The sequence below is a fragment of the Lissotriton helveticus genome, chromosome 12 (genome assembly GCF_964261635.1).
Source record: "Lissotriton helveticus chromosome 12, aLisHel1.1, whole genome shotgun sequence".
NCBI lineage: Eukaryota > Metazoa > Chordata > Amphibia > Caudata > Salamandridae > Lissotriton > Lissotriton helveticus.
Window position 1 is genome coordinate 788,692,394 of NC_136073.1, and position 136,603 is coordinate 788,828,996.

Below are 136,603 nucleotides of genomic sequence, written 5' to 3' on the forward strand. Positions count from 1 at the left end.
CCTCTTCTGTGACGCCAGAGGCCGGGTTCAGGGCCATCTGTGGTTCTGATGCTATTCAGATACCTCTTCAGAGCCATGGAGGTGTTGGAATTCCTTTCTGTCAAAGAAAACAAATGCTGATATGTTTCCTGAAATGCTCCATCCTGGCCCCTCCGGTTCAGAGCCTCTTTCACCCCCTTAATGTGGCTCAAGTGGCCCTAGTGACTCTGCTCTGGCGGTAGGGTTTAGACCCTTTAATTCTCCAGCTGTTAGCTGCCCCATTGCTGGGCATCCTAGATCAGCCCCTAGGAAATCCCAAGCTCCTAACACAGCAGCAGACACCAGAGTGTTAGGACACTAAGCTCGGACATCTCACAGGAGTACGACCGACAAGCCCTCGGAACTACAATTCCCAAAAAGAACTCGCGCAGAACCACAATACCCAGAACGCCCTGCCCTGTGCATGCGCAGATCGAGCCACCATAAAGCCAACCCGGAAGACAACGACCGCGTCGGATATTTTGGATGCGAACCGAACACCCGCTACGCTGAGGCTTCGAGCAAGGTGAGAGCTGATAGCTGTATTGTGTATATGAACCCGCAAGCACCAAGGAGACAGAACCGTCTCTATTGCCGCCAGTTATCAAGGCTCCGTATCCCGTCGCATTGCCAGTCCCCGCTCGAGGGTAATTCGAGTGCGTTGACTCTGTTGCAGTCCCGAACCCTGCCAGTCCCCGCTCGAGAGTATTTCGAGTGCGTGGACGCTCTTGCCGTCCCCAACCCTGCCAGTCCCCGCTCGAGGGTAAATCAAGCGTGTTGGCTCTGGAACATTACCGAACCCTGCCAGTCCCCGCTCTAGGGTAAATCGAGCATGTTGGCTCTGGAACAGTACCGAACCCTGCCAGTCCCCGCTCGAGGGTTATCGAGCAAGTGGGACATCGTTTCCTTCCTTTTCTTTGCCAGTCCCCGCTCGAGGGTTATCGAGTGTGAGGGGCGCAGCGATCTTCTTTGTTAGCACCAACCGCGCATTGCCCTCCGTTGGAGTGAGTGCCGGGACCGACACCACTGCGGAGGACGAAAGGAGGAAACCACCGAACTAGTATTTTCTCGAGTGGTATTGTCGGCCACTGCTTAGCACGGTGTCCTCTGTTGGGGAATACCGGGACCGGTATTCATGCAGAGGACGGTTCGACCTACTTTATAACCGCGACACAAGGAGTTATAAGTGATTACTCAACTGGCCTGTTCTTGTGTTAATAAAGAGCCGTTAACAGAAAACCACGGTGTTGTCCTTACTTCCGTTAAGGCAGGGGGCCAGGAGGTGGTACCCAATCCTGAGGGAAAACAGGATTACACAGAGAGTGTCATGGTGCAGGGTTTCACCTGGAAACGTACTCCAAACTCATTCGATTGGTTAACTGATTTGGATAGGAAGTCTGAGCACATTGATTCCATGGGCACGAAGGTATTTTCTTCAGGTTCTTTTGCACTGGCCTCCTTGAATACTTCTTGCTTTCTAGCTCACTACTTTCTTATGTTATGTTCTAGGCAATTTGTATGGCGCACGTTCACCAATAGGTCTCTTGGTGCTGGCATACCGAACCGTCAGGTACTTAGCTGTATGCATGTGAAAATGGCCATGTATTCAGCATTCTTCTGAAGCACATGTAGTTTTCTGCTAGTCTGATTGCAGTTGGGAATGAGTTCCAGATCTGAGGACCTAGAACTGAAAAGCGTTGTCGGGTTGTGGAATTGTGGATTGTATGTTTTGTTCCCCCTCCACATGAAGCGACTTCTGCCCATTGTACAGGTGGCGGGGCTCCGAAGCACAGAGGCCGGGGTTATGCTTCAGGTCATGACAGAAACAGCAAAATACGTGTCGGACGGCACACAATGCTTAGCACAGATTTTTAGCTTGTGTGTTTTTAAGCTACGCCCTTAATTAAATTGGCAACGGCCGTTTGAGAGCCCCCACCCTCTGGATGCAGTGACAGAAACAGCAAAATACATGTCGGACGGCACACTATGCTTAGCACAGATATTTAGCTTTTGTGTTTTTAAGCCACACCCTTAATTAAATTGGCCACAGCCGTTTGAGAGACTCCCCACCTCCCACACCCACCCTCTGGATGCAATGACAGAAACAGCAAAATACATGTCGGACGGCACACTATGCTTAGCACAGATTTTTAGCTTATGTGATTTTAAGCCACGCCTTTAATTACATTGGCCACGCCCATGAGGGGACCCCCCCAGATATGCCAAAGTCCCTAGTAGCATCCGACCTTTGCACTTTGTAGACTTTGAAAAGTAATGGCTGGATCTTCACAGTGCACCCCTGTCTGTCCTGACACCATGGTTCTCACCTGGATGGAAACCGAAGGTGAGCATCATGGAAGACTCTGGACCCCTCCCATCGGCACCGCTTCTTCCTAGGGTCAAAGTGGGCTCTTTGTGCAAGGGTAATTTTAAGCAGTGTTGAAGGGAGCTTCCCAGATTAATATGCTGCTTTTTATCGAGACTAGGTTATTATAAATAGTTAGACATGCCTCTTTTCTCACCATCTGCCTACTCCGGTCTGGTTTCGGCTTCATTACTTTGTATAGGTCTTGTTCCCTTAAGCTCCCACTCTGCTGGCACCAGGGATGACACTCTGTTGGCACCAGGGATGACACGTTTCTACCTAAATTCCTTCGTCAATGAACCTCTCTTAGCTCATCTCTCCCTTACTCTAATGTTTTGCTCACCAACTAGGCACAGGACAGCTAACGCGGGGCACAATAAACAAACTTATGCCCGCACTAGCATGGAAGCAAAGTGTTTTTTTTTTATGTGCACAGTCATTTTAAAAGGCGTGTTTCAATTCAATTTTTATTTTTGGTTTTAGTCTTGAAAATAAAATTCCACAGACACTTTAAAATCCCAAAGAGCTTTGACTTGTATTTTTAACTGATGTCCAGTTCTTAGAGTTGGGGGGGGGGGGAGAGAGAGGGTGTGTGTGTGTGTGTGTGTGTGTCATGTGTGTGTGTGTCGTGTGAGTGAGTGAGTGAGTGAGTGAGTGAGTGAGAGAGAGAGAGAGAGAGAGAGAGAGAGAGAGAGAGAGAGAGAGAGAGAGAGAGAGAGAGAGAGAGAGTGTGTGTGTGTGTGTGTGTGTGTGTAGCTTTTTTTTTGGTGGCTCTATGTGTGGGTGGCTCTGTGTGACTGTGGGTGGCTCTGTATTTGTGTGTGGGTGCCTTTGTGTGTGTGGCTCTGTGTGGGTGTAAATGCAATAGGTCATGCATATGCGAGCGATTAAGCTATTGGCATTGTAAATGACAATGCAATTTATTTAACGATTAAGCTATTGGCAATGTAAATGACAATGCCATTTATTTATGATTATAAAAAAAAGTCATGAGCAATGCCAATAGCTCTACCTTTAATAATGCCGAGACCATTGCATTGTAAATGCGTGTTCATTATTTTCTAGGATTGCATCTACTTGCAGGCCAAAAAGATGGTGTTTGTCAAACAGTAGATTAAGGACCGCTTGCTGGACCTCAGTTTTAAACCCAGAGACACGGAGCCAAGCTTGTCTGCGCAGGAGAACACTTGTGTTTATGCCTCTTGCTGCAGTGTCAGCGGAGTCTAGAGCACATTTGATAGAATTATTTGTACTTCGTTTACCCTCAATAACTAATTCATACCTCCACTTTTTATGCTCATCTGGGGGATGCTGGAGGAGCCTCTCCATTTCGCTCCGGTGTGCCCTGTCATAGCGTGCTAATAAGGCTTGGTTGCTGGCAGTTTGCCAATGATTAGCAGACTGGGTAGCAACCTGTTTTCCTGATGCGCCAATCAATTTTGATTCTTTGTCTGGGGAGGGGCATCTCCTGTTGTCTAGGAGTTAGCTCTTTTTCTTGCATTGGCCACCACTAATGAGTCAGGGGTTAACTGACCTCTAAAGTAAATTGGGTCAGATGGTGCTGCCTTGTATTTTTTGTTGACCCTTTATGTTATAATTTGTACTCTCACTGGATCTTTGAAAACCTAATCAGCATGACAAAGAACTCCCTTAAGCATTGGCAAACATTGTAAGCCTTGTTGTGCAGTAGTGAGGGTCTCAAAGAGTACGTCATCAATAGGGCCCTTGTGTAGGGGCACCTGGTTGTATGCTGCAGCTCTGGCTATTAAATCTTGGTAAGCTGAAGTGTGTGCAGGGTAGGGGTCTGGGTCTGTATCGCCCTGTGGGTCTATATCATAGGCATCCCAAGGGTCCCTAGTATGTGTGTCCTCTCCTCTGTCATCAGTCTCGTCCCTAATAGGTGAATGTGTGTGAGGTGTAATCTTGCCCTCCTCACTCTGTTGTGATGAAGCAGATGGAGGTAGGGGGTGGTGATGGTGGAGTGGGAGAGGTTGGGAAAGGCATATGTAAAGTGCTTGTGGCCATATCCTTCTTGTTCTTCTTTGGAGGCTGAATAGGAGGATTAATGGCATCATCAAAAGACAGTTGTCTTTTAGATGGTGGAGTCGTTGCAGGTTGTAGAACAATTTCCTTTGTACGGGGCAGAATTTGTTATGGCTTTTTGCCTCAGATCAAGCCGCTCTTGCATTGTCTAGAGAATTAGCTGTGTGTTTTTTTTCTGTCCAAATGTACAGCATTTCAGTCCCGGTGCCTGTTTTGCTTTTGGTACCTGTTAGATTTGGGGGTCTCTAGTTGGCACAGGTAGGTACTTGTGACAAATAGGGTCCCTTGCCTCTAGTCAGGGTAAGGGGGTACACTCCTAAAATAACCCCTGCTCACCCCCTTGGCAGCTTGGCACGAGCACTCAGGCTTATCTCAGAGGCAGTGTGTAAAGCATTGTGAACACATACAGTAATCCAGTGACAACACTACAGATGGACACCACACCAGGTTTTATATAAAAAAAATAAGTATTCTTTATATAGATTTAACACAAGACCATAAACGACAAAAATCCACAATACTGTACTTCAAAATGGTAGTTTTAGCTTGGTTCAGTTCTTAAGATGCGACACTTTGTGTCAATGTACCTTACGATGCATTGCGCTTCCACAACAAGCAATGTTGCAGCGATGGAAATGCGGCAAAGTTCCGATGCAAAGAAATGAAGACGTGAAGATCTTCCAGACGCTTCTCCGATGATGTGAGAAGTCTCAATTTGATGCGTCAGCTGCAGTGGCGACACCCTTGTTCAGCGATGCGATGGCAACAGGCACGGCTGCGGCACTCTTCTCCGACGTTGCGAGAGGCTTCCGCACAATGCGGCAACTACAGCGGCGACATCCAAGATGCGACGGCAGCAGTTCCGACGGTGGCGCGCTTCTCTGGGCGATGCGAGGTGCTTTTCTCGATCCTGTGCAATACGACAGCTACAGTGCCGACATTCACGATACGACGGCAGTATCCGCGGCGGCGATACGCTTCTTCCTCGTTGCGAGACACTTCTCTCGATGCGGTGCAATACGACAGCTACAGCGCCAACGATCACGATGCAAAGGCAGCAGCAGCAACGACAACACACTTTCTCTTCGCTGCGAGGCGCTTCTCTCGATGCGGTGCAATACGACAGCTATAGCGCCGACATTCAAGATGCAACGGCAGCAACAGCGACACGCTTTTTTCTCGTTAAGTCGCGCTTCCAGCTCCTTGCGACACACAGTCCCTCAGAAGGCCCAAAACAGCAGCAGGCACTTCCAAAAGAACTCCGGGGAGCTGGGGGTTGAAGTCAGTTGTCCCTGAGACTTCAGCAGGAGGCAAGCTCTTTTCCAAGCCTTTGGAGATCCTTCACAAGTTGAAAATAAAGCACACAAAGTTATTGATCCTTTCTTTGGCAGTCAGGCAACCACTGCAGGCCAATCCCCCAAGCAGCACTTCAGCTTAGAGATAGTCTCTCCTCAGTTTCTTCTGGTTCCCCTCCTCAGCAAAGGTTTCTTCTTGTTTGTCCAAAAGTGATCTAATTTCTTGGGATCAGGATCCCAATATTTATACCCCAAAATCCTTTGTCGTCTGAGGGCAGAGGGGCCTTTGCCTAGTTCAAACCTGTTCTGGAGCACTCTGTTTATATGACTCCTTCTTTCCTTTCACAGTGGAGAGCAGAAACATCAGACGCCCCACAGGAGGTGGAGCCAGCATTGTGGAGGGAAAGCACAGCCCTGGAGCACTTTGTTGACATGATTCCTTCTCTTCTTTCACTGTGCAGGGCAGAGACATCAGACGCACCACAGGGGGTGGAGTCAGCACTTTGGGGGGCAGGCACAGTCCTATTCAGGTCCCAGGTCCATCTCCTCCCACCCATCTAGTTGTGGATCCCTCTATTCACCACTGGGCGGACTCATTCTGTCTCCTGGAATCCCCCAGCCCTGTCACTCAAACTCCAGACAAAGGAATACACAACCTAGCAGAGGCAGGTCTGGATAGTTAGACAAGAAAATACCTACTTTCTAAAGTGGTATTTTCAAACACGGAATGTTAAAATCAACTTCACTAAGATGTATTTTATCATTCTGATTTCAGGCATACTAAATTTGAATTTCTACCTAGTTCCCCGAGTCAGTTAGGATTATAAAATGTAATAATCTAACTGCCCATTCTGGACTATGGGGAATAGGTAGCCTTGCAATAGTGAAAAACTAAAATAGCTGTAATTCACTATTAGGACATGCCACACACACCAGGGAATGTCCTATCTTATACTTACAATGCATCCTGCCCTTGTGCCTAACATAGGAGTGTATGATATGAAGAGAAGGGAAAGTTTAGGGACTGGCAAGTGGGTGCACTTGCCCAGTCAGCATGGTAGTAGCAGACTGCACACAGGCTCTGCAATGGCAGACCTTAGACACACTTTTACAGGCTGCTTCTGTGGGTGGCACAACCAGTGCTGAAAGCCCACTAGCAGCATTTGGTGTACACGCCCTGACCACTCCTGGTGCACTGTACTAGGGTCTGACAGGTAAACCAAACCAGCCAATCATGGAATCACGAATGAATACATTAATTTACAATAGGGAGATCATATGCACTTTAGCACTGATCAGTAGTAAAGTGCCCAGAGACATAAAACAGCCAACAACAGGTCAGACAAAATAGAGGAGGAAGGCAAAAAGTTCAGGGATGACCCTGTAAAAGGGCCAAGTCCAACAGTGCTGGAGTAGACGGAGCCAAAGAGCTGTGCGATTTAGGTTTTAGTACCGAGGCTTTGGTTCAATGTGTCAGTTCCAAGGCAGATTTTGAAGTGGCGGCCCCTGCTGTAGGCACCAAACACAAGGGTAGGGCAATTGAATCAATGGATCAGTGCGTGCCCTGGCTTTTCTGCAGTTGCATACCATGAGCAGTTTTATCTGTCGGAGCCGAATTCTTGGACTTCGAATCAGGGGCATGTGTACTCCTGGTCCAACTATCTTCCGAATACTCCAGGTGAACAGGATGTTGTTCAGTGTCTGACTCGGAGCTGGAGTCTTGTAGAGAGACGGACACTGCCACCACTGCCAAGGGTTCTTCTTCATCCTGCTCCAACTGGCTGAAGATATCAACTGTGTAGACTCTGCACTGCATTTATAGATGCCACGCACGGCAGTCCCTGCAGGCCTCACAGGTATCTTCTCGATGATCGGACGAGAGGCATAAGTTAAAGACAGAGTATTGGTTGGTGTGGGGGTATTTGGAATGGCAGTTCAGACCAAAGCAGACTGGAGTGTGTTCCTTCAGCAGCACACTTTTCGGTTAGAGCTGATCGATGTGAAAAGGCCCAACCGGGCGTGGCCCAAAGGGCGCTGAGGTGAGTCGAGAGATTTGATGCAGATGATTCTTTCTGTGTTTGAGATGGAAGAATTACGTTATCGAGAAAATACCTTGGAGATAGGGGATCTACTGGTAAACTGAAGGGAACCCGAGACGATCTTGAACCGGCTTACAAGAGAGTACATGCGAGCCATAGGGCTGAAAACAACGGAGTCGATGCATATTCACAATATCACAGAGAGGAGGAATCGCACAGCCTCGTGACTCGAAAAAACGTTTTCGAACAAAAACAACTTGCAATCATCCGAGCCAAACACTAGATGGCAAACCTATGCGAAGTATGTGTATCTACAGCCACACATGCTTCGAAAACGTCCATCTTCATCGAGCCTCCTTCGCCTTCTCTACACACTGCTCTCAAGATATTCAGCAAATAGGATTAGGGTTCCCTGTTTTATGGTATTTATTTTGTTAAAATTTCCATCTGTATTTATCCATATTTATTTTTTGACCATTTTATCTGTATTTATCCATATTTATTTTGTGTTTGCATATAAATGAAGTTGTAAAACTGTACATTTCCATATTTATTTAACTTATAGACATGCACTCATTCGTTGATGTATGTTGTGTTTTAGCTATTTAAGCTGCCAAATATTACATAACAATACATCCACTGGTGAATACTAGCATTATACCACAAATGTATATTGACGTAGGTACGGTTTAAAAAAAAAAAATGAAATTTCATCCTGTTTTTTAATTTCCCATGCTGTCCATCTACTGGGCTATAATTCATGAAAGACAACACGGAGAGACACTTAAAAGCAGCACCATTTTCTGTATTTATCCACTTTTTAAAGTAAATGCAGACAGAAAACACATTGTTTTCTGTCTGTATTTATCTGTAAATATCCGTAAAAACAGGGAGCTTATTTATGATGTAGGATAACTTCCATAAGGCCAGTGACCTTCCTTCATTACGAACAGGATCCTAATGCCTTCTGGGAGTGGGTGTCTGCTCCTTACTCTCAGCTGTATCACTATCCGAAAGTTGAGGGAAGTGAAGAGGAAGAGCACAGGTTTTGGAGAAGAAAGAGTGTTGGAGCCAAAATCTACTACAACCTTAAGACAGTCTGGACCCCTTTAAGCCTTTGAAGATTCATTTGTTTATTGAGGTGTTTTGTAATTTGCTGGTTGTCTTCTTGTGATAACTTAGTAACATTTTTTGGGCAGGCACCAAGGTGTGGTATAACAGTGTAGAATTGATCTACGACGGTGATCCTAGGCTAGAATGGGAGTTAAAGGCTCATCCAGTTTTGTTCCCCTTGATGTACGTATATTCTTTCTAAATCAAAGTTTGAAGAGGACTATTGTAGCCTAATTGTGTGGGTACATAAAGGAGTCCAGTGCTGTGCTGCAGAAAGGCTGAGGAGAAACACACTGCTCCCAGGAAGGACAGTGAAGCAGTTGTATATTACTGAATCAGACACTCAAGAAACTGTTTCTTGCTATCAAACTGAATTTCACTCCAAATATTAATTGAAAAATATGCTTCCTATGTAGGGGCCGAAATAAAATGCATGAGTATTTGTATGACAGGATATCTGTAGGTTCAACATTGGGACTTGAATTTGTAATTCCAATCTTTTCATGGCTTAGAACTAAACACTGATTTAATTATTATCATTATAGGTTCATGAGTAATAGTGAGTGTCAATTGTGATGCTGTGGTCAAATATCATTTCCAGATGTTATCACTGTTAATGTTCATGCTTTACATCTGACAGAATACTATAGAAAACAGATAAAAATCGCTTCCTCAATAATAAGAGCAACCATTCGGCATAATTAACAAGCATTTGCAAAGCCAATAGGTCCCACCTTGGGACCTATTGACTTTACCAATCCCTTTGGGCGATGCTGTACCACATCCGCAAGATGCTGTGCCGCATGGTCAAAATAAAAACAAAAGTGAGGGGGGGGGAAAAGGGCTGCGACGCAACTGCAGCGGCCATACCATTTTGTAGGCATGCACATGCGTGGTAACGTGTGTATGCATGCGTCATCACACACTAACACGCATGCTTACAAAATGCCACAGCTGCCATTTTTAGGTTTTGCCTTAGCCATGCGTACGAAGTACGCATGCGCTAGCAAAACCTCTTGATTTCTATCTGGGCTGATGACCCGCCTCTGCCTATCATTGGCTAGCTCCATAAATGGAGGCTAGCCATTGGGAGGCAGAGGCTGTCAATCGCGTTTTCTCTCGAAAACGCGATTCGGGGGCGTTTCTGGTGCTTTTTTTAAGCCCCGCCCCTTTGTCCCGGGCCGCGCTGCGATTGGCTGCCGGCCCGGGACACCCCCGTGACGTCATTACCGGGCCGCGCTGTGATTGGCTGCCGGCCCGGGACACCCCCGTGACGTCAGCCAATCACAGCGCGGCCCGGGACCTGACTTGTTTTTTTCTTCTCTTTTCTTTTTTGTATTATTTTTGCTTATGCTTCATATTGTATCTTTGGCATTTTATGTTTCTATGCAGATATTTGTTTACTGATCATTGTTCGATTAATATGGCAAAAAATGTAATAAAGAATTGAAATGCAGAAAAAACACGCTTCTGCAGCCCTGGATAAGACTCACGGCTGGGGACGGGCCCTTTAAGCAACATTACGCACTGGGTAATTAGAGAGCGAGCCCTGCCCACCTGCCCTCGGCTCCTGGGACACACCTCGCGCTGTACCTCTCTCTCTAGTTAATGTTTGTTCCCACCGCTCTTGGAGACAGAGGAGCTGCTTGCTGCTTGCCGCCGTCATGGGGAAGCTGCTCGTGCTCGCTATCGTGGGAATACTGGCTGCCTTGTTTAACTAATGTTTTTCACTGTCCCTGGGGTGTTTTTTCCGTCGCTCCTTAAGGTGCGTGTGCGCTCCTTCCCAGCCCGGAGAACTCAGGCTGAGTCCGGGTAATGTACACCAGGAAGCTCGTGATAGGTGCATTTCACCACAATGCACAGAGCCTTGGGTGAGGGCCGTGTTCACAATTACTGGAGGGGGCATGCATTATTTAAACATTAGGTAATGTATGCTCGGCTGGGCGCTTTTCATTTCCCTCATTGACAGATATGTGTCCATTTCGCTAATCTCTTCCGTTTCAGTTACATGTCTTATCTACGTGATTCGCGCCTCGTGCTCCTGCCTCAGCTCGGATCTGGTGGAGGCCCAGGGATGGGGCTGTGCTTTCTCCGTGAATTATATTTCCAGAGCGCGTTACTAAGGCGTGAAGCGGGGGGCCCCTTGTGGGCGCCAGGGCGTCAGCCCTCTGCCACTACTGCTAGCATATCACAGCTTTTATATGAAAACAAACGAGCTCACAAATGTTTGTTTGCATGTAAAAGCTGCAATGTCAGGTTTGTCGCAGAAGTGGGCTCCTCTAACCGTTTTGCGCATTTATCAGACGGGAGCTGTTACAACCCAGCCAAACATACACACAAAACATCTGACATGCTGCACTAGCGACGCGCACTACCCCATGTCAAATAATGGAACCACACGCCCTCTTGCCTAATCAGAATATGGAATACAGGGGAGGTTGGTGCGCTATGGTAGAGGGGGGCTCAACAGCATGATCCAGCACGCGGGCTTTGCCAAACTCCAGGGCAGATAAGCAGGCACACAGAAACACAATTCCAGGAATGAAAACAAATACATACATACAACCACATGCCATTCCCAGCACAGAGACAAACACACAGACTTAAATTCAGAAATACTAACCTGAGGGAGGCAGGCCCACGATTTTCAACACTCTCACCTATCTACAGCAGCCAGGGACAGACCCACGAGGTTCCACCCAATCGGAAGCTGGAATAGGGTTGAAACTACCGAGGCAGAGTGCTGGATCGTGCTATTGGGCCTCACGTCACCACGTCCACCGGCCACCACTGTTCTTACGTCCCTTTGGCTCCAGCACCCTTCCGGCCGGCCTCCTCTGACATGTCCGTGATCAACCCACATGTGTCTTGATTGAGAGCCGCGCTTCCCCCTTCTGGTTTGGGCTCTGAAGCTCGGACCTCCCACTCTATATTTCTACCGCGCTATAATCCTAAGTGGTAGAGCAGCTAGTGCTTAGCATTGACACCCTTAAGAGGAGTATTAGAAGAGGTCAGCAGGCCCAGCTCCATGATCCCGGATCTGGGAGGGCAACGAAGAAACATGGGGTTGTCTAGCTTCTTCCCAGAGTCTTAGGGCTGCCTTTGGGCATGCTTAATGGCCTTGTAGTGGTACGAGTAGCATATTCTACCTATTGCCAGGATTATGCCTATTCGTTTTACTATGTATTACTGGGGATTTGTACCTACTTGCTTTATCTCTTCTGTTGTGCCTTCGCTCTGCATCCCCCTGCTCTTCTGTCCACCTAAATCTCTGCTTCACCCTATTCTCTCTCCACCTAACCCTTCTCTCTATCCACCTCACAGTCCTCACTCTCTCTGCTTCACCCTCTGCTCTCTCCACTTCATCCTGCCCTCTCCCTTGTGTAGCTTTCTCCCTCTCTCTGTCCCACCTCATCCTCTTTCCTCTCACCTGCCTCTCTTTCTGCCTTCCTCTCATCTCTCTCTCAATCCTCACCATCCGCTCACAGTGCACCCTGTCTCTCCTATCCTCACCATTCTGTCTCCACCTCACCTTTCCCTCTCAACATCACTCCTCTCTCTCTCTGAATTTCTCTCCTCTCATTCTCCGCCTCGTCCTCCCTCTCTGTCTCACTATCTTCTATTTTCTACCACACACCTTTCATGCTATCTCTCATACCTATCACCTTCCACTCTCTCTGCTTCTCCCTCCCCTCTCTCCACTACTCCCACCTCTCACTTCACCTCACCCATGACTCTCCACATCACACCCTTCTGTCAGCCTCACTTTCACTTCTGAAGCATTATGGAGTAACGGTTTTGTGTATGTAATGGAATTGAGCTGCTGCCGTACAAGTGGTTTTTCTTGAGTGAACGCGTGGGAGAGGAAAAGGGAGAGTGAGTGAGTGAGTGAGTGAGTTTGTGTGTGTGTGTGTGTATGTGTTCATACCCTTTACTCCTGTTCCCCTGTACCTGTTCTTCACTGGCAGCTCTCAACATTTTGAACAGCGACAGAGCTACAATGACCTGGGGTCCATATGTATTTTAAAGAGATAGTAACGTTTTAAAGTTGTGGATAGTGCCTACTTCAGAACATTTACTGCAAATAACTGTGATAACAATTGGACATGCAAACAAAGTTGGAAACCTGAGCAGACCTGATGAACAATCATATGTGGGCCTGTTTCTTCTTCTTCATGCTTACTGAGTACAGCTTCAAAGCAGTGGCGGCTCTTCCATTATAGCGGAGGAGTGTCGACCCACTAAAATGCCCCCAGAAATGAAAAATAAAATGGTAATTAAGTTCATTTATTACTATTTTATTTTTCATCACCCCGATCTACACCGAGTGTCAGGACAGGGCGGGGCCTGCTGAGTGGCAGGCAGGGAGAAGTGGTGAGCAGAGGGCTGCCTGTGAACTTTTTAAAGTGTGCATGGCTCTTTGGCCGGACATCTTGCGACGGCCAGCCAGACATGCGCACTTTAAACCTCTCTATCCAGTTGTCTAAAGACTGCTAGGTTGGGAGCAACAGCAGGCCTCCAGTGTCCTCGGAAACGCTGACAGAGGCCACTCCCTCCAATCCCGGTGCGTCTCTTATGCTGGTTAACAGCATTAGAGATAAGATATGGTTGGTTAAGGAAGTTGGCTGGGGGCTTGATATCACAGAGAAGAAGAGGACCAGAGCGAGGAGGATGGCTGCTGCATGGTAAGTAACTTTGTACTTTATTTATTTATTTAATGTAATTCCCCCACTCTCCCCCTACTCACAGTAGTGGCAGTCACCACTGCTTCTAAGGTCGATGACTGGTCTTCTCAGTTGGTGGTTAGTTTCTCAACCAATATCTGGTTGTGAGTGGCTTGAGCAAAATATATTTTAATGGTACCAAAGAGGAAATGTACAACTGATGTGAATACCTCAAAACTGAATTGTCTCTCCTAAATTGTGAATGGCATAGTTTTGCCCCTCTCCCATTCTCTATCTCTATCCCACTAGTATGTCCTTTTCCCATCACCTTTCATTTCTAGCAACTCATGTATTTCCAACAAAGAGAAACGAACATGCTACCAAGTTCCTTATTAATTCTTTTGAGATGCCCCTTCCAATGGGTGTGAAAAAACACCTTTAGATTTTTCTAAAAAGGCCCCTCACACACCAGCCTAGTTAGTGGCATATTTCATCATTGGGGTTTCTATGTTAATCCATGAATGTCTGAAATGTTGCCCATACAGATACAGCTTATTCCTCACCTCTTGCTACCGAAAGAGAGCTATACATACCGCATCTACAGGTTTCTATTCCAGTACCTGAAAGACTATTTGAAATTTACAATGTTCCTGTCTAGTGCAGAAAGGACAATATTATGTGCTGGACCTAGACGTTATGTTATGTCTTTGAGGGATTGCCAGGAGGAGGGGAGAGGATAGGATGGGTGGGAGTGTGTGTTTGTTTTTTTTGGGTACTTGATAAATTGTAAACTATATAGAGTTGTTTCTTTTTTTGTATCTGGAGGAGTTTATGTTGTCTAGAATAGCTTTCCTGGCCTTCAAAGACATTATCGTATCGTATGTTTAGCATGCAAATTTGCACCAAAGCTTTATGATAGTCTCTCAAACTCAGAAACACTATGGCAGGTCTCTGAATGGTTATGCACAGTGCTTAATGTTAGCCGGTGATTTCCTGTGCTCAGTACCAGCACTTACTCATCAACAACCGCGTTTGAGCACCAGTTAAGGACACTCATTTTTAGTAGGCACAGATAGATTAAGAAATTCACCAAAGATCACAGGATTTTGTTGATGCCGAGACTCGAACCTGGTTCCCCAGCTCCGAGGTTGGCAGCTCTGGCCACATCCTCTCCCCGCTTGTTTAGGTTTCGACCTGGCGAGGGGCACGCAGTGCCCCTCCCAGATCGAAAACTTTTGTCTTCAGTAGGGATGTTTGGACCGCCTCTGTTTCCAATTGGCTAGCTCCATAAATGGAGGCTAGCCATTGGGAGACAGAGGCTGTCAATCACGCTTTCTTGCGAAAACGCGATTTGGGGGCATTTCTCGGGCTTTTTTAAGTCCCGCCCCTTTGTCCCGGGCCGTGCTGTGATTGGCTGCCGGCCCGGGACACCTCTGTGACGTCATTCCCCGGGCCGCGCTGTGATTGGCTGCCGGCCCGGGACCTGACTTGTTTTTTTTTTTTAAATACTGGTGGTGTGAAACATAACTATGGTTGCCACATTCCATGAGAAAAATACCGACCATCTGTTGTGTTTTAAGACCCTGCAATAGCCCGAACATGATACTAAATTGTACACTAAACAAAATCGTAACTTGACGTTGCTGCCTTTGTTACTTTAATTAACAGGGACCGTGAACGCAGCTTTGGTGCACATCTAAAATGTTGTTCTAATTACATTTGCTGTTTGAATTACGCACGGATTAAGGGTAAAAATACCGGCTTTGGGTGATTTTGCTTATTTTTGTACCAAAAGGGGAATTAAAAAACCGGCCACGTGGCAACCCTACAGGCGACGTATGAAGCTTGCAAGCTACATCCTTCCCTCACTCAGCATATATCACCTACTTGTCTTTTGACCCACACCCTCAATAGTTCCCTACATCCTGTAATCTCAGCACCCCCCCTCTAGCATTTCTACTGTCACCTCACGTTTCCGCCTCCTTCTACTCCAAATGAACTACTCTTCCCGTCGTGCGCTGCGGGCTTGTTATTCTGTGACATCACGTGTTGCCGGATGAAGATGGCGGCACGCTGGAGCAGTGAGAATGTGGTGGTGGAATTCAGGGACTCTCAGGTGAGTTAGGGGCGGGCCTGGGACTTCAGGATAAGGAGAACCTACTGCATTGTGGCTTATGGAAGCCTTGCATATCCTCACACGTTTTCCATTTTAACTGTATTTAGTTCTCTCCTGTGCGATCTTATGTCACTCCCAGTCAGAGTTTGTGATGTGCAGTCTGTAGATTTTACGTGTGTGCGGTGAGACGTTCAAATGTTTGCGAGCAAAGGGAATGGATCATATTCGATCTGTTGTTTCTTCTCCATCTGCTGTGCTCTCAAGTTTAGAGTTTCTTCTGCCACCATTTACTGTTTGACTGTCTCTTCAATGCTCGATGTTGGCTGGGTCAAAAGTAAAGATGCCCATTTAGATCTCAGAGCGCCTCTTCTTACTGTTGCTGAGTACACGTTGTCTGCGGTGCTCCCGCCCTCATTTCACCTGTCCTTGATGTTTGGTCGTATACACGAAGAGCCTTTACAAACGAATTAGGTTTTGCCTTGCCCAGCCCACGCCCGGACATTGACAAAATGTACCTGGACTGTGTTTTGGAGAGGTTTCGTTATTCATCTTAACTAAAACGTACTTTTTTTGTATATTCGCTTGCATTGATTCCTCTCTTCTCTGCGACTGCTTGAGCTTTAATGTTATTACATAAAGTATTTATTTCTTTCCCTTCTTCGCATTCCTCTCACCTCGCATCTCACCCCCACCCGTACTTCAGTTCTCTTTTGCTTTCTCTTCCATTTTCTCTTCTTACCTCACCTCATCACTCTTTCTTCCTTAGTCTCTTTCTTTCATGTATTACCTCTTCTCTTAAATTCCTTTATCTTTCCTGTATTCCCCGTTTAATTTTATTTCCCTCGTCTCCTTTCCCTCCCCTTGCCTCTCTGTTTTATTTCCATTACTTTTTCTCTAGTCGCTCCTCATTTCGCGTTGTTTCCTTTCAAATTTTTCTCTTCTTCCCATCCACACTTCCCTGAACCTAACTCCCAATCTCCTTTCTTTCCTGTAGGTGTTATCCTGTCTTCTATCCTTCCATCTTGCAGAACTTCTTCTGTCCCCTCTCTTTTCATTCATTCTTTCTCTCTCTCCTTCACCCTTCTACCCAACTCTTGCCTCGCGAACTCCTACAACCTCGTGTCATTTCCTTGTGCACAGAAGTGATCTGGTCTCTCCTGTGTTAGAGGGTTTTAAGCGTAGAAATTATTGAAAGCCCAGTGTGTTCACAATCAGGTGTCAGACTTCAGTGCCTGTCGGCGTTTTATACGTAGGCGCTACAGCAATGTATGCAGACGCTTGTTTATTTCTGCAGTGTTTCATTTATAAAGTGTTAAATGTAGAGGCAGACTCATTTTCTCAGCAGCTGCGTCCTTCCCAGTGGCTATAATATACTCAATATCAGCTTTGAAGCCAGCTCTTTTGGACAGTTAGGTGCTGAGTGTACGATCTGTCACAAGGGCCTCTGCCTCTGGAATTATGCGGCAAAGGAGGACCCAAATAAGCCTTAAGGTAAGGCTAACTCAATCAATTAGCAGAATGCTACAGCATATCATGTGACGGTATACGCTTGTTATTTTATCATTTTATCAAAGATGCAGATTATACAGTAGATTATGGTAAATTCACAACTATACCAACACATAAATATAAATTTTGTCATTTACAATGCCAATAGCTCAAACTTTTCCAAAGGCGAAACCGTTGCATTGTAAATGCTTGTTTTCTGATTCCCACTAATCCATAGTAAAAAAAAACAGGTCCCACCACAGCCTGCTAGTCTTTCAATTAAACTTAAGCAAATTAAAAATGGGGGCAGGTATCTAGGGTTGTAGGAAGCCCCCATCTCTGGCACATATTTAACCCACCCATCCAAAGACTTGCAGTTATTGAAATTTTTTGAAGCGGGCCTCCTGCAATGAGCATTTGAGCAACTGTGGGCTCTGCGTCGTGTATCTTCAGAAGAGGTGCTACATTATGTCATGACTGAGGTCTGATATGTCCCCTTATATATTGGTTATTAAAGTGTGATCACCTACCTTGTCAGACTGTACATACAGCCCAGTTTTATTCCCTTAATAACAACAGCTTGCAACGTATACTGACCGTCTATTTTGTAGTGTAACATTTTACTGACCATTTTTTTGTCATGCAATATCTTGTATGTGACTTTAAACTGTCATACTTTGGAAGTGCCTAAGGATATGTTATAGTACTGGTTAGCTACTGAGAGGTGCCCATACACTCATCAAAACATACATTGGCAAAACCAATAGGCCGTGCCTATGCGATAACTAATGGTTTTAGCAATGTGTTTTAGCAATATTGTACACCAGTGTTTCTGCTATTCAGCATAGCAAAACTTTAGTGGCGTGGAGTAAAGTGTCGGAGTGGAGTGACGTAGAGTGGTGTAGGGTGGTGTAGGGTGGATTAGAGAGCGTGAATTATAGCTGCCTAGATTGGAGTGGCATACAGAGGAGTATAGTGGCGTAGAGTGTCAGTGGAGTAGTGTTGTTGCATAGGGTAGAGTAAAGTGTCGTACCATCGAATAGTGTTGAGTGGCATAGAGTGAAATGTTATTGAGTGTCAAAGTCGAGTAGATTGTTGTAGAGTAGTATAAAGTGGGGTGGAGTGTCTTTGATTGAAGTGGCGTAGAGTGTAGAAGTATGGAGCAGAGTGTTGTGGCGCAGAATGGAGTGCGGTTGAGTGGCATAGTGTGGAACAAAGTGCTGGGGAGTGACAAAGTGGATTAACAAGAGTGGAGTACAGTGTTGTGGCATGGAGTAGCACAGAGTGGCGTGGCATAGCATGGCCTAAACAGGAGTGGCATGAGTAGAGGAGAGCTGAAGCTTGGAGTGAAGTAGTCTAGAGTGGAGTGGACTGTTGTAGCATGGAGTGCAGATGAGTGGAGTGTGATAGAGTGAAGTGGCATAGAGTGGAGTAAAGTGATGTAGAGTGTAGGGAAGTGGATTGTTGTGGGGTGGAATACCATAGTGTCGTAGAGTGTGAGGCATAGAGTGGAGTAGTGTGTCATAGTTAAGTATTGTAATGTGGAGTAAAGTGTTAGGGAGTGGCGTGGAGTAGTGTGTCAGATAGAGGAGTGGTGTAGAGTAGAGTAAAGTGGCATAGAGTGGAGTGTTGTACAGTGTCAGAGTAGTGAAGTAGAGTGTCTGAGTGGTGTGGGGCAGAGTGGAGTGTGGTAGAGGGAAATAGCACAGAGTTTGGTAGAGTGGAGTGGTGTGGAGAGGCCCAGAGTGGAGTAAAGTGGCATGGAGTGGAGTACAGTGTTGTGGCACAGAGTGGAGTACAGTGATGTGGAGTGGAATTATGTGGCATGGAGTGCCCTAGACTGGAGTGTCGCAGAGTTGAATACAGAGGCATAGAGTGAAGTAGAATGTTGTGGAGAGGACAAAACAAATGCACCCAGTCATCCTTGCACAATTGCTGTCAAGTGAAAATTTACTGGAACTTTGCCCCCAAAAGCACATTTTAAACTTCAACAAGCAGAGCAAAAATTCCAGTGCCTAGAAAAAAAATTAATTTGACCTTGTGTAATAACGTGATAAAGTAAAGATATCCAATATCTTTGGGTCTGGTCAAGTTCACACTATATGAACAAAGTAAAACAAAAATTGAATAAATAGTACCTGAATCACAGCACGATCCGTGGATGGACACTGATTAAGAGTAATTAATTTGTACATTGTTCATGCGCCACACAAAGAAACGTAAGTGATGCAGCAACTGAAGTCTGGGACACACTGGCGAATTAGAAGGCAGTAAAGAAGAGTGATACTGATGTAAATGAATGTAAAGTAATTGGCAGGCTAAAAGGCCCATTTTAGGCTTATTTTTCCGGAATACAATAGGTCACCAAGCTCAGCAACTTAAAAATAAATCAGTGCCTGGAACCAAGTGCTGCTGCTCTCCCTTTTAAATGAAAGAAGTGCAGGAGGGCAGTGCCTACCCCATTTATAGCACAGAGGCCAGTTAAACCACAGCTGCTGACTCAAGAGCTAGGGATCCTGGTTCGAGTTTCAGTGGCACAACTTCCTGTGATTCTGGGCAAATCACTGCATCTCTCCATGGTGGTAAGTTGCTTAATAGAAATCTGCTGCAAGAGGAAAAAGAAGAAAGAGGCAAAACTTTATGGAAAAAATAGTTCTACCAAAGTGGATGTTAACAGTATTTCAGCTAATGGAAACTGATAAGAGAAGCAGGCGAGGAACAAGCATTGGTAAATGCGGGAAAATATGCTACAGCCAATAAAATGGAGCTAAAGTAAATGGCAAGCACAGGAACTAATGAATAGCCAGGATAGCGAGGAGCAGGATGTAAGCCCCTTTTAATATTTATATTAAAAACAACAGATTTCACAAGCACAGAACAAGCGCTGTGCCGGCAAAAACCAACAAAGGGCAACAGAATGAAAAAATTATGTTTTTCCCTCTTGAAAGCGAACACCAAATACTTGAATAATTTAACTCTGCAGCATTTTTTGGGTTGTCTTAACTCCTTACTCTCAACGCATCCTTACTTGGAGGGTGTCCGTTTCTTTAGCAGAATTTTTTTTTTTTTATCTCACAGCAAAATAAATGCTACATACTTTAATCAGTCCACTTAAAAAGCTTGTTATAAGTTGTGCTTATCGTGAGATACTAGACTCCCCTCCGTTTCCCCCAGCAATCTTCGTTTCGCCTGCTGAGGTCGGGGATACCACCATATCTGTCCCATATACTGGGGCACAGGCAAGGATTAGGTCTGGGTGCAGACTAGCAAAAGCTCTCTTAGGTCTGGTTGTTAACTCAGTAGCCTTTAAGATGATTTAAAGTTCAGTCTCAGTGAGCACAGTGGTTCCCCACATAAGCAAGTCAGTGACCCTCGTTGCCAGGCACAGCTGGGCCTGCAGTTCCCTGAATTAGATCATAGGACTTCCCGGCTATGAAATTGGAGTGGGTGGCATTACCGCCAATATACAGTTGTACTCCTCTAGGGCTTGTGTGCCAGAGCAGTGGGAGCATGTAGGACTATATACGTGGCCTTGGCCCAAGCATACTGCCGTGGCAGCACCAGATCTCAGAATCATTGGCCCTCCGGGACGATTATTAACCGATGTGTGTCAGATGGCAAATGTTGCAGTTTCCAGGCTGACAGCAACAAGGGAGTTGCTGCCACCAGGCCAGTGTGAGGCTTCCCCTTTTGGTGGTGTGTTGGTTCTCTGGTCAGCAGCAGCACTGGTCACTTTATCCTGCTGCAGGTGCATTTCAGAGTGGCATGCTTCTGGCACAGCATTAAGCACAGTTTGAACAAACAGACCAGGGACCTCTCTCAGCACCGACTGCTCTCTCAAGTTGGCCAACTTCCTCTGGGTGCTTCCCACAGCAGGAACAAGCTAGTACTTTACTTCATGTACAGACCTTCCTCCTGCAAGGTCAGGCATACCCCTTCCCTCTTTCAGCAGGCTTCTACAAGGATCTCCACAGCTCCTTCTCCATTATGTAGTAGCTTAAGGTAATGCCCCCAGCTAAATCAGCAGACACTTGCTAATAAAGTCTTCATGTAATTCTCTAAGGTAGCTCTGTCTCCATCTTTCTCGCTGTGCTGTCTGTGTATTTACAGTTCCACCCATAGAAATGCCTGCAATCCACTGTCAAAGGAAGTTCGACTACCATATATGGATCACAAGCTCACGCATACGCACTTCACATAAACAAGGGATGTCAGCGCAAGGGGTTGGGCTTCACATACCAGAATTTTACATGAAAGCATCAGTAGGCCATGCTATTACTGAACCAAATAAAAAGGTCTGGAAACACAATACACTATTAAACATGGTACACCCCACCTCTTATTTATGTAGTGTACCGGCAAAGTTGTCCTCAGTTCACTGTGAGGGCCAGCTTAGTGTGCCCCTCCAGGTCACTGGATAGTTCCAGAACCTCGTACTGTCAGGGAGAGGCATGGGCCTGTGCACAGACTGGATTAGTACTACGCTGGGGCCAAAATAAAGTGTCATGACACCAGTTTCACGTACAGTTGGGCACTACAGGGAGGGAGCACCCTTGTGTGCTATGCAGGGGACATTCCCACCTCAACAGACGCCTTCCCAGATCTCACTAACTGGATACTTACTCCACCACTGGAGAATATCCTTTACACCTGGTGGATGTTGTTGGAGGTTATTGGAAAGACACTGGGTTATATATTTTTCATTTGGCCTCATGGTACTTTGTTTTAGTCCGTTAACTTGCCTCCTCCTCGTGATGTGGAGAATGCGGGGAGAGAGGAGAAATGGCCTTCAACAACTTCTTCCTCTGCCCCTTCCCTAGATCTCTACTGGCTTCTCTTTTTAGTGTGAACATAAAGGATTTCAAGGATTCCTCTAAATGTTTTTAGGCCTCACCTAGGCAGCGCTTGCGCAGTCTCTTCGGGACATGCTGTATTCAGGTACAGACTTTACGTTCTGCCCATTTTCCACCAATCTTTTCAATTTGCTCCTCTTACGGTCCTTTGTAAATGATGGCTTTCGATTTGTGAATAGGCTTGGCAGTCCCTCCTTAGTATCTCCTTCTCTTCTGTTGTTACCTTCCATGAGGACAGCCCCTCTTACATGTGTCCTTACTCTCTAGGTTTCATTAGCAGTTAGTGAGCACTATTTACTTAATGTATTGTTAAAGCAGGCATTACATGCTGTCCGGCTTTTGTAACCCGCTCTCACTGGGCACGCTGTGCTTTAGTTTATAAATAAATAGAAAAAAGGTACAGCGGCTGCATTCCTTTTTATTTCCATTTATTCACTATTGTAGCAATCGCGGCATGTTGCGCTTTAGCTTTAAGCATCTGAAGCTAAAGTGCAGCATGCTGCAATTGCTACAAAAATCAATAAATGGAGAAAAAAAAGGCGGGCTGACGGCGCATTTCTTTACATTTATTTACTTTGTTGCAATTGTTGAATGCTACAATTTAGATTTTAGCATCTTAAGCTAAAGCATAGTGTGACGCAATTGTCACAAAAGTAAATAAATATTTTTTTTAATAGGCTGGCCACACACCTTTTTTTTCTTCAATTTATTTACTCTTGTGGCAATCACTGCACGCCGCGCTTTAGCTTTAAACATTTGAAGCTAAAACGCAACGTACCACCGTTGCTACAAAAGTAATGCTCCAAGCAGTGGCGTCAAAACTGTGCATTTACTTCGCTACACCGTTCAACTAATACTTTCAAACCATTTATTACAAATTTTGGTGGTAAGCCCGGCTGCATCTGTAGTAACCAATGCACACTTTATTAAACATACCCAATTCTTGTGAATGTTGCTGCTGTGAATGTATTTCTTCTATCTCTATCCTTAAGTACCCTAGCGCTTCCGCGGTCATAGCTCTCAGGATTGCGTGACCTTGTTATGTTATGTTATACTGCATTTCTAAAGCGCACAGCTACTCAGAGTGTCCCGGCGCCGCTACCCTGAAACCCCCCACCAACCAGCTGAACAGGAAGAGCCTCTAGAAAAATGGGCTCAGAACAATAGTGTTTTTAAGTTCTTTTTGAAAACAGCCGGATCAGAAACCCTCCTGAGAGCAAGAGGAAGCTCATTCCAGGCTAGGCCAGCTTTACGGGTGAAAGAGCAGCCACCTAACCTCTGACGTAAAAAGCGCGGGTTCCGGATAAGGAGTTGGTCCGAAGATCGCAGAATCCTGGAAGGGGTATAGAAAGCAAAGCGCTTCTGCAGATACAGTGGGCCCAATCCATACAAGGCCCGTTGGACAATGGCCAGCATTTTAAATTTCAAACGGGCCTCAACAGGAAGCCAATGAAGGTGGCGGAGATGGACCCGCACGCTCTGCCTGGAAGGGAGACCCAGTAGGAGCCGAGCAGCCGCGTTTTGGACTACCTGTAGTTTTTTTATCAGATAGCCTGGACATCCAACTAAAAGCGCGTTGGGAGTAATCCAGCCGAGAAAGGATCAATGCCCGGACTACTGTTTCTTTGTCCTCCGCAGGCAGAAGGGGGAGGAATTTTCGCAGGGTTTTAAGTATGCCAAAACAAGTCCCTGTAAGTTTTTTGACATGCGTCGCAAAATTCAAATTTTCCTCAAACCAGAACCCCAAGTTTTTTGCAAGGCCCTTGTCTGATTGAGGGGGTGGAAAGTCCGGAGGCCAGTCTGGCTCTAAAACCAGCAGGAAATGCTCCAAACAGGAGCACCTCCGACTTCTAATTGCACTTAAGTTGTGCATTGGCCAGCCAGCGAAACACCGCAGAAAGACAGCGCTGAGCCGTGTTGACAGAGTCCTCGCACCTTCTCCAGGTAAACAATAACTGCGTGTCGTCCGCATAGGCCATCACCGTCTGCAAGTCACCCAGTTGGACTGATGGACGTTGTGTTGGGTCAATCAAAGTCAAATTCAGTGCTTGCAGTCAGTGATCCTTTGGACATCGGTTCTTTGTTGTTTACAGCTTAAGGGGACGGGTTACATCAGGCGCCTGCTGGCTCTGTCGCTGTCTGAATTCAACAGGGGATAGACAGTAAGAAATGCTTACCTGCGTCTATCTTTTCAAATTCTCCCTTCAGGAACTGGTGGTATGGAAAGGAGCTCCAGACTGCATGATTAGCCCCTCGTGCTATAATGGAGTGCCCCCAGCACAGCGCATCATGAGCAGTTCACTTTATCCTGGGGTTCTTTGGATCTTAATGCAAGCAAATAAACCCCCCCTTGTTTAGGAACATAACTAGAACCTTAAGGGGTGCGGGGGGCATGATGCACCCTCTCATACCCTGGGAAGCATATGAGAGGAGTTTCGCTTTACAGGGCATTCGGAAGTAAATGTAGATTGTAGCTATTGACAGCGATAGTATGCCCTTATTCTTTTTCATTCACTAGGTAAAGCAAAATGCGCATTCCTGTCATGGTGGGGTGTTCTTGTTGCTGACTGAGGGGAAAGGGATTATGTTAATCAGGTGTATCCTCCAATAGTGTTCAGTCATTATACGTTTTGAGTTGTAAACTTATTTTGAGTGTATCAGCCGACATTAATAGAAGCTGCATTAAAAAAAAATGTTTAAAAATACTTCGACAATGTTTGCGTTACCTTCTCAGTCATCCCCCTAAATCTGCTTACTTACCTTAATTACCTAGTAAACAGAACATGCATTGGTTCTCATGTGTATGTTTCTTAATCAACATTGTATGCGTTCTGTTCATATAGCTTTAAAATTATAAACACATCTTTTCCAGTCCGCAATGCGTGTACCTTGTCCAGTTAGTATACGTTAACATAGCAGTGGTGTAGCTAGACCTTTTGCCTCCCACGCGGGCCCCCTGCGTTTGCTGCCCTCACGGCGGCCACTAGTAACAGTGGGGGTGATGCCGCCTTCGCCCCTTGCTATGCCACTGTAACATAGCCATAGCTTTACTGTACACTTGCTGTGAAAATGTACAATATGGTATAGTGTGAACTTTTTATTTAAATAATGACTTCACTGCAAACAAAAAAATAAGTACAAAACATTGTCATTTACAACTTCAATAGCTCTAACTTTGACAAATGCTAGACCTATTGCATTGTAAATGCTTGTTTCTTTTATGTTAAATTCTTTGTTACAATTGTATAAAGTATTGTTGGCTTTTCAACGTTGAACTTACTAGTAATTCTTTCCAAGTTGAGTGATATCTTAGAAGAGCTTCTTGGTGCTCAAATCTATCCCAGTTCTGTTCAACTCCAATCATTCTTTCTCCTAGACAGCATGGTTGCTTTTATGTATCGTGCTGTTTTTTTAATCCTTTTTGGCCCAACATAGAGTCATAATCCAGTGAAGGACACAAGTTACAAATCATATATTTGTCTACCCTAAAAAAGTCTCTATCTCCAAACGAATTTATTGGTCTACTTTCAAAAAAAGGCACTTGGCCTTAATGCAAAGTCTAACTGGAGTTCTGACTGTGACCAAACAACCCAAAAACCTAAAAAACAATTAAAACAAACATTCTTTAAGACTAAAGACATTGAGCAATTGAAGGCAACTGAAAAGATATTTGAATATCATCTGATGTCCAAGACTTTGATGATATATAAAAAAAAACAGCAGGTGGCCAGGCCTTTAGTCCTTCCTGGATATCGCTACTGTAGTAAAACCAACTTCAACCTGTACACGTTTCTGGTAGTGAAATTGAAGTTTCCTGATGCTCTAATACCACTACTCCCGAAAATATGAATATTTACAGATGGAATAGAGGACAAAATAACTATGAGGATAGTGGACATATGGTGGTTCAGTGTGGACTTAAGTTATCTTGAAATCTCCTATCGATACTGCCTATGTTCGACAGCAGACCCAACCACTAGATAGTAGAATAAGGCAACACATATGAGTTTAACCAGGCTTCTACAACGAATAACTAGTGAGCTACTGGTAGCTCTCCGGCTACTTGTAAATAGCTCTCCTATGTGCAGCCCAGCCTGCTAAATTAGAGGTTTTTGCTAGGTTTAATCAATATGTATATAACAACATTTTAAAAACTGTATTTGAGATGAAAATGAGTATTTTCAGGATGCGTAAGCTGATTTTCGATGAAAAATGATTGCATTTCCAAATTATATTTAAAGCCAATATTTAGCAATAAGTCATGGGTAGGCCTATTACCTTGGTGTCAGGGGAACTGCAACTGTGGCTGTTGTGTAACGCACACGCAGAGGCATTCCACATTATTAAAGGCGTTTTTGGATTACTGCTGGCAACCCTGCTGTTGCACCCTAATAATCGTTGCTGATAACCTTGCATACGGTGGCACTAATGTAATCGTGTCTGATGTGGTCACCACTGTTACTAAATTATTATTAGTAGCTCCGGATGATTTTCATTGAAGAAAAGTAGCTCTGGTTACAAAAAAGGATGGAATTTCCCTTGTCAGGACTAGGTTTGTGCTGCAAAACACCCTGCAGGATCTTCAAGCAGCTGGTAAAACACCCTGTGGGTGGTTTGCGCAACCCGTATATAAATGCCCCGCTATCTGTGGTTCAGGTAACAGTATTAACACAATACATATGACTCCAGTTCAGTCTGCATGAACACTCTGCATGTAGTTCAAGCAGTCTTTTACAATAAGCAGTGTGTGGGCTGAGCAGTCGGTGTCAAGACTCAGCATGGCGTCCTAGCAGTCTGCAGAAAACATGGCGCGAGGAACAGGCTCTGTATAAACTCCTAGCTTGTGCCTCGGTTCATCTGTGTACAAGCTCTGCATGTGCTTCTGATGTTCACTTGTACATCCTCCATGTGTCACAGGCAGTTTGTAAACAAACCCTACATGCACTTTGTACAGTCGGTTTGAACACCCCAAATAGGGTTCTGGCAATTTGTATTAATATCCTGTGAGTAGAGTAGATATATACCCTCCATGGGGGCTGTTTAAACAGGTTTTATACGGATCTTTCTGTATCCAACAACTCCCTGTATGTGGTTCATAAACACGGTCTATGCCCTCACAGAAGTATATAAACATTGTCTCTGGGGGTTGTGCCATCTACATAAACACCCTGTATGTAGTGTGCAGTATCTGTTGACACCATGTGTGCCATCTGCCTGGACACACCCCTGCAGTATGTGCCAATGGATAAACATTGCACATACTCGACACCCTGCATATGATTATAGAGATGTGCATAAAGATACAGTCTGTGGGTTGGGCAGTCTGTACAATCACCCTGCATGGTCTACTGAGAATCTGCATGAATCCCCTGCGCGAAGTTCATGCCGTCTGTTTAAACAACAAGGGCTTTGTCCTTACATCACGCAAGTCGACACTAGGCAACAAAGGTGCTTAAATGACATTTACGAAGCCACGAAATTGATATTTGTTTGGCCTTGCAATGCTTTTCACACACAAAGTAATACATCTTGCATTATCCTTCATCAGGGAGGCCTTACATGGGTGGAGTATGGGCATGGGTATGCACCTACCCATGTATTTTGACACAAACTCAGATTTAGCCTTGTCAGGAAATGGTGCATCTACCCCACCTTGGCGTAACAAAGAGAAATATCTACATTTCTACTCGTTACATCTTTACTTTGAATGTGTACTGCATTCTGCAGCACACATGCAAAGAAGAATAAGTCTCTAAGAATAGTTTTTGTGCTGGAAGGTATCCTTTCCTGCACACAAACTATCCTGACTACAACGCAGGCACCCTGTGGCATGACAAGGGTATCTACGTTGGCCCTAGGCAACCACAAGTGCATCAGTGCCAGAGCAGAAGTGAGCCATAACTTGGTAAATATGGCGTAATTCTCGTCTCTCCCTTTCACGCAACCTTGCAGAGTTGCATGAAAGTTCAGTAAATCTGGGGCCCTGTATGTGGTACTGTCAGTAAGTACAAAGGCCTGCATGCACTCAGAATCTGCATGAACACAGCATGGTCCTGCAGTCCGCATTAAAAAAAACGCTATATCTGGGTAGCCAGGCTGTATAATCCTCATCCATGTGGTTCACTCAGTGTGTCTAAACAGCCTACATGTGGTTCAGACTCTTTGGGAAAACAATGCATGTGGGTCACAAAGAGCTTATGCCATACATGGCTACCTGTGTGAAAGACTAAAAATGGGACAACAGAAGCACATTTTTTAGTAGATTTGTCACTAACACATCCACAACTCAAATTACTTTCATATTTCAATATATTAATTCACCACTAATCCTTTATGGGTTCCGGAGTAGCATTCTACTCACCGAGAAAGCGCTTTAAGGCCTCATCAGGGGTAGTAAGCGCTATATAAATGCAATTACAATACAATACACTTTACTTTAGTGGGTAACATCAGTATGAACACTTTTTTACCCACTTTTATTCAACAGTGGAATCTTTTATAGTTTAAAACGCAGGACACAGACATCGTACAAACCCTCTTGTGGAAGTTCCTAAGGAAACACAGACAACACACAGGTAACTTTTATAAAAGTTTACTTCAAAAATACTGAAAATATTTGCAGGTGCCCATCCCCCACAAAGTGAGGGCAAACTTGGACACTTACAAACAGTGTGTCAGATACAGGCAATCCCACCCAAAAATGAAATGGAATCAGGCACATGTTTTAGTGGTTGGAAGTCAGTGTCTCAAGGCGCTTTGTACATATGTGAAGCAGAATCACAGGCTTAGAAGGTGAAAGGAATGTTCCCTTTGCTTGTAAACATCATACATTTAAGGTCCTTTTTTATTTAAATCTTTTTCCCTTGTGTAACCCACTATAAGGTCGTTTGAAGGCATGGTACATGGCTCCTGCAACAGTGCATTCATAAATTGGCTTCACATATAGACATGGGAAAGTGACATTTAGGTACATTGTCCCCCACTCATATCCCAAAGCACCTTTAAAACATAACAACACCATTTCAGTCGCACATTCATCATCTCAAGTAGGAATAAAAAAGTGCTCTACTTAGTCCGGTTCGGATGTCCACACTGTGATCTTGGGCAACCCTAAGCTGTACTCAACTGAACACTGACATCACAGATTAGATGTGTTAGGGAGCAAGAGGATATCCTGAAAATAGGTCACTCAAGTTAAAATCTATCCAAAAACTAAAACCTTATATTTTGTTGCAGAAAAGGTATGATGTGTACAGAATTTAGTCTGACTAACTGGGGAAGGGTCCCTCATTTTAAACAGGACTGGAGGAATAAAAAAAAGTCTAGAAAATATGCGAGGAATTTTCCCTCACAGCTAAAATATCATGTTTTATTCAACCCACTCTACTGTTCTCACGCAATCGATCTCAGAAGGATGAAACCTGAGACAATCTTTAGAAAGTAAAGCTTGTGGCCTGCAAGTTAAACAGTTCTCTGCAACAGGCATACAACCCACTGCACTGCTTTTCCGCTACAGGGGCAAGCATACAGAACAAAGTCCAGCCTCATTTCACATTACACAAGATGGAAGCAATGGAAGTCCTGAAGATAAAACCGGAGACCTAGCAGGCTGTGTGAGAGAAAAGCAGGCAGGGAACGGGCAGACAGGGGCCTGCCTGCTCTTTGTTGTCTGCCTGCCATCACATTAGGTTTCTATGAATGGCAATGACATACGCCCCAGCAGTTACAATGCCCCCTGGTCCGGTTACATTCCAGCGCAGTGAGATCATAAGACTTCCCGACCACAAAAAAAAAAAAAAAAAAAAGGTCTCTTCCTGCTCCCAGTCCCAGTCCTCTCTGGGGAGCAGGAAACTCGATCTTTTAAAACTTAAACATTTGTGGAGGCGGTTCCGTTTTTCACAACAGTTGTGACCCACGCGAAGAAATAATTCACAAAACATGGAAATAAAAAAAAAGTAGTGTTCCACTGAGAGTATTAAATTATCTGTCAGCACATTGTAGCGTACCTCCTACGGAGAACTTACTTGTGGTAGGCGGCCAGGATATTTCCCTAACAGTAGTAATTTAAGAGGCCCTGCCTCGCATATAAATGTCCACTTTACAAAGCACTTGATACTAGGGGATTTCTACACCCTCCCAGTGCCAGCAAATAAGGATGCTCAGACAAATGGAGGGAAAGTGCTTGTCTGGTATCACACAGTTTTGGCAGAAGGGGAAACCAAGATTAAGTGAGCGGCTCCCAGGTCGCATCTTTTCCCCGTTCATGAATTAGTGTTTTCCTGTGCGGGAAAAATATGAATGGCCAACTGACAACATAGTGTTAGTGCAATGGTGCCTTACCAAGAAGTCAATGTAGTGTAGTGCCTCGAAGCCATGCGCCCACTCTACAACCTGGAGAAGTATACCCCACCCCCTGCTGCTTCCCGGCCTGGCAGTCCCTCCATTCTTACATAATGTTGGCCATTTATACAGCACACAGCCAAAATAATGTTGTTTGCTCCATAACTATTATGTGCTAAAATGGCACTGGTATACTCATATACATGGATGTAACATAAGAGAACATGCCCTACAGGGTGAGACAGCCATGACGCAGGAGACCAAAATACTTCCCCTGGCTTCTCTTATCCCGCTCTGGGCAACTAAGACGCACTCCCACGTCATGTGGGTCTCATCCTTGCTCACTTCCGGTTTCCGGCTGCAGGTGAACAAGCCCTCCCACTTTTCGAGACAATGCAGGTGGATGACGCAACTGCAGGAACCATGCTTCCAGACAAGGAACTGCTTTGCGACGGCCTCCTGGGTAAGGAATCATCACAAGCCAGGTCGGGAGTCAAAGGAATATGGATAACTGTCCTCTTTTTCCTCATACTTTCATTAAACCCACTCTTCAGTCACACCCCTGAAAGGCTCCACCCCCAACCGCCTGTAGAGATGGCGCTAGGGCAAAGAAAGGGTACAAGCAGGGTCCCAAACAAGGAAACATGGCAACCCGAGGACCTGGACAGGGCCAGAGTGCGTAGTGCCAAAGAAGGGGCAGCTACACACAACACAAAAACAACTTATAATGCATTAGCGTTTTGCAGCATGCACGTGGGTCTACGAAGCACACTGCATTAAATTATGTAGAAAAGCCCAAAAATGAAATGGTTGAGGTCGGCTCTATGACATTTGGCTTGTTGGCAGCTGTGTCCTGGGCCTTCCGCATCGATTTTGGGTAAAGTCCATAACACCATACAAGACTGTGGTAATACTTTTAGGTCCAAAGCCTTAAACATGGCCTTCAAGAACCCCCAAGTTCACCTAATGTGGGGTAAAAATCCCCAAGTCTCTAATTGATAAAAGCAGGAGAGCTCCTCCCACATTCTCTAAACTTGTCACGGGAGGTCAGCGGTGGTAAAATTACCTCCGGGCAATACCACATCAGTGCAACACAACTAATCAAATTGGTATCATGAAGGAAAGCAAAATACGAAACGCCTATCCCCAAAAAATAGAGAACGTTTTTAGGGCGTATTTTAGGGTGAAGGGCTGTTGTACAGCAAGATGGTGAGCGGAAAAGGAGTTGATGCAACCCTGGCAACCCAAGTCTTTCCAGAGTGTTCATGAGACAAATTAGAAAAGTAAAGTAACAGATGGGACCTTTTCCCTTGAGAATTAAGAATAAATCACCTTCCAGACTTGGATTACTGGGCACCAGAGTAATCTGCCGCCTGTAACCATTAGAGGCAGGAATGTAATCGGATTACTTGTTGCTAGTGCATTGAAAACTCAGAGAATTTTCCGAATCGCTTATCACAGATTCGCTTTGCTTGGCAGTGTCCACTTCTCATCCCTTAAGACCTCAGATTCCATTTGTACCAAACTATTTTCTCTGCGGCTCAAGCTCCAACCTTTGAGAACAACATATTGAGCCCACCCGGGGTTTGAACCAATGTCCTGCACTGGAATCCAATACCCTTAGTGCACAGTAGGGGGGATCAACTGTCCCTCTTTCTCCCAAGGGTCACCTGTCATGTGATCTTGGCTGACCATCTTGCTCAGTCACTCACACTGAAAAGTGTAAAGTGTTAGGTGCTTGAAAGCTGGGCTCGATAGGAGCCGCACGAGAAATGCTCTTGCTTTCCTCATGCTGTCTAGTGCATCATGGCACGTGGAAGGGATCAGACTTTAAATTCAAACCAACAGTGGCCATCAAATGGCATTTTGAGCAGTGGATTATCAAACCCTGGATCTGCCTTCCTCTTGCAGTATTTCACCAAGAGAGGTCCAGTGCTTATATATTAAGGCCAGCATTTATTTTATTTCAACACAAATTGGAATTTTGCTGCTTATAGCGCTGCCAGGTTTATTTCCAATTGAATGTATTCCCGGGTATTTCGGAAAACCACCACAAACTCAGTTAGAGCAGATACAGCCAATATGCTAGGCTGGCAGCATGGGCAAAGGAATGTAAGGCTTTGTTTCCAAGACGATTAGCTACAAGGAAACATACTTCAAATAGTCGTCAGCCTCACATGTGAGCCCTGAAAGCGCTCTGGTCCAAAGCATCCCTGGCTAAGGTGACTGCTAGTAAAAGCGATGGGATAAAACATATCCTGATCCAATAAATAAGTCAGGAAATGTCCCACCAGAAAGGTGCTACAGGAAGGGCTGAGGCAGAGTCTGTCCAATGTCAGACTGTTCAAACTCAGCCACAGCTCTAAACCCACCGATTATCCTACTGACCAATCTGACTCGAGATACAGGGGCTCGTCAAAGAGAGGCGCCTAACTTTTTCTTGCTGCTAAACCACGAAGTGAACATCACACCATACCTCCCACCAGCACCCCACCCCATTCCACTGCCACAGAGATCCAGCACTTGGACAAGCCCAGCCCTCTGGCCTTCCCCATTATCCTAGTCAAGTAGCCACCATGAAATTGGAAGACACAGAAGTATTTTAGTCCCAAGAAAGAAAACAGTTAAGTTCTAAAGGAAAGTTCCTGCTAAAGGCAGATACCATCTTGTGCTATAGAGACCATCCTTATGGAGATTAAGAGTTGAAGATTATCACCACTGGCATCACTGTGGAGGGGTCATAATAGATGCAGGGTGGCATTTCCAACAAAGTGTCAAAACATTATAACTGGAGATATGAACTTTCAAAGAGGGTAAAAAGCCGGCTTTCCCACCCCATCGGTGGGTATCAGTTATTAGCGAAAGCTGATCACAATTTGTGCATCATGACAGCAGGCATGAACTCCAGAGTGGAGTCAAGCTGGCATTTCCAACAGAAGGGACAAACATTCACTGGAGAGCCCAAGTTAGTGTTCCTTAGTGAAGAAATGAAATTTACAGCAAAAGTTCAAAGTTGGTTCTTGTAACAGGAGGAATGTACTTCTCGAAGAGTGCCAAAGTTGATGCTTTCGTGAGAAGGAATGTATTCCAGTGGAGAGTCAATGCTGGCACCGCGAACAGAAGAAATGAACTTCCAGTGTTGAGTCAAAATGAAATTCAAGCGAAGACTTGCAGTTTGGTGCTCCTGGATGGACAAATTAACTTCCAGCAGAGTCTCAAAGTTGGCATTCCTGATAGGGTGAATGAATTTCCAACTCAAGAGGAGTCACTGGGGGTTATTGTCTCCTGTTCCCATCAACTTCTTGTTCGACTTGGTGCAACAAGCCGAAGCTTTACCACTGAGAAGGCAAGGCGGCAAGAGCCGCTTACAGCAATCATAGACGAGGCCAATGGAAACTGTGACTGGATGTCAATGGAGAGGGACTGGGTCTTTGCAACCAACCTTTCCACCTGGAATGACATGGGTGAGAGGAAGGGGTATGCTAGAGCCTTCACAGACAGGGGCAACGGTGGCGCTCCATGCCCGATTTCAAGGCGCCCTTGTAGCACCAGTCTCTTTCTGCTTCATGGTACCCGGCAGCCGGCTCAGACCAACGTACATTTACTACTGCTGCTTGCCTTGCCAGAATTCTTCAAATCCAGCTGGCCTTTCGGGCCATGACCCTGCAAGAAAAGATACATATGATCAATACACTTCTTTCTAAACCAAGGAAACAGCAATACATGGATACTAATACAAAGGAACTGTTGTGATTATTTATAGACTATTTGTACACAAAATAGTATACATTGGGTCACTTGCACAGATTCTGCCACAAACAATATTTATTTTTACATTGTGCTTACTAAAGAAATCTTGTACCGAGCCATCCTAAACAAGAAAGGCACTGCCAGTTCTGTTTTTGTTCTTATACTGGTATTTTTCAATGTATTAATTTTGAGTGCAAGGAGCAGTAAAGTGCTTTACTGAGAACATTTTTGTTACAGCAGGCACATCTCAAACATGAGGTGTTGTACATGGAACAGTAATAAGTTCGGTGGATCATGAGGAAGCGGGCGGCAGGGAATGGGGGTAACGGATTTAATTTGGAGATCTCACATTTCCTTCTTAAATCACTAAAATACACAGATTTACAATTCATTACATATATTTACAATATAGGGCTCATGAAGGACAAGCTATTTGCCACGAATCGCACAATGTTTGGTCTAAAGCTGAATCTGGGATTGGGGCCCAGGTCATAGAGACATTAGCCATTACACCACTTCTCCTCATTAATATTTGTAGTTCAGCCTTTCGGATAACTACCAATAGTCTATATGTGAAGCACAGAACCGGCTACTTCTTTGACTGAGTCGAGTAAACATCCCATATACAAATAACGCAGGAAAGATTATTCTTTGAGGCAAGTTTGGTTACTTTTTTTTTTCTTGTCCGTAACCTTTAGACGCAGACACGTTTCACCCTTAGGTTACCAGACCGGTTTCTTTTCAAGGCAGAGAATCTGTAAATGCAGTCATCTTAATTCGGGTGTTGGACATTAAAGCATTAATAGTTAAAAAAAACTTCTTGATGCAGTGTGAGTCATGCGGGCCGATTGGTGTACCAAGATTAATGGTAAAAATGGTGTCATCAATGAAAAGGCGCTAACGTGAAAAAGATATTTAGAAAAGGAAAACCGACAAACATTATGGTATACTAATGCATTCAATAAAAGGCGTTGCCTGAGGTACACTTCATCTATCAAGGATCTATTCTAGGTCCTAAGACCAATCACAGTCAAGGCAATCTTTACATACCATCTAAACACGCATTAAACCATTACATAATCTATCAAGAACTGAACACCATTTGGGAAATTTCTTCCCAATAATAAAGGACTACAGGTAGCGCAATATGAAACAAGCATTGGCATAGCCAATAGGTCTCGCCTTCTGGACCTTATAAGTGTTTAATTATCCAGGACAATATCCTTGGTGGAACAACATCAACTGTTGCATGGCTAAACACTTATAAGGTCCCTAAGGCGAGACCTACTGGCTATGCCAATGCTTGTTCTGCCTACCAACGGCTATCTGAATTTCAGTTCTTCTGGGGAACAAATCGAGGAAGTAAGCCATCCCCTCCATATGCCCATCCTCGTGGAAACGAAAATGTTCCCTGGACTGCTGCAGCCACTTTTTGATTCAAAAAGAATGAAAGAGAGCAGCATTTGGGATGTGCATCCCATTCTGCTAGGTAGTGAAATACATCGTGTATTTTTATATAACTGGGATTTCCAGGCAGTTGCCACCATTGTCTGGCCTGTCCTTGTCTCCAATCCAGATATTTGCATTTAACCGTAAACCGTGTTTTAAATGTGTGGGTGTCCATACTACAATGAGGAAGACCAGAATATGACTGTCAACGTACCCAGCATTTTTAGACCTTCTGTCAGTGAGTTATGGTAAGTGGTAGGTCCACTTTTTTAGCGAGGTGCATCCTGGTTCACCGGTTTTAGACAGGCTTTCATTAGCAAATGTACCTTCTCAGAGTATTTGCCTGTAGGGTGCACCGGTAGGGAAACCTACCGTACATGCGCATTTTTGAAAATAAGACACTGGAGAATGTACTGGGGAATGGAATTCATGGATGGTCCACGCTTTTGTCACCCATTATGCCCAGAAAACATTACATAGTTACAAAAATACTGTTTACGCAGATATACCTACTTGTAAAACAGTAAAATTTGATTGCAACAGCCAGGATTGCACGGGCCTGCATTTCCATTTCCGATAAAAACATTATACCTCATATGTGGATGGGCCTACTGCCCGGAAGAGAAGCAGTCCAAAAGATTGGTTTTTCGACTTTTTTTTTTAAAGTAACTTACTTGCCAAGTGGGATGGCTGTAATTTCCAACCCGGGGACAAATATGGACTCCTATCAACTACAGATACTCCTGAAACTTAGACCCTGTACAATGGAAGAGATATGTAAGTGAATCGTATCACTTTTATTTACCTATAACTCCCTGAAAACATAAACCATGGCTAATAAAATACTATTTCCTCACATTTATGGGCCACAAAAAACTGAGATCTGCTGCCAAAAGCAAATATTTTACCATCCTTTTTTACCAGACTTGTGATAAAAAAAAACAGTACCACGCATGTCTCCATTGCTATATGGCACAAAAGAGAACCAGCAAAATACACAAACACATCTAATCCAGTTTGCAAGGGAACTGATTCCACATGGCTCAATTCTCTCCTATATATTACGTGCAGTCCCACATGTGGAGACGTGTTGGAATGCAAGATGGTGGGTGTTTTGCCACTGAAAGTAAATAACGTTTTATTTTTTTTTGCGGAATATAAATGTGAGTAAAGTGTTTTCTTTTCAATAGTTTGATTGCACAGCATGACTGGTAACAAGTGGTGCCAGCCACACAAGTCATTTTCTCTGGGTTCTCCTGGATCTCCACTTAACATTTTTGGGGTGGCAAGATTCCATGGGTGCAGGGGAAACTTGGACTCAACAGCTGCAGCCATCCCAACTGACAATTTTCAGTGAAAAACTACTTAAAAAAACGTACTTGACACAGTTGCAATCTTGAAACATTCCATTCCAACATGCTGTACACATCAACACAGTTGGGGTGTTCTGTGGCAAGGAGGATAATGTACACCTGCTAGGATTGTGTGAATTACATTAAATGTTAGCATTACTAATTGTAAACGGCGGTTATGGAATTCCACATTTTTGGGCAGAATTAATGGTACCTATCCTTGAATTTACACTCCTGGGTACAATTTAAAAACGCACAGCTTTCGATGACACACAATCTCTTTCTGTTTTATTTTTCAATGCCAAGTGTAAATGTCAAGTGATACAGAAACAGCACGCATTACAAATTCATTCTAAGCCACATCTCAGTTGCTGGCTGTTAGTCAGTTGCTTTCAGGCGTATTATGTGGACCTTGTACATCCAGAATAAATCAGGCTTCTGGTAACACGATTTTAACCAGGCACTCCTGTTCTCTTAGAAAATCAGAACGATGTAAGCTGTGCCTCCTATTAATGGCACACAACGAAATCCAAAATCAAACACAAAGTGAAGGGCTTTGATTGATTTGCCATCGTCAGAATGCTGGAATCTCTATCAAATGAATTGATAGAGATTCCAGCATTCTGTCGATGGCAAGCGTACTGAAGTAATTGTTATGCCCTGATTCAATCATGACCCCGTGGCTGGAAGTAGCATCGCCCCTCGTACAGTAGTTTTCCGATACTCTACTTCAAATCAATCAAAGCCCTTCACTTCGTGTTTGATTTTGGATTTTGTTGTGTGCCATTAATACGAGGCACAGCTTACATCGTTCTGATTTTCTAAGAGAACAGGAGTGCCTGGTTAAAATCGTGTTACCAGGAGCCTGATTAATTCTGCCTCTGATACCCGGATGGATTTAACCTGAGGTCCCATTCACCCCAAGACGTTAAGGTGTTAATCCTGGATCGTCTGTCCTACCTACCCCATGTCCTGAAGAAGATCTGTTTTAACATCCTTCATTTATGCTCGTGTCAGGGTCGAAACGTCGACAGCTAATTGGCCATACCTCAATAGGTCTCCAAGCTTACAAATCTATGCAATTTAATTATGAAGCTTGAGACACGTGTTACTACTCTATGAAATTGGAACCCTTTTTTAAAGATTTCCCACTTGTAAATATATGTACAGTATTGCGTCACTTATTTGTACAATACACTGAATTTGCCACTTTGTCACTTGAAGTCACTTTCCACTTGCGTCGTTCCAGCAATTGGATTAACTGACAGCCTTTTGATTATTCAATAATAATTTTTTTGATATGCTAAATAAAAATACTGCTATCTTTTCATATCAGTGATTATTTTGTTTGTGGGTTTGTTTTCAAGCATCTCTATTGAATTTATCACTTTGTCTCATGCAAATGTGTTACAAATGCCCATCAGCAGTGTGTGCCACTGACATCCGCTATAAGCCCCGGCATGCTGGTGCACTTGGGAGTGTTGCGTGCTAATTTTTGCATTCGTAAGTGTTACAGACTTCCCCCCACCCCTGATACACAAGTTTTAAGGACCACTCTGCTGAGATGGGATGAAAGCAGAGTTAAACACTGTACAACAATCTCACACATACACACAACATTATTACATATACCTCCGTCACTCAGGGTTATTTCTTTAGCAGAAGTAACTCCGTGGTAGTCAGGAGACTTTAGCTCCACCTGTTCACGAGCCAGTGCAGAAACTGACATTACTGTGAACAGAACCCATAAGTAAAAAAGTCAGAAGACACAACTGCCAAATTCTTCAATAAGCCTCTCAAAACGGTATACTTATTACTGAGTTGTTTCAGTAATGCTGCAGAGTTGATGGTTGTGATACTCTCAGTTCACTGAAATCAGATTTGTGTAGTTCTGGTTCAGAATGTCATAATTCAACGGAGTGAGCGTTTGGCCACTACCCAAATCTAAAATAACAGCAATCCACACCGGGGTGTGCAACAGTTTCAAACTCAGGATCCACTTGGCTGGGGCCAATTCCCAGTTGGATCTCTTCACAGAGAGGCAAGCAAGCCCCAGGTTGGCTTGTCGACACTCATCCGACTCCAAGTCCAAGGCTCTGGGTGCTTTACGGATGGCAAAGGAGGGGTTCACTTTATGGCACAGATGAGTGTTCATCGGGGAGGCATATCTATCCTGAGGGTCTGCTCAAGAGCCTAACAGGCGCGCTGGAGTTTATCAGAGAAAAGGCATTCATAGGCTTCTGCTAAGGTTACAGAAGCTCCTCTAACCTCAGGCTGGCCCGGGCCTTGACTTCGGTAGGAAGACCATTGCAGAACCTTGATCACAGTACTAGAATTAAGGAGACAGACAGAGGGCAGCTCCTGATTCCAGATACTTATTGCTCTTGCTCTGAGGCAGAGCTTCCGCCTGTACGCTTAATTTATGCAAGCTGGGCAACATCCTACTTCCTGTCACCTTGGTTGTAACTTCCATGAGGTACAGCTTCAGACACTTGTGGCAGCTGTATCTTCGTCAACTGAATCACCTGTGGCGGATCCATGTTTTCAGTCACCGGCCGGCCATCCTCAGCAGGTATAATATGCTGCTGGGCAGGTAGCAGTGTATTCTGCTCCCTGCAAGCCACAGGTACTGTTGCGCTGTAGATTTGCTGCATCGTTTTTTAGGAGGCCGGATAGGGAGGAGGGTTTATGGATTTTCCCCAACAGGGGAGAATGAAGAAGTAGCTAGGATTTGCATCAATGGTAAGAAGAGAAAGGACAACCAATATTCTTAGTAGGAACCTGGGTCAACTTGTACGTAACAGTGGGTATCTACGGACTCTTATAACTCCAAATAAAAATGTGCTTAGTAACAACATTACAAATGCAATGAATGCAGAGGAGGAGCTATCAACAAACCAATATTTAGATACATAAATAGATATGGTACAAAAAAGCGGTGAATATTGTGCTCGGTGCTCCCATTAATATGGACTATTGGTGAGGGGGACAAAATGGATGGCATGCAGGAAGAAGAGTGAGGCGTTCTGCCATGGGTGCCAACTCTATGGTTAAGCATGCGCATTGGCACTTGGCAGAAGTGGATGTCGTTCTCCCTAGTCACAGACCTAAACGCGTCCCCACTCCAGGAAGCTCGAGTTGTCCTTTTGTGAGAGGTTGCCAATTTAGGGCTGAGGGTTGTGGTATATAGATGATGGAAAGATAGAAATCTATTACTTGCGCCTTTACTTTTTCTGCTCTATGTGGGGAAAACAACTAAAGAGCTTCCCCGCGTTTCACTGCTCTTTTGTTGTGATCTTAGTCGATTTTGGAGAAGATACATTTTGTAGCTATTTTGTACTTGGCTTTATAGCCTTATTGTGTGGCTAAAATTAGTAAGCCGTAGTTAGTCTACTTGTAGGTGCTCTGTAATTATTGTGGCTTTTCGAAACACAGAGCCTTGCTCTTAGGGAAACCATTTGTCTCTTTTTATTCTCCAACTAGCTGCTTTGTGCTTCTTAACCCGGGTTTGGCATTGGGAGTCTGGAATGTCGTGCAGGGTTGGGCTAACGCAGGAATTTGTTGGTCAGGATGTGTGCATCCCATGGATGAGCTACGTGTCCACAATGTGGGATAACTGGAAATAGCTGTTGATTCCAAGCTCTGCTTTGTAGTGCTGTCAATACCAATTCAATTCGGAGTACTAATTTTATCAACCTGCAGGGGATGAGGGCTGATGCGCCCCCGCTGATGCTTTTTACCAGAAGGCTGTTGTCAGCACACAGATGTCTGCAACATTCGCTTAACCCCATGGATGCTCAGCATATTCCCCTGCTGTGCTGAGAAATCGGAAATCCCACACAACATGACGAGCTGGGCTCGTCATGAGCGTGCGAGGAGGCTACTTCATGACGAGCCCAGCTCGTCATGAGCGTGGAAGGGGTTAAACCAACTCAAGAGATGCCAGATCTTCTTCTCATCCATGAATACTATGTCGGACATCACCTGCATAACTCATGGTCAGTGCCGGATTAAACCCTGTAGAGGCCTGTAGGCAGTCGAAATTTTGCCCCTTCCCTCGCAAATTATCTCCTAATACCCAGATTTTTAAAACAAACTGACAGCTGCCAGAAGATGAACTTTTAAGAACAAACAGTTATGTGAATCTGATGTCTCTGTTTTATGTACTTTAAGTTGTTAATGGGTACATTACATTAATACAGTATTTTCATCTATTGAGTCTTTAATGTAAAGTTTTCGTCTCTGAATCGATTCATTTTTTTCTATCTTTTAGAAACAATATTTAAGAAAGCTTGATTGTAGTTTTCTTTCGAGATCAAATCAATATTATTTTAATCTTTTGTTGCGGACCCCTAAAAGGAGTGGGGCCCATAGGCCGGTACCTACTTTGCCAATTTGGTAATCGGGAACTGCTCATTGACACTGAGAGCGGCCTGTCCTGCACTACACTACCACCTGGCCTTCAGCAAACCACTTCGTAACAGGCCCCCCCCCCCCCCCAACCGCCACATCAAAACCATCCTTCCACTCTCCGGCGGACCCTCAATTCTCATCATTACTAGCCCCATATAGATTTCATAGTTCAGCATCACATCTGAACTGCATGATCAGACAGAGCGAGAAACAGCGGGGGGACTAAAGCTGCCGGTGGGACCCCTGCAAAATGAAGGGTAAGACTTAACAATATGTGAAAAAAAAAGAAGAGAAGTGGATTAAAATGTTGCAAATAGAGAAGGGCAACAACTACAGTGCTCTCCCCCTGGAATCTGCATCACAGTGTGAAAGCAATACTGAAGTATGGGTTGTGTTAAGGGGTTGATGGAGGTTTGCGGGGTCACCTTAATGGAAAAAGAGGAATACAAATGTGAAATATTCGGCAGAGAAAAACAAAGATGAGTTTTACACTTTAGCAGCTGAGGCTTCCACAGAGAAGCATAGAAAGGCGAAACTGCATGTTTTAAGTCAAACAAAATGAAGTCATTACTACCATAATAAACAAAAAAAAGGTTCCTCACTCACGCTGGTCATGGCCTGGGCTCCTGATTCAGACACTCTTGATCCAACATGACTCACAGCAGGAAAACCAAACCTAGGATTGTTCGTACTGACCATTAGTTTAATCCTACAGGTGACGACTTACCACTTTTCTGCTAATTTTCAATAAGATGTCGTGAGCAAGTGCATTGAAAGCCTGTGGAGAAGAGAGAAAGACTTGGTCACAAGACAACTGAAGATAGTCTCCTGAGCAGCTGGAGGTAAACCTTCATACACAAAGCTCTTGGTTTCCCCATGTCAGCAGTGGTGTAGTTAGGGCGGGGGCAGGCGGTCCGCCCCGGGCGGCCCTCTTTTTGGGGTGGCGGAGGTGGGCAAGTCATGTCTGTTGGCTACCATCCTCCCCCGCCCCCGAGAACAAGTGTATTTCGTCCGCAACAAGTCATCCATCGGACACCCCTCCCCCGCCTCTTACCTGCACCGGGCGGCCATCTTAGGGGCCGCCCCAGGTGGCATTAGGTCTAGCTACGCCGCATTAGCGCTACATAATGCAATGAGTTATGTATACTCCATCAGCATGTTCATCAAAAGTAGAGAGGGCAGCCAATCCCTCTCCTTCACAACATAATCAACAGTACAGCATACTTCTTGAAGGGAAACCAGAGTAAATGGGGTAGGGGAATCTGGGGTGGTGAGGCTACAAGAGCGGCATGTCAAATCAACACATAGACAGGAGGGATTTCTAACTGCAGCAGTCTATGCATCCATACTGCGAAGGGAAAGCCTTTACTGAAGAGGGCCAAAAGGTGTAATGCCAGGTGCAAGATTCTGGCCACACAATTCATTCCTTTTAGCGGATCAAAGAAATAGCCAGACATACAAGGATTTGCAGGTAAAGGCAACTCTCCTTCGAAGAAGCTCGTTTGGAGGCAAATGCAACGCTCCTTCGAAGAAGCTCATTTGGTAACACAATCGTCCATAGCACCATACACGAGCACTTAAAAGCGCGACAGTCGGTATCAAAAGGGTCTTGGGGACAATGAAGCAGCTCTTTATAGAAGCTTTACTGGGAACAGCGGTCCACAAGGCCATGCAACACAGCTCAGGAGAAGCTCAGCAGGAAACACATGGATCAGTGGGGCTTTTTTCTAAAGTAGTCTGATCTGAAAGATTCCAGTTTTATTCATGATATCGTCATTGTTTTATTAGTAGAACTACTTATGTTTCTTGACATTCTCAAGACGATGGGCCTAATTTAGTTCTTAGTGGACAGGTTACTCAGTCACAGAGAAGTGTGGCTCACCGGTTAGAGGAGGCAGACCCTGATGCAGAGGTCAGACCCGGGACCAGGGTTCAATTCCCAACGCGGCAGGGTCTTGAGCTCATAATGTCCACGGACTTGATAATTCTCGCCTCAGTGCCAACTTGAATCGTGGGTTCACACTCTGCAACTCTGGGCAATAGCTTGCTTAATCTCCACTACAGCCCCACCGCGATGGGATGCCTGGGCTTCACCTTGGGGATGCCCAGTAAGGGTAATCTCGCAGGGAAAGACCAGGACGGGTTCCCAAAGCAAGCGCCTTGAGACCTTACGGTGATAAGGCGCTATATAAGAGCGTATGATTTATTTATTTATTTACAACGGTGACGGATATCCCGTCTGCCGAAATATAAATCTCATAGGATAGGACGGTGTAACCCATTGAATATCTAAATAGGGCCCGATGTCATCATTACTGACCCAGCACCCAAGACCTCAAGCCATATGACCGACATGCATGTGAGTGGGAAGTGAAGCCCATGTGGCACTATTACAATCTTGGGAACAGCTGGCCAGAGCGCACTCACCTCTTCTACATTTGTGCTGGATTTGGCGCTGGTCTCAAAGAATCGAATACCGTGCTCCTTTGCCAACTAGAAAAAATGAACAGAGCCATAAGAGGTTTAATCAATTCAGCACAGCACCCATTTCTCCCAGAGAAACATCAAACCAACCCAAATCTTCAAAAGTTAACATGAGCTGAACCACGTCTTGCACAGATGTCGTAGAACAGCCCACATCTTCTCCAGGTAGGTTAAAGCATTCCGTTTGTTACACAAAGGAGTGAAACTTTCCCATATACACCAGAGGCAACCACCCAACACCTCCCACAGCCACAGCACACTCACCAACTTTTTCTACAAGCACTTCGGGCTAACGCACATCTCCCTCCTCGGCATTGGAAGTCCACGTCTTAACCACAAGGTCCTAGCCAGCCAGGTTTCCCACAGCTTCTTTAGACCAACCCACTTGTCCCCCTGGAAAACCAACTCAAGTCTTCCACAGTCACTCCCGAAAATCAAGGTACGTTCTACGTCCTTACGTCTTCAATTTGCTGGTTGGACCACCTCTCACGTCTCCACTCATTATAAAAACCCATACCTGAGCCTGGATCCATGCACCTATGTCTCGAACATCATCTTCGACACTGCACTAATCCTACAGACGCATCCATGTCCCCCATAGACATGCTACTATCACGTTTCATAAGTACCAAACAAAACTTGGTTAAGGGAATAGAAAAGCCACTCATTTATCATTCTGGATGAAAGTAATAATAAAAAGAACCAAGATTAAACTGTATATTACCAGACTGGTGCTTGCAATCAGTTAGACATCCCATGATGATACATATGGCTGTCTTAGACAAACTTCGACTGGCACGCAAGGGGGACGGCAGGTCAACCACAACATTACTACCATTGCCTGAATGTATTCTAAGCGCTCCAAATTTAGAAGATGGGGGAACAGAAGACAAAGGAAGAGGCATTCTTCAAGCCAGTCCCTTGACCAAAAACCTTGTCTCAACACCAGCATCAACTCTCCCATCTCTCAATTTTATCATTTTTCTCAGTTACCATTTAAGTACATCACAAGTCAGGATTCATTCTACAAGCATCCTTTTTGACTGCCACTCAAACAGCGCTCACCTGCTCGTTCTCCTCGGTACTGGTAAAGTGCAGCATGAAGGAAGAAGATACACAACAACAATGATAACAAATGACTAGTTTCATTGCAGACATCACAAACTGAATTATTTTATTGGACCTCAAGTCATCATTGGTTGTATCATAGGCACAAATGGCGCTTATTTTATTGGCCAAGCAAGGGTAAAACACAGTATCCTCTCTACGGATTGGAACAGATGTCCTGCAAGTAACATGTAGATTTACTAAGCTTTAGCTCATTCTACTTTTTTGGATTAACAACTGCAACTAGTTTTATTTGCATTTTAACATAAATATATAAATTTTTTCTAACTTTTGCCGTGGGATTTAAACAGTGGTTTGAACATTTGCCTAAATTGCTTCTTGTTTTTGAACACTGCAAATGGTAATGCTGACAAACATTGACACGATCACAGACTGAAGCATGCACACTGATACACCCAGCTATTATGATGCATGCACAGGCACCACAAAAACTCAAGCACATGTTCTCACCTTCTCTGCACGCTCCTTGGGGACCTTCCTTTTGTTCTCTCGATCGCACTTGTTCCCCAACAGTAATCTCTCTACTCCGGCCGAAGCATTCTACAAAAAAAATACAGCATGAAAGCCTTATGATGCAAAGTTTAAAGGCTAGTACCTTCGAAGCGCAAAAAAGTGGAAGCAGAAACCCACAACATGAGGAACCACCAGAATGACCCTATGTTTCCATGGAGATGCCAATTAACAGCAGCTTCAGTAGGTCTTAACATCCACAAAGGCCATAACTACTTCTTAATCCAAAGGTTACCTCCCCCCCCCCCCACACACACACACAATACAGATACCAACCAAGGAATTAAACCCTTATTGCTTCCAGTGGATGTAAATTCGTATTTCGTCTCCACAGAGACACTAACCTTCATAAATTCCCAACCCACACCAGATTGAAGAAATACCACCTCCACAGAGTACCTCCCAACCCAAAGAGATCCTCCGGGTCTTCAGGAATATCCCAATCTATAATAAAAAAAACATTGTGTGCTAATCCACAAAGATCAATATGCAAATTTGATCCAAGCAGTTCCAACTGACATGAAGTCCTGAACCCAACAGAGTCCAATGAGATGATCAACTAGATCACAACTACAACCCATAACAGATCCAGGAGTTTCCAACACAAGGAAACTTACACACAGGAGAGGCAGGATGCCTATAAATCTAACATAAGTCCCAACTCAAGTAAGGTCATGGAGGTTCAAAAGCCCAACAGAGGTCCAAACCCACATGAGACCAAAGAGGTACCAAACACCACAGGGCCACAAATCAATCTATGGACACCATACAAACCACAGAAGTCACAAACCACCAAAGGACCAAGAGATAAACACCAAGAGAGACCCTAGTCAATTCTGGTCAAACCCTTCACAAATCTTATCTCACGGCCAATCCAGTATCGGAGAACTAAATCCACATCAAAACCAGAAGGACTCAAATGCTACCGATGCCCCAATACAAAGCAGTTCCAGCAGGCCCCAAACACTAGCAATCCCATCACACATCAAATGTGGAAAAACCAAAACCCCTTCTAGACCCCCTCAGACCACAGCAACCCAGGAGGTTTCACCTCACAAAGATCCAACCCACATCAGATCCAGGAAGTATGATACAATGCAGGTTCCAAACTAAAGCCCATTCAGCAGTTCTCACTTGTACATAACATTCTCAACTCTGAGCTCATCGAGAAAGTCCAACGCAATACAGCACAACAGATCCATGAAGTCTAAATATCAAATACCACCAAGATCCCAACTTAATTCTGATCTGGACGTTTCAAATACCGAAAATTCCAGTCCACATTAGATCCAGAGTACTCAAACATTAGAAGTTCCCACCAACAGCGAGCCAAAAGGTAAAAAAATCCACAAGAATCCAATCCAAGTCAGTTCCAGGAGCACCCACAGAAATCCCAATACACTTTCAATCAAAAAAGGTTCAACAGAGATCACAAATTTAAGTTCACCTAAAAGAGTTGAAACCCATGCCAAACCCAACTTCTAATACAGCCGGAAGGTTAAATCTACAAATGGGCTAAAGGCTGCCGGAATCTACCGCAATCCAACCCATATAAGATCGGGAAGGTTGAAATGATCAAATAGATTCCTTTCCCTACTCCCCATGCTGGTAAATATTAAGAGTACAACTGGCACCTGCCTCTTTTATGCTCTTCATCCAGCTCTGAATATTTTCATATGATTTTTCATCAGTGATGTCGTAGACCAGAATTATTCCCTGGGAAGAAACGTTAAGTACACTGGATAAATACGGAAAGTGCTATTAATTCGATCCACAGAGTAACGTTCTGATTAATCTGTCATGAGTAATTTGGAAGGCAAATCTCTCCACACACAATATCATCAATGCAATGTTTCCAAAGCAAGCTCAGTGATGACTATTTCACTCAGTACATGACCTCATTCATTTGCTATCGCTACTGCGATCACAGAAACTCCTTTACATGAATCCTCTGATCGCACTTGTATGGACACTGAGAACACCCCATTGTCCTAATTGTCAATCATCTCTCCCCACTTATTTTTTTAACATGATCTTGCAACACACAACCATTTCTTACCATGGCTTCTCTGCATACATGCATTTATTAAAGTATAGAAAAAAGTGATGGGTGGAATGATTTAATCTCAGCCATTAGTAATTACCCGGGCCACATCCCAATCCATCTTTATTTTGCACACAGTTTGGACCCAGCCATATGCAAATTAGACTTGACCCTGCTCCAATGGGAACAGTCCAGGACAAAATTCCCAGTCAGGTCCTTGCTGAACCGGAACGCAGGCAACATGCGACCGGTTTTGCCCTACATCACCCATCCCTTTTCTGTATACTTTGCAACTGTATAGCACACACCCATGCCACACCACGACCACTTGGCAGGCATCTGTCAATTACCATGGGCTCTTGACTTACTCCTGCTCCTTACCACAAATGTTTACCACATACCACCTCAAAACCACAGCCACTTCCCTTTACATGGGTATGGTGTTAAGGAGGCAGACTCCTGACACATGCAATCTCCTTCCAAGTATCTATGGAGCACACCCATGGTGCCTCAGCACACATCTAGCTTTCTGGCAAATGCTCATTCCTTACCATGGCTCCCCGGTAGTAGGCTGTTGTGATAGTCTTAAATCTCTCCTGTCCTGCTGTGTCCCTAAAATAAAGAAGCATTAAAAGGCTTATTAAAGCCACACATTCCAGAAAAGCACAAAGTGCACATTATATGAGAGTTCCCTCTCTTTGCCCATTCAATGCCAGGAATAAAGTGGACAGTCCTACAATGAGAATTCAGTTGTAACTCTGTGTCTAGTCATTTCTTAGCTTCTCAGGAAAGTTCTTTGAGGCAGGTAGAGGGATTCACTTCTGATGATACCTAGTCACTGGCCTCTCTCTCTTGAGAAACCCCTCTCCGAGTGAGACCACTTCAGTATCCACACTGACGAATCTCTACTCCGACTCAATGTCTAATCAATCCATGCGCTTCAGATCGCCTGGTGGTAGTTTTCCCTCTCTCCTTGGCTGCTCTCTCGTTTCTTTTTGCTTAAGCATTCCATGAGTGCATAGGTTCCCAGCTCTTTCCCTTGTGCTTCCCTTCCCACCACTCCATGTCGCTCTCTCTCTCTCTCGCCCATGTGATTCTGCCCCCTCACACTGCTCTCCTTCGTCCATGTGCTTCTCTCACCCAATCCTGAGGGAAACATCCTTTACCACGAAACCATTACAACGCGGTATGGTTACATCGTGGTTTTAACAACGCAAGTCGTTACATCGACTTGCACAGAAGGGCGCTCTAGACTAAGGAATAGTGTGAATTACTATTCCAACACCTTCCCTAATGTACGTAGACTGGAGTTAGAATAGTAATTCACACTATTCCCAAGTCCAGCGCCCTCCAGCACAAGTCGATGTAACGACTTGCATTGTAAAAACCGCGATGTAACATACCGCGTTGTGATGGTACGCGTTGTATCATTATACATCCCAATCCTGCACACTGTGTTGTTCTCGCTCACCCATGTACTTCTGGGGCGTTTTCTCCCTCTTGCACTTCTCTCCACACACTCCGTGTGCCGTGTTTCCTTTTCCTCCCTCCACTCGCTCCTCGATTACCCCCAAGTCACTCAAACGCCCATTATCTTTTTTTTATGGGTGTTGTTGCCCTGATAAAAGTATTTTTTTATTTTTATGTACTAATTTAGGTTGCAACCGCAACGTTGGATAGGTAAATAAAAAAGTAAAGCAAAAGGCGCCTGCCTCATTCTGCTGCCACGCACATGCATTCTGACAAATGCACGTGTCCGTTGAATGACACGACTGCCACTGTAGCTTTTTTTTGTGCTGCTGCACAGCATCCCAACGCTGTACAGCACTGGCATACGCAATTGGCAAAGGCAATAGGGCCCAAAGTGGAGACCTACTGGCTTTACCAATGCTTGTTTTATATGGTTTCAGAGGAGGCCAGGCACTCCAGTACAGTGAATGCCTCTAGTCATACATAAAAAGGGCAGGAGCTCGCTTAAGTTAAACCAACAAGATGGTGGCGTGAGTTCCATACTTACTGCGGACATCACTGTGACAGTCGCAATACGAGTTTGAATCCTGGCAAAACCAACTCAGTTGCCATACTTCTGAATTTGGTGAATTTAGTACCATTAAGTCGGAGAACGTAACAACTGTCATTTACAGTGCTGAGAGATGGCAAAACTTAATGTAAAACGCTATATAAAAAAGTTATTTCTGTAGGGTCAGTAAAGAGCTCTCTCCGCTTACATGGGAAAATTGGATTCCTCCCAGGTCCTATAATTTGCAAGTGGGGGCCTCTTCTCCTACATCAGACTGCTGGATGGGTCTATTCAGTGGGGACCTTCCTTTCTGATAGATTACTGGAAGTCTCTCCTAAAAGTGACAAGTGGGAGTGTCTTACAGTGATCAAGTGGAAGCCTCTCCCCCCAAAAAGGGATCAGTAGATATCAAGCTCATCTAATTTTAAACAAATGTAAGGTGTGTGTGTCTGTCTGTCTGATAAAGGGGGAACTTCCCACCCCAGATGGACCCACTTCCTTTCTGTCGTCGCGCACCCCTCCCCCCTTCTTTATCAGGCAATCACAGGTTCTTCCTCATAGGACCACTGTGGTCCTCAACTCTTGTAGCTAAATATTGTTAATGTCCATTCTCCCATATTACACCACCAGAAGCTGCTCGGCCCGTCTCACGTACCAGACCTGTAGCTTAATCTTCTTGCCATCTATTTCGACCGTCCGTATCTTGAAGTCGATGCCTGAAATAGAAGAGACATTTACGGCCTGGAACTGCACATAGGGTTTGCACAGCAGTAGGAAGGTAGGAGCCAAAGTATAGATTTGGGAAAGAGGAACTTATAGTGGCTCTAGGGTATCCAACATTACTCAGTAGCCGCGTGCTCCATTATTTGATCGAAGAGTTAATTAGCAGATATGGACTCATCACACATGAAATTTCTTCAGAATGTGAACCCATCATATACATCTGCTGCTTAATCATGCAAACCAAGCTGGGCAAATCTTGCGGTTAACTTCATCTAGAAGCCCTCTATAGTGGTCCTGTAAAAGAGCATGAAATAAAGCGAAGCTTTTTAAAAATCTATGCACACAGTATACAAATGCAAGAATGTCTACAATAAAATCGGGCTCATTTTCACTTCTTTCTGCAGTTACCAGAAATTTAAAAATAAAATTGCCAATTTCCCTAAAAAGTCGCTTTACAATGTTTGCATATTTTCCAAGAACAAAACAGAAGTTTTATATTATTTATATTTTATTTGGGCATCTGTACTGAAATGTCAGTATATTTTAAATTCCTGTTCTAAGATGGGGGGACAGTCATCTCAGAACTGTAAATTAAAAATTAAAATATAAAGTTTGTGTGTTTACAGGTAATCAGCAAAAGCAGGAAGGCAATCGGAAAAAGCATGAGGGCGAGCAGTACAGGGCATCTGTCACATCTTCGTAAAAACAAAAACAAAAACCACAATAAAAAACAAGCATTTGCAATGCAATAGGTCTCGCATTTGCAAGAGTTTAAGCTATTGGCATTGTAAATGACAATGCCTTTTATTTATGTTTTAAAAACCAACACGAAAATAAAAGGCATTGCCATTTACAATGCCAATAGCTCAAACTCTCACAACTGCGAGACCTGTTGCATTGCAAATGTGAGCAGTTTTTTTGAGTGTTCAGTGAAATGTTGTTTAGCCTCTGGTGTGGCCAACAGTAGAGTAAACTTGAATAATAGCTTTATGGAATACTGAAATCATTTTGACTGTTCGGTCATCATGGCACTTGAACAAGCTAATGTATGTGCATATAATCAGGTCCGTCCCTAATAGCATTTTTCAAGTTTCCTAACCTAGATCCAATCGTAATCAAATATGAGACATCTGTTGTAAAACATAGGACACCTGGTTGTTAAACCAGAACTAATTTTTAAGATGAAAATTTAGAGGAATCAGACCGTTATGGTCGTGCACTGCCATTTAATAGCGAAGGTTTCGGAGCCATGATGAGCATAGATCAGGGGTGTCCATGTGGGACCATGAGGGCTTAATTCACCCTAGGTTTTCAGGAGATATATTTGCATGCGATGCACCTCAGTGCAACTAATTTAAATAATGGCGACCATACACCATCATATTATACGCAGCATTATATATTAGAGGGTTATTTATCTATTGCCCCCTGCAAAGGAACTTACGTTTGCCAGAACAGCATGTCTAAATTGGAGGAAACGTCCTGCAAGAGGTACGTAAATACCAAAAAGTAGCGAGTTTTGAGGTATTCACCTTTTTTATAAGAAAATGGCCTACCCAGAAAATGCCCTCGCCCTGAACTTGTGTGCCCCCCAACTGAGTTTTCGTATTTGTAAGTGCACCCTTAAGAGAGTGAAATTACACCAAACCGTGTTTCATGAATCTACATGGTGAATTTTTGTGTTTTTCTTTTTTGTATGGCTGAGCCCATCTTAAGGGCAAAACAAACATTGCAAGTCGGTTCCATACATGTTAGTGGTGATATGCTAATGTGGGACCGACACTTGCTGTCTTCAGTTCAGATTCACACAAAATCTGTTTTTGTGTATAAACGAAAAAAGGGTATTTGTCAAGTCACGTTAGGTAAAAGGGAGTGCAAAAAAAAGCATATCAAAAACACTTATTGATTTTCTTTCGGTCAGTTACCTACATTTTAGCTTATTTGCCTATTTTCACTCGTGCAACACCAAATTAGGAGATTGGCTGGATAAGTAATTTTTGTATTTATTATTTTCAAAAACACTCAACTTAATTTCCCAAACATCGGTGGCCATGAATAACTCGATTTTTTGCCAATAAATAGTTTAAAGAAGGAGCTATACCGATTCTAAGCCCTGGAATGTGCAAGAGCCAGGTTGACACACAGTAATGGTGCTCAGTGTTCCGATTTGAAAAGATGAAAGGCTGAGGTTGCCCTATTTGGAACTCTTGGCCGACAGGTGTTAAACACTTAGATCAATTACCTCTTCATTATTACCAAATATGTAACAATTCAGCTTCATTATAGCCCCCAGGCCGGCCAGTCTCAATGTCTCAATCCTTCGGGTTCAAATAAAGATGAACACTGGACGCGTGAAAACAAACAATTGGGGCACTTTTGGACGATATTCTTCCTTGAGAACACAGCCCCCTCGACTGCCCTGTGTGCTCTTTGGCGCCACACATGAAAACAGCAGCGCGGGAAAGCAGAGGCTTGCGTGATATTTTGCACTGAAAGGAGATCCGCCCGCACTTTCATCAGGACGAATATTATACACAATACGGGGCGTGTGATCGAATTCGCGTGGCGTGAAGGTGTTCCGACCCAGACCGCGCCTACCTTTGATCCCTTAAGAAACTGCACATCTGGGGCTTACCTCTTCTGCAGGTTTTGAGGCAAAGAGGGCGATTGTGGGTACATTTTGTATATATTTCTATAGGGTTTGCAACAAGCTCCTCTCTTTCTGGTAGCTGGAAACAATTTTTCTACTGCGTGTTATAGCGCTGGTCTGCGGTTTCCAAGCGCTGTAAATAACTGACGGTATTGTATTCACCAATCTCAGGACTCTCCATTTCGACCTTTCAGTATCCACTATTGGCAGAATGAGTTACCTGCACAGGATCACACATCTTGGTCAAACGTTGAAGCCCGGATTAGAGCCGGCACAATAGTTAAAACATACCCTTGATCGTACCCTGCGATTGCCTTTAAGGCAAAGAGTGCACCTTTCTAAATATCCATTCAGTCAACACGCCTGTGAGGTAATGTTCTTAGAAATGTGTTTAATTAAAAAGAATCGGATTGCTCCTGAGTTTGGCGCTGACACATTCCTAAACTGTGAAAATGCGAACCTGTCAGAAGGGCGAAAGCGTGGCCTGAATTCACGTCCTTGGTGCGCCTGCGTACGTGACTTTCATTTACCACTACTCGGAAAATATGGAAAGTAGCTGTCTCCGTGGAGCCGACGGGGGAGGTGAAAGTGAATGTGCGCGATGCGCCCGTAAGCAGAAAGTAAGCACATCAATACATTTCCTCCATGACTCGCATTTTGAACAGTGAAGGTGCCTGCGAGAGGCTCTTGTGGCGTCTCAAAAGTGAAAGCAGGAGCGCGAGAACAGACGCTGCTGACGCCGCCGTACACGCTCACAGCTCATGCCAGCAGCAAACGCGCGCTCACAAGGCCAAATCCGAGACGGAAAATGCGCGCGTCCGACTCGTGTCCACATATTCAGTAAGCATATAGGTATACTAAAGTATACAAGAGAAGGTCCATCGCTACGCTCGACCTAAAAAGCAGAGAAGCTATTGTGGCAGGAGGCCGAAGTTGGTTGAGATGACAGCACTGGGGTGCTCTGAATCAAAACCCAGTGTAGCAGTAGCAGAGTGTAGCTGCCAAGGGTCTCAATATTTAAACAAGCATTTGTAATGCAATATGTCTTGCATTACTGACAGTTTTAGGTATGGCATTGCAAATAATAATGCAACACCAATAGCTCATACTTTCAGAAATACGAGACCTAGTGCATTGTAAATGCTAGCATAGTGAGCCAGGAACCAGCATTGCATGTCTCAGTGCAGTATTACAAGCTGCTTCTAGAGGTCGCTAGTTAGCAAGGCACCAGCACTGCATTTCTCAGTGCAGTACCACAAGCTGCTCCTAGAGGTCCCTAGTGAGCAAGGCACCAGCACTGCATGGCTCGGTGCAGTACAGCAAGCTGCTCCTAGAGCTCCCTTGTGAGCAAGGTACCGGCACTGTGGACCTCTTTTAGTCACATATGGGACTGCACCCTGCAGAAGATATCGTAAACCCACCTACCCATAATGCATTGCATGCAAGACAGTACTTGGAGTACATTCAAATAGCTATGTCCATATATACAATTAGTAGATTTGAAATGTGACAAAAGAATTATTACATTAATTTCGGATACGGTTGTACTTTGTGTGGAGCTGATGAAGGCAAATTTATAGATGGTCTCATATAAATGTGAGATGTTCTAGTGAGTGAAGTAACCACTGCCAGCCTAGCTTAGAACCAAGTGTGTGTCTTGCCCGAAGCCTTTTAAGAAACTAGAGCCTTGAGGCTGTAATTAAAACCTAGGGAGAAACAACACATGTAACAGGGGGTGTCCTAATGGGAAGTTACAAGAAGAGACTAGGCGGTACTAAGGAGGGACTACTACGCATATTGACCAATGAAAAGCCACCATTTAGAACGGACAGGGACAGGAGCCAATTAAAAAGATGGGTGGAAAGTGGGCGCAGCTTTACACCCATATCCTGACGAAAGCATGTCTCGAAGAAACAGCGCAAGCGCTGCCTAGGAGAGACCTAAAAAAAAGAACCCTAATGGTGAGGGAAAGACAGGAGAGATAAAGCCCAAAACTGAGCACTGCAGTAGCAGAGTGCAGCTAGCGGGCCATCATAAAAAATACATAAAACGAGTAAACAAAAATAAGCAGCATGTGTGTGTGTGTGTGGGGGGGGAGATGGGGAGCATAGAAAGCAATGCACTTCCATGGAGTGCAAGTAACTTAAATGAGCATTGGCAATGCCAATAGCTCTCGCCTATATGAGAGCTACTAGCTTTGCTGCCATCTTTTAGCTATGCTGTTGAGAAAGCATGGGTAAAAGCAAAAACAATAAAAACAAAAATAGAGCGCTATGGTACAGGAGCAGGGTGTTAAAAAAAAGCACTATGGACGCAGCCAGTGCATTTCTTATGGCGAGTGGTGGGCAGCACAGACAACGGAGGCTGTGTGAGAGGGAAGAAGCAACATGGAAAAAGGGGAGTGAGGGGAAAATCGGTGGGAAGAAGCAGGAACGAAAACAGTAGAAGATAATAAAAATAGTACCTCAATCAAAAGGGCATCAGCGGATAGACCCTAATCTAGATGAAACAATCAGTACTTGGTCCATGCTCCAGACAGAAGAAGTAGTGAAGATGGCACGCACTGACCAATTACGAGGCAGCACATGAGAGAGACAATGAAGCCCATGAATGGGAAGCAATGGGCAGGCTCCAAGCCCTTCACAGTAAATAATATTTCTTGCAAGCGTGAATGCATGTGCTGTCACAGACCTAAAAAGTAGCTACCCTATTCACAGGTGGAAGGATACAAGTCAGCCAACCAAAATGATGTTAAAGAAGTTATGGCTGAGACAAACGTAAGCATAGGGAGGAAAGCCATGGAATAAAGGGCAGGGAACAGATAGAAAAGAAAGGCAGTCAATCTTGAACAAGGGTCTGAACTAAAGTCCATTCTTGATATGTTGTATGAAAGAGCTATGCAGGCCCTAAGCTTAAAAAAATGCAAACCTGTCTGTGGCAACGTGCAGAAGCCCATCTTAAATTTAAAGGCTTCGCCAAAGATGGTGGGCCTTTTTAAAGAGCGCGGTACATTCTATCAAATCTGCAGGATTCTGAAGTAAAGCTATTAAAAACGCAGGAAGAAACAAAGCGTCTGTAAATATTATACAAACTTTTGATGATTTTGCAAAATTTGTGGTTGAGGTTAACGGTGGAACTAGAATATCCCAGGCTTGACCAAATGACCAAACCTCGGAGATCCATGTAACCCCCACCTGCCTCAGATCAACACCTTCCAAAATGGAGAAGCTATCCACCCTATGTTTTTAGTACCAAACGGAAACTAGTCCCTTACACCCCTTTTTTGTAATGTACATTTTCATTTGCAAAACTGTATTTTTTCAATTTTGGGGGCAGGATAGTGTGTCTGTGCAAAGAATATTTTCAGAACGGCCATTGTATCCAAGTCCATCGCAGGGCGAATTATGGAAATGTTGATGTTGCACCCCTCACTGAAAGTTCTGACACAGCAAGACCTTGCTGTGCTCTGCTTTATACACTAACTAGAAGTGCGGCTGCATGCCCGTTCTTGCCATGTTGCCAAAATAATATACTAAATGCAGCATTCACCTAAGGACAGTTTGGTATTTGGTGCAAAGATTTACAGAGGAGCCACAGAGCATGCAACATTCGGCAGGCACATAGCCAACCTGCCTGCTCTTTCCGCATGTAAATAGTGGACTGTTTACCATGCAACACAACACACCCAAATTAGGCCTAAACCGAACGCGTGATAGACAAGTGCATAAAGACGTTTTAAGGCATGGGCAAAGTGAGCAGATACAAAAACAACAGGTGATGGCCAGAATACAGAACAATGTCATACATTCACCCCAGTACAGAGATCTGGGCCTAAATCCATCGTTTTTTTGCTCACCATGCCATTCCAGTTTGAACCCAGCCATATGCAAACCAGTCTTGACCCTGTGCCCCATGGGAACAGTCCAGCCCGAACTGCCAAGCCAGGTCCTCCCTGGACTGGAAACAAGCATCCAAGGACCGGTTTCGTGCTTTCAGCCCTCATCAGCCTGGATAGCTTGATTCCAGTGACATGGAGAGCACGGGACTCACGTCTGAGCAAAACCGTCCCACTCGGGGTGACAAATGCAAAAACAAAGGGTGATGGACAGAATGCAGAACAATGTCATACATTCACCCCAGTACAGAGATCTGGGCCTAAATCCATCGTTTTTTTGCTCACCATGCCATTCCAGTTTGAACCCAGCCATATGCAAATCAGTCTTGACCCTGTGCCCCTTGGCAGTTCGGGCTGGACTGTTCCAATGAGGCACAGGGTCAAGGCTGATTTGCATATGTCTGACCTGGGGTGGTGTGGAGTGCAAAAAAACGATGGATTTAGGCCCAGATCTCTGTACTGGGGTGAATGTATGACATTGTTCTGCATTCGGTCCATCAATTGTTGTTTTTGCAAAGTGAGCAGATAGCCAAGACCCCCACCATCCAAAGGACCCATGTGCAAAGGAACGAGTTATTTTTCTTTTTGCATGTGTCACTATACTAATTCAACACTAATCCTCTATGGGTCCCGGAGTGCTACTCGCCGAAAAAGCGCTTCGACACCTCCTCAGGAGTAGTAAGCGCTATATAAATGCAACTACAATTACAAAGCCTTTTATCTTCAAGGGCGATAAAATGCGTGCACTGTGGTGAGCAATGCAAGGGCATCAATTTGAAGTATGAAGAATCAGTCGGGCTTTGGGGCATGATGTGGAGAGAGAAAAAAACGAACCAACTCCCTGTCGGCGCAGGAAAAGTATGACCCCGCCCCACCCCGACAGGCTGCCTGGGCCGCACACAATAGACAACAGCCCGGCTGGACCCCACACAATAGACAGAGCGCAGCTGGCGCTGGAGGCGTGAGGGAAGAATAGGGCAGGCCTGCCATGCTTATGCAGCGTGTGCATTTTCCGCATACTTTGGAAAGGTCAGCCCTTCCGGAGAGGGAGTGGGGACATGGCTGTCCCATGCTACTCCCTAAACCTCTCCCGCAACCAAGACTCGCCGAATAAGTAAAAAAAAACAAAAAAAAAAAAAAACGGTTTTGTGCATTTCTCAGACAGAAAAGCGAGATAAGAATGTCTAAATTGGGCGATAAAAACGTGAACAAATTGAAAAGTGAGCCTCTTTTTTGCACTTTTAAACTAGATATCATGAGAACAAGTGTTTGCAGAGAAAAAAGAATTGACCTTTAATATGGCGACAGTTTTGCCATGGAGAGCTTGTCCTGTAAAAGAATAGCTACTGCCGGTCGGATTAGTATAGCTGCCAAAAGGCCTCACTGGCCTGTGTTTTTTGTATTGTTTTTTAAACGCTAACAGCACTGCTCCTGCTGGGACTGTTTAGCGCATACTTTCTATGTCGAAAGTAAACTACACATCCCAGAATACACCGCGTTAGAACCTAAAACGACGTGACGGGCTAGAGTGACATGGCCTCTTGACAGCTGCGGCAGGAAGCGGAGCATGCGGAATCTCCCACGCATGCACTCATCCTACACTCTATCCCCCGATCCCCTAACAGTCACATCCTCCAGACAGAGGAAGGAGACCTGCTCTCTTGACCTCTTCCGCCCGCACGAAAGCTTTCATCTTAGGGTAATGGAAGCCGCACAGGGCCATTGCACTAAGGCAGGATGAGACTCACAGTAAGGCCAGTCCAGCTGAAACAAGCGTTGCCAAAGCTCATAGGTCTGCCGTTCGCTTGTGCACTTTATTTGTTAACATAATATGCTGCAAAATACAATGAAAAAAATCGCTACTATCTAAACTGGTTGCCACATTCTCACAGGAAAAAAACTACTCGGGATATATTTTATGTTTTTATAAAATGCCTGTCAAACGGGTCATACAAATGTTTCACCTCAAAAGGACCAGTTTAACCCCTGAATAAAGAATATTTAACTGAAAACTAACCAGCTAACCTTTGCTAAAATGGGTGACACTGCACGGCACTACATGCCACATTTTAGTTAGTTTTGATCCATTTAAAATAGAAACTGTTTTTTTGGTTGAAATCTTCAAATCATACAACATATGGTGGACTATGTGTCAAGTACAGTAAATCCATAGTTAAACAAAACAAAGCCCAATTAGCAGAAATGAATAATTCCAGTTGTCCTGGTTATACCACAGCAAGAGTCCCAAGATTGAACCTTCATAAATTATAAGTTCCGCCTCATCCACTGGGTCCATACGAAACATGCCACATACTGGAGAAGCTCTATTTTCAGCAACTAGATACACTGTATGAAAAAACATCTGGAGGCTGAACTCTTTACCTGTGGGGGCTGGAAGGGAAGGGGGTGGCGTGCAGATAGGAAGAAAAAAAACCACTTACCTTTTCTGCCGTCTCTCCTGGTTATCTCCGCATCTCTTCTCTTCTCTTCCTGACTCCAGTCCAGAAGAGGAAGCACACAGGTTCCCCAAAGCCAATCACGACGCTGCAATGAAGCATTCTGATTGGTCTGAGCTCTGTGGCACTGCGCTCAGATGGAGACAGGGAGCCTGTGCAACGTGCGCATGACCCCCGGCGAAGCAGTTGCCTGCACAAACCACTCCTCCTCCTGAGCCACCAGCCCCGCCCTAACTCAGCACCGCAGCAACAAAAAATAAAATGTTAATGTTATTATCATTTTATTTTTCAATGCTATAAGAGCAGTGAGGCGACGCTCCTCCATATTAGTGGAGCTTTAATAGCGTAAGGATGAACACCTCACTACATGTCATTATGGATACGGCCTCCACTACTGAACTAATAACCCACAATTCACTTCTTAAGACGAGTTAGTGTAACCAGTTCAATGGAAGTAGAACAAAAACTACAAGAACCAGAATGCATTAGGCTATCACAAAGGTCCAACTGTAAATGACATACGTAGCTCACAAAACACAGCGATAGTAATGACCTACTACACTGCTCACAATCAGGTTTCCGTGCCGCACATTCCACTGAAACCGCCTTGCTCATGGCCACAGAAACTCAAAGACAATGGGCGGATGAAGGACACACAGCTGCACTGATCCCGTTGGACCTCAGAGCAGCCTTTGATACAGTCTCCCAGGGCCTCCTCCTACAGAGATTAGAATCTTGTGGATTCAGGGGTATGGCTCAGAGCTGGATGAAATCCTTCCTGACAGAAAGGGGGTTCCAGGATACACTAGACATATTGACTTCCAAGAGATCCCCCCCATTACAAGGAGTTCTCCAGGGATCAATACTGAGCCCCACATTGTTCAACCTATATATGGGACCACTTGCTAATATAGTGGAAGGCCTCAAAGTGTCCACTGTATCTTACGCTGACAATACTCAGCTTATCGTCATCCTATCGCAAAACCCAGAGCATAATGCATATCAATTTTCCCAATGTATGGAGGAAGTAACAGCATGGATGGCAGACCATGGCTTAAAACTTAATGGAAGTAAGACAGAAATGATGGTAATGGGAAGAGCGCCTTCTATCTGGACATCAGCTTGGTGGCCGGAAGCACTTAGCCAGCTCCCAACCCCTAAAACCGAAGTCAAGAACCTTGGAGTATGGCTTTACCCCAACCTGACATATGAAAATCAAATCCGAAAAACAACAAACAAATGTTTTGGAACGCTGAAAACCCTATAGAAAATCATTGACCTACTACTGATTCAAGCCAGAAAAACCATAATACATGCAGTGGTCACCTCTCAGATTGACTATGGCATGTTCTATACCTAATTGTAGCAAAAAAAAGGTTGATGAAGCTGCAATCAGTCCAAAACGCAGCTGCCTGGCTAGTGCTGAATCTACCTAGAAGACCGTACAACACAAAGGCCCTGGTCAAATTGCATTGGTTGCCTGTGGGCAAGAGGATCCTGTTCAAGGCAATGTGGTTCTGCCATCGTATTCTAGCAAATAAAGGCCCAAGTTACCTACAAGACATGTATCCAGATTTAGGAAGGCCAGGCTAGGAGGCTGCTCTTTCAAATACCTGGCAGCAAAACATTGGAATTCATTACCAATGGATTCGAGGAAAGGAGCCATGTGAAGCTGTCTTTAGGAAAAGGCTGAAAACTTGTTTTTTCCCCCCACCTATAAACCTGAATAGACCTTTAAACATTACAGCTAGGGCTCTCCTACCTATCTCGTGTCATTTCTGAGTTTCTGCTCAGCGCGGGGACACACTGTTGGTGTAACCAGGCGCTCTACAAATGCGGATTATGAGCTTGAGTGGGATGTCACCCTAATACCTTTGATTAGGACCCTCCAAAGGGAACTCACACGATGAATATATTTAGAGAATGAACTAGGTTGACCATCTGGCCACAAGTCATACGGTTGCCAACTTTTTCAGAGAAAATTACTGGCCATTTGTACATGTGTTGAGATTGTGGAACACATACATACAATTTGTATAATTTTAGATTGTATTCAACATTTCAATTCTACCTGTGTTTGCCTCAATAATCATTTCAAAATAGTTTAAGCTACTCTAAAATACACTGGAAGTGTTTTCTCATTTTATTTACCTATTTAAGTTTACATATTCAAAGGAAAAATGAAATCGGCCTTCTGCTGATTTTCCCATCTTTTTTTGCAGCCTTTCTGTAAACATTCCAATCATGTCGGTGACAAACCATTCTAGACCAAGGAATTTTTACTATGTAGGTCTATTATGAACTAGTCACTCCTCAATAGTTTAGGTAACAGGAAACTTTACTAAGTTGTCAAACAGAACCACGCCCATAGCTACAATCAGCTCTCGAGCTCCCTCACATAAGCCATGACAGAAAACGCCAGAATAGAATTCCCGACTAAACATGGTTTGTTCACGGATGTAAACCACAGTGTCCCTTGCACAAACCACAGCAAATTGGCTCTTTAGCCAGTGGTGAACCGTCCAAGACCACAAGCTTAAAATTCAACAGTTAGCTAAATGAAAGCCTTCGACTGGCAGCATAATGTCCAAGAGACGACATCGAACTTGTTGCAGAATTCACCATCTTCTGTACAATTTGTAGACTGCTTTCAATTAAAAAGTATGTTATTCCTAACTGAAATAGATGTAAAGTTACTTAAAGCTCCAAACACACAGTCCTATGCAGTGGCAGTCCCTTTGCAAGGTTAACCGGTTACCTTGCAGGTGCGGATTTCTAAAAGGTGGGTGTAAACCTGGTAATAAAGATGTGAAATGTCTGGGCACTATTTATGATTCTTAAAATGAAAGAAATAGCAAAATAATTTTGCCACAGAATCTGCAGCATTATACCGCATGATTTGCCTTTCCTTGACACTTACTTTCGAGATCTGATTCGTAATTTGTTTCTCCATTGCCTCATACTTTCAGCTGCCTTTGCTAAATTTCACAAACTATATAAAAAGGCAGAGCTTTGCACTGAAGATCTTGACTAGAACACAAGAGTACCAAACTCGCAGAACGCATTTCCTAGTTTTTGGGTTTGTACCAAACCACTGGCCTCTCCTGCATTATTACCTCCTACTGCTCACTCATAGCCCCTTGTACGCATGGTCTTTTAATGTGCCGTAGTGAGAAGGCCTTTTATTTGGGTGGGGGGGGGGGGGGGTCTCATGTGATTTCCAATTGTTGGTCAATATGTCAATAGGAAAACACACTAATCTACCGACGAAAGGTACCAGAGTCATGCAAACAACACATAATTATGCAATGGGCTATTCGCGTCTGGGGTGTGGTTTATTCCTAGAAAGAAGAGGATGTGGCCTGGCGGCTGGAGACGTCGACCTCAAAGCTAGGGAACTGGGTTCGAGTCTCGGCAACGACGCTCAACAACCTGTGATTCTGGGCAAATCACTTAATCTCACTGTGCCTAACAAAAAATGAATGTGTCAGTCTGTAACTAAACTGGTGCTCATGTAAAGCGCTCTGATACCCGATGTCTCGGGTCGAGTTCGCTGTATATAAAACTCAAAAAAAGAAAAAAAAAAAACAGTCAAGGAACCTTTAGTGTAAACAATTGGTCTTTTTTCTCAATGCTCCTATAGGTTTGGGAGAAGGTGATGTATATTGCCAGGACTGCAAACAGGTCTTCCAAGGTAGGTGCCACCTGAGGTCCTTACCATCTCTGTGCCCATTACAGTTTCTGTCCTAAAAGTGACACACCACCTACCTCACACATACCCAAACTCGCCAGATTGGGGCACTGTGCAAAAACTCTCATTGAGGCACCAATCAATGAGCACAGGTAAAGACAACGGACAGGGCAATACAATTTGAATCTTTAACCCAAGATCCCCGTATCCGGCACAGAATGCACACATGGTGCAGATTTTGAATTTCGGCGTACTCGCTTCGGAATGCGCAATATCAGGCTGAATTGATACGTCCTATTTCGCAAATCGGCACGGATTAACCACCGATCATCTTGATACCTAGGTTTTATCACGACCACTGGAGTTTATCAATTCAATTGAATACCGAATTTTCCTACACATTTGACCAGCCGGGTCGGAATTACAACTGGCGGAGTGATCACTCAATATAAACACGAAGACCCAAACAGCCCTGAAGAAGTCCGGGGGTATATTCACAAGCGACGAAACATGTGTTGGCCAGACGTTTTTGGTTGTTTGAATAAAAGACCAAGAAAAGACTTTATCAACATCTGTGCCCCAATTACATGATGAACTGTCACAGAATACTCATAGCGTGTGCATAGGATCTTGGGTTACAGTAACGTGTAGAATTTGATCCTTCGCCATTTAGGGGTTGCAGGGTGTTTTCCCCTACCTTTTGCACCGCACAACCTATCAATGCCAACATATTACAGGCAGAAGTAGTCCGGCGCCACCACTTCCTATACAACTAACACCCAATATCACTGAGCACATTTTGAATCTTGACTGAAACATTAGGCATTAAAAAGCCTGAAGTGAAAAAAATGCATTCTGGATACAAATCTAGGTTATAAAGAATTTAACGTGCGATGATTCAGTGTACATCTGAGATGCAAAATAGTCCCTCATGCACTGTAAAGAAAGCACTCTATATGCAGCGGAATAATACATTAAATAGCTTGAGGGGAGAGCCAAGGCCCACTCTGTGTGTATTTTTAAAGCATTGGTAACAATATATCACAACACAGCTCCGCTGTCATGCCAGACCTAAAAAACACACCAAGGGGCTAAGTAATTTTCAAGATGTGCAATAAAAAATCTGCTTACCATGACATAAGCCCTGTTCTTCACTCTCACTGATAAGGGTAGCCTTACCTCAGTCCTACTAGTCAGTCTCTTGAGGGAGGGAGGCAAGTGCGATTCTCGTATTTACATGTCAAGGCTCTCGCCAAGGCCCAAACCCTCACTATACAGTTTTACGGAAGGACTGCACGTTTTAGATTGTTTGTTTTAGATTTACAAAGTTTGCATAATAATGTACCATATGCCAACAATGGTTTAACAGCTATAATAAAAAGTACTACTGCTATACTTGCCAGCTGGTAACGCAGGGGAAATAAAAGGGGTGCTGCTTTTAATCTTCGCATCAACGCAAGATAAAAGTCCGATTGTTACATTGGCCTACTCTGGGCTTCCCTCACATTTTTTTGCCAATTTTTCAAAAATGTAAAATTTATTTTCCTGGAAAATAGCAGGCAATCTTCAAAAAAGCTGTTATTTCTGCAGGAATCCTCATTATTCAGCGCCTCTAATGTTCTAAAAATATTAAGGAGCAGAAACTTGCAACCATAAATTCATTAGAGTCACTTTAATTTTCAACATTCACTTTACGAACATTTAACACTGCGGTATTCGGTAGGGCACTGTGAATTCTAAAAGTAAACCCATGTAATGGAAATCTGGCAGGACCTCATTCAGACCGTAGCTTCTACCCCTTAGGAGAAAAAACATATTTGAGAGGCAAAATGAGACAATTTTCAATAAATTATCCTTCTCTGTTCTTCTTTAAAAAGCCTTCTCCTCGTCGGAGTTGCCCTCGTTGACAGCATGGTGTCGAGATATGGATCGGACTATGGTACCAGAACGCACAGTATATGCTAGTCGGGGTAGCCCCCGTAAATGGACAAAGATTTGGACAGCCTGGAATACATAACGAGGGGATATATGTGACCCACTTCCAGAACCTGATAGTTCAGATGAAGATTAATAGGGTGGGAGGTATGCAGAGGATAGTATCAAGGATAGGATTGTCACATCGTTACATAATGTATAGCTGGTATAAACTGGACATGGCTGTAAACTTCCATATGCTGATTTTACTATACGATTCTCTATGTATTGTCATCATTGCCGATTTGTTAATAATGTTAATAAAAACATTTTTTTTTAAAGCAACAAAAAAAAAAAGCATTCTCCTCAGATGTCTACTCTTTTCACCTTCCTAAATATTTCTGGCATCATTAAGACGATTGTTGCGGCTGCTCCAAGTTTTTTTAAGGAAAACCCCTACCTTTCGGATCTAGTCTGAGTAGTTACAAAACAATATTGCATCACTTAAAAAAAAAAAAAACACACAAAAGACTATAGACCTGCAATCCAAAATGTCCAATCTTGTGGCTCTATCCACCTCCTGTGCACCTGTGCCTGGTGCCAGAACATGAGCGGACTGGAGATGAAGAAATGCAAGAAGGAAAAGTGCACAAGGAAGAAAGTCTCCATTTATGCAACCAGATTTGTGAATAAGGGCATTGCTATTGTCAAGGTTTGGGAAAAAACAGAAGACCTGGCTGTTTGTTTAGGCAGCATTATAAGACCAAAGCATAGAGAGCCTTTGCTAGTGGGCACTCTAGAAATGTAGTCAATCTTTCAGATATTACAACAGGCTTCTCCAACAAGTAACTTGTGAGCTACTGGTACCTCTCCAGCTACTCATAAGTAGCTCTCCTGTGTTCGTCTCAGCCTGCTAAATTAGAAGCTTTTGTTTGGTTGAATTAATACATGTAATCCAAAATCGTAAATTGTGTATTTGAGACATAAATGTGTGTATTTTCAGAACTCATGAGCTGATGTTAGGAGAGATATATTACTAATAAGAACTACTTGGTGCAAGGGGCATTGCAGCTATGGCTGCTATGTATTACCCATGCAGAGGCATTCCACATTGACAAAGCATTTTTTACGTTACAGCTGGGAACTGTGCCTGATGCACTCACGTTGCTAGTAATCTTGCATATGGTGGTCACTAATGTAAACTTGTCTGATGTGGTCAATATTAAAGCCCTACTAATATTAGTACTTTGCGATGATTTTCATCGAACATAAGTAGCTTATACTACAGAAAAGGTCGGAGATCCCTGCATTCGAGCATATCTCACCCTTTTGCAACTTGGAAAGGATCTTAATGGTCATGTCGTCAAAAAGCACTACCATCCTACATGATAGGAAGCCCTGGATCACCTTCTCATTGCAAATAAATTCTATTCATTGGCCACTGTCATTCTTAGGGCCCTACAGCTCACAAGCTAGTTTCACCCTATGAAAACACTTTTTGAAATTACAAAGTTGACTGAAACAGGTGAAGAGGATGGAGTTCAAAATAGTTGATCGGTCAGCTCATAGCGGCTTATGAGGTTTCAGGTGGAATTCAGTACTAGTTACAAAGACAAAGTATAGACATACGTGAAAGCAGATGCATACTTAGGTTAATGGGGTGTTTTATTGGGTCGAGCCTGGGCAGCGCATGCACTGCTCTGCGAGGCATGCTGTATTCAGGTAGGGACTTGAAGCTCTGCCTACTCTCCGTCCATATTTTTCATTGGCTTGTGTCATTGTCCACTGTAAACTGTGGCTGATCATTGGTCAATAGGCTTAGTAGTGCCTCCTTAGAACCGCCTTGTCTCATTTTGTAACCTCCCATGGCGACACCCCCTGTTACGTGTGCTGTTACTCTGTAGGCTTTAATTACAGCCTCCGAGCACTATTTTCTCTAACAGCTTTGTCCAGCCTGCTGTTGCAGGCAGGACACGCTCTCTCCTAATGCTTTATTTTTATAGCACAGGCGCAGATATTTGCAATGCAATAGGTCTCCCATTTGCGAGAGTTTAAGTTACGGGCATTGTAAATGACTGCTTTTTAATGATCTATTTTAAAATCAGCACATAAATGAATGGCGTTGTCATTTACAATGCTAATATCTCATAAATACGAGACCTATTGCATTGCAAATGCTTGTATGTAAAAGCATACAGGCTGACACGGGAAGGTACCCCCTTATAAACTGTACTATGGTAAGGTATATTATGTGCTATAGGAAAGGCTACTAGCCAATAGCACTGAACGTACATTTCATATTCACAGATCAGTAAGGTATGATTTATTCGAAGAACATACATGAAGTAGAGGGGCTAATGTGCCAAAAGGGACTTGACAGCTTTTGTTAGCCTTTTTGTGGTGGATGAGGTTACTGAATCTCATAGATAAAAGATAATCGTACTATACTGTGTAACTTGTATTTATCTGAGATACTTGCAGGCAGAGCGAAAAAGTTTGTGATTTTCAGTAACTTCGAAGTTTCTGATGCAGTTTATTAGAGGTTAATAGGGCACAAGAACAGTTTCCGAAACTGTGGGTAAACATCCAATGGTGGTTCGGAAGCCGATTTTTTGTAGGTCGCAAAACTATGAGCAATAAACAAAGATGCCTTTAAATTCTGTATTTATCTTTCATGTTTGGTGCTTCAAAGACAGGTCTAGAGACAGCTATATGTCTTCTGTCAAATTGCTGTTTATGGGATTGGTGTTTACTTTTTCTTCTCCCAATGCAAAGCGAGAGGGATTTTTAAAGAGAATTAGGTGACAATCTTGCTGAAGTACAGGAAAGTATCACGATGAGATTTTAAAAGGAACAAAACAAATCAAGCCACTTTACTTGGTGACGCACAAATGATAAATATTACATTAACCCAATTTCCACACATTATTTGTGCGCTATGTAGTTTTATCAGTAAAACTGTTTGTCTGTGCAAACTTAGTGGCCACTAAACATACGGTCTGTAAATGCCAGTGAGCAACCACATGCTGCTGTGGTGACATTAAAGAATCCCCCTTCCTCGTGTCAATTGCAGTCAGGTGGGTCGCTAAAGTTTGTTGTTCGAACAAGTGGTTTGCTGTTCTAAAAAGTTTGGGAACCAATGCACTAGAATGTATAAAACACGGAATTAATTTCTATTCCAAAAGAAAGGCATAAGACACAGCATGAGGAACACGAGTGGAAAGTATAGTCGGGGTTCCCGATGTGGCCTCATAGAAATCGAGTGGGAGGCACTGTGAAATAATTCACTTAAATGTGTTGTTCAATTTATACTGACCTATTCGGATCACGTGTTCCCCTCTGGCAAACCAAACTTATTTTATAAATGTACAGGACCTAACCCTTCAAGTCCGACAGACAGAGCAGACTGTCTGTCGTTCAGTAAACCACCGGAAGTAGCGTGTATTTGCAAAGGATGAGGAATCAGAACAGAAATTCAGGGAGCCTGCCAGCTCATCCTGCCATGTTATTTTCCCTGGCATTCTTAGATCTTCTATATTAAGCTTATAAAGAAAACCCGAAAATGAAAGACCCCAAATGCAAAAGAAAAACAACTGGCCAGATGAGATCTACTCACAGTGGACTCGGTACACCTTCAAACATATTTTTTGTTAAATTAGAAATGCGTTGGAGATGCTTTAAAAGAGAGATGGCGGGTCTGGTTAATAACGAGCTCTCTTTCATGGCGGAAACTTGTATAGACAGGACATCCGAGCGCCAACACAAACAAAACAAAGCAACAGGCAGCAGTAGGCCCGAAAGTGAGTCACTAGCCTGCTAGAGGAAACCAAGAGCAGCAAGCAGGAGTCGACAAAAAACACACAAACCTCGGGTCCCAGAAACAATGTAGAGGGGACCCCTTGAAATAAGACACTGGGCCCTAAGGATACCACACCGGGCCAAAAACAAACAAGAATTTCAGATCCCGATAATAGAAAATACAAAAGCTGGGCGAGGGGTCAGGGGAGCCCGGGGCTCAGAAAGAAAAGGTCACCCACCCCCAGGAAACAAAACCTCTGACCCAGCCGAGCAAAGGATTAAAAGAAAAGCAACTGGCTCCAGAAATAATGGCCATGGCCCCCTACCTAGAAAGTAAAGTCCATGCGTACCAAAAACAAACAAAATATGAGCCACAGAAAGAGAAGTCAAAAAGACCACCGCCAAAGCAAAGCCCCTGTCCTCAAGAAGAAAAGCCCAAACAGAAAGCATCATGCCCAAAGAAAGAAAAGTACCAGGCCCTAAATAAGAGTTTAAAGTAAAAAAAAAAAAACCTCTGGGAAAGAACCGGGAGGAAAAAGACCCTTTCCATGGAAAACCAACACCCCTTAGGTGGAACCGGTACAAAAAGAACAGGCTACTGCTTAGGCGAGAAGACACAACAACTCGGAAAAGTACCAATTAGTTAGGAATTAAACTGCACATTTCTGAGCGCCGGGAGAAGGTGTGTCCGCGCTGATTAAACATCAAACAGATGTGTAAACCAAGCTCAACTGAATAAACAATTCTGGAAAGTCAGAGACACCAACGCACGGAGCAAAAAAAGTTATGACCTCACCTGCAGAAGTGACGTTAGATATCTCATAATCGACGCCTGCTGTGAAGTGCAAGTTCCCCCATGGTTTTCAGGTAATAAACCGATATATACCCTACTCAATGGTATTAATTTTATTTACAGTCGGTAGACGGAAGGTTAAAGGGACGGCAGGCATTTGAACCGGTGACCACGTCATCAAAATACTTCATGTATTCCTCTCAAAGCTGCCACAAAGTACAGTCCGTGGTACGACCGTGGGCAGCATTGATGCCAGCAAGGTGGCAGTAGGGGGTCTGGGTGGGTCAGGTATTGTGGAAGGAAGTCTAAATTTTTTTTTTAATAAACGGGCAAGCATTTGTTTGCAGTTTTATAAATGCTTATTTAACATTTTTGCTGAATATTAGTGTTCAGCTGCTTGTGCTGGGGGGGCGGGGGGGATCGCACATGAAGGTCAAGAGGGCTGCTAGCAGGCCCCGGACAGTATTTTGAGCATCACTGGTCTAAACCAGTGCTTAATTTGTAAAACATTAAGTGCCAGGGCACTCATCAGGAGGCCACTACAGCTTGCACCACCAATTGCCCCAGCCATGATGCCAATGACAAAACCAAACAAGCTAGTAACCATCACATTCCTACAAGTGTGACAATTCAGACTATCCCAGGCCCCCAAATCTATGAGATTAGCATGGGCGGCATGTATTAGTCATCTTTAATGTATATTGAATTAGTAAACAAACTGTAGTTGTGCTCACTCTAAATCAGACAAACAGCGCAACCATTTGGCAGACTGTTATAAGTGCTGGTGCTGCCAATTAAGTGCTGGTGGCGAGCACTGGAAACCACTGGCTCAAATTAAGCACTGGTCTAAACCATCATACTAGGAAACAAACATTCAACATGCGCCTAAACGAGGCACAAAAAGCTTTCTTACACAGCCAATCTGAAAGCAGGACTGGGATTACTCTGGAGTGGCATTGCTTTTTTTTGGGAACTCTTGATTTCCCCAAGGAACAGTCTAAATCCGATGGGAAGATGGAGAGAGGTGTGGGTGGACAAGAGACTGACATGGCATCTTTCCTTACAGCTTTTCGGTAGAGTGGCTCAAGCCTGGAAAATCCTGGACCATGCCAATCAGGATGTACCATCAGGCCTACCAAATCTGTGGGCAAGAAAAGCTAGAGAAGGAGGAGCTAGAATGGGAGAAGAGGAGAGAGGAGGAGAGATGAAGAAAATTGTGAAATCAGAGGTGTGTATTACCTTGTGTTACCAAATGAAATCTAACTAGCTGTCCTGAAAAGTAAGGCATCTCTTGGTCGAGCCAGGACAAACTTTTGGACCAGGAATTTACACTACAGAAAAAAAGCAAACCATGTCTCCATGTCAGCATCTTAAGCCTCACCCTTTCATCAAAATCTGATCACTGGTGTAATCCCCCTATAATCTGCCTCATTTTCGGCTCCATTTTTGTTCTACTCTTACAATTACTAGCCTCATACCAACCTTATTTGGTCATTATTTCACTGATTTTCTCTCCCACTTCTGCTGGAATGCAGTTAACTACACCTCTCACTTCTCCCCTGAATCTCACACACTGCACAAGTATGCCGACTTGACTTTCCCTGAGTTACTACGATGCTCAAACTTTAACTACGACTATAGAATTGCATATTTTTATTTTGTAATAAAGTTATCGCATATGATCTATAGATGGATACTAAGCCTACTTAGAGGATACCATAAATATGTTTCTAATGCATTTTACCGCAAACATTTGGCGAATTGCCCATTAATGTGAATGCCCTGAGAATCGATAGCCTTTACGTATTGGCACCTATGTCACAACTAGTAACTGCCAAGCTCGAACTCAGTGAAATATCGTAACCTTCATTAGGACGGTTGTGAGGGCATATCGGTTATAATTATCAACTGAACCGAAAATGAATGAGGATTGGATGTTTTTCTAAGAATTAAAAATCAGTAAATAATTGGATACAAGTAATGCAAGCATGTACGACGTACTCACATTACCAAGGAGTAGAATCATTGAACATTATGGCGCACCAATTTTGTCAGTATTGGTAGTTTTCAATATTAAGGTATTAACAATGTTACTGCGTTGAGAGATTAATCTAAACGAAGTATTGTAGCGGTCATCGAGCAGAAGTCTGCTAAATGCTATCTTCACCCTGTGCTCCCCTGATCTTATATGACTGGATGATGGGCAAGTGAGCATTTACAGAAAACAATTGCATACAAGTTTGACCTTCATTTAATAGGCACTCTAAAAAAATATACACACATACATATATATATTTTTTTTACATTTGCAGGACCAGGCTTTGTTGACAAAAATAAACAATTACATCCATCACAGTAGATTCAAGACATTATTACTCAATTTTCTAGGGATAACATTGCGAGCCTAGAAAGGGCTAGTTGATCAGACCGTTAAGAAAGTCACTCCGTGCAGATCCAAATCTTGGGCATGAGTTGTTTTCAAGTGATTATCAAGAAATCATAGAGGAATACAGGTTTAAAAAATAAAGTCCTTCCCTCAGGTCTACCACGATTACGATTATGCAGCCTAAAAAATGCAAGAATGAGTAAAATATTAGTCCTCTACTATTAAAATTTAGTATTGCTACTCTTCAAGTGTTGGTCCTTTGAAAAGGTTCAACCATAATGTTAAAGGGAGATCAGAATCTGTAATGCTTATGGTTTATTAGGCAAATGCAGCTGTCACTATATGTCCCATTTTTGAACTGCGGCGCTATAAAATTTTTACAGCATCTGGACAGCATAGAAAATTCCTTCCATCACAGGCATGTACATTTTCTGCCATTTGGACGGTCTGTCCTAGAACACAAAGAATACGGAACCAATGCTTTGTGTGGGTGGCAAATGTTCACCAATTGGCTTCGCCGCTGGGCTTTCGATGAACTAAAGACTTCAGTCCTTAATGAGCTTCTTCGACCAAATGTCTACCACGGTCTTAAACATTTAAACAAGAAAGTTTCAAGATTGCCGGCCTCAAGGGCCTTTATGGCACTATCCAGACACCATCTTGAATGTTGGATAGCAATTGTTATGAGTGATTATGTGGCATAGTTTCATACGACTGAACAGGCTTTGTGGACATTATCTAGGTAGTCTCCAGAATACAAAGTAGGCTGATCAAATAATGGCAGAGTTTCAGAAGATTATAATGAGGTTAGGTTTCAAGACACTACCAAATTTTACAGAAAGATTGAATAAATTACGATTTAGTTCTGTAAATTGTGTACATTGTGAACAAGCACTCCAATCTGAATAGCATTTCCAACTATTTGACATCATATAATGATCCGAGACAGAAATGGCTCAAATATCAGTTTTGTTAAATACTAAATGATCAACATACTGAGTAAAAAATAGCACCTGCTATTATTTAGAACAATTGTATCCATTTAAGAAACATCTTTCCATATAAAGATCTGTGATATAATAGACACTCCCTCTGGAGACTGACAGATCTATGTGTATGTAAAATGTTCATGTCTGCGAAAAGTGCTGGATTGAGTACCTTCGAGATAGGTAATCTTTTACACCAATAAACCATTTAAAGAAAACACAAGGAGATGATGGACGGAGCACTGAAACGTTTCAGACTCTCACCCTCAGTCACAGCTCTGGGTTGAGTCAATCATCGTTCTTTAGCTCACTTTGCTACCCCAGTTCAGACCCAGCCAGATGCAAATCAGTCTTGACCCTATGCCTCATGGGAACAGTCAAGCCTGAACTGCTAAGCCAGGTCTTCTCTGGGCCGGAAACAAGAATCCTGCGACCGGTTTCGGGGTAATACCCCTCATGAGCTAGGCTAGCTTGAATCCAGTGGCAAAGTGAGCAAGAGACCCACATCTGGGCATACCCTGCCAACTTAGGGCAAATAAAGCAAACATAAGGAGATGATGGACGGAGCGTAGAAACTTTTCAGACACTCACTCCCATTCACAGATCTGGGTTGAATTCATCATCGTTCTTTAATTCACTTCACTACCCCAGTTCAGACCCAGCCATATGCAAATCAGTCTCAACCCTATGCGTCATGGTAACAGTCCAGCCTGAACTGCCAAGCCAGGTCTTTCCTAGAACGGAAACAAGCATCACGGGACCGGTTTCGAGGTAACACCCCTCAGTTGGCAGGGTATACCCAGACGTAGGTCCCTTGTTCACTTTGCCACTGGATTCAAGCACACAGTTAAGACTGATTTGCATATGGCTGGGTCTTAACTGGGTGGCGAAGTGAGCTAAAGAACGATGATGGATTCAATCCAGATCTTGTGACTGGAGGCGAGTGCCTAAAAAGTTTCAGTGCTCCGCCCATCATCTCCTTGTGTTTGCCATGAGTTGGCAGATGTGGGTCCCTTGCTCACTTTGCCACTGGATTCAAGCTAGCCTGGCTGATGAGGGGTGTTACCCCGAAACCAGTCCCAGGATGCTTGTTTCTGGTCCAGGGAAGACCTGGCTTGGCAGTTTGGGCCAGACTGTTCCCATGAGGCACAGGGTCAAGACTGATCTGCATATGGCTGGGTCTGAACTGGGGTGGTGAAGTGAGCTAAAGAACGATGATGGATTCAACGCAGATCTGTGACTGTGGGTGTGTCTGAAAAGTTTCAGCGCGCCGTCCGTCATCTCCTTGTGTTTGCTTTAATAAACCATTTAAGGCATTTGCAGTGCATGCATCCCCACCCACTGCTCCTCCAGTTGAGTCAGTTCTTGGGAAGAGGGTACCAGTAGACTGTGCTGGTCTACTGTCTGGAAAGGATACCCGTAGACCGTGTTGGTGCTAGAAATCTCAATTTTCAAGAAGCAAAAATTCCTTCACCGGGGCAGCGCTGTGTATCTGGAAAAACATCCCTATGGCACATAGGATGGTCCTCTCACTCGGCACCATCGAGAGGTGTTAACGAACTTTTATCCAAATGATAAAATGCCTCTTTAGGTGACCCGACACCCGTTTACCCCATCTATGCAATCATGAAGACCACATCTGATTTACCCATTTTCATAAGTGCATCTGCTGCATTCTAGACTAAGTTTTCATGCACACCTTAAAGTTTTTACTATGCAAACATCACTGTATACTGAAGTATTGCAGTTCCTAAAAAGAAAGTACCAAAAACGTGGGGGAAGCACACTAGATGTGTTCCAATCATTATATATTATCCCACTTCAACTATATTATTTTCCTTGGAGCGATCCCGCTTATAAAATTCCAAAGCAATAAACAGGACAGTCCCTGCTCCTCATTTAATCCTAGACTTTAATGAAAAATCACTCATTTCGCCCCGGCAACGCATTTCGTTGTGCCATGACACCTTCTTCAGGGCAAGTGATGTTAGCGCTATGCTCTGGAACGTCCCAAACACAGTCGAATTGTAGCAAATTTGCCATTTCTTTCAACATCTACTCCTATGTTGTGAAATCCAGAGCTCTAAAACCACTAATTTATCGTCTGAGCAGTTCTCAATATCTAAGACTCTGGTCCATAATTGTACAGCAAAATGGAAGTTTCGCCATCCAATCAGAATAAACCATTCAGCACTTTCAATCACCTGTGACATCTGTAATTGAATTTCATCAGGATGTCATATTCCAAACTAAACCTGTGAAGATCCTTTAAATGAAGCACAGGATTGTTTGGAAATGGACATTTAAATGAAGAGACGCTCTGACCTGGTTATCACACTAGAAGTTTATGAGAGGGACCGCTCCATAGTAAACTATATATCATTGAAGTGGACTAATATATAGTAGTAGGAACACTTATTGTGCACCACCTCTGCATTATTGGTATTTTCTTCAGTTTATTTGGTCTTAAGAAAACATGACCTTTGGAAGGTGTAGGACCCACAACTGAATGGATACTTTTGCATGTGGAATGCTATAACTTCAGTTGCCCTTTTGTGTACATTTCACTTTATAAAAAGTTTCACTCACTAGGTCAGCTTTAACGTCCTCTAATGTCACCCAAATGCGATCCGCACAATGAAAAACGTATAACAAATAAACACAGGATGAAAGAATAAGCAAGATCTTTGGGGGCCACAGCCAAACTCGAGAGGTAAGATATACCCTTGAGGTGACCACAGCTCTAAACCAGTCTGGAAAAAATGTTCTCCGCCAATACCTTTTCATCTGCTTTCTGTGACATCAGCCTTCTGGGAAAGCCTTACAATATATAAAGAGAGAGTGGACAGACTGACACTGAATAGAGAACCATTAGAGCAGTCATTCAGTCATACCAGCATATAGTCCAGCACAAAGGCAGAGCTTTGCCCAAACCAGGAATGAACCAACCAGACTGCTAGGGTAAGATCAATGCATGAGTAAAAGGTTTGGGCTAAATGTGTAGACAATTTGGTAGGATGAGAGACAATATATAGAAAACAGACACTTAGGTACATACGAACACGTAGAAACAAGCAATTACAGATTAAATAAATTTAAGATGTCTTTATTCTTTGTTGTGCTTCACAAGATATAACCAGCCAACGCGTTTCGCCCAAACATGGGCTTCTTCAGGGCTGTAACGGGGCTGTAATGGCATACAACATAAGGACACTTTAAAAATTGAGGATATATAACCAAGAAAATATTAATTTCTATTTTAGCGGGTAAAAGTGCAGTGTATAGAGAGAGATTTATTGAGAGGCAGAGGCTAAGAAAACTATGTGTGAAAAAACGCAAAAAAGTGTTGTGCAGACAAGACTGACAGGAAACCACCATGGCTAGACAGGACAGACGGTAAGAAAAGCAGGCCCCACCTTGGTCAACCTAGTCAGTGCGATGAGGAACCAGCATTGTTAGGGAGTGCCAGACCGACAAGAAGCCGGCATGACTGCACTACGCTGACAAGGAACCAGCAGTTTGCAGCTGGACCAGATCACAAAGATTAAAAACGAAAAAACCTGGACTGGCTCAGGCTGACACGTAATCATGACTAGAGTGGACAAAGACCCACCAGGTTTTGTCTGAGCAAGGCCAGAGCGACACAGACCGCGCCGGTCTAGGCTGGGACACATGAAACCAACAAGAAACCAGCAAGGACAGATTAGAGAAAAGGCCTTCAAACTAGGGGGTGGGTCCTAGGGTGGGCCTTAGTTGATCCAAGATGGGGCGCCAGGCTCTGACCAAGAGAAGCATTATGCTGATATATTGTTAATAGAGGAAAAAATGAGTATCGGTAATCCACTCTGTAATGGGCCATCACTAACACCTTTTGTTATTTACTAGCTGAGTGTGGGTGTCAAAAGGGAGGGATCCCAAATATTCCTAAACCCACCCACCACTACTGATAATCACACTCTGGATACTTTTACACTTTAGTAAGGCCTGGCTGACCAGAATAGTATGTTTGGCAACTCTGTATTTTATTGCGTTTTTAAAAAGGGTAACAGAACTGAACTGCAATATTTAAACATGTTATTCATATTTAAACATTGCAAATTTATTAGAATAATAGAAATTCTAGGGGAGGCTAATTATTTTTTTTAATAGGGGGTTGTCTTTAAAAAGTTTGAAAACCACAGGATTAGAGGGCCAAGGAACGCGCCGTCTCCACCAGGTCAGAGAGGCGGGAATCCAACAGGTCTTGGCCAGGCCAGACTTTGCCAACTAGAAAGCAGCCTGGCTAGAGAATGGTCAGCTGTCCGTCAGACCAAACTAAGCTGCATATAAGAATAGGGAGGCCTTGGCCAGACCGATAAGGGGCCTGTAAGGCACAAAGACGAGGAATTCAGGTCTTGAACAAACACAATCTCTGTTATCAGCAGCGTGTTGCAGTAATCAGGACATGTATCCGGTTGTGAAGTTAACAGTTCTTGTTTTCACAGAGTCCTTGTTTCCAAGTTATTGGAGCCGCAGCGTTGTCAGAAAGAGTTTCTTTTTTTATTCAGGGCCACTGAACCATGTTCAGAAATATTTCTGGACCCAACAATCGTCATCACGTTAATGTAGCAGAAGCAAAGTTCCTGCACTCTTCTAAACCGAGTTTGCATCCTTGTACAAGCCTGGTCAGCTTTCAAATCACTCCTGTTTTAGGACTGAAGAGCCTATTCGACTTAATGGGCAACATGTGAACAGTGCAACTTTGAGTGTTTTCATTTAATGTTATCCAACCCCTCCCCCAGCTTCATTTCTGTCCCCACCTACCCTGCGTGAAATCAGCGACCTGGGGTGGTGGGCACTGAAATTATTTTTGGCAGCAGAGGATCAAAATTGTGCAGAGGAGTAAACTAAAATCTGTGGCAATAAAAGGCGAATTGCTGTGGCATACTTAAGCACATCTTGTGGTACTATTAAATCTCTCTTTTGTCTTAACACATATTAGCACAGGCTAGGCAAAAGTTACACCGGACTACAATGCTTGGCAAATGAAAGATAACCAGATAATATCGACAAAGCGTGGGCCACAGCGTGGAGCTAATAACTTTTAATCAGTTGGAGCCAAAAACGTTTTTGCTTTCGTTTGTTGATTGTGCAGCAGATGGATTATGTGGCAAATGTGGACTAACCCATGGTATGCAGAAAACGATGTGGTCGCAGAATCTCAGAGGCCCTTTGTGTGCATCACCACAGAAAAGGAAATTCTAATGTGCTGACTCTGCCCAGACAAGTCATAATCATAGCACTGCGTCTTCCCAAATTCCAAAATGGCAGCACCACTTTTTTCCCCGATTGATGGCCCATCACTCTGTCAAACCCACTGCTTATCTGATTCCTCACCTTCAGACAAGCTTACTTGTAAATCCGGATCTCCTGCGAGATGTTCTCACTGCTCACTAGTAGCTAAGTGCATTGACCAGCTACTACCTCTGCCTTCCTTTTACAACTCGGATCATGATAAAGGGCTTTCAATAAAGGCTGACCAAGTAGGGCATCTGCCAAGAAGTGGCAGATGTAATATCCACCATACTCAGAGTGCCACTGACAGCAGTGCCCGGTTATTACGGCTGACTAAATATCCGCCACTTTTTGGAGGATGGCCGGCATTCGCAAAATTTGTCATGTAGCCCAAAGTCCTCACCTCATATCTGTTCTGGGTATCTGAAATTCTAGAGAGTAAAATGGATCCCACCAACTCTGCGTGGTCAACTTCCCACCTGCCTTGTTTACCAGCCACTCGTGCCTCGAGCCGGAGTATAGGTGGGCCCGGGTATGAGCTTTTGTAGCTTCAGTGTAGAGTCAAGCTTCTGAACAATAGACGAAAATTTACTTTTGGCACTTATTTAGGGACAGGATGCTGGAAAAGAGCTTCAGCCATGGGGCTGTGTTTTGGTGCCCGCATGTATTTTGTGGAGCTGTAATACATGCACAAAATGGCATGCTTTCTGATTCCTGTAGGACATCTAAAGCAAGATCGCTGAATTCTAGAACCGCTGGTCTCTCGCCTTCTGGACTTCTCCTGTTGTTTCTTGCTGGTACCGTGAGGTTGATGCCAAGAGAGCTGGGTCCTAGGACTTCCTTCTGCTACCCAAAAGCACCTAAATGCAGACGGCCATCAACTAGGTGAAACCTATGGAGCTTTGCCCTATGGTGCATTCTGATGGCATGCTGTGCAACTACCAAGGTGACACACCCAAACCTCAACCTGCCCCATCAATGAAGCTAGGGAACAAATCTCAACCGGTAGACTACCTATTTACAATGATCTTTACGATCCTTCGACTCCCTCATACCTTTAACACTTGGCGCAAGAGGATGCATGAGGGCCATCCTTGTCGTCCTCCTTCCAAGAGCATCTCCGTTTCATTGGGAACTCTTGACTTCCCTTCCACCCTCAATCCCTTTTTTCGACTTTTTTAAGTCAAACCTCGAGTTCATCCTGAGCTTGTTACTATCACCTGTAGGAGAACCCTGACTCCATAACATGCAAGTCTGCACCTAGAACTCTAACAAAAATAAATGATACTTCCACTAAAGTATGGCATTGATTTTAAGTAAGGATATCTAGTTCCTTTAAACACTAAAAATGTCCTCTATGACCGGCCTGTGGGGCAATAGCAAAGATGGGGGTATTTATAGTGCCAGCTGAGCTCACCATTGACTTACTCAATCAAAGCCATTCAGCAGCACAGGCTTGTCTATGAACTTACGTATACCTCTCTAGGCCAGCCCACTTCTATACATTCCTCGTTCTAGAATAGTAGTGTGTTATGGTTGAAATATCACACCTGTTTACCATGGTGAAACTAACACCACTGCCTGAAATCTTGTATGTGTGGGGCACATCTCTGATAACTTGGCCCAAGTTTCTTGCAGCTGTTTCGTTCCTGGTTAACAGGCAGTGTACAGTTACTGGGAACCGAGCACTGCATTGTTGTGTAAAGACGCGTTGAGTAGCATTACCCAGCTGGGAGGAAAACTGTGATCTGTTAATGGGGTCACTGATGGCACAGGAGAAGAAGAGGACTTTGGAGCACAGGACGACCCCAGCCAACTACATAGTCTGACCACACCAATCCTTGTCCACAGTGATGACAAACACCAGGACATCTGGGGGTATGGGTAGCGCCATCCAACCGCACACAGGCCTGATCCAAACTGATATGAAATACTTGGGCCTGCACAGGCAGAGAATGCTCCACCCAACCATCCAGCCTAGTCCACAATGACAAGAAGTACTACAGCCTGTAAGGATATGGGATACTCCACCAAATTGTGCCAGCCTGGTCCACGATGATGAGAAATACTAGGACCTGTAGGGGCAGGGTTAGCCGCACACAGCCTCTCCAGCCAGGCCACACCAAGAGGAAACACTGTGGCCCAGAAGGGTACGGTTAGCTCCAGACAAACACACCACATTTTCACACCTAGGAGAAATACCGGGGCACCTAAAAGTAACAGAGTGGGCCACACAGAGGAAATATACTAGGACCAGTGGGGCTGGGGGTAGTAGTTTTATCTAAACACAACAGCCTGGTCCACACCAAGGGGAAATACTGGGTCCTTAGGTATAGGGGTACATCCACACAGCTTCATCAGCTTGGTGCACAATGATGGAAAGTACTACGGCCTGTAATGGAATGGGGTCAGTTCCCCCAGACCCACACCAGTCTGACCCTCACCAAGGAGAAATAGTGAGGGTAGGTCTGCTCAACAAAACCAGCCTGGGCTACACTGATGAGAAATACAAGACACTGTTGAGCGGGAATAGCTCCACCTACCACAACGACCCTGGCAAGCCCTGAAGAGAAGCACTAGAGCAGAGTGTGAGGGCAGCTTCACTCAACTACATCTGCCTAACCCACACTAATGCCCAACCATTAACAAACCAACTCAGCAGCGTACAACGTTGATAAGCACCTGCGGCTTGGCACTACTGATTCCAAAGAGCTTTTTGTGCTTACACCAAGAGGAAAAGTTTGCGCACACAGTTTTCCATGGATATCACATGACAAGTTTGTTTAAATTTTGAAAAAAAGCATTGTTCCCGGAGCCTCTTCACCACTTGTTCCTGCTTCCTAGTTCGAGGACGACCCTCCGAACCAAGGACATCAGGACCCTTCATTAAAAGAACTAGCAAGCTATTGAATCAATGCAGTTTGCCTTACACACCTGAATACCACTGCTAGACCTAGTTGTGTATCCATTCTAAGTACCAGCTTTTATGCAAATGAGTAATTTTTACTAGCATTTAGCAATTTGAATATTTCAACTTCAATTTTGATGTTTAGGTCTGGTGTTAGTAAAGGCTTTTTGATTTTACTAAAATTACATTACACTGACCCATCGGGGGCCAGCAAATAAAAGTAACAATAAAGCCTATGAATGGTAATCAATGGGCTGGCTCTAAGCCCCTTTTAGTTAACCAAATGTCTTGCAAGCAACAAAACGTGCTGCCTCAGGCGAGGCCTAAAAAGCAGGGACAAAGCCAAAGGCTGGCAGTCAAAGCCAGACCTTGCAGCTTTACCAATGCTTTTTTTCATTCACATACAACTGATGCTCTAATTTCCCTCCCTGTTGAAAGAACTTTAATGCTCGATCCCAAGCTCCCACGAGAAGGCAACTCTTTTTTGGTGAAAAGGTGAGTTTTCTGCAAATCAGAAGTGGCAAATCTAAACTGGAACTTGGTAACGGACTCTGCACTGCAGTGCTGAATCCTTCCCAAGTCCAGTGTCGCTGGCAGACAGCCTTAGGGTACCTCTATTACAAGTCCTTCTCCTACCTTACAGGCGACATATGGATCGAACCAATATTTGGGGGTTTACATAATACGCCAATCGCTTTTCGGTAATTTTGGACCGCCGTGCAGCAACATCAAGTTTTGTGTTGCTGGATACATTTGGGAGGCAATATGGTACAAGAGAAAGTGAGTAGGGTCGTGTAAGGTCATTGTGGTTGCTTCGCCATATATGATAACTAATCCTGCTCTGTATGAGGATATTAATAAGAGAAATTGTGCTGAAAGTTTGGGAAAAGAGTGGGCTATGACATCTCACGTTAGGGTTTTAGAAACACAACTCACTACACCAGCCAATCACTCAAGCTACACATGACTTGTGAAGAGTCCAATGGCACAGGTCAGTGCCATGATCATAAGTCATTTGCCAACCTTGCACGGTATGTGTAATAAAAAATAATACAATCCGTACACACCCCCTATGACACTTGCACTTGTGAAAATGGCGATACACCATTATCCAACCTTCCCTGGAAAGATCCAACGCCACAAATGGGCTGTATCAACTCATTTACCACCTGCCTTTTTGGGTGGACATGGACTGTACCAACACTGAAAGAGTCACGTAAAGTACAATGTCGCACTGTACTAGACCAAGATACCCAGAGAATCACACAACTTTCACAAGCAGCCATCTTAAATTACGTAAAGTTATATAAATACATATTGGTGGCATCTTCTGATCCATCCAGGTAGGGTAGTGAAATCTGTACACAAAAGAAAACAAGCTTTACCACGAAAGTGGCCGCACACCAGTCTAAGTGTGCTATAAGAGATTCTATTGGGGGACGAGAGGCAATTTTATTCCACGTTTCAATTACACTGTTTACTGAGACATAGCAAACAACTCCAATATAAGGCTAAGTGAACTATATGCGTTAAGGTGTGGGGAACATCCGGTGGAATTGTCAAAGGAAATGTATACTTCCCCCATGAAAATCACACCACTCTGCTCTGCTACAGCCTTTTATCTAGAAATGTCATCACATAATCACCATTTTTCGTAAAAGAATGTGCGTTTTTAGGCCTGAATTGTTTGAAGCAGGAGTTCAGAATAATATTTCATTCCAGGGTAGTGTCACTTTAAATGGACTTTATTCAGACAGACAATCTCAGGAGGCGCATACATTTGAGTCACTGCCGGATTCTGGTTTATTTCCTGGATTTATACTAATCTCAAAAATAAAAATAGCAAGATTCTATGAAAAAGGGCTTGGCTGAATTAATCGAATTTTTAGAACTGTAAAATGTAAGCAGTTGGGCAAACTTAGCCATTAATTACAGCGTCTTTCGCCCAACAACACATAGCATGCTGAAACCAATAGGGGCCAATCTTATAAGAAGAAAAGTGAACCGACAAGGCATGGTCTTGCTGGCTGAAAGTACCAGAACTCGGGAAATCACATCAGACATGGGTCCACTTAAAATCTAAGCAGTCTGTAGGAAAATGAAATGTCTAAAACTGTCAACAACCACAGACGTGATTTGCCCTGTTGGTGCTAGTTTGGGATAGTGAAAGAAAAGATGCTCCAATGGTGGTTAAATAACGGTTTCAATGACAGTAGACAAGGCTTCCCAGGCCAATCCAGGCTGTTATTTCCCTGCAGAAGGTAACCTTCCAAGCCCCAGTTGGTTTACAGCTGAGTCCTTACATTTATGCAGCTCAGAACCCCACTAGCCTGGGGAACGTGTCGTGCACAGCCTCGAAAGGGGGTTGGATCAGATGTGTACACACATGGCAATACTGCGTGTGCCTCAATGTGGAAATATTTAACATCTCCGGGGGGGTGGGATGGTGGGCAGGAGGATTGCAGGGCTGCTCTTCTCAGTGAAGGGGGAAGTCTCCCTCGTGGGAGACAGTAACTAGTAGTGACTCATTAATGGAAGAAGTTTCCTTCTCGGATTTCCAGCATTGGCTCACCCCGGGCAGAAAGGGGATACTGCACAAGGATGCACACTGTGTAGCACTTACACTCAAAGAACCCTAGGCGCCTGTAGCTAGCGGGCTATTGTGTGCTTTGAATATTTTTGTGTTATTTTCCTTGTTCAGTGTGGTGTTCTCTTCTCTACTAGCTGATGATTTTGTTTTGTTTTTAGAGTGGTTTGCCTTGTGCCCCATCCTTAAATAGGGTTGGAAGCAGTGTGCATATGTTTTTCAGATCTATGCATAAGTAGCTCTCATGGTCTAGGGTTTTACCTCGCATTCTGGATTTGCTGTCCTGTTTATATCATTTGGAAATGAGGAATACAAGTTTCAAAATACAAAGATAAATCGAGTAATGGATGAGCAGGGGCCCGGAAAACTTGAGCTAAGTGGAAACCGTTAAGAAATGTACATGGGTTAATAAAAAAAAAACATTGTCAGTTATCCTGTAACTTTTGTGGTTAGTCACCCAAACTTTGGCTACCAAATTCACAACGGCGACTTGTGTTTTGCTGTCTTGAACGCCTGGGAGCATGAAGGGAGGAGAAAGAGTATTGGGAAGTACAGTGCAAAGAAGGGGTTAAAATGGGTAAAGTTTGGGTAAGGCCTAGGGAATTCGGGAGGGGGGGTGCAATGCGCTGGGGGGGTGCAATGGGTGGGGCGAAGGACCGCAGCGTGGGAACCCGCACACTTGTCACTCTTTCCTCCTGTAATGCACCGTTTGCTGCCTCATGTATTTTGTTAGCTCACAGTTGTCACTTTTACCTCATGTAACCTTAACGTCTGCTTTTGTAATTTGTTCACCTGTAATTTTCTGTTCCTTTTGTGAAGCGCTCTGACGCCTTCGGGTAAAGTCCGCGCTATATAAAAACGCATATATAAATAAATAAAATACTGTGTATAGTGGAGAGATGCAGTGGGGGGGGGGGGGGGGGTGAGGTAGAAAATGAGGCAGTGTAGAGAGCGCCAGGGTGCCCACCGGGGGAGTCTAGGCGCTGTCCAAGAACACAGCGCCATCAATGAAGGGAGCAGAGTGCGCAATAGTTCATACAAAGTTCTAGCATCCTGCCCCCCACCCTCCCGCCGGTGGTAGAGTTGAGGGGGTCGGTTCCCCCCGGCCCCTCCCTCACCTATGGTGGAGATGTAGGTGCTGTTGAAGTTGTCTTCGGCGAAGCGGATGATGAGGCAGGTCTTGCCCACCCCGCTGTCCCCGATCAGCAGCAGCTTGAAGAGGTGATCGTACGCCTTCGCCATCTTACAGCGGGGAGAGCGCAGCGCCGAGGGGGAGGCGCCACATGGAAGAGGAGGAGGGGGGGGCGGGCTGAGCCAGGACCGGGCGGGGCTCCCGGGAGAGGCGGAGGGGAGGGCCGCCGTCTGAGGAGGGCAGGTCTACCCGCTGAGAGGCCCAGGGAGGCGGCACCCCCTAAGGAGAGGGCCAACCGACGAGGAGGGGACAGGGAGGCCGGAGAGGCGACCCCCCACCTGAGGCAGGGGGAATGGAACGGGCCAGGGTCACCAGAGGGATGTATGGAGGGAGCCGCCCTCTGAGGATGAAGGCCAGCCCCCCACGAGAACTGAAGCCCACGGAGACACGCAGGGCCCAACTCTGAGAGACCTGGAGGCGGGCACCGAGGGGAGGCGCCCTCAGAGAGGAGGAGGGGACGAGAGAGCCCTGTATGTGAGAGAGGAAAGGTGGGAACAGGAGTGCCCAACCCGCAGGAGGCGGGAGCAGAAGAGGAGTGCCATCTCCTGAGAGGTTGGAGCAGGCCCGGAGGGGCAAACCACAAGGGTGGAGTTGGCCAGAGGAGTGCCATCTCCTGAGAGGGTGGAGCAGGCCCTGGAGGGGCAAACCACAGGGGTGGAGAAGGCCAGAGGAGTGCCATCTCCTGAGAGGGTGGAGCAGGCCCTGGAGGGGCAAACCACAGGGGTGGAGGACGCCAGAGGAACTACAAAATTCTAAATGAATATGGAGTAATGAGGCTACTGCCTCGGTATCCAAAAACTCATCACTGTCGGAAGGTATCTGACAGGAGAAGACATGACTCAGACGGGTGGAGGACCTCTCCTGAGAGGGTGGGACAGACCCTGGAGGGGCAAACCACAGAGGTGGAGGAGGCTAGAGGAGTGCCCTCTCCTGAAAGGGTGGGACAGGCCCTGGAGGGGCAAACTACAAGGGTGGAGGAGGCTAGAGGAGGGCCATCTCCAGGATACAAGCATGGACAATGCTGATAGGTCTGCCTGATAAATGCACTGTGAAGTAAGACCTAAAAATCCATGGACGTTAATCACTGCCTCCTGCATAACGTTTCCACCCCTAGCCCTTCTGCAATCTGTCGTCTAAAACACATACTTTCTGTGACAAACACAGAGTTGTATCCCCAAAAGTATTTATTTATTTATTTAATGCTATTTTATATATCACGAACATTACCCAAAGGTGTCAGTGCGCTTTACATAAGAACCAGTTGCGATACATAAGGACTCAGGGTTACGTGCGTTGCATAAAAGATACATAGAGAAAAAAATTGCAAATGTACAAGTTATAGTCACACAAGGAGGAGCACTCAAGGAAGGGATACGAATGGATATACTCTAAGAGTCACATAGGAATGGTAGAGAGTACAAAGGTCTACTGCATATACTAGTGATTAGAGTTATCTCTATATACATAGGGAAGGGATACGAATGGATATACTCTAAGAGTCACATAGGAATGGTAGAGAGTACAAAGGTCTACTGCATATACTAGTGATTAGAGTTATCTCTATATACATAGTGAAGGGATACGAATGGATATACTCTAAGAGTCACATAGGAATGGCAGATAGTACAAAGGTCTACTGCATATACTAGTGATTAGAGTTATCTCTATATATATAGGGAAGGGATACAAATGGATATACTCTAAGAGTCACATAGGAATGGTAGAGAGTACAAAGGTCTACTGCATATACTAGTGATTAGAGTTATCTCTATATACAAAGATACACAAATAGTAGATTTTCTCAGGTCAAGACCCAAAAAACCAGGAGAGCAGAGTTCCATTAAGTGGGGTCGGAGGGGGGACGCAGTCACAACTCCAAGGGAGGGTGGGAGGGATACAAGGGTGTGGAGAAAAGGCAAATCAGAAAAAGGAAGAAACATTTAAGGACCGTCAAGGTGGAAACGAGGGAAAAGGGGAAAGGGCGAAGAAATGGACAAGATGGCGGGTCAGGGTCCAGAGAAAAGCAACAAAATGGCGGGCAGGACAAAAGAAACAAGCATTTGCAATGCAATAGGTCTCGCATTAGGAAAGGTTGAGCTATTGGTCTTGTAAATGACAATTTTTGGGTTTCGCCTGCCGAAAGGCTGCGCTCTGCGCAGCTTTTCAGCGCAGGTGAAATCCTTTGTTGACTATAAGGAGTTCGGGAACGTCCCCCGGCTCTCATTGGCTAGCTCCATAAATGGAGGCTAGCCATTGAGTGCCGGATCTGTCCGTCAAGGCCGGACCAGATTCGGGGGCGTTCCCGAGATTTTTTCCCTGGGCGGAGTTACGTTGTTTCCCGTTCCCTCCCCTTTCCCGCCGTCCGTGTCCTCTCCCGCCCCCCTCCCGCCGTCCGTGTTCTCTCCCACCCCCCTCCCGCCGTCCGTGTTCTCTCCCGCCCCCCTCCCGCCGTCCGTGTCCTCTCCCGCCCCCCTCCCGTCGTCCGTGTTCTCTCCCGCCCCCGAATCTGGTCCGGCATTGAGCCGGCACCGCCTTCCTGCTCCGGCCGTCTTCTGCGTCTCTCCTCCCCCTTTCCCGCCCCCTCCCGCTTGACATTTTTACCTTCCGATCAGCCGCATGGAGAGCGAGCAGGCAGCGGACTTCGCTGGAGGAGGAGGAGGAGGAATAGCTGCCCACATCCCGGAGGAGAGGATGAGCACCCAGCCATGGAAGCCGCAACCCGTTTGTGACGACAGTCAGGGCGGCCCCATCAGCGCACCTTCACAGGGGGAGGCCCCCGAGGCACAATGTCCCGGACCCCCGGACTGGGCACCTCCCGGAAGCCCGAGGCCAGCGGCGGCTCCCTGCTCCCTAGGCAGCGGGAGCATGAAGAAGCCCGGACAATTCCGAGCACAGCCCCCCCCGTCCGGGGCCTCTTCGCTGAACATCAGCGCCGCCTCTCCCAATCCCCTTCCCCTTAGGGCTGTCCCACTGCCCGTCTACGAGGACTCTCACACCCCATCTCCACCTGCGGCCTCTCCTCATCATAGCCACTTAGAGCCCAAGACCACCGTTGAAACCTCTCAGTCTGCAGAGACTGCCTTTCAAGACCCCTCGTTCTCCGAGGCTTGTCCTCGCATACCCCTACCCCCGACGGCTGTTTCGTTAGGTTCCGAGCTTGCCTTGCCCAACCCCTTGTCGCCACCCTTCACATTGCCCTCCCTCTCCACCTCGCCAAACCCCTTGGAACCCGGATCTGCCCCGCCCAGCCACTTAATCTCTGCAGATGTTTCATTGAAGCCCCTGCCTGTGGCTTCCCTACCCACCCTCTTGCCACCCGGGGCCTCTTCATCCACCTGTCATCGTGAGTCCCCAACCCCCCCCTCCACACCCTGGCTTCGTTCACAACGCATGGCCTCCTGTAGAGAACTGGATCTGCTGCATATCTGTCGTGTCTGCCCAAGGGCGCATCCAGCTGAGAACTAGAGCGGCCGTGAGGTGGTGCCGGTAGTCAGTCCGCACCCGGACTTCGAGTCGCACCCAGAGGTCCCTGTTGAAGGGGGCGTGCAGTATATCTGCACCCCGTGTTTGTGCAGTGTATGGGCACAGTGAGGTCAGCGTGAAACCGGCTGCAGGGACGGACGATGCAGACACGAAGTACGCCGCCGCTGCAAAGCCACCAGGGTGGGGGAGGGACTCTTTTTGTGAACAAGAAGTCGCGCATCTTTAGGTTAGAAAAGCTGACGTTTTTTTACACGCCATGGTTTACTGCACACGCGATGACTAAACTTACGCAAACATCCCCAAGCGAGGCCTGCATTTTGAATAATGGGCATCATCTGGAAATGGGCATGTTCTGCAAATATTTATGGCCACCCAAAACGATGACCAGGAAGAAGAAGAGCATATTGATGTCTGAATATCAAACACCAGCGCAATAGAACATTCCGTGCATAAGCGCATGATTTAATGTAAAGCAGGTCGGCGCTGTTGGATGTTAATGTCAGTGGAATGCCTTACAGGAAGGGGGCGCATGCTGCGGGCACATCTCGGAAACGCAAGACTATTTTTGTGCAATGCTGAACGTGTCAAAATTCCGCTTCCCCTATCGCCCTCAACTTCCGTAGTGTTTCTGCTTGATGCCTACTCTGAGACCGACCTCTTGTATCTTGTGCACGGGTAGGGTAAGGCATGTAAACGGATTGATCATGAACATTCAAATGTTACATTTCATGAATCTTGTGTCTAGTGTGAAGGCATTGTGACCATGTAACATCGTGCTTACTTTTTAACAGTATTATTTTCATCCTAATTCACCCATTTTGTTCCATTAGATTTAGGCCTCATGCTTGATTTCTCTATTTTTTTTATTTAACATAGCCGGTTGTTGTCGCAACACCGTAGTATAAACATCTTTGGTGGCAGCATAAATCGATTATTCCAGATGCTGGTGTTTGGTGATTGATCCAGGTCAGACAAACTCAAAGGGCCTTCCTCATTTCGGCACACAAGTGGGCGGTCTTAAAAAAGACAGCAGCTTAAGTTGGCTAAGTCTTTGCCTTTTAAAGAGAAACACAATGCATATGGGCAGTGTTTATTTACGAATAACATTAGTGTGGGAACTATGGAGGCCTCCTTTCAAAAAGAAAATACCGGCCATCTGTTCACTTTTTAACATTCTGCAAATGCCCGGACAGGAATCCTAAGTAAAACTTTACATAAAACCGTCTGTATAATATTTTACATGGCCTTTTTGTTTTTATTTAATTTAATTATCAGTTGGGGGTTATTAAGACAACCGTACAGCACACTGAAGTGTAGCTCAGCTGCTGTGCAAGGGTTAGCTGCTGCTCAGGGTTTAGCTGCTGTGTGTGTGGCTCTCTGTATGTATGTGTGTGGCTGTGTGTGTGGCTCTCTGTACGTGTGTGTGTGGCTCTCTGTATGTGTGTGGCTGTGTGTGTCGCTCTCTGCATGTGTGTGTGTGGGAGAGACAGCAGTGTGAGAGACAGCAGTGTGAGTCTTCTAGGGAGAGCATGGTGTGTGAGAGGCAGCAGTGTGAGTCTTCTAGGGAGAGCATGGCGTGTGAGAGGCAGCATTGTGTGAGAGACCGCAGTGTGAGACCTTTTATTTATGTTTTGGTTTTTGAAACAAATAAAACGCATGGTTATCTGCAATATCATTAGCTCAAACTCGCGTAAATACGCGACCTATTGCATTGCAAATGCTATAGGTCTCGCATTTGCGAGAGATTAAGCTATTGGCATTGTAAATGACAATGCCATTTATTTATTTATTTTCAAAACCAACACATACATAAAAATTGTCATTTACAATGCCAATAGCTCAAACTTTTCAAAAGGCGAAACCATTGCATTGTAAATGCTTGTTTTATTTATGTGTTGGTTTTGAAAATAGCTAAATTAATAGCTTTGTCATTTACAATGCCAGTAGTTAACTTTCGCAAATGTGACACCTATAACCTGGGGTTGCGCTGAGTGATGCTGTGGTGGTGCTGAGTGGTGCTGTGGTGGTGCTGAGTGATGCTGTGGTGGTGCTGAGTGGTGCTGAGTGATGCTGAGTGATGCTGTGGTGGTGCTGAGTGGTGCTGTGGTGGTGCTGAGTGATGCCGTGATGGTGCTGAGTGGTGCTGTGGTGATGCTGAGTGGTGCAGTGGTGGTGCTGAGTGGTGCTGTGGTGGTGCTGAGTTGTGCTGTGGTGGTGCTGAGTGATAATGTGGTGGTGTTGAGTCATAATGTGTTGGTGCTGAGTGGTGATGTGCTGGTGCTGAGTGGTGCTGTGTTGGTGCTGAGTGGTGCTGTGGTGGTGCTGAGTGGTGCTGTGGTGGTGCTGAGTGATAATGTGGTGGTGCTGAGTGATGCTGGGGTAGCGCTGAGTGGTGCTGTGGTGGTGCCGAGTGATGCTGGGGTGGCGCTGAGTCATGCTGTGGTGGTGCTGAGTGGTGCTGTGGTGGTGCTGAGTGGTGCTGTGGTGGTGCTGAGTGATGCTGGGGTGGCGCTGAGTGATGCTGTGGTGGTGCTGAGTGGTGCTGAGTGATGCTGTAGTGGTGCTGAGTGATGCTGTAGTGGTGCTGAGTGATGCTGTGGTGGTGCTGAGTGGTGCTGTGTTGGTGCTGAGTGGTGCTGAGTGATAATGTGGTGGTGCTGAGTGATAATGTGGTGGTGCTGAGTGATGCTGGGGTAGCGCTGAGTGGTGCTGTGGTGGTGCTGAGTGATGCTGGGGTGGCGCTGAGTGATGCTGGGGTGGCGCTGAGTGATGCTATGGTGGTGCCGAGTGGTGCTGTGGTGGTGCCGAGTGGTGCTGTGGTGGTGCTGAGTGATAATGTGGTGGTGCTGAGTGATAATGTGGTGGTGCTGAGTGATGCTGGGGTGGCGCTGAGTGATGCTGGGGTGGCGCTGAGTGCTGCTGGGGTGGCGCTGAGTGATGCTGTTGTGGCGCTGAGTGATGCTGTGGTGGCGCTGAGTGATGCTGTGGTGGCGCTGAGTGATGCTGGGGTGGCGCTGAGTGATGCTGGGGTGGTGCTGAGTGATGCTGGGGTGGCGCTGGGTGGTGTTGTGGTGGTGCTGAGTGATAATGTGGTGGTGCTGAGTGATGCTGGGGTAGCGCTGAGTGATGATGTGGTGATGCAGAGGGCAGAAAGGCACAAAAACGAGTCTAACAGAGGGCAGAAGGGCAGAAAAACAATGGAAAAACAAGTCTAACAGAGGGCAGAAGGGCACAAAAAACGAGTCTAACAGGGGGCAGAAAGGCACAAAAAATTATTAGCTTTGTCATTGACAATGCAAATAGTTATAACTTTAGCAAATGTGACACCTATAGCATTTGTAATACAATATGTGTTGTATTTACATGGCTTAGATGTATTGCTATTACACATAACAATGGCTTTTAATTTCTTTTAATAATTAATACTTAAATAAAAGTTATTGTAATTTATAATAGCAATAGCTTAAACTTTTGTAAATAACTTTTGTGAAGATTATGTTCAGTGTATTTTATTGTGACGGAAATCCAAGAACAGAAGTGAAATATTAACATCTTTTTGTGACATCTGTAATAAAGCTTGAAACATTGAAAGAACATATTTGAACCAGTAGTTGAATGGTTGCACAGATTGATGCTGTGGTGGCGCTGATTGATGTTGTGGTGGCGACGAGTGATGCTGTGGCGTTTAGTGATGCTGTGGTAGCGCATAGTGATGTTGTGGTGCCCCCGAGTGATGCTGTGGTGGTGCTGAGTGATGCTGTGGTGATGCGATAGATAGAGTGAGTGCTATAGAGTGAGGGTGATAGATAGAGTGAGGGCGATAGATAGATAGAGGGAGGGCGATAGATAGAGGGAGGGCGATAGATAGATTGAGGGCGATAGATTGAGGGCGATAGATTGAGGGCGATAGATAGATTGAGGGCGATAGATAGATAGATAGATTGAGGCGATAGATAGATAGAGTGAGGGCGATAGATAGACAGATAGATAGAGTGGGGGCAATAGATAGATAGAGCGAGATAGATCGATAGATAGAGTGAGTGTGATAGATAGAGTGAGTGCGATAGATAGAAAGATTGATAGAGTGAGGGGCGATAGATAGAGTGAGGGTGATAGATAGATAGATTGATAGAGTGAGGGGTGATAGAGTGAGGGGTGATAGATAGAGTGGGGGGCGATAGATAGAGTGAGGGCGATAGATAGAGTGAGGGCGATAGATAGAGTGAGGGCGATGGATAGATAGATGGATAGATGGATAAATAGATAGATAGATGGATAGATAGATGGATGGATAGATAGATGGATAGATATAGTGTGAGGGCAATAGAGTGAGGGCAATAGAGTGAGGGAAATAGATAGATAGATAGATAGATAGATAGATAGATAGATAGATAGATAGATAGATAGATAGATAGATAGATAGATAGATAGATAGAGTGAGGACAATAGATAGAGGGCGATAGATAGAGTGAGGGCGATAGAGTGAGGGCGATAGATAGATAGAGAGATAGAGTGAGGGCGTTAGATAGATAGGGTGAGGGCGATAGATAGGGTGAGGGTGATAGATAGTGTGAGGGCGATAGATAGATAGATAGAGTGAGGGCAATAGATAGATAGATAGATAAATAGATCGAGTGAGGGCGATAGATAGAGTGAGGGCAATAGATAGATAGGATAGATAGATAGAGTGAGGGCGATAGATAGAGTGAGGGTGATAGATACAGTGAGTGCGATAGATAGATAGATAGATGGTTGTGTGTGTGGTTTTGTGTGGTTGTGTTGTGGTTGTGTGTGTGGTTGTGGGTGTGGTTGTGGTTGTGTGTGTGTGGTTGTGTGTGGTGTTGTGTGTGTTATGTTTGGAGTTGTGTTTGGGGTTGTGTGTGGTTGTGTGTTGTGTTTGGGATTGTGTGTGTGGTTGAGTGTGGTAGAGTGTGGTTGTGTGTGTGCTTGTGGTTGTGTGTGTGTGGTTGTGTGTTTGTGTGTGTGGTTGTGTGTGTGTAGTTGTGTGTTGGTGTAGTTGTGTGTGTGGGGGGGTTGTATCTGTATGGGGTTGTGTGTGTTTGGGGTTATGTGTGTGGTTGTGTGTGTGGGGGGGATTGTGTGTGTGGGGGGTTGTGTGTGTGTGGGGGGGGGTGTGGGTGGGGGGTTGTTTGTGTGGGGGGTTGTGTGTGGGGGGCTGTGTGTGGGGAGTTGTGTGTGTGTGTGGGTGGGTGGGATGTGTGTGGGGTGTGTGTGTGGTTGAACAGAAATGCTGAATCAGAAGAAAAGGGCAACGTGGCAAAAGGGTAGATGACAAGCAGGTCAATGTGAGCAGAAGAGCAAGGGTTTCCTTAGCAATGATGTTTCTTTGAGTTCATCACACTGTCAGCAGTGACGTGCGTGGCGCCAGATGTATTTTGTTAGAAAAGTGAAAAGAGCAGCAGCAACGGCTTAGCGAGAGAACCAGATATCGCCCCGGGATGCTATTAGGCGGTGCCGGTAGGAGATATATGCAGCGAGCGCCCAAGGGTATATTTATTAGTGAGCGAGTAATTGAGAGCGGACACGAAACAGTGACTTCATGGGTTTCATACAAGCAACGTTTTAGATTAGAACATGAAAATGGGATTAAAAAAAATCGGGAAATGTATTTTCTCCATTGATTTATTTAAAAGCGGAGGCAATTTTGGACGGGGGACAGCTGAAATAAAGCAGTTTTGGCTTGAAAAATCGTCAGTCTTCGGGTTGGAGGTAGCAAGCTCATTTTCATTGGTGTTACTCTAAGTACGAGAAAGCAATCTGTGGACAAATTGGAACGTCCGAGTGAAAGGAGAAGCAAAGCTTGTATTGTAACAATAGTATAAAAGAATTGCATAAAACGGGTAGGGAAACAGCAAGGAGGCACGTGGCGGTGGGGCTTTGAGAGCCCTGCTCCAGGGGTGTACATGCTTCCTAAGGTGTAGTGGCGAGATGAATGCACACAGATCAGAGGCAGGAAGGAGGGTGTGCAGCAGCAAGTCTCTCAAAAGCTACTGTATGATTTCTAGATCCCTACCTCAGTGAGCATGACAATCATACATGTCCACTGAGGGTCTCCCTGTTTACCTGGACTGAGACCCTAGAGCTTAGCTCTGAGGTCGAGGGGGTATGCCTAGTGCACCCATATTTTTCAGAGAGGGACTACTGCCCTCTCTACCTAGGCTGTGGTAAGATGTCAGTGGTGGCAGCAATAAATGTATAGTCAGGAGGGGTGAGCCACTAGCCACCCTCCTGATCAAGTCTGTGCAGTCTGCCATGCCTGTGGTCCTGTTGCCTTTGTCTACCTGACGTGTGTATGAGAGCCAGTGGGTGTATTGGGAGAGAATGGTGAGTTGAGCCATTGTGTGGAATGCAAGCTGTTCTGCTGGACATCCCAGCTTCCCTGCGCCCCTCCACATTTTCTTGGAGAGGCCTAGTGGGCTGGAGTAGACACTCAGCTCTTATATGGGTTTAGCTGCTCTAACTCTGCTAAGTGGACCCTCCCCCACTGGTCAGTGCCTCCTGGTCTGGAGTTAATTAAAATTCCTCTTTAGGGAATAGCACACGCTGGTACCAGGAAAGACAGTAGGTCATCTATGCATGTTTTGGTCAGGCATTGAACCGCCATGAATGGTTTGTGACTGGAGGTGTAATCAGGTTGCAAAAGTAGCAGACCCTCTGATTGGATCAGACTATCAATCATAAGTGATAGAAGTCTGGCCTGAGTGGTCAGCTGTTGTGGAAGACTGGTCTGTGACTGAAAAGGCGGACACACAAGGTCCGTACAAAGGAAGCCAGCCACGACCCGCGGTGTGAAGGCAAGATAAGACACTTGCTCACTGCGTCTGGAATTTGAGGATGTTTTCTCTATGACAGATGGATTCTGCTGCCTGGAGTTCAATGAAGATCCAGGGCATCAGCAGCATGGGAGAAGACCAGCTGTTTCTGTGAGACTTGGTGAGCAGACGCTTTCAACAATGAAATTACAGACAGCTGCGCAAGGAGAAGAGGAAGCTTGCAGCACATCAAGGTAGCTGGTGTGGAAAGAAAGCTTGCAGCACATCAAGGGAGCTGGTGTGGAAAGGAAGCTTGCAGCACATCAAGGGAGCCAGTGAAGGGGAAGCTTGATTCTAGTACTTGAAGGTGAAATCAAATCTCCTCTAAACTCCTCCCCTGCGCTGTGGGAACCTGTACAAGCAGTAGCTGGGAATAGAGGCCAGTGAAACATGCCCCCACCTTTATTTTGATGATTTATGGGGGTATCAGGGTTAACTGGCACTCTGTCCAGCCACTACCTTCCTACAGCTAGCCAGTGGCTACTGGATAGTGGGACTCCAGTAAACTGTGCCAAGACATCAGGCACCTGTGGTCAGATCTCTGACACCACTATAGCAGTGTCCTCACTCAGGACAGGAGGGCACTTCTGTTGCTTTGGGTGGGGGTTATAGGGTGATCAAGAACCTTTGACTTCACATCATACGCTGAACCTTTATCTTTTCAATCTAAAGACTGGTATCAAGGCTCTAGCGAATGAGAGCAACTCTGTGCAACATGGTCTGTAATATGCAATGCTAATTATGTGTTTTCATGTTAAATGTGTTTTTATAGTGCTTGGCGTCTAGGTGCTATAATACTGTTTGGGATCAGAACTCTGGCACAGAGGGTTGTACAGACATCTATGTTTTACTGTTTATCCTAGTTTATAAAAAGTAAAGCACTGACTGGACATTGATTTTAGCAGCTGGTAGTATGGTGCGCATTGTATTCTGAATGTCTAAGCCTTAGCCTGCTCTGTCTCGCTACCCTGAGAGAGTCAAGTGCTGGAGAGGAGTACTTGGTTATCCAGTTTTGGGTCCACTAGTATTGAGGCCCCAAGGCACCAGTGGGGAACACTCCAGTTGATGCGACTGGAGCACAGTAACCCCTGAGTGCCCTGGTGGCCAGGAAGCCGGGTCTAACATTGGTGGCAGCGGTGGGATCCCTAGACTTCAGGCTCAGTGGACACTGAGGCCATTTGATAAGTCCAGCAGATACCCATAAGCTATATGTAAAATGGGAGATAAGATTGGAGAGGAATCGGTACTGCAGAACTTGACTGTGGAGCAATTAAAGCAAATGTGTGCTGACAGGGGGTGGAAAGTCCCAAGGTCTAAGGACAGGTAGCACTTGATTAGCCACATGAAAAAATGCTTGAGCAAGAGGTCACTGTTGTGCAGGAGTTGGACAGCACTGTTATCACAAGCCTGCCAAGTCAGTCAGTGCTGGCTATCCCAATACCATCCCCTAGGTTTTCCCCTAGGTTTTCCCCTAGACCTGCCCTTAGACTTTCACCTCCCCCTATCTGAAGGACTAACTTTTCCCCTGTCCCAAGATTCACTTCCTTAAGAGTGACTAAGCTAGCAGAGACTGTTAAACTTCAGCTGAAACCCCAGGAAGCTATGGATTTAGCAGAGGAGAAAGCAAGAGATTTTGAGAGGGAGAAGCTAAGGATGGCCCGCCAGGCAGAAGAGGAGCAGGAAGGGTCAGATAGGAAGAGTGGGCTTGGAAGGAGAAGGAGAGGGAAAGGGAGAGGCAGGAGTAAGAGAGGGAGAGGCAGGACAAAGAGAAGGATAGGTAATTGGAGAAAGAGCGGATAGCCTTAGAGAAAGAGAAACTCAAGTTAGCAGCTGATAGAGGGCTAAGATCTGTGGATGGTGAGTGCACTTCAAAGTCCCAGGGAAAGGAAAACACCACCAATGTACCAAAGGAATTGATACACATGTATGTCTCTGGCACTGATATTCTCTGTTGGATATGTGCCTTTCATCTAGCATGGAAGGCTCAGGGTCTTAATGGTCAGTTTTAAGCAGCGACTTTACTGAGTCGCCTCCCTCGGGAAGGGACTGAAGTCATGGAAAGGATGCCTGAGAAAGGCAGTCTGACATGAGTGCATGAAGGATGCTTTGATAAGGCGGTTTTGGGTTGAAACCAGCCCAGTACTTGCAGTGGTTCCGTGAGAACAAGAAGGGAGAAGGGGTCCCTTTTGAGAATTGGGTCCATGACATAGGGAGAGACTGGAATGAGTGGGTGAGAGGGATGGAAGCAAATGATTACCAGTCCCTAAATCAGGTGATGATAGCAGAGCGTCTCCGGGAGGAGTGCTCTATTCCACTCAGACTGTACCTGTCTGACCTTCCTGAGAGGGATCCTGAGAAACATGCAGTGTTGGCAGATATGTGGCTTGCCAACAGAGTGAACAGTGGGCTGGGGCAACCCAATTCCAACCCCAAGGGGGGAGAAGAACTCCCAGCAGGCTGGCCCTAAACCAGAGGGGATGGGCCAGAACAGTTCCCATCGCTCTCAGTCAGGACAAGAGCCTAAGGAAAACAGGGCCTTTAGTAAGTACCAGTAGGGGAAAAGAGGTAAGGGTCTTTTCACTCTCAAGGTGATTAAATGCTTTAAGTGCCACAGAGACGGACACTAAAAGCCAGACTACCAGTGAAGGATGTGGTGTCAGTGGCACCTACGATAGCAAGTGTGCTTTCAGTGGGGTCAGAAATGAAGGGCGGCTCAAGTGAGTTTAACTTAGTCACCAGGGACATCTGGGAACTCCACCCAGAAGCCCTTAAGCATATTCACCCTAACTCAACGGGGTATATGAGTGTGGCAAGTATCAATGGAAGGAAGGTTCCTGCCATGGGGGATACTGGTCCCCACAGGACTATGGTTGAACACAAATATCTCCAATACGCAGAGATTATCCCTGCTTTCTGGGGAATGATCTTGTTGAACCCGGGTTAGTACCAGGCCCTGAGGCCTATATGGCCTGGATTTCGTCAGCTGTGCTCACTGGAGCACAGACTGTAAAACTGCTTCCTAGTGAAGTGGGGACCACTCTAGCGAAAGAGAGACTAGAGGGGATTATGGGCAGATTCTGAGAAGGCACCTGTCCTGGTGTCTGCACCTCCTGCTCCAGTTGGAGAGGAGGGTGAGTATCCAGAGGCAGATATGGTGTTGGAGTCTGGGTCCCTGCCAGAGCTTCAGGAGCTGCTAGTGGCTGGAGGACCGTCCCGTGAGGAGTTTTGTAAGACACTGGCTGAGTGTCCAACACTTGTTGGCCTGCGGACGAATGCTCAGGAACAGGTCTCTTGGAGTGGTCGGAAAGCACAAGGTAGCTTGAGAAGAGGGACTCCTTTACAGTGAGCCCGCAAACCCAGAGCCAGGAGTCAGCAAAAGGTTGGTGGTTCCTCAGGTGCATAGGAATTTCCTGTTGCAGCTTGCCCATGAAGTACCCTGAGCTGGTCACTTGGGCATCAAAAAGACAAAGGACAGGGTAGCACCTCTGTTTTACAGGCCAGAAGTTGATCAGGATGTGGAGAAGTTTTGCCATATCTGTCTGGTCTGTCAGGCCAGCAGCATGTCTGGTGGCAAGTTGGAGGCACCCTTGGTTCCCCTACCTGTCGTGTGGGTACCCTTAGAGAGGGTGGCGTGTTTTCCCAGTGATGACACTGTTTCTTTACTTGCAATGGTTGAAGAGTTGGAAGAGGAGAGTGAGTACCTCTCTGACTTATTGCAAGGTGATGAGAAGGATGGTTCAGTTGAGAGAGTTAAGCTCACCTCCAAGCTGACACTGGAACATCAGGTGGAGTGTAAAGAGCTGCTGGGGAAATGTTCCTATCTCTTTCCACTTACCCCTGGGCTGACGCCTGTCTGTGTGCATGACATAGACACAGGGAGCAACCTGCCTGTTAAGAGCAAGCTATACAGGAAGGTGATCTGGACTGAAGAGTGTCAGAAGGCATTTGATCAATTGAAGACTGCACTATGCAATGCACCTGTGGTGAAGCTCCCTGATTACAGTCAGACCATCACTGTGCAGACAGATGCTTCAGACAAGGGAGTTGGGGCAGTTGTTGCGCAGTTCAATGAGAAGGGAAGGGAGCATCTGGTGGTGTTTATCAGCAGGCGACTACTCCCCAGGGAGCAGAACTGGTCTGCTGTTGAAAAAGAATGCTTTACCATAGTGTGGGCCCTTCCAAGATTCAGGCCTTACTTGTTTGGTGCAAGGTTTGTGGTACAGATAGATCACAAGGTCCTCAAGGGACTCATGACAATGAAGGGGGAGAACCCAAAGTTGCTCAGGTGGTCCATATCTCTGCAGGGACTAGATTTTACTGTGGAACATAAAGCAGGCTTACAGCACGGAAATGCAGATGGACTTTCCCTACGGTTTACCCGTTCAAATGATAGGTCTTCTCCCACAGGGAAGGTAGTACCTGCCATTCTGATCGGGGGAGGGCATATGTTGGGATGGGAAGTCTTTTTGCAGGTCTCTGGAGAGAGTGCTTCCCCTGCCTTATGCTAATCTCCAGGCAAGTCACTCAAAAGCTACTGTATGGTTTCTAGACCACTACCTTAGTAAGCATGACAATCATAAATGTCCACTGAGGGGCTCCCTGTTTACCTGGAATGAGACCCCAGAGCTTAGCTCTGAGGTCGAGGAGGTATGCCCAGTGTACACTTGTTTTTCAGAGAGGGGCTACTGCCCTCTCTACCCAGGCTGTGGTAAAGGTCAGTGGTGGCAGCAATAAATCTTTAGTCAGGAGGGGTGAGTCACTAGCCACCCTCCTGATCAATTCTGTGGGGTCTTTCCCTTGCCTGGGGTCTTGATGCTTTTTTCTACCTGATGTGTGTTTGAGAGCCAGTGGGTGTACTGGGGAAGAATTGTGAGTTGAGCCATTGTTGGAATGCGAGCTGTTACGGTGGACATCCCAGCTCACCTGAGCCCCTCCCCATTTTCTTGGAGAGGCCTAGTGGGCTGGGGTAGACACTCAGCTCTTATCTGGGATTAGCTGCACTAACTCTGCTAAGAGGACCCTCCCCACCCCCCGGTCAGTGCCTCCTGGTCTGGGGTTAATTTATATTCCTCTTTAGGGAATAGCACACACTGGTGATTGGAGGTTTAACCCCTTCCACACTCATGACGAGCTGGGCTCGTCATGAAGTAGCCTCCTCGCACGCTCATGACGAGCCCAGCTCGTCATGATGGGTGGGATTTACAAATTCTCAGCACAGGAGGGGAATATGCTGAGCATCCATGGGGTTAATCAGGTTGAAAAAGTAGCAGACCCTCTGATTGGACCAGCCTATCAATCAGAGGTGATAAAAGTCTGGCCTGAGTGGTCAGCTGTTGTTGAAGACTGGTCTGTGACTGAAAAGGCAGACACACAAGGTCCGTCTAAAGGAAGCCAGGCAATCTCAGACAGCTGCGCAAGGAGAAAAGGAAGCTTGCTGCACATCAAGGGAGCTGGTGTGGAAAGGAAGCTTGCAGCACACCAACGGAGCTGGTGTGGAAATGAAGCTTACAGCACATAAAGGAAGCTAGAGAAGGGGAAGCTTGATTCTAGTCCTTGAAGGTGAGATGAAATCCCCTTTAAACTCCTCCCCTGCGCCGTGGGAGCCTGTACAAGCAGTAGCTGGGAATATAGGCCAGTGAAACAGGTCCCCTCCCTTATTTTTGTGATGTCTGGAGGTATCAGGGTGAACTGGCACCCTGTCCAGCCACTACCCTCCTACAGCTAGCCAGTGGCTACTGGACTAGTGGGACTCCAGTAAACTGTGCCAAGACATCAGGCACCTGTAATCAGATCTTTGACACCACTAGAGCAGTGTCCTCACTGAGGACGAGTGGGCACTTCTGTTGCTTTGGGTGGGGGTTATGGGGCTGATCAAGAACCTTTGACTTTACATCATATTCTGAAACTATATCCTTTCAATCCAGAGATTGGTATCACAGCTCTAGCGAATGAGAGCAACCCTGTGCAACAGAGCAACCCTGTGCAAAATGCTCTTTATTATGCAATGCTAATTGTGTGTTTTCATGTTCACTGTGTTTTTATAGTGCTTGGCGTCTAGGCACAATAAAACATTTTGGGGTCAAAACCCCAGCCCAGAGGGTTGTTGAAACATCTGTTTTTCACTGTTTATCCTAATTTTATGTGTAGTACTGTCTCATTTTATCAGCTGGTAGTATGGTGCGTATTGTATTCTGAATGTCTAACCCCACCTCACCTCCTTCAGTAAGCCCTAGACTGCTCTGTCTCGCTACCCTGAGAGAGTCAAGTGCTGGAGAGGTGTACTTGGTTATCCAGTTTTGCAACCACTAGTACTGAGGCCCCAGGACACCAGTAGGGAACACTCCAGTTGATGCAATTCAAGCGCAGTAACCCCTGATGCCCTAGTGCCGAGGGAGCTGGGTCTAACAATTATCATCATAACTTTATAATCGGTCACAAAGATCTTAAAAGGTGCATCACAAACAATACATACATACGTTACAGGCACAATGATGATTCTAAAATACCCAAAATACATCATTTTATAAAAATAAACACTTAAAGGTACTGATTCAGAGAGGGATAGTTCAGGACAAAGGACATATCAAAGACAGAAAAAAAGCACGATCTCAAGTACCAAAGTGCTTCTCAAGAAGCTGATATTGCAGCAAGCAGTAGGTAATCAGTGGAGGCCTGCACTGAATTATTCAGCCACTGATCCAAATTCTGCATAAGATACTACAGAGCGCCCAAGGAGCACGATTAGCGTAAACGATCCAGAACAGAGGCGGCCATTGCCTGGGTCCTACTCTTAGTATCCGTGAACCTGAAGATTATTTCAGAACGTGCAGGCAAGGGCTGGACTTGACTACATTACAGTTCTGTGAAGTAATGGTCAACTGAGTGTGATTGCGCCAAGGTCCTGAACCTTGGCCATGGGTGTGTTGGAGTCACCTAGCGCTTTAGGTCCAATCACAATAGGGTTTAGTTTCAGCCAGTTTTAGCCCTTCCACTCAACAAGTGACAGCAAATTACTTTTCAGGTGAAGATGGTAAGAACCTAACGAGGAACTGAATATGTATCATCTGCATGTTTATAAAAATGAGTAAATGGATCATTTGAAGATGAGAAAAAATGTAGGTATGAACAAAGAACAGGAAGAGCATCAAGAACCAAGGAGCGCCACAGTCAATGGATTGAGGGTGAGACCAAATAAGATGGATGCAATGCTACCATCTGTATTCTGCGCTTCTAAAAGGACTGCACCTGCCAATGCAGTGGCATTAATGCACTGGTCTTGTAGAAAGAAGATGCAGATTCATTTTTCTCATTTTTACATAACCAATAGTATACATTCATGCTTGGATGCCTGATCCACAAATAACACTTATGTTCTGATTGTATCCATATATTTTTAAATAAATACAGGGACATGTATTGCTTTCCGTCTGTTTGTAAAAACGAGAAAAGATGATAACTGGAAGTCTTATGCACAAACCAAAATACATTTCACAGCCAAATAAAGATAGATGGACTTAGTGTACCACACTCATGTTTTTACATTACCTGTGTTTTGTTGTAGGCAGTACTCTCAGAAGCGGGAATTACACAGGGGATACTTTTCAGGGGATAAAGACCTTCCTGACCTATGATGTAGTTTTGCAAAAAGCATTCTTGTAGAGGGATCTCGCTCGTTTGTGTCCTTCTGGCGTCTCAATATACTAAAGAGGATAAGGTAATGGGATCAGCGCTGTAGTGTCACGTGTGTTAGAGATAGAGAGACCACTTTGGTTTCTGAAAGATGCCGTAGAATAGTGACATAAGTGATTGGGAGTGGTTAAGAAACTTCATGACGCAGTATGTGCAGTTATAGTTACACTCTGAAAAATAAATATGTGTAATACCAAGCTCCATGTGCGGCATGATCATTTACATGTACCTGGGCTGGAGAGGACGCTACAAGGGCTATACTTGAACTCGCAAACTTCTTACACTAGGTTTCTCGGGCTATCCACTCCGGGTCATTGCAGCTTCCTTACATTAGGTGCTCTTCCCTTGCTAGTGAAGTTCACGAAATGCTTGTGGGTAGTCAGTGAAGGGTGCATGGATTTAAAGAGAAGGGGGACTCTACCGTTCCTTCCGTGGTAACTTGTGAGGAATTGGACTACGGGTATTCCTAAGCAAGGAACATATACCTAAAGGCCACCTAACTAACCACCAGGACAGGGGCCAGATCATCTTTAAGAGTGAGATACAGAGGCAATAGCGCAGGGTGGTGGAAGAGAGGCATGAGATGGAATCATTGTTAGGCAGCCTTGGTTTTTGATTACCTGTCTTCAGCATCACCTGCAATGGAAACATTTGGCGGCCATGCACTTTTTTTTAAAGCAAATTAAGGACTAGCTAGGAGCAGCGTGGCTATTACATAACAGTTGTGGGCATAGGTAACACCAAAACATATATACAATTGCTTCTTTAGCCATTCAAGTATTGTCACGCCTGCCATTAATCTGAAAGTGTCACCCTGAGCCAATGTCTGTTAGAACTGAATTCTGTAAAAAAAAAAAAGCATTCGCAATGCAATTAGGTCTTGTATTTGTGAGAGTTTAAGCTATTGGCATTGTAAATTACAACGCCTTTTATTTTTTTGTTTTGATAACTAACACATAAATAAAAAGCATTGTCATTTACAATGCCAATAGCTCAAACTCTTGTAAATGCGAGACCTCGACCCCCATGGGTTACTTGGAACAGGACTGTCTGCTTGGAAAGTGAAAGCGAGCATGACATGCTGAATGTTGAAGGAAAGCATGTGGTGCCTGCAGTAGGAGAAACTCATTAAAGAAAATAGTGCTCACAGACTAAATAAGAGATACTGTGTAACAACAGAAGTAAAAGGGCCAGTCCTCATGGGAAGTTACAAATGAAGACAAGGCGGGACTAAGGAGGGGCTAAGGAGGGGCTAATGAGCCTATTAAGGATTCAGAAGACAAGATTTACGAAGGACAATGACACAAGCCAATGACAAATATGGGTGGAGAGTGGGCGGAGCTTCAAGTCCATACTCGAATACAGCATGCCTCGCAGAGCAGCGCATGCGCTGTCCAGGCTCGACCTAAAAATGAAGGTAACAAAAAAAATGATGGCCCTTTTGTTGCATGCCCACAGAGCCACAGACTGTTGTAATAGATACAGAGTGATCTATTTATGAGGAAATCGAGTGAAACATCAGTGAGCAGCTCCAGCACAACAGAAGTAAACCTAGGAGTAGGAGCTCCTTCACCGTGTATAATCTGGACTGCTTATTGTGATTATAATTGCATTTATAGAGTGCTTTCTACCCTTGACAAGGTGCTGAAGGGCACTATGTCGTTAGCACGCTCCTACTGAGAGATAAAGAAGTAACTTCACCTTCTTCTGGTCCACAAACACAAGCCAATTTTAGGAGCAGTCCCGCCTATATTATCAGGTGATTGGGGGATCAGTGAGTAGCAGTCTCTCCGTATGCTAGCATGTCCGAGCAGGGTCAGACTGGCCTATAGCCTGTAAGCAAACTTGTGCAAAGCGCCTTAAGGCGGTAAGGTTTGTAGCGCGCTCGACACCAGAGCCACAAATACATACAGTCCAGTGGAGCCATATCATCCACTTTAACTCTGATGTAATTGGGGGAAAACCATCTTAAGGGAGATTGTGCACTGAGCAAGGTGACCCTAACGACCCGGAAAGATCTGGGCTGCATGTCTTAATCAAGACTATACAAGTACCACTACAATCATGATAAGGCCTCCCCAATATCTTTTTGTCGCTTGCTTTGATGTTTTTTAAAATGTAAATAATATGGCGCCCGCTTCACATACATCACGTAGTTACTTATATTTTTAAAACATGTAGGGGATGCTTAGAGCACCTGCTTCGCGGAATGTTATTTGTATTTAATTAAACTTTCCAGCGCTTCGCGCAATATTACTTGTATTTTTCTTAAAATACGCAGTGCTGGATTTATTTGACGTTCCAGGGCGGGTGCTTTGAACATTGTTTAGCTAGCAGTCCGTGCAATTGAATAGTATTTGGTTCACAACAGGGGCGGCTCTAGGCTCATGGCGGCCCTGGGCAGGGAGCGTAGGTAGGGGGCCCTGGAAGAGGGGGTCCTGGCGGGGTGGAGCGCGGAGGCCAGTTAAGTGGGAGCGGTCAGTGTGTTTGGAAGTGGAACAGAGCCGGAGGCCACCAAATCCCTGCATGGGGCCGCCACGCAAATATGTATCCATCCTCAGAGGATTATTATATTAAGGATATATATTGGCGGGGCGGCCCCTGGGGTTTGGTGGCCCTGTGCAGGTGCACAGCTTGCACATGCCTAAGGCCGACCCTGTTCACAAACATGACTTCAGCCACACGGACTGTAGCTTGTAATACATCAGTACTTTATGCTGCAGAAAGAAAAACCGCTCCAATACTTTAAACTAGTACACGGCGAGGTACTAAAATGCTGCATGTTTAGTTGCACTGACTGGATTTCTATCAGCAAGCTTTGATGGAGAAAGATTTACGTACATGATGAACAATTCTTTTGTAAACTTTTTTTTATTATTAGTTGTTGTTCTGGGTGACACACTTAATTTACTGATGCTGTAAAAAGCGTTGGTGCACATGTCCACTCCCTCTGCTTGGCGGTGGTAATGGTAACTTGCGCCACCATCACCGTTTGTGGCGTAATTGCCCATTTTGGTGCTAGATATAAAACAAGCATTTGCAATGCAATATACCCCGCATATGCGAGATTTTGAGCTATTTGCATTGTAAATGACAATGCCTTTTACTTATGGGTTTAAAAAGCCTGCAATAATAAAAGGAATTGTCATTTACAATACCAATAAGTCAAAGTTTTGAAAAATGCGAGACCTATTGCATTGCAAATTCTTGTTATTTTGGCGGCTTATTTTCTGGCCCTGTCACAGTCCGCTCTCATCTGTTTTCCACTCATTTTTAAATCACTCAAAGGCCAGAGAAAAGTCGCATCTTTTCGCTGTAAGACCACAGAATCAAATCTCCGAACATTAGTAGCTTGTTGGTACATTCACGAGGAGTCACGGGGTCTCCCTGTCCCTGCACAGGAGGCCTCTCTCCAAAAGCAGCGTTTCCATTTTGTCCTAAAGCATCGCCATAATTATTAAGGGCAGCATGGAAGGGCGAAGAGGGCAGACTGAGCAGAGGCTATGAAAACACTCCTCCATCAATGCCTACCTGGTGTGAGGCTGAGAGGGCAGGGTTCCAAGAACACCCCTCCCCAGCCCCCATCCTGCTGCTGCAACAGTGCTGATCTGAACTTAGAGATAGCGCCTGCTTCTTTCCAAAAAAATGTCAGACATTCAGGTAACAGCTACTACAAAGGTAGCTCTGGAGTTTTTCCTAAAACACCGAGGTCCTATGAGACTCTCTTGGGAAATTAGACATTACATTCCTGAATGTTTAGCGTCATAGCCCCCCACAAATACTGTAAGCCACATTGAGATATATATCACATAGCAACAGCATATCTAACACAGGTGCTCGAAGCTAGTGTACTTAAAACCTAAGCACCCTTACAGCCACAAAGTGAACATATATCACATTGACACGCTTGGATGTATACGTGGTATTGAAGTGCTTTAACGTTATGGAGTTAGTCTTATGCTGCAGAACTTTCTTACATGGTGGGTATAAATAACATTGGAACACTGCCAGTCGATCTGTCAGGATATCATATATGTAGACATGTATTTAAATATGTGGTATTAGTATATCTCATATCTAGCCGAAAGGCAGCGGAAAGCTGTACAGGGTTAATGGCAAAGAAAAGGATGATTATTTTTGTTAGAAGGAAAGTGTCTGTTATTTCACCATGATGTACTATTCTTTAAATAGTTATGTCATCCACTCTGCTAATGGGAGCAGGTTTGGGTGGTCCTGATGGATATAAGGATGTTGTTCCGGATCCTAGTTGTGTAGATGAAGAAGGGATGTTTCACAGTTTTTTTCTCCAGTCTAATGATGACCTTGCTGCGGGTGTGCCCAGAGCCAATAGAGAGCGTGAGTTTCTCCCCCAGATACGTGGGTGTGCCAGTCGCAATGGCTTTGTAGAGGATGCAGAAGGTTTTGAAGATGGTGCAGGTGGTCAAGGAGAACAAGTGGTGTTCCATCAGGGTGGGGGTGATGTGGTCAAACTTCTTTAAAGTCTCTGCAGTTTTTGATGTGTGGAGCAGAGGAGACCATGCCCGGACTGGGAACCCAAAGCAGCCCTGGCAATTTTGTCGTACCCGCCCCAACCCCCAGGGGCAGGGCAACCGCGAAGCACTGCTGCTTAACAAAACCGGTCCCAGCACTGCTGCTTTTGTTACTGGGGGACGATATTGCGGCATCGCTGCATAACCGGTCCACATTAACAAAACCGCCGCCCTCTGCTCCAAAACTGCCCCCTACCCCACCAGCCTCCCGGGCAGAAGTCCATTTCCCGCGACAGCCAGTCCGGCCCTGGAGGAGACTTGCAGATAGATTTTGCTTTCGTGTATTTGTAAATGTTAATGAAGTTATCAGTGAGTAGAGTCCCAGGGGGCACCATGAAGAAGTTGAAGACGACAGAGGACAAGATGGCATACTGGGGAGTCCGGCAATTGTCCCGGATCGTCTGGGGCCTGGAGGTGGCCATGTGAATAATCTGGTTTTGACAGAAGGTGAAGCTGTGAAGAATGCTGCTAGTAAATTCAATTCAATACTTCATACTGTGCTTCAGGCTGGGATGATCAGTTGTGTCAATGGCAGCTGAGGGGGTCTAGCAGTAGTAGGAGTCCGGGTCATCTTTATCTGTGGCCAGGAAGGCATGGTTTATGATTTGTGATGCAGCTGTTTTGTGCCACCGTGTGGCCTGAAGCCTTATTGGTAATCATACAAGAGATGGCTGGAGTTGATGGGGAGCATTGTGATCTTGTAGTAGTGCACACACTACTTTTTCGTGGTCTTGAAGAGGATGTGTAGATGAGGGCTGTACGTTGTTAAAACGCAGGTTGTAACAACGAATACCTATACCACGCAGCCGCTACAACGACTTGCGTTGGAGGGCGCGGATTTAGGATTTTTATAATTTTATATTCCAACACCAGTCCCCGTAACAGTAGGGAAGGTGTTGGAATATAAATTTATAAAATTCCTTATCCCACAGCGCCCTCCAGCGCAAGTCGTGGTAACGACTTGCGTTGTAACGGCCGCGTGGTAAAGGTACCGCGTGGTAAAAACTTCTTGGTAAAGGTTGTTTACCGTAGATGAGTGATGAGCCAGAAGTTGTGAAAGTTATCAGGGTCTTGTGTGGCTTTTTTGGGAGTGGGAGGAACTGGCAGGTCTCAAGAGTTTCTGGGAGGACGCCTTGAGTGATAGAGGCGTTGAGGGTAAGATAATTTTTCTGGAGAGTGCTTTGATGAAGGGCAGTATTAAGAAATCCTCTTCATAATTGGTGGCTGAAAGTGGAATGAGAATTTCAGCAAGGTCTGCGAGAAACAGAGGTGTGAACAATGACCATTATGGGCTGTAGTATGTAGGTGATATCAGACCGAAGCAGGCTTGTCGTTATCAATTTGCTGTTGGGACGTCTGCATTTTTTCACTTAAGAAGAGGTTGATGATGTGGCATTGCATGATGAGTGAGGGACTGGAGAGTCAAGAAGGTGGTTGATGCACTGCTTCATTGTCTTGAAAAGACTTGTGCTTCTTTTGGCAGTTTCATTGAAGGTGGTATAATACCACTTTGTTTTGGCTGATGTGATGAGTTGTCTGTGTGTAACATGGTTGGACTTCAGTAGGGCTAGTTTGTTCTGGGGGCTTTGTTTTCATTTAGTTTCATGTCTGTGAAAGGAGTATTTATCAGCTAGTTCCTTGAAACAGCAGGGTGCTAAAGACTTTCTCTAGCTCTCAAGTGTTCACATGGTTTTCCAGAAATGCAATGAAGTCGTTTAGAAGCATGTGGATGTTGGTTGTGGAGAAAGCATCACAAGAGATGAGTTTGAGCTTCAGGCTGTTGATGGAGAAGGATTTGAAGGATGTGAAGGTTTGTTGATCTCTTTTGGGTTGGGTTGACGTATGTAATATTGACCCGTGTTCAGACATGTATCATTGAAGGACTCTCACTGCTACTAAGACGTGTTCCTTAGATTGACAGTAACCGCAACCATTAGGGTCCTGATTCTGGAAAAAGTGTCTCTGCATTGCAGACCAGAGTCACATTTAGAGGTGCAAGTGAAGTGCAGCTGCTGGCTGGAAAAGGCCAATATCTATCCTTCATTGATCGTGATGGCCGTAGATCAGAACCAACTGAAGCACAAGCTTGCTTCAAACAAGGAAAGGAAAGGAAAGGAAAGCAAAGGAAAGGAAAGGAAAGGAAAGGAAAGGAAGGAAAGGAAAGGAAATAGCAAAATGGAAGCAGAGCAGAAAACTAGGCAGCTGTTCTCTCATATGCAGAGGTTCTGGAACTTTAGCCCTATGAAGATCTGACAGACAATTTTGTTCCTTTGCTTTCTGTAAAAACAGAAGATGCATCCTTTCAAGCAACATCTCATCCATGTGTAACAACTTTACTCTAGATGTGACAAGGCTTGGAAAGACCCCACATGCTTACTAAAAATAACTTATTCTTATGTAGTGCTTCATTCAGCACATCTGCAGTTTTAGGTGCTTTAAATAACAGCTATTACTTTTACCCAATCATGATACTGAACTTACCGTCCTTTGGAAGGTTGGAATGCTGATTTGGCTTTTCAGGATTTGGACTCGTGACTTGCCTCTACTGGTTTGCTGCACTGAAAATGTTCGGCATTTTGAGCCATCACATCAGTGGTTAATTTGTGTCAGGGCTCTTGTCAGGAGGCAACTTGCACCAGCCCATTACTCCTATTAGCTGCCTATATTAGAACTAACTACTAAACCCTACAAGTGGGCAGAGGATGTGGTGTAACAGCCAGAGCTGCCGACTTTGTAGCTGGTGAACTAGGCTCGAGTCTCGGTGTAGGATCAACATCCTGTGATTCTGGGCAAATCACTTAGGGGCAGATTTACAAGCCCCATGCGCCACTTTTGCGTCATTTTTAACATGGGAAAAGTGACGCAAAAGTGGCGCAACAGGCTTGTAAATCTGCCCCTTAATCTCCCCTTGCCTACTAAAAATGATTGTGTTTTTAACTGGTGCTCATGAAAACTGCTTCAATACCTTTGCGTCGAGTTCATGCTATAAGCGCAGGTGTGGGCGATTAAGCGCAGGTGCCGAGCACCCGAAACCACGGTCTCAAATTAAGGAGTGCATCACATATATCTTTCATGTTTGTACTGTGCTCTGCTGCTCTGCATCTAGGTTCGCACTGTTTTAATTCCCTTTCACATTTCCTCACATACTTACACTCCAAATCAAGACAGAATGAATCTTCTCTGGCTTTTCAGAATTCACTGCAGGGCTGGTAGCTGCAAATGTAATATCGACTGCACCAAAACCATGTTAACTAAGGCCTTCTGGTTGCTAGGCAATGCACATCACAACAAAAGGGTCGGAGCTCCGAAACTATAGCTGGAAGAAGCTGGCAGGCAGAGAAGAAAATCTCAATGGGTTTGACATTAGATATATCTGGAGTATGATGGCGAAGATTTTGGCACATAATGTTGGTTATGATGATGTATATTGATTGGTTTTGTGGCCTTTGTTGTGCTTAACCCCATTGCTGTTGGCGACGTCCAACGGATGTCGCGTGCACTACCTCGGTAGTGCTGCGCACGTCCGTTGGACGTCGCGGCCCCGCCGGCGCAATAGAACGTTCCGCACTAGCGCGGAACGTTCAGCGCAGGTAACGGGTTAAGGACGTATATGAGTTAAGGGGTCGCATAACAGAATATCAACAACAACCATATCAATTTATCAGAATATTGTGTCAAAAATATTGTCTACAAAAATTTTGAGTTGATATACTTTGAGTGTAAACTGTCAAACTACTGTGTCAAAGATGCTGTGGAATAGAATATCGTCAAAAATGGGTAAGTATATCAACATTTTAATAAGTATTTTATTAAACTATTAAATAACAAAATAATAATATGATTTCAAACGATGTAGGGCGGAAAGCCTCTGACAAGGTGTCAGATGGCTTTCTGCTCGACACCATAATCGGGCCCAAAATTATTAAGACATTTTCAAAGTAAGAATATATACAATATAAATAAATGAAAGTAAATGTAAATAAAAAAAATTATTTAATAAAAATATGACTGGAAATTAAAATACACTTTCCTAGCCCTAAACCTAAACAAATCTTCTAACCCTCCTAGAAATTATCAGTAAAACAATAATAACACTAAAATAGTGATGAATAAAACAAAATCAAAACCAATAGTAAATATAAAATTCATTTTACAAGGTGTATTATTAAATACACTTATCAATAAATTAACAATTAATAAATACAAAGAATTTCCATTACAAATAATTTACATAACAAATAATTGAAAATGTTTATTATTAAATAAACTTATGAATACGAATACAACACATGATTTAGACAACACATAATTTACATACATAATTAATAAATGCACATAATTAATTATAAATTAAATATTGAACATACAAATTTATTTATGAAGAAAAAAATATTATAGTTTAAATAACTCCCCACTCTATTCCCATAACAAACCCAGCAACCCACAACTAAAATATTAATTAGTAACTAAACTATACAAAAATGTAAATAAACAACAAAATCTCAAATATCCTTAAATAATTAAAATGTAATCCATTCAGTTTCAGTTCATACGTCTTTATTTCGGTAAGATTCACCATAAAAGACATCACAAAAATACAATTAATACGTTAAAAGAAGAAAACACAATGCGTAAATTACATAATACAAGATCACATCATAAGCCATATTTTTGGATGAAAAGTGATTGGTTGTAATTAACCAAGGGATTTGTTTAAAAGACTCTAATTAAAATTTTATCAAAAAGACGTACGTCATACAGTGATAACACATAAAAGGTGATAATTGAGGAAAACATTTTATCCAACCTGTGGGAAAGAATATCTTAATTAATTATAATGTACTTTTCACAGGTTAAGGTCAAATCAAACAGCAATTAATAGGGGTTCCAAAACTTGGGAGTGTAAGACAACAGTTCATGTCAGATATAACTCAGAAGACTAGGGCCGCTCCATACACAATGTCCACAACCCATTTACATATTGCACCCTGATTTTGGACTAGGTAAGGGGATGTGCGTCGTTCTGGGGTAAAAATCGTGCAAATCACATACAGAGATTGGGCCAATTCCCACTTGGGGTGCATAGAGACGCAGGTACGGGACGATGTGTCTTTGCCTAAATCTAACGAGTACTAGGTCGCCAGCAATATTTTTTGGAAGGGAACCCAACCAACCCTCCCTTCTAACACTCATTATTGTGCCCTCGAGGGTCGGTGGCAAAGGTCTGTTTTTTGTCAGCCAAAATTTAACTTTGTTCAGCAGGTCGTGTTGTCTCTCGGTTTTTCCCAGGGTAAGAACTGGTACTCCCGCTAGGACACACACAAAGGGAGCTGCCTCCGGTGGGAGTTGCATAGGGAAAACTTTGTTACTCTGTGGTCTACGGGCAACACGTTGCGGAAAAGCGGGTTTGAAAGAGGTTTTGAGAGCTGTTGGGACTGGTACGTTAGGGGCTATTGAATGTAATGGAACCCCTTTGTCTTGCATGACTGGCTTTGGGTCTTTGGGAGGGGGAGATGGATGGGAACTATTTGATGTTACAGAACATTTGTTGGTTAGCAAGTTAGACTTGATAGTTTCCTCCATTTCAGTCAGCCTGTCCCCTAGTGCGTTTATTTTTTCCATTAATGGAGAAATAATAGAACTGGCCAGTTGTTCAATAAGGGATAATAAACCCGGTTGTAAGGGAGATGTTAAACCGGCTAGATTCTCGACGGCTTCGAGAGTCGTGGCAGAGTTGCTAGCTGGAACTGTGGGGTTTAAGCACAGTTTTGGGATTTCTGATTGGTTCCCGATGTAATTAACCCCATTACAATTCCTTTTAGCGGATGAGAACTGGGTAAATGGAGACCTTTGGATGTTTTCAGTATTGAGTTTATTGGGTAGTGGGAGGGATTGCAAGGGGCTACCAATTTCGGGCAATGCACAAAAGCTTTCAGCAAGAAGCGGTGATTCCACTACAGTATGAGAAGTTTTACACAAGTTTTTTAACTCATCTAACCACGAGACAGTTGTGCTATCTATACTATCCCCCTTGTCAGTCATGGTGTGGTTTAGATGTAACAATATAAGTCTCAGCAAATCATATGGATCAGCAGTGAAAATGTCCTTGAGGTCGGGCAATGACAATGGATGGAAAACAAACAATGAATCAAGTGTCTTTCGTTACCTCCTCCCAGCAGTAAGCCAAGGGGATAGCCCCGTCCCGTCCTCCTCGTGCCTCTGAGGGCCACAGAGGGCACGCCCTTTGCCCGGGCTTCGCCCGGCGTCCCGCGATGCGGAGCAGAGCGCAGTTTAAAGGCGCCTCCTGGCGCTCCCGTGAGGTGTCAGAGCAGTGCCGCCGCTGAGGCTGCCGGGAGATGTAGTCCCTGGGCGGCGGCGCTATCCACAGCAAAAGAAGACTCCTGGCGGTGGCGGCTGCAATGGGGGCTTCCTCGCCTCCCCCCTCCGGACCTGGTAATGTAATCCATTAAACAAGTTACATAGTATACATAAAAAAATTCGTATCTTCTATATGCAGTTCCTTAATAGTTTTGTAGTGACAACATTTTTTCGTGATACTGAAGTAACACAACCTTTTTTAATCAATACCTGTAGTATTCACTGAGGTGTGTGAGTGGATGTATGACGTTGCGTTGTGTTGATGTCTTATGGTGAGTGTGCTGGCATATGATGATGATTGAGAAAATGTATGCTGATCAGTGTGCCTCCCGCAGTCTCTATGCATGCTGTTATGCCATGGCTCTGCAGCCCCTACATGTGGCGTCCACACCTTCTGCAGCACATATGCACTCTCCCCCTCTCCTAAATTCCATTTCAGCCCTTCTGTAGGCCCCACTCTAGTGCAACCCTTGTCCACCCTAACCCATCCCTAGTGCTCCTCTGTGTGCTCTACATTAGGCCCTCTGTGTGCCACCCAGTCTCATCCCTGCAGCACAACTATGTGCTTGGCCTCTCCTTCATCTACCTTCTACCCTGCCCCACTGTTACCTCTGTGTGCTGCCCTCAAGTTGCACACTTGGGGAAACATTGGAAAACATGGGGCTGGGGCAGAGCAGCTTTTAATAAAACATGTGTGGGCATTAGAATCCTATAACCTCTGTTTCACACAAGGACTGGAGGTTAAAACCTGTAAATACAGGCCCCACCTTGCCATAGAGAAAAAGTAGTGTGTGCCCTAGTTCACCTCTTGGTCTATTCAGGGGTGAGGAGGGGCTAAAAAGGTGCCACTGCATCCTGTGCTCAATTTGGAGCAGGCTATAGGAGCAGAAAATATATTTACCTAAACAACACAAGACTCCAAATAACTGAAAGGCCGATAGCTAGTCTACAAATCTTTGGTGACCATCCATTAAGTGGTTTTGGAGTTACGAATGTGCAAAAATTACTTGTGATACAACTCACTTTCAACGCGAGTGAAGAATAATTTTGGGACCCCTTATAACTTTTGAACCATTTGAACCGATCTGCACCAAATTATGAACGGTGTAAGTTATCTGCCTACATATTTTCTCATTGTTTGATGTAGTTTGGAGAGTGGGGGGAAATGTATTATGGATAAGAAATTGGATTACATATGGAGTGGGGCGTGGGGGTCCGCACCTCTGTAATAATATATTATGATACATGGGAGTCTGTAATCCCTGTATGAAAACCTGTCTTTAACTTCCTTATTACAGGCAACTTGTGACACACCTAGTTCCCTATAATAAAGAAAAGACATAGCTGTTCAAGTGTAATAACTTATCACAGTTGAATTCTGACATCACAATGCCAGCTGCCAGCAGCAGAACTGAAATGCACGTCACAGAGTGTAATTAAAGCTGCACTTAAAAAAAAAACGAAAAGAACCTGGTTTTTCCTTCTGCTCTGTTTTCTAGAAGAACAGTGAAAAGTACAATGGAGATATTTATGGCAACACATATATTTTTTCAAAGCTTTAGGTAATTATAGGAAAGAGAATCTCCCTGCATGTTTCTAGCATTCTAAGCTACTGTGATTCTTTAAAAATCTGGCTTGTACTAAACTAATCCTAGTATCTTTTTGCAACAAATAACTAACTGCATTTTGGTGTATTTAAATTTGCACTAGAAATTAATGTATTTTCTTTATGTTTACAAACATCCTATCTCTTTTATACAAAAGGACATCACACCATGGATATAAGTGGTTTGTGGGAAAGGTCATGGTGGTGCCATATACTATGGAATAAATACGCCCTGCTCTACTTTATAACGATATTACAGGCCACCCTGGAGGTCCATGACCTTATAAGGGATTTTGGCATTCAGTCTCATTCGTCTACTGTCATGGAACTCCTAAGTGACTTGCAATATCCTTATAATTTACAGAAGCTGGAACTTTATCCCATATATAGTATGTAATACGTGGGGATTGGAGACGGTAAACCACTTTACCTATCTATTGAAGGTGAGTTCAAGAGTGTGTTACACTCAAAATATATGTCAGACATTTTGCAAAGGCTGTCTCTCGGATACACATAGATCATCTAAGCTTCAACTGGGGAGAGGAGTTGGCCTAAATGACTGGGCGGTCGTCATCGAATCTGGGGAACTGGGTTCGAGTCTCGGCAACGACGCTGAACATCCTGTGATTCTGGGCAAATCACATCATCTCCCCGTGCCTAACAAAAAAAGAATGTGTCCTCATGTAACGCAACTGGTGCTATGTAAAGCGATCTGATAGCCGATTTGGGTCAAGTTTGCACTATATAAAACTTCGTTAAAAAAACAAAACTGTACACCAGTGACCACCTTTGTGGGGGAACAGAGGTGCTAGGGTTTGGCTCCCATCCACAGATCAGCAGTTTGGGGCTGCCAATGCAGGACCACGTCCTTTACTCGAAATGCTGCAAAGAATATATTTATTCTGATAGAGTGTGCAGAGCTGTCAACTTTTCAGGACCAAGATGAGTGTCATGTTTGCTTGACACCACAAACACCCATGGTGATTTGCGGTGGTACAGGGAGTAAGTGCCCTTGTGCAAATTTTGGAACTATGATGCATTGTAGCAAGGGATTAAAATTGTTTGCATATAATGTGGACACACTGGGCCTGAATTAGAGTGAGACACTAATGGGAAATAACCACCTCTTGTCTCCATCAATCACTGTTTCCTTTCTGTGTCTTTATCTCACTATCGCAGGTTCTATGTCACTACTGCATCCTCAATTGTTCCTTGTTTTTCTATCTTCCCCTTCTCTTGCTTGCTCTTAGTCAACATCTGATGAATAAATCCTAGTCTCCAAAAGGTAGCTCCGGTGCCCACCACCGGCACAAATCAAGCACTGGACATGGATGCTAACAGGCTCATCCTTTATCACTATTATTATCATTGTCTTCAGTGTAACCCCTGTCACCTGGTCTGCTTCCAACATGGAGTCAGGCTAGCCACTCAATTTTTGAACTACAGGAGTAAAAAGAGACTTCAGTTTGGATTAGATACCAACTATTTGGTATAATTTATTGAGTAATAATGGGAAATCAGTCAGGAAACTTGCATATAGTGTTTGCTCATGTAGTATGGCTTTTAGGTACATTGTCGACATTTGCTAAGTTAGCATGCGCTTCGCTGCCATGAGGCTGCTTTTGTGCACAACACTGCATGCATATAGTTTGCAAAACCCTGTTTCTGCCCCCTTCACATGAGAACTGTCTACCTTGCACGTTCTCTGCTGAACTCTGAGGTTTAGTCTGCACATGATGTTCAAGGTTAAACAACAATGCCCCTTGTTATTCCATTTTGGTCAGTCCCTCGCACCTAGACATAACATGCTACACACAGCTGCACTACTGGAAATCGTATGCTTTATTATTGCAAGCGCGACATGTTTTGAAAGCACTTGGAGAGACACATTTCCAATGAGAAGGGCTGTGCTTGTCCTGAGATGTGAACATTGCATCTAGGACTTGAGGTATGGGGGTCTACTGACAAAGCCCAGAGGTCTTCTTTTTTATAATAAACTATCTCTCACCATGGGGAGGGTGGTTAGGTTGTTTAGTCCTTTTCCACTGATTTTTATAAAATGATATCCCCGTTTGTATTCTATGGTGTTGTAACAATGCTGACTATATTGTGTTACGCATTTTGCTGCTAGTATTGGCATGTGTACTGCACCATAGAGCGCATTAGTAGAAATAAATATTTTAAACTATACCGCGTCTCAGATTACTCGCATTGTGGACAACTACTAGTGAGTGAGCGAAAGAGTGTCTGGCTCCCTCGGTTCCCAAGATAGAGTGACGTGTTCTGGGTTGTCTAATCATTGGTAGCTTCGCTGTAGGCGGAGAATGAATGAGACACTATAGCTAGTCGGTTTGGGATTTTGGGTACTAATGTGGTAGGATGGTACACCCCTATTTACTGAGGTCCTGTTTTCCTGTGCATAGTTCTGTATATGTGCAGAATCCCCGCAACATGGCGCCACCAACGTTTGGTCTAGTTCTTATCTGTGGGAAGCTTGAGTAGTGCTTGTGCTTGTCCACAATACCCTCACTTCTGCCTCCGGAGGCGGCTGTGATGGTGCAACCTCCCATATTGACCTTTTATAGGTTCTTTCAAGCTTGAAGTTTAAAAAAAAGGTTTCACTCTCTTATTTGCCCTTGTTATGCTGCCGACGTTTAAGTTGTCCTATATTCTTTTGTGATGGGGCATGATATTGCTATTCACAATTGCGCTCCGCTCAGGGATTATTTGAGGACATATGGTGTCCCTGATCCAGCTGTGGATCTGATTTTTGCAGCGGAAGCAGATCCTTCGTACCCGTCCAAGGCACATTTTCATGCTTTAAAATATATATTAGGTGTAAAGGAGTAAACCTCGCACAGGATCAGTTTTTGGGTGCTTACATGGCAATGAGAGGCCGCTCCGTCCAGTATGTATGATTTAGTCATGTAACTTTTACCAGCTACTATGCAGACCATACGAGTAAGAAAAGAGGCCAGATTCTCAAAGTTTTCCCAGCCAAAGGTGGGCAGCCCTGTGGCACCTTGCTAGCCTGCCAGTTTGCCAGGCTGGTCTCTGCCCTGTGCAGTGCAGAGTGGGGCCCCAGCAGCACAGGGCCCTGACTCACGGTGCAGTGACTGTAAGGATGACGTGTTCTACTCACACCTTTCCTTTCCCTGTAAGCTGTAGACATGGTGTCTCTGTGGCGAGCGAAGGCCCCCAGCCTCCTCAGTCACGTGCCAGCATGCTCAATTAATAGGTTGACCAGATGGCTCCATGTCACTGAGACCCATCTTTTTCATGTCCAGTTAAAATGAACCAAGCCTACAACGCCCAGAATGCACTGATATGTAAATGCAAAGTCCAGGCATAGAAAGTGGTGCCTGGTGATATGAAGCCATCTGGTCACCCTATCAATGGGGGCTCTGATTTTATATTTTAATACAGGAGAAAAAGCTGAATTTGAACGTGTGCACGTTCAAATTGCAGGCGAGTTGACAGGTAGTCCGTGAGACAGAGAAATCCCCCTAGAATGTTTTATTTAGAATTATATGTCTAGTTTTTCCTGCCTATGGCAAACCTCAGGGAAAGCCCATATTATAAGCATTATTGTCTGCTTCCCAAAGTACTATCCCTCTGAAGACTGACTTGTCTAAAAGACAGCACATCTCTTCTGTAAGCTTATTGGTCAAAGGTTAATGTATGTTTTGTTCTGTCTTTTACGAAGGTACACCATGTTCTTATTGTTTCAGAGATGTGCCCAGACATATTTCAGAACAATAACAAATTACACCACTAGATGTCCCCAGAGCATCGGAAGATGCATCATAGTTCAAGGCGCGCAAGCTGGACTAATCAAATTCAAGGCATACACGTTTTCAAGATAAAATGGTGAGCAATGGGTGAACTCTAAACCCACTGTAAGCAAAGCACATCTTGCAACAAACAGTGCATGGGCTGTCTGGTAGGTGAAACCTAAAAAGGTGCACATCCAAGTAGTGTGAACAAGAAATCAAGATCAGTAAACGAAATGATGAGTCTTAACTTATAAAATAAAAATAGATTGTATGGTCACTCATTTCAGAATATATATTTCTGTCATTTCTTTAGAGCAAGTAATTTAACAGTGTTTCAGGTGCTAAAGGGTCAGGTGATATCATAGTATTCATAAATGTGTTAAAACCTGTGAAAAAGCAATCCAAATGATCAACTTACCTGAGCTAAATTCATATACACAGTCAGTCAGTTGATAAAATATATATTCTGTGATGGCCTGACAGACTTCATGCTCTCACAGAGAGGGCTGGGAGGAAATGGAGAGGGTGGAGACATGGAGCAGGGATTGTATGTCGCGATATTGAGATCAATCATATCGACCGACCTAAATACGGAATCCATGAGGCCCCCTACCACAAAATTGTATAGATAAAAACATATAAGGAAGTATACATATATTATTCTCAAGCCTACGGCACATTACTTTGCAATATAATGATAGTCGATATTTTGGGTTCGTTATTTTTTAAAGTCAATATTTCGACCACTCTACAGCGATTTCCGAGAGAGGGTGAAAAACTCTAGAAAGGATAGGATAAACATGGCCGAAGTTCAGGAGCAGGCCCTGGGCCCGACTCTGTGGGATCCACTGATGTGTCACTTTTAATTTGGGAAAAAGTGACGCACCTGCGGCGCAAGGGACTTGTAAATAAGCCCCCCAGTGTGTTGACTTCAACGCTGCTGTCCAACCCAGCACTGCTTCAATGAGTTATAGTTAAACAGTGTAAGCCCTGCCTTCCATTCGTTTGGCTCGCTGGTCCTTTACCAAGCTTCTTCGGGCTGTCGTGGCCTTCTTTATGATGCAGAGAATTCTACATCAATCAATCAATCAATCAAGACATTTGTAGAGCGCGCTACTCACCCACAAGGGTCTCAAGGCGCTTGGGGGGGGCTGCTACTGCTCGAAGAGCATGGGATGCATTTGATAGCTCAATACCTCTTAGTTATGCCCCGTCACCTCTCTTTGGCTGATCTCCTTTGCTCGTCAGACTTCGAGGCCAATTCTGAGATATCAGTCATCGGAGGCATAAAACTGGGAAGCCTAGTGGGTGGTCTTGGGGCTGGGACCCTTGGCGAGAAGGGAAGCTTACCAGTCTGTGTGGTCCTGCCAGGAGGAGCTGGCCTGATCATTGGAAGACCTGCCCAAGGTCCAGCTGACTGAAAGATCTGCTTGAAGGTCATGGGAGAGGAGGTGGCCTAACGGCTAGGGCGGTCGACCTCGAATCTGGGGAACTGGTTTTGAGTCTGGGCAAGAACGCACAACATCCTGTGATTCCGGGCAAATCACTTAATGTCCCAGTGCCTAACAAAAATGAATGTGTCCTCATGTAATGCAACTGGTGCTATGTAAAGCGCTCTGATACCCGATTCGGGTCAAGTTCGCTGCTCCTGACAGCTTCCAGGCGTTATGCGTCACGGTGGGCATGCACACGAAGGCCGGGAGCCGTCCGAATCCCGCCCGCCATTTATTTCTCCCGCACAATGAGTCCAAAGGGTTAAAAAAAATCAGTCAAAAAAAATCTCAACAATAGATCACGCAGTAACCATGATAACACTACAGTAAAGCGGACTACAAGAAGGAGTCATAAAGCACAACATCTGGGTGATGGCCTATTGCCATTGCCTGTTGATATTGACCAATGACGAGTGACGGCACCATCCCGAACCTATTCCCAGATTGCAGAGTGTCTGCATCTCCTCCTGTAGAACCAGAGGGAGAGACAGGCAGTCGGCATTCCCACCCACAGCATGTGTTTGGTTTCTACTGGCTGCGGAGGCCATTCTGATTCTGGAACCACTTGAATGCTCTTTCTAGTCCTCATGGTTCCAGACATGTTGACTTTGACACTGAGGGTTCGGACTCTAAACCAAAAAAATCAAGTCCTGCTTGATCTAGGAGGGGCCATTGGGTCTAGTCCCTACCACTGGAACGTTTTAACTGCAACCGCTTGATTCCAAAATGCAGACCCCCTACACCAGTCTGGAAGCTCCTGCTGATTCCTACTACGCTGGTAGATCTGATCTTTTGAAACAAATAACACTATAAGTTAGGTCATAAAGATTTGGTTGGACTCCAGTATTTTTAGGTCTCGCCTAGGCAGAAAGTGCGCTGTCTATTTGAGACATTTATTTTATTTTATTTTTTTATTGGCATTTAGTCTTGTATACACAGCATATTTTTACACACATCAGCTCAATGAAATGACTTGTCATGATTCCAATGGGTCTAATATCGAGCTAAGCTGTATACATCAATTTGGTTCATTTTTCTACACATTATAAAACAGTGCATTAACAACTGTTGACAGTTTTAGAGCGCCACATTGTATTTGCCAAAAACTTCGTATAACAAATAAACGTTAACAATAATCTCCCCTTCCCCCCCATCCTTCGGATCAACTATTTTGTGATTGTGTCATCACCCATAATATGTACCATCTCTTTAGTTGGAGCATCAGCCCTACTTTTCTGGGTGACTATGTAGCCTGTCCCTCTGGGGAGAATTCCACTAGTCAGTCTGCTGAGAGGCTGACTCCAGATCCCCCTGGAGACCCGCTATCATGAAGGCCCACACCAGTCGGTCCTCTTCGGCTTTTTCATCCTTTCTTACAAATCTCATTCGAACCAACTCCGCTGTTGCCCATTCGTCTATGTCTTTTAACCAGTCTGCATGTTTCGGGGGTTGGGGTTGTAACCATACCATTACTACCTGTCGCTTGGCCAGCACCAATCACAAGTTAACAAATCTTTTACTCAGCCTCTTAAGTTTTGGTTGGGGTAGTAGGCCCATTAACACTTGCTTAACCTCCTGGTGTATGGTCCAGCCGACAGCCTCCCCCAGACATATTAGGATACTTTCCCAGTAGGGTTGTATCACAGGGCATTGCCAGATCATGTGTAGGAAGTCAGCTCCCAGTGTATTGCATCTGGGACAATTATCCGTACGGTGTGGGTATATTATGTGTAATGTGCGTGGGGTTAGATATACCTAATGTATGACACTGTAATGAAGTCATTTGAATCTCGGGTTAGCGTTAACTTTGGCCACCCCCTTGTGTACCTTTCTCCAATCGGCCTCGGTCATTGGTTCATTCAATCATATGTTCCATTTGTGTTGTAGCCCCATTGTGTGTCCTCCCGCAGTGCTCTGTATAGATGGGAGATGAGTAGTTTCCCCTGTGCCATAGTTAACATTATATTAGTGATGGGGGGTTCATCTGGGAAGTTTTGCCACAGCTCCCACGCAAAACTCGATATTTTTGCATATTGTAGGAAGTGGCCTGGCCCCAACTTAAATTCCCTTTGTGCGCCCTCACAATTTGTTGGGTACCTCCCTCCCTCCAACGTCGTATGGACATGGAGTCTGTAATCTCTGCAAATGGCCGAATTGCCCATGGGTGCATATGGGGCATGTCGAACCACTCGTCGGACAGCGTTCTCCTATTCTTTAGCCACATGGCGTATTATATATGGGCGGCCCTCAGCGGCAGATCCCCCCATCATCAACAGACTGGCAAGTGTGTCCTCCCTGCACGTTCCAGCCAAAAGAGATTTTTCCCAGTTGTCTTCGTCATCCAGCCAGTGAACCACGTATTGAAGCTGAGAGGCCATAGAGTAGAGTTCCAGCCTTGGAACCTGCAGTTCTCTGTAATGTCATTAATCTCAGTCTTCTCCATTTTGTGCCCCATAAAAGATCACCAATAAGAGTTTCTAGTGTATTGAAATATGATTGTGGTATCATGTAAAATGAATGCTGCAAGATATATAGGTATCGTGGTAAAATGATCATTTTAATGATCGCTAAATGTCCCATTGGCGAAAGCGGCAAGTCAGCCCAAAAGCGAATAGAACCGTTTAGTCCCTCAACCACACAGCCGAGGTTGAGCTTGTGGTAGGCATCAGCGGAGCTCGTCAGGCATATTCCTAGGTATCGTCCCCCCTCTTCAGCCATTGGTATATCTTATGGTTGGTCTCCATTCCGGTAGGCCCGCGGCAAGCCTGTCCATTGGTATCACTTTAGATTTTTGGGGGTTAATGTGCAGCCCCAAAATGTTACCAAATTGCTGCATCTCTGTCATAAGTATTGTAACTGATTGTTACGGTTATCTCAGGTAGACCAGGGTGTCGTCAGCTTATAGGGATACCATGTGGTAAGTGGTCCCCAACTGTATGTCCAGGCATCCATAACAGTTCTTAATTGGACGGCCATTGGTTCCATAACTATGGCAAACAGCAGTGGCGCCAGTGGGAATCAGCCATTATACCACTCAGTATTTTAACATCAATGTTTAATAACGATATTGGTCTATAGGAACTTGGTAGGTTGGGATCTTTATCCTTTTTGAGGATCATAGCAATAAGGGCTTCGCCCACGGTGGAGGGGAGAGTACCTCTATTTAATGCTTTATTGGAGACCTCCAATAGTCTATCCACCAAAAGTGGTCCGAAGCACTTGTAGAACTCCGCGGGGAGTCCATCAGACCCTGGACTTTTGGCTGTCTCAAGATGCCCCATGGCGCCATTTAGTTTGTCTTTAGTGATTGGGGAGTCTAGGTATTCCTCCTCTTCTATTGTGAGATGCGGAAGGTCTAGCGCACCCAAGTATTCCACCATTATCCCCAGCTCTGACGTTGAGCAGCCAGTGTATACTTTTTCTAAGTGAGCCGCTAAGGCTTCATCAATGGCTTGTAGTGTGTTTATCTAGGTACCTATATTGATACTCCAATTTCTGACCCTTGTCCGGTTATTAATTCACTAGTGTCCATACAACGGCACAGAAACCTGTCTTCAGATTAGGTCATAGCGCATGCTGTCACATTAAGCAAGCACTATCCCTTCAGCCCCCTAGAGAAGCACACCGAGTTCTCAAAACAAATCAAACCTCCAACAGACCTGGGAAATCCCCTCGACCATTGTTTTGATTTCGCTCGAGAACTCCTGCAAAGAATGTAAGAACGACCAGTCCTTATGACATTCTTGCTGACGTCTTATGTCCATCCTTACGTCAAACACGGCACCTTTCAGGTATAAATATACCGACGTTGCCCTAAGCTAAGACACGGTGGTGACGAGCTTGGAGCAGCGCTACTTGCCGGAGAGCCCAGCTGAAGCAGAAAAGCCCACGGACGCTGCCCCTCCCTTTTGACGCGCTGAGAGAGAGACGCTGCCTTTTCTCCTGCCGAGAAATCCAGCCTCCGGCGTTTCCAGCCGCCCTCGCGGGTAACTGGGATATCGAGTCCTGAGACAGAGATACCAACCCTCCAGCCTTCCAAATCCCAGGTACTGAACTGACTAACCCCTTACAGAGAATTCTTGAGTCATATTCTTGGCAAAGCAAACTTAACTTAAACTGCTACTTACTTACTCCCTCCCAAGTATTAGGCTTAGGTCAGGTACACCGGGGTAGGTGTAGTTAGAAGCACCAGTTGAGTACGATTAGTCAATGTATATATGTATGTATATCTTTTATCCATTTTAGTATCATATGGCTAAGAAACCATATAAATGCTTTTACAGTATTATTTTATAATTCTGTTTTTACTGTATGCACTTTGCTTAACTATAAGTATTGTAATAATAGTGATTCATTTCTCTTGTATGAGAAAAGAGACTGATCAATAAATAACATCTTTTATTGAACCACGCCCATCTCCTATTTCTCTACAAACTGGTGAAACTAAGAATGCACGTACTGACTGAGTAAAATAAGTTGTCTTTTGTTTTCACACGACTCTGGAGATATACTCTTGATTAGGGGAGAGCAAAGTTGTCATGTTCTATGGTTGTCAGAAACTAAATCCCTTCTTGTCTATCCAGGGAGGTTAAACTCCTCCTTGCCTATTCGAGAAAGTTTCTAGTGAACTCTGAGCTAGCTGGCACACATAACTTTAAGTCTAATATCGTCAGTAGAAGACCTAGTTAACCACAGTCCTACGTCTATACTATTGAAGATATTATTCCAATGCGCAGAGCCTATTGGGAAAATAGGAACTACACTACATGGCGCCCAACGGTTTGGATAGGCGATAAATCTAACGCAAGACATTAGAGTAACTCAGTCGTGCTTTTTCACACAGACCCTTTTTCCATAAAACTCCAAAGACGTCTGGAGTGGGTGAAAGGTTAAATCCGCCAAACTTAGTAGGAGGAGACTCCTATGTATGGTTTTTGGTTTATTCAACGTTGAAGGATACAGTGTTCCAAAATATTGTGCATCTAATCTTTGTTTCCGTGGAAACCTGATCTGCAACAAAAAACCTTCCTGTCAGTAAAATGTCAGACGGTGAAGGAGATAGGGAGACAGCTAGAATAGCAGCTCAACTCCTAGCGGAAGACACAAGTCTCCTACAGCAAGACCCGGGTGCAATACTCATCCCGGTCAGCATAAGGAAAACTATAACCTTAAAACTTATAGAAAATGGACTAACACCGAGAGGTGGTACAGTCATATTCGTAATTGAGGCACACGAATATCGGCAGACAGAGGTATTCTATTCATGGATACATTTTCCAGCAGCAAACGCTGTAACAAAGGAGTTCCATTATTACAAGATAGAGGAACCTCCGGATGAGTACACCCCTTTCGAGGAGGTGGAAATACCACTCAAATACCAAGAGCACCTGCTCTGGTTTAAAGGCGCCCTAAAACATAATGATCACATCACCAGGCTCGGTCCACTAGGTAGACCAGGAGCAACGTGGCCGGTTCTAGCCGGATACACACCACATCCAGACATTGAAAAAATGTCAATACCAGAACTTTTAACACAGTTAAAACAACTGGTTAAAATACACAGACAACTATCCAATATGTAATGCGGACTTCAAAAGTCCAACCAGCTATTAAAATTCCACAGCTGACCCCTCATCAGGGGAACACAAATAAAATCACACCACAGAACATACAGTCCTGTCTAGGTAAAATACCCATTAAACGGGAACAAATTCCATTCTGGTTAGCACAAAAAATCACTCAAATAGAGGCGGTATTTCCAGATACCACACCTGTGGAGAAACACAGAATTCTGACTATCTGTCTCCCAATGGGGATCGCACCACATGTGGAGGACTGTGACACTTGGGGTACAGTCTTTGCTTCCATTTACACAAAAACACATGGTGTTCCGTCCATGGCGGTAATACCAGAAGTGCTAAAACAGATTCAAAATGAATACGGTCCAGAACCTGCTTTAACTCTGGGTATGAAATTACTGAAAGACTTCAAGCAGGTCTCGGCAATATTACTAGCAAACATAAAAGGGGAAGCAGCAAATGTGGCGATCCGCCAAAGATTGAAGGAAACAGATATAGCAGACCAACCATTTGAACTTGCCAGAATCATAGAAAAATCCTATGAAGAACTAGGAAGAGATAGTTTGGGTGGGAAACCAGTGAAACCCCAACTAATAGAAAATCCTGAAAAGGTATTTATTAAAAATAATCTAAACACTTCAAAAAAGAACTGGGATGGAAATAAACAATCCACTCCCAAAGAAAAAAGATTCCAGTCCAGAGGAAGGTCTCCTCGGCGGAGAGAAAGATCTCCGGACCAAGGACACAAGTCTCCCCAGAGGGAGCCCTCTGAGAAAAAATACAACCTTAGAAATAGGGATAATTTGAAGAAACCTGATAGATATCAAGATATTGATACACGTCCCTCTCGATCTTTTCAGACTTCCTCGCAGAAATCGGAAAGAAGAGGACGGTCAGAACACAGGGAAGAGCTCGTCAAGTCCAAAGACAAAGAACCTGCTCATCAAAGTAAAAAGTTACAATTTCCAAAGAAGAAGGTAGCCAGCATTAAAATAATAAAACATGCCGAGGATCCTGAGGACTCAGCTGAAAAACGGAGAGTGGGCTCAGACAATGCTAGACAGCGCAGCAGAAGTGAGCATAGCTCGCAAGATCCTGATGAATCATCTGGAGACAGTGGACACGAATGAATACATTCAAGTAGAAACTGCAGATACCAGAGTTAGCAAACCTCATAAAATATATGAAATAACATTACGTATAGAGGGAGATAAGACTAGGAAAATAAGGGGTCTATTTTGGGATAATCTCTCCAAGGGCTATGACATCCTTCTAGCTGAAAAAGACTGGCCACCAGAGTTTGTCAGGGAGTGCCCTCATGGCGAAGAAATGGCCCAGGCTCCTGCATTATATAAAAATCATGTGGGATGGGATGAGGACTCTCCTCCTCACAAAATCCAGTTAAAATCTCAACCAACTGCACAGAGGCAGTACCCAATTAAGCAAGAAGCTAAAAAACAGGTCAGGGAGATCTTAGATCAACTGGAATACCAGGGGGTGATTGAAACATGCACCTCACAAATGAACAATCCTTTGTTTCCTGTCTCCAAACCAGATGATTCATATCGTTTAGTTTTGGACTACAGACACCTTAACTCATGCTGCAAAACGTTTGCAGTACAAAACTCACACAGTGCCGCACTAATGAATAGCATAGTGCGCAAAAAATACAAAACAACATTAGACATCTCTAATGGATTCTTTTGTCAAAATATAGCACCTGAAAGCAGATATTTGACGGCTTTCTCAATAAATGGCTCGCAGAAAAATTTCTGTTGTTTGCCCCAAGGGTTCAAGAACAGCCCAGGATTATTCTCAGCGAGAGTAACAGAATTACTACAAATATATGATGATGAGGCATTATCTTATGTCGATGACATCTATCTAACAGACGATGACTTGGATACTCACTTGAAAAGAGTGAACACCATAATACTTGGGTTCGCAGCAGAGGGTTACAAATTCAACTTCAAGAAGTCAAGAATTGCCCATCTGACTGTCCTATTCTTAGGATATGAATTATGAAGTGAAGGCAAAAGCCTGGCTGACAATTTCCTAGAGAAATGTGCTGTAATCCAAGCACCTAGAACACTGAAAAACTTGCAATCAATTCTAGGTTTCCTGAATTTCGGAAGAACTTACATTATAAACTATGCAGAGAGGGTTAAACCTCTCTATGACCTAATAAAACCAGATTTTAAAAGAATCAATTGGACTCAAAAACACACAGAAATTTTGAGATCTTTACAAACAGACATGTTAGTTAAAACAAAACTGCAAACACGCGATAACACACGCAACCTCGTGATTCGAGTCATCCCAGGAAGATGCGGATTCACATACCTAACCTCTAATGAGGGAGAAAAGGTACCAATAGCATATAAATCACACTTATACACAGAAGCTGAAAAAACATTCAGCATTAAGGAAAACATTGTTCACGCGGTTCAAACAGCTGTAGCAAGAGAAAGATACCAAGCTGACGGCAGACAAATTACAGTCAGAACAGCGGAATCAGCCTTTGAGGCATTAACAACCCCATGTAATTTACCTACTATGGCACTGAATCCTAGATGGATACAATGGGAAGATTCTATTGCTACAGACAGAGTGAAATACTATTTTGATCCAGAGTTGACAAAATTAAAAAATCTAGAATATGAAAGAGAATATCCTCTGCCAATCGACATTCTGCCCGTACGACAGTACGCCTGTGTAATACATACAGACGGACATGCTCAGCCCTCAGTTTGGGGTGAACAAGCTTATAACGCCACATGCGAGATTACAAAAGACGTGTGGCGCGGAGGTAAATTAAGACCTCTGTTTTCAAAAACACACTCAGTGGAAAACAATTCAGAACAACAAACTGACATAATAGCGTTAAAAATGGCGCTAGATAATGCAGATCGCGAATTCCCGACACTAATAGTGAGCGATTCATATTACTGCGTCAAATCATACAATAACGACTTGCAGAAATGGGTTGAAAACGGGTACAAAGATGACACAGGTGCCACAATAAAGCAAAAATCGCTTTGGGAACAAATAGTTCTTTTAAAGAAAGAACTACCAAAGACTCACGTGATACACTCACTGAGTCATCAGCGTGATGGCGTTCACGTTGCAGGGAATTCATTGGCTGAGACAGCCACAGCGGAACCAACTAAATCGGCTTCCGTAGCTACAAAAAAGCGTTCAGTAAAATACATTGACGGGGAAACAATGCTGGCGGTAAAAACGTCATCAAAAAGCGACTGCTCAGCGCTACCCCTCATGTATCCACTCAATTATACATACACTGAGTCATCAACGTGATGGCGTTCACGTTGCAGGGAATTCATTGGCTGACGAGGCCGCGAAGGCAGCTGTGCAAACGGCTTCCGTAGCTGCCAAAACCCGGTCAAAAACAAAAATAGACAGCGAAATATTACAGGCTGTCTGCGCTACGGTAAAAAATGCGATAGAAACACTCCCGAAAGGCTTTCCAGTAAAGTACTCATACATAACTGATGCTAATAACGTTCCATTTGCTCGAATCCCTGGAGTGGGGGATAGGGCAATTCCGAACATGGAACATAGGTTAGGACTCATTATAGCGGCACACGAAGGGCTTGCTTCTGTACATGCTGGCGTTTCAGCCACAGTATCATTATTAAAACAAAGATACTGGTGGCCTTGAATGAGAAGACAAACTAGGAACTATGTTCTAGAATGTGAAATATGTCAAAGAATGAAGGTATCAACAGTGAAACGACCAGCCCAGACGCCCCTTCTAATCTCAGATAAACCATTAGCCTGTGTTTACCTGGACCACTGCGGTCCCTTACAAAGGGACGGCAACTGTAAATATATCATGGTCGCAGTGGATTCATGCACGAGATTCATATGGATGTGGCCCCAGCGATCGGCTGACGCCAGAACTGTTATAAAAGATTTGCGAGTCTTTATCGGCACATACGCAATTGGCATGCTACATTCTGACCAGGGTCCTGCGTTTAGCTCTCGGGCTTACAAGGAGGCCATGACCAGCATGGGCATTGCATTGCGGTACTCTTGTCCCTTTCATCCTGAGGGAAACGGAATTGTGGAAAGAAAAAACCGTGACATAAAGCAATCTATAACAGCAAAGGTATTAGGTTCGGGAGGTGGGTGGGTCAAACATTTAATAAGTGTCCAACGTAGTCTTAATAATCTGCCAAGAAATTCTCTGAGAGGTCTCAGTCCGTACGAACTATTGTTTGGGACTAGAATGCTAATCCAGGACCTTGATAGTCAAACTTCAGTGGTTAAAGAAAAATGCTTTGATATCAAAGAACGTTTGGCTATTTTACAGGACTTAAACAAAAAGAGAAAAGACCTGAGCAACATAAAGTTGAAGCAACAGCCAACAGCCACTGAAGGGAAACCACCTGTCCCAGCAAGGCCTGTCTGGATTCCAAAAATCGGGGATCTGGTCAGAGAAAAGATCGCGGTGAAGAAGGAATTTGGGCCTTCTTACAGAAAAGCAGTTCCTGTCTTGTCTGTCAACGGGACAAGATCAGTAATACTACCGCCCCTTGCAGGTAAAAAGGAGAACCGAGTTGTATCCATCGACCTGGTTAAACCACAATCATGTGGCCGATAACAAGTAGTAGGCCAAGTGGACTCCCAAGAAGTAGTAGAACACCAAAGTTTGCTACAAACACAGAGGTTCAAACTGAAAGACTAATCACAATTGATACACCTACAGTAAAACAACAAGGACTATGCAACAAAGCCATGGAACTTAAACCTCTTGAAACCCAAATTAAAATCTTAAATCAAGAAACACCATTCTACAATGATGTAACCACAGACTATGCTAATGAAATAAAGAAAATTCCAAAAACAAAAAGGAATCAAGAAGCAATTGAAACAATTGACAGAACAGCATCAGGCTACTTCATCAACTTCGATGATTTTTCTGAGGATCCAAGTGAACCTGAGGAACAGCCGACAACAACAACTTTTAAAGACAAAGCAAAGGAACTCTTTCATCTACTACAAGAAACCTATCTGATTTCTCCATGGATTGAACTTTGGGTGGCACTAGGAGTATTCGTCCTCATACTTTGGCTCATCATGGTACTATGCTTGGGACATTTCATTGAGGGAAAATATGTTACAATGGACACAGCAAGTCAGAACATCAACTTGGTCCTGAAACCACACAAGTCTTCACACATAGAGAAAAGAGAACTTTCTTCAGTAAACTTCACAGCCAATCCTATACCCGGTGGGGTAGCATGGGACAAAACTGATTACGAAATCTATGGTCCGGTTGAGCTTCTGAAGAATCCTCATCAATTTAAGATTTCATTAAGTGACTTTGTAAAACCAAGCACATTTGCTGATGATTGGGACTTTGAAAGTATTAATGATATGATGTCTGATCTAGTAATGTCAGCTAAATTTACAGAACATGATTATTTGCAAGGTTCATCTAATTACGAACAAATGTTTTGTTATAACCATTATGGTAACCATTATCTGCATAAATCTACTCAACCTAGAAATGTTTTAAAATGTAACCAATGGGAACATTGTGCAACTCCACCAAAAGGCAGTTCAAAGACATATTTTGATAAATATTCATACTTTTCAGGGTTCAACACAAGTAAAGCAGAATCATTTTATTTCAAATTGTTAAATAAGACAGGAGTGAAAACCATGCTTACAAACACAAAATTAATACATTCAGACTCATTCTTTAAAAAAATGAATACATTCGGTTTTGATTTCTGGAACAATAACATTGAAACGAAAACGATCTGGGGCACAAAAGATTGGCAAGTGCAAGGTATAGAATCATTATTTAGAGCCTGCATGATCCCAGAACAAATTATATTTTTGAATGATACAATTCAACAGACATCCTGTCTTGGCCTAGCCAAAATTAAAGACTTAAATAAACCGTCTATTCCAAAACCAACACCTACCAGTAATAGCACTACGGATGTTGAGATAGACGTATCCCATATTTTAAACCAAAACAGAACACATGCTGATTGGAAAAAATGGTTGATCTGGCCCACAGACACAAATAACTGTCAAGACAGATTCCTGAACAAAATACAGGGGTTCACATTGACCAGGCCAGACCCAAGATACTACCAGAGACAACATCCAGGGATTGTAACTACTTATAGTGTGGGAAAACTCTGCCTTCAATGGCTACATACATCCACACTGTCAGAAATTAAGCAACACTTAACTTTACTTAAAGAAGGTGCTGACTTGCGTGATTTCATCATGGGACCACGCAAACAGCGTCTAAAATGTTTCATAGCGGCCTCTATATATGCAGCTTACAACGAAGCTTGGAAAGTAACTCAAATTGAGACAGCAGAGAAAATACGGGAAATTGACCGTGTTAATTTGGAAAAATCACTTTCTGTTGTGGACAATGGGTTAATGACTCTGTCTTCCAGAATATATTCACTGGACAGTATTGTATCTTCTGCAATCGATATAATAGAACAAGACTTACTGATGTTGCAACACGGTCAGTCTCAATTACGTTCTATTGTACAGCTTGGCTGGACGTTACAAAATCTGCGTTCAGGCTATGTGCCTTGGCGTCTAATCAACACAATGTCACTATTTAATATCTTTAACCTTACTGATAAACAAATCAGTTTGGCACAAAAGGGTGCTGACTATACAATTCTGAGCATTGAAAAACTTGAGAGATTACCATTGACAATGTCAGAACGACCTGTCATTGAATGGATAATACATGGGATAATAAATATTCCGATAACAACTTTCCAGTTTCAATACTGCCAAAAATATATACAGGCAGGCCAGTATGAAAGGTTGGGTAAAGGATACATTAAATCCACATGGAACTTGCCCTATACACACACATGTGTCAGTAATAACGGACAGAGTGTATTTCTTAGTGGTAATAATTGTGAAAGATCGCTAAGTGGCATACTTCTATGTCAGGGTATTAGTTTGCATGGGGCCTGTGAAGGGACTTCAAATAACCTTTCATGTCACCAGTTAGGCACACCTGCAACACAAATAGAACCATTCTTTAGAAGACTTTCGAACGGGAGTTACATTCTAATTGTAGATCACAGATGTTGTGGCTTGCTGCCAGGAAAACCTTATCTCATAAGCGTGACTTCCAGGGTCATGTGCTGTGAAAGAGTATTGTTCCCGAATGATGCTCCAGACAGGGAAGGTTATGGCCCAGTTTAAAAATCTCTTCTATTCAAATTGATACTTTAAGCAGAATGAAGACTGTGCTCCTACAGACGCCAACCCAATTGACGTCATCAAAAGAAACGTATGATCTCCAAGTTGCAAGGACAACGGCAGAGATTCATTCAATGTTATCAACAAATAGCCCCCTACACTTCGCAGAAATGTTGAACGAAATCTTAAATATTTCTGATACAAGTGGTATCGCCAGTGTATTTAAGACAGTTTTTTTCAGGCGCTTTAACACCATTCAAAGCGATCCTGGGTATTTTTCCAAATTTCGTCCATTCCATCTTTGGTGGACTTCCACTCCTGTTGGGACTCGTAGCAGGCATTTTATTCTTGCTACTCTTGCTTTGTTATGGCAAGCCATGTCACAGACAAGACTCCAGCTACAATGGAAGAAACGATCCTAGCTATTCGCTACCGGGACCGCATAACTAAAGTCCTTGGCTTATCCCGGCTACGAGATCTAAATATGACCTGGTTTCTTTCATTCAGACCCATCTGGCAGAATTGTGTTATGCCTGTATTAAGGTGCATGCTATGCGGCGAAGAATGCGTGTTGGACACCTGTCTTACACTACAATCAGACGTACCATTGGATGCAGATACTTTGTTGGGTCCCATAAAGGCTCATGCATTGTGCTGTCCCCAGCGGCTACCTATCCTGATGACGGCATTCGTGGAAACTTCACCACTGCGATTGAAGGGTAGTGAAGTACAAGATGAAAGCAGCATCGACCAGGTACGACCTTCTGTAAGCAGTTCTGATCAAACCATCAGTGAAAGCAATCATGCGCGTGACTGCATGGTAGCGACATTTTCTAACCTAGTCGAACTCTCACCTGAAGCTGTAGACTGTTTTTTCGAGAATCTATCTGAAATGATGTTTTCACCGGAACAGAGAGAATGATTTTAAACAAACTTGCACACGGCGTTCCCTGAACTCTGAATTTGGCCTTCAGTCTTTTGAAAACAAAGTGACTGTGAACTATTTTTTCTCTTCTCCCCTGAATAGCAAAAACTTTTTCCCAAAATTCCAAAATATTTACCTTTTTGGCACTTATCTTCTGCTTAAAGTAAAACTATTCTTAGAGAACAGAACTTCTATTCTTAGGAATACTAGAGTAATTACATTACCTCAACCTCTAGTTTATATGCAATACATTGTGTTTATATGTGATGAGATGGTCTCGCAATTTTTCTTCTGTATCAAGAGCCATTTCATGTGTAATTTCGCAAATCATTCATGCTGATATAAAATGTGCATCTCCTTATTGAATGATTATACTGCTTGAATGCATACAGTACCTATACTCATTTCGTGCATTTTGCATACGCCATTTTCCCCAAAAAAAAATATATATATATGTTTTTTGGGGTGGTCCGGTATACAAATGCACTGTTAGTTATGTTTACTATTGCTTAGGTTAGTAAATATGTACATAATTTCGTGGAGTGGGTGTAGTGTGTTTATCTAGGTACCTATATTGATACTCCTATTTCTGACCCTTGTCCGGTTATTAATTCACTAGTGTCCATACAACGGCACAGAAACCCGTCTTCAGATTAGGTCATAGCGCATGCTGTCACATTAAGCAAGCACTATCCCTTCAGCCCCCTAGAGAAGCGCACCGAGTTCTCAAAACAAATCAAACCTCCAACAGACCTGGGAAATCCCCGCGACCATTGTTTTGATTTCGCTCGAGAACTCCTGCAAAGAATGTAAGAACGACCAGTCCTTATGACATTCTTGCTGACGTCTTATGTCCATCCTTACGTCAAACACGGCACCTTTCAGGTATAAATATACCGACGTTGCCCTAAGCTAAGACACGGTGGTGACGAGCTTGGAGCAGCGCTACTTGCCGGAGAGCCCAGCTGAAGCAGAAAAGCCCACGGACGCTGCCCCTCCCTTTTGACGCGCTGAGAGAGAGACGCGGCCTTTTCTCCTGCCGAGAAATCCAGCCTCCGGCGTTTCCAGCCGCCCTCGCGGGTAACTGGGATATCGAGTCCTGAGACAGAGATACCAACCCTCCAGCCTTCCAAATCCCAGGTACTGAACTGACTAACCCCTTACAGAGAATTCTTGAGTCAGATTCTTGGCAAAGCAAACTTAACTTAAACTGCTACTTACTTACTCCCTCCCAAGTATTAGGCTTAGGTCAGGTACACCGGAGTAGGCGTAGTTAGAAGCACCAGTTGAGTACGATTAGTCAATGTATATATGTATGTATATCTTTTATCCATTTTAGTATCATATGGCTAAGAAACCATATAAATGCTTTTACAGTATTATTTTATAATTCTGTTCTTACTGTATGCACTTTACTTAACTTTAAGTATTGCAATAATAGCGATTCATTTCTCTTGTATGAGAAAAGAGACTGATCAATAAATAACATCTTTTATTGAACCACGCCCATCTCTTATTTCTCTACAAACTGGTGAAACTAAGAATGCACGTACTGACTGAGTAAAATAAGTTGTCTTTTGTTTTCACACGACTCTGGAGATATACTCTTGATTAGGGGAGAGCAAAGTTGTCATGTTCTATGGTTGTCAGAAACTAAATCCCTTCTTGTCTATCCAGGGAGGTTAAACTCCTCCTTGCCTATTCGAGAAAGTTTCTAGTGAACTCTGAGCTAGCTGGCACACATAACTTTAAGTCTAATATCGTCAGTAGAAGACCTAGTTAACCATAGTCCTACGTCTATACTATTGAAGATATTATTCCAATGCGCAGAGCCTATTGGGAAAATAGGAACTACACTACAGGCTCGTTGAGTGTACCCCAGCGCCCTATTTTCAGCTTGTACTTGTAATATTTGATGAGCGGGCATTTCTTGTTTTATCAAACGTGCTAGTAAAGCCCCGGGTTCTGTCCCCTTCCCTACAGAGTCATTGCCGATACGTCGTATGTGTATGTTTTTCTAACCTGCGGCGGGCCGTGATAAGCGCTTCCTTAGCCTCGGTCCACTCTTTCAAGTTCTGTGGGGTCTTGCCAATCTCAGCCTCCAGTTTCCCCAAACTGGATTCACCTATTGCCACATCCCACTCCAGCTGCGCTCTTACTCCATATGTGGTTTTTATGCACACGCCCCGAATCACTACTTTCATGGCCTCTCATTTGGTTGCCCGGTTCGAGGCCGATCCCCAGTTTTCCTGGAAATAATTGCGCAGTTGCGCAGAAACCGTGGCAACAAACGGAGGATCCGTGAGCGCCTCACCCCGAGCCATCAT

At 44.4% G+C, this 136,603-nt stretch overlaps 1 protein-coding gene across 1 annotated transcript; it reads right to left on the reverse strand.

Annotated features, from left to right (window-relative positions):
- Positions 1-28,570: 28,570 nt before the first annotated feature.
- On the reverse strand, positions 28,571-84,898 carry RAB13 (RAB13, member RAS oncogene family). The gene is made up of 8 exons (XM_078669775.1): positions 84,664-84,898; positions 50,140-50,200; positions 48,016-48,076; positions 47,059-47,136; positions 45,361-45,450; positions 43,726-43,791; positions 42,026-42,076; positions 28,571-33,997 (listed from the first exon to the last, which is right to left on the reverse strand). The coding sequence occupies exons 1-8, from the start codon at positions 84,785-84,787 to the stop codon at positions 33,920-33,922; spliced, it is 609 nt and encodes a 202-aa protein (XP_078525901.1). The 5' UTR covers positions 84,788-84,898; the 3' UTR covers positions 28,571-33,919.
- Between the last annotated feature and the right edge of the window lie 51,705 nt (positions 84,899-136,603).

Bases quoted from the DNA above. Each gene is read 5' to 3' on its own strand.
- RAB13 (XM_078669775.1), bottom strand. From the start codon at position 84,787: ATGGCGAAGGCGTACGATCACCTCTTCAAGCTGCTGCTGATCGGGGAC. The intron at 50,201-84,663 runs GTGAGGGAGGGG...CTTCTATTTCAG, and splicing joins CACCTACATCTCCACCATAG to GCATCGACTTCAAGATACGG. The intron at 47,137-48,015 runs GTAAGGAATGAG...GTTTCTTCCCAG, and splicing joins CCTACTACCGGGGAGCCATG to GGAATAATTCTGGTCTACGA.